The sequence below is a fragment of the Heterodontus francisci genome, chromosome 6 (assembly GCF_036365525.1).
Source record: "Heterodontus francisci isolate sHetFra1 chromosome 6, sHetFra1.hap1, whole genome shotgun sequence".
Lineage (NCBI taxonomy): Eukaryota > Metazoa > Chordata > Chondrichthyes > Heterodontiformes > Heterodontidae > Heterodontus > Heterodontus francisci.
This window is the reverse complement of record NC_090376.1, coordinates 145,924,663-146,068,841: the sequence shown is the minus strand read 5'-3', so window position 1 is coordinate 146,068,841 and position 144,179 is coordinate 145,924,663.

Here is a 144,179-nt window from a genome sequence, read left to right as displayed (position 1 = left end):
TAATCCGGACAAATGTGAGGTAATGCATTTTGGAAGGTCGAATGCCGGTGGGAGGTATACAGTAAATGGCAGAACCCTTCGGAGTATTGACAGGCAGAGAGATCTGGGCGTACAGGTCCACAGGTCACTGAAAGTGGCAACGCAGGTGGATAAGGTAGTGAAGAAGGCATACGGCATGCTTGCCTTCATCGGTTGGGGCATAGAGTATAAAAATTGGCAAGTCATGCTGCAGCTGTACAGAACTTTAGTTAGGCCACACTTAGAATATTGCGTGCAATTCTGGTCGCCACACTACCAGAAGGACGTGGAGGCTTTGGAGAGGGTACAGAGGAGGTTTACCAGGATGTTGCCTGGTCTGGAGGGCATTAGCTATGAGGAGAGGTTGGATAAACTCGGATTGTTTACATTGGAACGACGGAGGTGGAGAGGCGACATGATAGAGGTTTACAAAGTTATGAGCGGCATGGACAGAGTGGATAGTCAGAAACTTTTTCCCAGGGTGGAAGAATCAGTTACTAGGGACCATCGGTTTAAGGTGCGAGGGGAAAAGTTTAGAGGGGATGTGCGAGGCAAGTGTTTTACACAGAGGGTGGTGAGTGCCTGGAACTTGCTGCCAGGGGAGGTGGTGGAAGCAGATACGATAGCGACGTTTAAGAGACATCTTGACAAATATATGAATAGGATGGGAATAGAGGGATACGGTCCCCGGAAGTGCAGAAGGTTTTAGTTTAGGCAGGCATCAAGATCGGCGCAGGCTTGGAGGGCCGAATGGCCTGTTCCTGTGCTGTCCTGTTCTTTGTTCTTTGTTTGTTCTTGTCTTATGAGGAACATTTGAGCAGTTTGGGCCTATATTTATTTAAGTTTAGAAGAATGGGAGGTTATTTTATTGAAACATGTAAGATTCTGAGTGGGCTCGACTGGGTAGATGATGAGAGGATGTTTCCTCTCGTGGGGGAATCAGGGCTATGGGGCATAGTTTCAGAATAAGGGGCCATTTAAGACAGAGATGACGAGGAATTTCTTCCCTCAGAGTGTGGTGAATCTTTAGAATTCTTTACCCCAGAGAGCAGTGGAGGCTGGGTCATTGAATATTTTCAAAGCTGAGATAGATTTTTAAACTGTCGCGGAGTCAACAGTTATTGGCAACAGGCAGGAAAGTGGAATTGAGGCGAAGATCAGATCATCCATGATCTTATTGAATGCCGGAGCAAGCTCGAGGGGCCAGTTCTAAATTCCAGTTCCTGATCTTTCACGAAAAGGTACTAATTAACATAAGTCATCTTTCTGTCCATCTTTTCTGTGCACCGCCAAAAACTAAAACAGCCTAAAGATGATAACTTTGCAATTATTGATAAATAAATGCCCAGACTTTCCTGGAGCTTGCTGACATTACTCCAATGTACAGTATTACACTTCGTTTTCCCAAGAAAATTTTCACGCAATTGAGTCACTTTGGCTTTGGGTTGAAATGCCACTGCGCGTAACTTTCCTTGGTTGTTCGCACCACTTGCAAGTTACATCCAGAGAAGCCTTCTGCTACTCATTACATAGCTCCACCCCCAGTGCAAGTGATAAGCTCACATGTGTTTCATGCATTTACACCAACCCGAGGTCCTGGCCTAGACTTACAGCCAAAGATTTAGGGACAGCACAGTCCAAAGTCACCTGATATCAATGTAACTGAGGTTTCTGAAGTTTGATCGTGATTTTCTTTCTGCTTCAGTTTTTGAAGTTTTCTCACTGAGACCTGCACTGTACTTAACCAAACTATTGTCAGCTTCAGTGCACACAAATCTTTCTGACCTTGTCCTTCCCCCATGTATTCAAAAGCAATAAACATCTAGAATGACTATCCCACTGCAGTTGTGCTTAATGGAAGAGGTTGAGGAGTCACAACCGATGACATTAACCCATTTTCAATTGCCTTTATTGGTGGCACTGTATTTACATTTGGATTATACTCGTTTTTACATTTCCGCATAAGCAAACACTTCTTGGGAAATTTGTGGCTAATTATTTATTTCATAATTAGATGATGATTCAGATGATGTATACTGAAAATAAGACAATGCTCCATTCTACTTGCACTCCATATTCAGGCTGAATTTCTTGCATCTGCAAAGGGAAGACTCCTTTGAGCTTGCAGTAGTGAACAGTTGTCCTGTGCATATCAAGTTATTTGCATGGCTTTCATATACATGTGGGAATACATGTGCTATCAAGGAGTCCTGCTCTCGATGTATTTATATGCTGTATATTGTTCATTCTCCACATCATTTAGTAAAGTAATGTAAGCTTGGCAATGACTGTGAGCAATATGATCATTGGAGTGCTTAATGTTTAGTATCAAAGTATCCTCTCTGCTATTTTAACAGAGGTTCTAATCCATTCAAATATAACATTACATAAATAATTGAGATAAAGTAACATCTCAGTCATTTTCAGGCTATATTTTAGGTCATGCAAAGATTTTAAAATATGATAGGAATTTGTTGAGATGTGAATATTTGGTCCAATTTTGCTGTAAAAGTATTTATATAATAAGCTGAGGACTTTTGACAGTTGAAGAATTTGGATTTGATATGGATTCAATTCCCTTGCTACAACCGCTGATCTGAATTTTTGAGGTTAGTAGCTGATGTCATAAAATCAATTCCTATCAAATCTTCAGTGAGCTCACACTCAGGTTATGTTGAAAAGAAAGTCTTAAAAAGCGTCATATTAGGAGTATATAGGCTGCACAAATACACACTTATGTTCTCATCATTTCTAAACATAACAAAGGCAAGGAAAGACAATGCAAAAAAACTGTTATCCCATTTACCCATCACATTTCCTTTTTTATCAGCTCATTCAAGTCTCTTGTTGACTACCTTTGAGGACCTAAAATTCTGGTGTTCGTAAAGCTGAAGACTAATCTTGACAACTACAAAGCATTGCACAGTCCTGTTTAGACTGTTGAAAACATGAACAATTCCACTCCCTTGACTCCCTCTATTGAACTGCAGGCCCTCCCTGGCTGGTCTCTTGCAGCAGAAAACACAGACAAAAAGTCTCCAATTAGTCTTTCAAGGGATCAGATTATGCAACAGCAGAAAATGAAAATCTGCTGCTAGATCAGGTAGGAATAATTTAATATATATATTCTACATTTTTAGATATCATTTAGCTGAACAGTGTTGAAAGCAAGATACAGAACATGGTGACTTGCCTGCACAAATTGAGCTCCAAACTCCTGCCCGTTTGTGCAATGCCATTTAAAACAAGCTTTTGAAGGAAATAAGCCACTGTCGATCCAGGCTCAAATCCAAATAGCAAACTAAACTGACCAGTGTAACTCAGAACATTTTGGAGTTTGTTGCATGGTTTGCCAGTCAGCCCCAATCATAAAACCACTTTTGGAACAAATTGAAATTTACTTCCTGAGAAACATTTTTTTTAAATTTTCATTTTCATTCCTGATCATTTTATAATCATAATCTTCATACTTGATTTCAATGTATATTGCAGAATTACCGTCGCAAATCTTGCCACTGTTGATTTTCCCATGTACATCATGATAGTTATCACAAATGCACTCTGTGAAAATTTTAATACCTGTTGTTACCATATAGAAAATTGGGGATTTAAAGGGTTAAAAGGTAATATGTTACCCTTACAAATACCAATCATTGAAGATTTATTGTTTCCTTTTAGATTTGATTTTCAAAAATACTGACATTGCTGCAAAGAAGTGCTCAATTATGCAAATGCTGGCATGCGACAAACATGTGATTAGGCTATCAGGACTAGAACTGAACTGGTTTAATAATTCATTATATATAATACTTCAAACAGTTACATATATATATATTAAAAGCCATGGAGTAAGGATGCAAGTCTATAAATCTCTATTGATCTTTATGTGCTATGATGTCGACTTGCCAAAGAAAAAGCCTATAAAGCCAAGGTTGTTAATCTCTATCCCATAAAATGACAATGATGAATAATGGAGAATTTTAATGTAATTGAAAATGGTGAAACAGCGAATAGATTTCAGATGTGAAATTCCTGGCATTATAAAACACACAGTAGTAATAAAATAATGCAGAATATTAAAGGTCAAATTAAATTTGTATTAACTTTAAAACTTATTCTATTATAAAAATGAAACGAAGGTGGGGAAATGATGAGGAATCAGATGAATTCATAAACGCATCGGATACTTTGGAAAAGCAAATATTTTGATGTCATTCTAAAATAACTGGCTTATTTAAGGACAATAAAGGTGTGTAATTGGGCTCCTTAGCACAGCTGGAGCAGGCACTATGGAAACTGGATGCCCTCCAAGTGGGGCGCACAGTGCTTCCGCCCGTTTCTGGCGCTACCCACTCAGTGCCCCATATTGGGCAGGGCACATTTGTGGGTGCTCCATGTGGGTGGCAGAAGCTTCCCAATTAGCCAGATCTTAACGCCAAACAGCCATACCGGCTGATTTAATGCATGATTCACAAACTTGGACCACATAGGTCCATTCAATATATTTGCTTGTTACCCACCAAAGAACATTCATGCAAGAGAAGCCCACTGCTATCATTATTTAAAGCACCAGGTACACAATATGCAGGCAAGGTGATTTAGACAAATGTATGTTATGGCAAAATTTCTGGAAGTGCTGTGGAGTGTTTTTGGAGGTGTTGTGGTGAGATGCTGCATTTAGCAGGGAGAGTTGCTGCATCATCACAAGGAGGGCAGAGGATCTGGGAACCTGTCCACGCAAAGGCTGTAACAGGTACAGAGGTTGCAGTTGCAGTGTCTCTAGGTCTGTAACATGACAGGGAGCTGTAATAGAGGCTGTGGAGAGGGGATGCTCTGCACGATGCCCTCTGCCAAGTTGGAGCCTGACTCCTCCATGCTCCTTGACAGTGACAGGAGGTTGTCTGGCAATAAAGGTGTGTAATTGAGCTCTGTAGTGCAGCTACCAGCTCAGATATTTGCACTGCACATACCTGTGAGGCGAGCATTGAGTTGGGATCTACACATGGCAAGTCACCAGGCACAAATGGGCTGCAGCTAGGACAGGGGGAAAGGATAGTTTGTGTACCAGCTCACCTCCATGCTTCTTGACAGTGACATGAGGTTGTCTGGTAAGCCAGCCAATGAATCTAACATCACGGTGTGCATCCTCATCAGTGTTCTCCTGCATGCTGTCCCAATGAAGTCCTCATCTGAGTTTCCTGCAGCCAAACTCATCTGCGATCTCACCCAATGGTGAGCTGGCACACAAACTATCCTTTCCCCCTGTCCTAGCTGCAGCCCATTTGTGCCTGGTGACTTGCCACGTGTAGATCCCAACTCTATGCTAGCCTCTCGGGTATGCGCAGTGCAACTATCTGAGCTGGTATCTGCCAGTGTCAGATCAAGTGATGTGGTGCTGTGGTGTTGCTCTTTCTCTTTTCCTCCTTGCTATGCTGTGGCAGGGCAGAGTGCAGTAATTGAATGTCTGAAAACAGCAAATCAGAAAGATAAAAGTTGGGGTGAGGTGGGGTGTGTTAGTGAAAAGCAAAAGGTCCAGGTCACATTCTCAGCAGTTTGCACATCATGTCATATAACAGGATAAGAGTGGGCTGAGAGTTAAGAAGGGTCCTAAGGCAGGAACATATAGTTTAATGTAATATAGGGTTGTTACTGGGCAGAATATGTAAATAGTCTGTGAGTGTTATCAGAAGAAGTAATGTAACAGAACTCGTACAGAACCTCGCGTAGAGTGTAAGTGGAGGCTGTAGATGTCAGAAGTATGTAAAAAAACTCCTGTTCCTGTAACTGCAAATCTCTTAGATAATAGCATCAGGATATTATGGAACATACCATCACCAATATTTCCTTTAAGCTCAGTGGCCACACAGTCACACAGCAACCTGAAAGTTCCCGCGCAGGCTGCACACAAACTCCTTTCAAGTTACCACACATGCATGGCTGCGCAAAGAAATTTAAAGGGACTAGTCACTTAAATCAATCGGCCATGCACTACAAAAACAATTAGAGGGTATGTTGTTTGCAGTGACACCAGATGACATGGGCCCTGTCACAGCCAACCTTATGATGTGGAGAACCACCTCTTTCGTATGGCTCAAAAGATACAGGTGTCCTTGCCCCCCACTGATTCTGCTTTTTTCCCAGCAGATATGGGTGAACTTGTCCTATAAGTGAGAGGACAAAACATCAGTGATTATGTTACACTGTGTTTGGGTGATGTGCCTGCCACAGTTAAATAGCTAGAGGTAGATGAAAACAGCAGGATCTGGGTGTGAGGCAGGTGTCGTTGGAATGTGTGTCAGGATGAGGTGGAGTATCTGGATGTTAAGTGTGAGTCTTGAGTGCCAGGGACTGCTAATGAGTGAGTGATGGGGTGTGGTGCACTTAGCAGCATGAGAAGTTGGTGGTGCGGTGGGTATGAGGTCTTTTGACGATGCAGTCACTTACCTTGACTATCTGCGTGAGGTCATTAAACATCTTGTGACAATGCAGTCAGCTCCTCAGGGCTACCTGACCCCAGTCTCTTTGGAGGTTGCTGCTTGAGGACCTCCTGACCACTCATGGGAAAATGACCTTTCTCTTCCTGTCCTCCTCCATGACGAAGGCCTCTAGCGTTACATCTTTGAAACTAGGATCCCTTTCTCCTCTCTGATGCTCCAGTTGTGCAGCTCCGACATGCAGCGAGTGTCAGTACAGTCAGCCAGCAGTAGTGCCCTTCCACAGAATGCAGCTTCTCTTTAAGAGTGACAGACTGCCTTTAAGAGGAGCAAGCTGGCTACACCACGTGCTATCAGTGAACTCTGCCTGGCCCCTGCTGAACACTCAGGCAGCCATCAGCGAACGCCCTGCTCAGACTAATGCTACAATAAGGTAAATGCAGACGTAATGGCATGTTTATGTGCTGCCTGACTCAATAACGATGGGTGTGGGCAGGTCGCAAACTGTGACCCAACCCCCCCGCCCCCCCACCACCGCAGCCAAAAATGGGCCTAATCAAATTTTTAGCTCTAAATGTTAATGTAATGTTTAACAAGAGATAATATCATGCCACATCTAGTATTGAATAGTGATGGACAATTAAGCAACCAATCAGAAGTGGAGCCTCCAGAAACATCCCATCCTCATTGATGGGGGAGCCCAGCACGTCAGAGCAAAAGACAAGGCTGAAGCATTTGCAACCATCCCAGCCTCCTCCTGAGATTGTCAGCACAACAGATGCCACAGACCATCCTGTCCTGAAACTATATTACCATTCCTTCGCTGCTGCTGGGTCAAAATCCTGGAAATCTCGACCAAACAACACCCAATGACTGCAGTGGTTCAAGAGGGCAGCCCACCACCACCTTCTCTAGGGCAATTAGGGATGAACAATAAATGCTTGCCTAGCCAGCGACACCCACCTCCCATGAACGAATAAAAAATGTCTAACCAATTCGATACAGTCCAAGTGATGTCAAGAAACATTTGAAGGCAAAAGATACAACAAAATCTATGGGCCCTGACAACATTCTGGCAGTAGTACAGAAGATCTGTGTTCCTGAACTAACTGTGCGCCTATCCGAGCTGTTCCAGTACAGCTACAACACTGGCATCTACCTGACAACATGGAAAATTTCCCAGGTATGTCCAATCCACAAAAAGCAGGACAAATCCAACCTAACTAATTATTGCCTGATCAGTCTACTCTCAATCATCAGCAAAGTGATGGAAAGTTTTGTCAAAAGTGCTATCAAGCGAAACTTACACCCCCATAATATGCTCACCAGTGCTCAGTTCAGGTTCCGCCAGGGCCACTTGGCTCCTGACCTCATTACAGCCTCGGTCCAAAAGTGGACAAAAGAGCTGAATTTCAGAGGTGGTTTGAGAATGATTATCCATGACATCAAGGCAGCAATTGACCGCGTGGGACAACATGGAGCCCCAGCAAAGCTGAAGTCAATGGGAATCGGGGAAAAATTCTCCATGGGTTCGAGTCATACCTAGCGCAAAAGTTCACTAATGTCCTTTCGGGAAGGAAATCTGCTGTCCTTATCTGGTCTGGCCTACATGTGACTACAGACCCACAGCAATGTGGTTGACTCTTACATTCCCTTTGAAATGGCCTAGCAAGCCCCTCAGTTGTATCTAATCTCTACGAAGTCAATAAAAATGAATGAAACCGGATGGACCACCCGGCATCGACCTTGGCACCAGAATCGGCAATGGCATAACTCAGCCCTGTCAACCCTGCAAAGTCCTCCTTATTGTGTCAAAGTTGGGAGAGCTGTCCCACAGACTAGTCAGGCAACAGTCTGACACAGTCATACTCACGGAATCATACCTGACAGACAATGTCCCAGACACTGCCATCACAATCCCCAGGTATGTCCTGTCCCACCAGCAGGACAGACCCAACAGAGGTGGTGGCACAGTGGTATTAAGTCGGGAGGAAGTTGCCCTGGGAGTCCTCAACATCGACTCCGGACCCCATGAAGTCTCATGGCAACAGGCCAAACATGGACAAGGAAACCTCCTGCTGATTACTATCTACCGTCCTCCCTCAGCTGATGAGTCAGTACTCCTCCATGTTGAACAGGACTTGGAGGAAGCACTGAGGGTGGTAAGGGCACAAAATGTACTCTGGGTGAGGGACTTCAATGTCCGTCATCAAGAGTGGCTTGGTAGCACCACTACTGACCGAGCTGGCCGAGTCCTGAAGGATATAGCTGCTAGACTGGGTATGTGGCAGGTGGTGAGGGAACCAACAAGAGGGAAAAACATACCTGACCTCGTCCTCACCAATCTGCCTGCGCAGATGCATCTGTCCATGACAGTATTGGTAGGAGTGACCACCGCACAGTCCTTGTGGAGATGAAGTCCCGCCTTCACATACCGTCCATCGTGTTGTGTGGCACTATCACCATGCTAAATGGGATAGATTTCGAACAGACCTAGCAATGCAAAACTGGGCATCCATGAGCCACTGTGGGCCATCAGCAGCAGCAGAACTGTACTCAACCACAATCTGTAACCTCATGGCCCAGCATATTCCCAACTCTACCATTACCATCAAGCCAGGAGACCAACCCTGGTTCAATGAAGACTGCAGGAGGGCATGCCAGGAGCAGCACCAGGCATACCTCAAAATGAGGTGTCAACCTGGTCAAGCTACAACCCAGGACTACCTGCATGCCATACTGCGTAAGCAGCATGCGATAGACAGAGCTGAGCAATCCCATAACCAACAGATCAGATCTAAGAACTGCAGTCCTACCACATCCAGCCGTGAATGGTGATGGACAATTAAACAACTAACTGGAGGAGGTGGCTCCACAAATATCCTCATCCTCAATGATGGGGAAGCCCAGCACATCAGTGTGAAAGATCAGACTGAAGCATTTGCAACAATCTTCAGCCAGAAGTGCCGAGTTGATGATCCATCTCAGCCACCTCTTGAAGTCCCCAGCATCACAGATGCCAGATTTCAGCCAATTCGATTCACTCTGCGTGATATCAAGAAACGACTGGATGTCAAGGCACTGGATGCTGCAAATGCTATGGGCCCTGACAATATTCCGGCAATAGTACTGAAGACCTGTGCTTCAGAACTTTCTGCGCCCCTAGCCAAGCTGTTCCAGTACAGCTACAACACTGGCATCTACCCTGCAATGTGGAAAATTGCCCAGGTATGTCCTGTACACAAAAAGCAGGACAAGTCCAACCCGGCCAATTACTGCCCCATCAGTCTACTCCCAATCATCAGTAAAGTGATGGAAGGTGTCATCAACAGCGCCATCAAGCGGCACTTGCTGAGCAATAACCTGCTCAGTGACGCTCAGTTTGGGTTCCGTCAGGGCCACACAGCTCATGACCTCATTACAGCCTTGGTTCAAATCTGGACAAAAGAGCTGAACTCAAGAGGTGAGGTGAGAATGACTGCCCTTGACATCAAGGCAGGATTTGACGGAGTATGGCATTGAGGCGCCCTAGCAAAACTAAAGCCAATGGGAATCAGAGGGAAAGCACTCTGCTGGCTGGAGTCATACCTAGCGCAAAGGAAGATGGTCATGATCGTTGGAGGTCAATCATCTGAGCTCCAGGACATCACTGCAGGAGTTCCTCAGGGTAGTGTCCTTGGCCCAACCATCTTCAACTGCTTCATCAATGACTTTCCTTCAGTCATAAGGTCAGTAGTGAGGATGTTCGCTGATGATTGCACAACGTTCAGCATCATTCGCGACTTCTCAGATACTGAAGCAATCCATGTAGAAATGCAACAAGACCTGGACAATATCCAGGCTTGGGCTGATAAGTAGCAAGTAACATTCACGCCACACAAGTGCCAGGCAATGACCATCTCCAACAAGAGAGAATCTAACCATCTCCCCTTGACATTCATTGGCATTACGATCACCCCACTATCAACATCCTAGGGACTGCCATTGACCAGAAACTGAACTGGAGTAGCCATATAAATACTGTAGCTACAAGAGCAGGTCAGAGGCTAGGAATCCTGAGGTGAGTAACTCATCTCCTGACTCCCCAAAGCCTGTCCACCATCTACAAGGCACAAGTCAGGAGTGTGATGGAATACTCTCCACTTGCCTGGATGAGTACAGATCCAGCAACACTCAAGAAGCACGACACCATCCAGGACAAAGTAGCACACTTGATTGGCACCCCATCCACCAACATTTACTTCCTCCACCAACAACGCATAGTGGCAGCAGTGTGTACCATCTACAAAATGCACTGCAGCAATGCACCAAGGCTCCTTAGAGAGCACCTTGCAAACCCGCGACCTCTACCAACAAGAAGGACAAGGGCAGCAAATACATGGCAACACCACCACCTGCAAGTTCCCCTCCAAGTCATACAACATCCTGACTTGGAACTATATCGCCGTTCCTTCACTGTCACTGGGTCAAAATCCTGGAACTCCCTTCCTAACAGCACTGTTGGTATACCAACCTCCCATGGACTGCAACAGTTCAAGAAGGCAGCTCACCACCACCTTTTCATGGGCAATTAGGGATGGGCAACAAATAGTAGCCTCGCCAGCGACGCCCACATCCCATGAATGAATGAAAAAAAAGGACAATGGTTGTGGTTGTTGGAGACCACAGAACATAGAACATTACAGCGCAGTACAGGCCCTTCGGCCCTCGATGTTGCGCCGACCTGTGAAACCATCTGACCTACACTATTCCATTTTCATCCATATGTCTATCCAATGACCACTTAAATGCCCTTAAAGTTGGCGAGTCTACTACTGTTGCAGGCAGGGCGTTCCACGCCCCTACTATTCTCTGAGTAAAGAAACTACCTCTGACATCTGTCCTATATCTATCACCCCTCAACTTAAAGCTATGTCCCCTTGTGTTTGCCATCACCATCCGAGGAAAAAGACTCTCACTATCCACCCTATCTAACCCTCTGATTATCTTATATGTCTCTATTAAGTCACCTCTCCTCCTCCTTCTCTCTAACGAAAACAACCTCAAGTCCCTCAGCCTTTCCTCGTAAGACCTTCCCTCCATACCAGGAAACATCCTAGTAAATCTCCTCTGCACCCTTTCCAAAGCTTCCACATCCTTCCTATAATGCGGTGACCAGAACTGCACGCAATACTCCAGGTGCGGCCGCACCAGAGTTTTGTACAGCTGCAGCATGACCTCGTGGCTCCGAAACTCGATCCCCCTACTAATAAAAGCTAACACACCATATGCCTTAACAGCCCTATTAACCTGGGTGGCAACTTTCAGGGATTTATGTACCTGGACACCAAGATCTCTCTGCTCATCTACACTACCAAGAATCTTCCCATTAGCCCAGTACTCTGCATTCCTGTTACTCCTTCCAAAGTGAATCACCTCACACTTTTCCGCATTAAACTCCATTTGCCATCTCTCAGCCCAGCTCTGCAGCCTATCTATGTCCCTCTGTAACCTACAACATCCTTCGGCACTATCCACAACTCCACCAACCTTCGTGTCATCCGCAAATTTACTAACCCACCCTTCTACACCCTCATCTAGGTCATTTATAAAAATGACAAACAGCAGTGGCCCCAAAACAGATCCTTGTGGTACACCACTAGTAACTAAACTCCAGGATGAACATTTGCCATCAACCACCACCCTCTGTCTTCTTTCAGCTAGCCAATTTCTGATCCAAAGCACTAAATCACCTTCAATCCCATACTTCCGTATTTTCTGCAATAGCCTACCGTGGGGAACCTTATCAAACGCCTGACTGAAATCCATATACACCACATCCACGGCTTTACCCTCATCCATCTGTTTGGTCACCTTCTCAAAAAAACTCAATAAAGTTTGTGAGGCACGACCTACCCTTCACAAAACCGTGCTGACTATCGCTAATGAACTTATTCTTTTCAAGATGATTATAAATCCTATCTCTTATAATCTTTTCCAACATTTTACCCACAACCGAAGTAAGGCTCTCAGGTCTATAATTACCAGGGCTGTCTCTACTCCCCTTCTTGAACAAGGGGACAACATTTGCTATCCTCCAGTCTTCCGGCACTATTCCTGTCGACAATGACGACATAAAGATCAAGGACAAAGGCTCTGCAATCTCCTCCCTGGCTTCCCAGAGAATCCGAGGATAAATCCCATCTGGCCCAGGGGCCTTATCTATTTTCACACTTTCCAAAATTGCTAACACCTCCTCCTTGTGAACCTCAATCCCATCTCGCCTAGTAGTCTGTATCTCAGTATTCTCCTCGACAACATTTTCTTTCTCTACTGTAAATACTGACAAAAAATATTCATTTAACGCTTCCCCTATCTCCTCTGATTCCACACACAACTTCCCACTACTATCCTTGATTGGCCCTAATCTAACTCTAGTCATTCTTTTATTCCTGATATACCTATAGAAAGCCTTTGTCCCAGGATATCGCTGCTGGAGTTCTTCAGGGTAGTGTCCTAGGCCCAATCATCTTTAGCTGCTTCATCAATGACCTTCCCTCCATCATAAAGTCAGAAGTGGGGATGTTCACTGATGATTGCGCAATGTTCAGCACCATTTGTGATGCCTCAAGATACTGAAGCATATGCAGCAAGACTTGGACAACATCCAGGTTTTGGCTGATAAATGGCAAGTAACATTTGTGCCACATAAGTGCCAGGAAATGACCAGCTTCAACAAGAGAGAATCTAACCATCTCCCCTTGACATTTAATGGCATTACAATCGCGGAATCCCCCACCATCAACATCCTGGGGGTCACCATTGACCAGAAACTGAACTGGACCTGCCACATAAATACTTCAGCAGCAAATGCAGGGCACAAGCTGGGAATTCTGTGACAAGTAAGCCACCTCCTGAGTCCCCAAAGCCTGCCCACCATCTACAAGGCACAAGTCAGGAGTGTGATGATATACTCTCCAATTGCCCGGATGACTGCAGCTCTGACAACAGTCAAGAAGCTCAACTCTATCCAGGACAATACAGCCCTCTTGATTGGCACCACCTTCAACATTCAGTCCCCTCACCACCAGCACACAGCAACAGCAGTATGTACCATCTACAAGACGCACTGCGCAATTCACCAGGGCTCCTTCGGCAGCATCTTTCAAAACTGCGGCCTCTACCACCTAGAAGGACAAGGGCAGCAGATGCATGGGAACACCACCACCTGCAAGTTCCCCTCCAAGCCACACACCATCCTGACTTGGAAATATATCATTATTCCTTCACTGTCACTGGGTCATAATCCTGGAATCCTCCCTAACAGGACTGCGGGTGTACCTACAGCTCAAGGGCAATTAGGAATGGTCAATAAATGGGCGTTGCCAGTGACATTCTCATCCCATGGAAGAATTTTTTTAAATAACGAGAGAGGGCAAGTGGGTGGTGCACGGAATTCTGCGGCAGCCAGCCAATTAAATTACAGCCGGTGAAAGAAGCTGGCAGTGCTGATGCCATATTTAAAGGGCTACCAGTATTCTCTGAGACTGACCCTCTACAAAGAAGCAGAAGTGGAAGCCCTGAGGAAGAAAGCTTGAGAAGGAATGGCGGAAGGAAGATCCTGGGTGGCCCTATGGTTCAATGATGCCTCCTGCAGGTTCACCTCTAGAGTATTCGGGCAAGGAAGGAGGTCCTCTTCCACCAGGAGGGGAGGAGGAGACTGGCCCACTGGACCAAGCAAGCCTGGAAAGAGATCTCAGCGGAGGTCAGTAGCCATGGGGTTGTCCCTTGAACCTGCCTGCAGTGTGGCAAGGGGGCTAATGACCTCATATGATCCACCAATTTGAGTGCACCACACATTGCTTACCTTACTGCCTGAAATGAGACCATGTGTGTGGGTGAGCTTGCCAGGGAAGGAATGCCAACCCAGTCACTGACAATGAGGCCAGGCAGCAGCATTGCCTGTCATATACATGGCAGCCTTTCGGTGAAGGGTCCCGGTCCGTCAGTGTTGACTCCTGTACTGAAGCTTATAAGTGGTCGCATGCAGGAGGCACCATCATGGACAGTCAAGCTGCCACAAGCATAGGAGTTGTGTGTGTCTGTTTGTGAGTAACAATGGTCATTCATAAAGAGTCACGCCAACTTGCTTTGTTGAATGGTAATTTTCTTTAATCCACTGACTGGAGATCTGAATTTATATTGTCTTTAAAAGACATTTTAAAAAGAACAGATTGAAGATGACTTTGCTAGCAGCTTAAGATGGCCACATAATTTGCAACACTCTTTCTGACAAAATGTCTGCCCTTTCCCCAGCAAGAACCAAGACCCAGGAAGTTTAAGGAAACTGTTTGTTCTTTTTCTTTTTGCAAGAAGAAATACTGAAAACTGCTATGTTTAAATCACTGAGTGACTGTCATGTGACAAGCCCCCCCCCCCCCCACCCGCCCCATCTGTGGATTTAAGCTTGTGTTTCACTGCAGCAGCAAGGAGAAGCTTCTGGACTCTGACATGTGCAGACAGAAGTGTGGGTCTCTCTCTCTTTATCCATTTCAGCTAACAAGCTTTGAACTCTGCCTGTTGACTGACCACCTTTGCATACCGGCTACAATCAGAAATCCCATTAAAGGAAATGATCTGCAAAGCTGTCTCCAGGAGACCCACCAAAGCAGTCATCTATCTCTTCAAACTAAAAGCCTCAGGACCACCGAATTCAGCTAGAAGCCAGCGGAATCACCAAACCCCACAGACTATACCCCTTTTTTTCTATGGTCTCTAACTCAAACAATCTATCTTTCCCCACTCTGTAACCTATTTGTGTCTGTGTAAACATCCAGTGTGTGTGTGTGAGTAAACGTTGGTGTGCAGTTTATTATTTTCATTAGTTCTGTTTAGGTACAATAAAGTTAACTTCTTTCATTGTTAAACTCAAGAAAACCTGTACGATTGGTTCGTTTTATGATCATAGCAAGTAAGTAATCAAACACCTACTCAATTGGCCAATATTACATTTTAAGAAAGAATTAAACCTGCTGTGGCCAAACAAGGAAAGGAAAAAGAGGGAAGCCCATCGCCCCTCCTCACTTGACCATAAAAGAAATTTTGGGGCTCCTTATTGATCCCTAGCAGTAAATTATAAACTTCAGTGCAGGTTTTCTTGTGGTTTTCAGAGCTAGAGTACTGAAATGTCCACATTCGAGGCCAGAACCTTTCAAGAACAGAATGATGTAACTTGGGCCAGGTTAAAAGCCCTATCTGTTGAAGAGTTGAGGAATGTAGTTGGGCAGCTAGAGATTAATATCTGTCCAAAAGCTAAGAAGCCCGAAATCCTAAAACTTATGGACAACCATTTTAAAATTGACACGGAAGTATCAGAGACAGGCATAGAATCTGAAACGAGCAAAGTGACATTAGCAAAGGTACAGCTAGAAAAAAGGAGACTAGAATTAGAATTCCAGAAGGAGAAAGAACAGAGAGAGTTTCAGGAAAAGGAGAAAGAAAGAGCTTTCCAGTGCAAGAAAAAGGAGAGAGATTTCAAGGTTGGGGAAAAGAAAGGGCGAAGTAGAAAAAGAAAGGGAGGAAAGAGAAAAAGAAAAAGCTTTCCAGAGGGAGGAGGAAAGGGAGCAGAGGCGACTCAAACTAACCAGGGTAAGACCCAAAAAAACCATTGGTGAGGGAATTACCCCTAACTCAAGATCGGGTGCTGAGCTCTTAAAGTTCTCCCAGTTGATACCAAAGTTCAATGAGGGGGATGTGGAAGCTCTTTTTATCTCTGTTGAAAAGCTAACAAAACAGTTGAAGTGGCTGGCAGAGAGTTGGGCACTGTTTTTGCAAAGCAAACTAACAGAAAAAGCCCATGAGGTTGATTCACTTTTGCCTGATGAGAGTTTGTCAGACTATGACATGATTAAAAATTCTATCCTGGGTGCATATGAGCTAGTACTGGAGGCGTACCGCTAAAAATTATGAACTCTCTGAATGCAGCCTGAACAAAATTACTTTGTGTTTGAAAGAGTTAAGGAGCTTGCTTTTGATCAGTGGATAAGGGCACTTAAGATAGAGTCCACCTATGAAAACCTCAGAGAAGTGATCCTCATTGAGGAGTTCAAAAACTCACTTCCCCTTTCCATAAGAAACCATGTGGAGGAACAAAAGGTTCCAAGAGCCAGGCAAGCAGCAATCCTGGCTGATGATTATACACTTATTCGCAAGCCCTTTCCCCAAGGGAAACCCTTCCCTAATCAGCTCCAAAACCCTGAAAAGGATAGAAGGTGGGAGGGTGATAGGAGGATGAACAGCCATGAGTGAGAAGGGACAGCTGGAAACACAGGGAGCCTTCTTCAGGCCAAAAAGCAAGGTGCTGAGAACAGGAATGATGCCCAAAAGCCTGTATGTTCCCATTGTAACAAGGCAGGTTACCTTCACGCTGACTGCTGGAAGTTACGGGGAAAACCAATAGTTTTAGTCATGGTAAACCAGACCAGTGCACGAAAAGGGGCCTTAATGGAAATCACAGCAAACCAGACTGTGGCATTAACTGTGGCAGTAAAACCCAGTAAACCTACCACTGAGAGTGTGAGAGAACTTAACAAAATCCTTGAGAGTTACCAAGATTTTGTGTCCAGAGGAAAGGTGACCCCATACCCCTCGAGTGAGGTGAGTAAGCCCAGAGTCATACTTAGGGATACAGGGGCCACCCAATCCCCTCTGCTGGGAAAAGGCATGACCTTTCCCCCAGAGAGTGCATCAAATGCTTGAGTGCTAGTAAATGGTATCGGGAGAAGCTATATGCCTGGACCTTTATACTGGGTGCACCTGGAGTGCAACCTTGTTTCACGGCCAGAAACCGTGGGAATTGCCCCTTGTTTAATTGTGGAGGGGTTGGACCTGCTCTTGGGTAATGATCGGGTGGGGCAAAGGTGGCAGCTTCCCCAGTGGTTTCAGAGAGACCGAAAGAGGCTTTTTCATAGTTGTCTGGGAGGTTTTCAGGTATTCCTGAGCCACCACACAGGTTCTCGTGAGCTGTTCTCAGAACATGAAGATGTAGTCTAACAGGGAAGATTCGTCCCTGTGTCCCAAGAACCTCTCCTTGATTAGTTTTAGCTATTCATTTAAATGACCATGCGGACCTCCTCCCCCGATGCTGACGCCATTTTTAAAGGGCTTCAAGCCCTTCCATTTTGTTTACATTTTGTAAAATTCATTCATGGGATGTGGACGTCGTTGGCTTGGCCAGCACTTATTGCCCATCCCTGATTGCCCTTGAGAAAGTGGTGGTGAGCTGCCTTTTCGAACCGCTCCCATTCCTGTGAGGTAGGTACACCCACAGTGCTGTCAGGAAGGGAGTTCTAGGATTTTGACCCAACGACAGTGAAGGAACGGTGAGAAAGTTCCAAGTCAGAATGATATGTGATTTGGAGGGAAACTTGCAGGTGGTGTTGTTCCCATGCATCTGCTGCTCTTGTCTTTCTAGTTGGTAAAGGTCGCGGGTTTGGAAGGTGCTGTCTAAGAAGCCTTGGTGCATTACTGCAGTGCATCTTGTAGATGATACACACTGCTGCCACTGTGCGTCGGTGGTGGAGGGAGTGAATGGATGTGGATGGGGTGCCAATAAAGCGGGCTGCTTTGTCCTGGATGGTGTCAAGCTTCTTGTGTGTTGTTGAGAGGAAAGTGGAGAGTTTCGAATCACACTCCTGACTTGTGCCTTGTAGTTGGTGGACAGGCTTTGGGGAGTCAGGAGGTGAGTTACTCGCCTCAGGATTCCTAGCTTCTGACCTGCTCTTGTAGCCACGGTATTTATATGGCTACTCCAGTTCAGTTTCTTGTCAATAGTAACCCCTAGGATATTGATAGTGGGGGATTCAGCAATCATAATGCCATTGAATGTCAAGGGGAGATGGTTAGATTCTCTCTTGTTGGAGATGGTCATTGCCTGGCACTTGTGTGGCATGAATGTTACTTGCCACTTATCAGCCCAAGCCTGGATATTGTCCAGGTCTTGCTGCATTTCTACACGGACTGCTTCAGTATCTGAGGAGTGACAAATGGTGCTGAACACTGTGCAATCATCAGCGAACATCCCCACTTCTGACTCTATGATTGAAGGAAGGTCATTGATGTAACAGCTGAAGATGGTTGGGACTTGGACAGTACCCTGAGGAAGTCCTGCAGTGATGTCCTGGAGCTCAGATGATTGATCTCCAAGAACCACAACCATCTTCCTTTGCGCTAGGTATGACTCCAACCAGTGGAGAGTGTTGCCCTTGAATCCTATTGATTTCAGTTTTGCTTGGGCTCCTTGATGCCATACGCGGTCAAATGCTGCCTTGATGTCAAGGGCAGTCACTCTCACCTCACTTCTTGAGTTCAGCTCTTTTATCCATCTTTGAACCAAGGCTGTAATGAGGTCAGGAGCTGAGTGGCCCTGGCGGAACCCAAACTGAGTGTCACTGAGTAGGTTATTACTAAGCAAGTGCTGCTTGATAGTACTGTCGATGACACCTTCCATCACTTTACTGATGATTGAGAGTAAACTGATGGGGCAGTAATTGGCCGGGTTGGACTTGTCCTACTTTTTGTGTACAGGATATACCTGGGCAATTTTCCACATTGCCGGGTAGATGCCCGTGTTGTAACTGTACTGGAATAGTTTGGGTAGGGGCGTGGCAAGTACTGGAGCACAGGTCTTCAGTACTATTACCGGAATATTGTCAGGGGCCAGAGCTTTTGCAGTATGCAGTGCCTTCAGTTGTTTCTTGATATCACATAGAGTGAATCGAATTGGCTGAGGTCTGGCATCTGTGATGCTGGGGACATCAGGAGGAGGCCGAGATGGATCATCAACCCGGCACTTCTGGCTGAAGACTGTTGCAAATGCTTCAGTATTATCTTTTGCACTGATGTGCTGGACTCCCCCATCATTGAGGATGGGGATATTTGTGGAGCCACCTCCTCCTGCCAGTTGTTTCATTGTCTACCACCATTCATGGCTGGATGTGGCAGGACTGCAGAGCTTAGATCTGATCGATTGGTTATGGGATCGCTTAGCTCTGTCTACCTAAAGATAAAGGCATTGTAAATAAAAATTTTAAAAAATAAATAAATGTTTACAGCCCCAATCCCACCCCCACAATTAACATACACTTCATTCCGTGCCCTCTCCCCTCCAAACCTTGTGTACCTAACCTTCCCCCCGCAAAGTTCTGAAACTTTTATCTTTCACCCTTCCCATCATCCCCTCCACCAATCATATTAGTTTGACCCATTTCCCCCCTCCCACACTAAAATACTTATCGACTCCCCACTTCCCACCAATGTACGGCATCGGATCTCCAAACAGTGATCTGAAGTTGCAGGAGTGCCGGCCACCATCTGCAATATCGGAGCTGGAAGGATGGCAGGAACGGGTAAGTATTTTATTTTAATAAATAGAAATATTTAAATTGGTCTTCCGTCTCCGAGCGGAGGGGGAGGTGGGGGGGGGTGGGAGGGGGGCGCGGTGGTGGGTGACCGCCGCAAGACCTCGCCACGTCTGCTGGTAATATTGGGATTGGCCTTTCCGACACAAGGCCCATGGCGGACTTCTCCCAGAAACATTTTCCAGACCACCCCCGCCACGACCCCCGACGTTGGGGGGGGGCCTGTAAAATCCAGCCCCATGTGTCAGTGCTATTACCAATACAGGGAGAACTATTGAAAGCCCGTTTCAGTGTCCTATACAGAGTAATAAAAAGAATTAGCCAGGTGATTTATATAATTGATACCCCAGATTATAGGAAAAAGCAAAGGCTGTGCCTTTGTTAAAATGTTAATATGTTAAAACAGTATCACAGCCGGGAAGGGGACAAACAAGCACAGGTCTGTCAGGCAGTCAGTAAGAGGGGAGCAAAAGGGACAGTGAGGATGAGTTAGAGGGAGGCCTGGAGTTTTCCCAAATCGAACCCTCTACCGTCGGCTTAACGAACACTGAAATGTAAGGGAAATACAGCTCCATACTCTCCTATTTAAACGCAAAACAGAGAGGAGACCTAACAAGGCTACTCATAGAGTTTAAAGGGATCTGCAGGGACAACCAGGGTGCACAACCCTAACCCTACATGATGTGGATGTAGGAGAGACCCCTCCCATAAAACAAAATACCTATCGCCTATGTCCCAGGAAACTGACACAGGTTCAGGAGAAAATTTAGTATATGCTGGAGCACAAGCTGATTGAGTCCAGTCAGAGCAGTTGAAGCTCCCCAGTTCTGCCTGAACCCAAACCCGATGTCTCAACAAGGCTCTGCATTGATTACAGAAAGATTATTGCAATGACCAGAGTTCATTCCTACCCAATTTCCTGCCTAGAAGACTGTATAGATAGTGTAGGAAATGCCACCTACATAACCAAAATAGACTTGTTAAAAGGGTACTGGCAGGTTCCCTTAACCACCTGAGCTAAAGAGATTTCGGCTTTCTTCACCCCAGATCGCTTATTCCAGTGCTGGGTTTGGATTAAGAAATGCCCCAGCCACCTTCCAAAGGCTGATGAACCAGGTAGTGGCTGGCCTGCTCAACTCTGTAGTGTACCCTGATATGAACCTTCAAACATACAAATTAGCAGCAGAAGTATAAAAGCAAAATACTGCGATGCTGGAAATCTGAAATAAAAACAAGAAATGCTGGAACCACTCAGCAGGTCTGGCAGCATCTGTGAAAAGAGATCAGAGTTAACGTTTTGGGTCAGTGACCCTTCTTCGGAACTGACAAATATTAGAAAAGTCACAGGTTATAAGCAAGTGAGGTGGGGGTGGGGCAAGAGATAACAAAGGAGGTGTAGATTGGACCAGGCCACATAGCAGCAGAAGTAGGCCATTTGGCCCCTCGAGCCTGCTCCGCCATTCAGTAAGATCATGGCTCATCCGTTTGTGTTTTGAATTCCACACTCCCATCTATGCCCGATACCCCTTGATTCCCTTGCCTAACACAATTTATCTACCTCCGCCTCAAAAATATTCAATGTTCCTGCCTCCACCACCTTCTGAGGCAGAGAGTTTCAAAGTCTCACAACCCTCTGACAGAAAAAAATTCTTCTCATCTCTGTCCTAAAAGGCATTCCCTAATTTTGAAACAGTGCTCCCTAGTTCTGGACTCATGCACACGAGGAAGCATCCTCACCACATCCATCGTGTCAAGACCGTTCAGGATCCAATAAACTTCAATCAAGTCTCCCCTCACTCTTCTAAACTCCAATGAAAACAAGCCCAGTCGATCCAGCCTTTCCTCATAAAACAACCTGTTCATTCCAGGTATCTAGTAAACCTCCTCTGAACAACCTCCAATGCCTTGTTCCAGTCCTACTCAGGGCCCCTCCCCCAACTCTTTTTCCGGTACATTGATGACTGTATCGGTGCCGTTTCCTGCTCCCGTCCCGAACTGGAAAACGTTATCAACTTTGCTTCCAATTTCCACCCTTCTCTCACCTTTACATGGTCCATCTCTGACACTTCCCTTCCCTTCCTCGACTTCTCTATCTCCATCTCTGGTGATAGGTTGTCTACTAATATCCATTATAAGCCCACTGACTCCCGCAGCTACCTCGACTACACTTCTTCACACCCTGCCTCCTGTAAGGACTCCATTCCATTCTCCCAGTTTCTCCGTCTCTGACACATCTGCTCTGATGATGCAACCCTCCATGACAGCGCTTCTGATATGTCTTCCTTTTTCCTCAACCGAGGATTCCCCCCCACTGTGGTTGACAGGGCCCTCAACCGTGTCCGGCCCATTTCCCGCACCTCTACCCTCACCCCTTCCCCTCCCTCCCAGAACCGCAACAGGGTTCCCCTTGTCCTCACTTTCCACCCCATCAGCCTCCACATCCAAAGGATCACCCTCCGCCATTTCTGCCACATCCAGCGTGATGCCACGACCAAATGCATCTTGCCCTCCCTTCCCCTGTCAGCATTCCGAAGGGATCGTTCCCTCCGCGACACCCTGGTCCACTCCTCCATTACCCCCACCACCTCGTCCCCTTCTCATGGCACCTTCCCCTGCAATCGCAGGAGGTGTAATACCTGCCCATTTACCTCCTCTCTCCTCACTATCCCAGGCCCCAAACACTCCTTTCAGGTGAAGCAGCGATTTACTTGTACTTCTTTCAATGTAGTATACTGTATTCGCTGCTCAGTGTGGTCTCCTCTACATTGGGGAGACCAAAAGCAGACTGGGTGACCGCTTTGTGGAACACCTCCACTCAGTCCGCAAGCAGAACCCCGAGCTTCCGGTTGCTTGCCATTTCAATACTCCCCCCTGCTCTCATGCTCACATCTCTGTCCTGGAATTGCTGCAGTGTTCCAGTGAACATCAACGCAAGCTCGAGGAACAGCATCTCATTTACCAATTAGGCACACTACAGCCTGCTGGACTGAACATTGGGTTCAATCATTTCAGAGCATGACGGGCCCCCCATTTTACTTTTATTTTCAGTTATTTTTTTTTTCTTTTTCCTTTTTTAAAATTTTTTTTGTGTTTATTTTATTTTATTTCATCTTCGTTTGTTCCGTTTGCTTACCCACTTTTTTTTTCATGTTTGTACTTGCGGCTGTTCAATTTTCAATCTGTTGACACCCTATTTGTACTAATGCTTTGTCTTCCAACACACCATTAACATATTGTTTGCCTTTGCTCCACGACCTTCTGGTCAGCTATTCTGTGACCTTGTTCAATTTACTCCTTCTCCTTTGTTATCTCTTGTCCCACCCCCGTTTTACTTGCTTATAACCTTTTACATTTCTAATATTTGCTAGTTCTGAAGAAGGGTCACTGACCTGAAACGTTAACTCTGCTTCTCTCTCCACAGATGCTGCCAGACCTGCTGTTAGCTTTTTTTTCAAAAAATAGACATCTCTGAACTAGCAAAGAGTAGTAGGGTATAGAAGTTCAGGTGCAAACGTTTTTGGGCATTCCATTCCCGGCGCCTGAACGGTCAAGCTGGAGGTGCCCCAATTTTGGCCTCATGCTTCATTTCCACCAAGCTGTCAAAGAGTTAGTGAAGATCTGGCTCCTACGAGCGTTACAGAGACCCTCAGGTAAGTGTAATCTATGGGGGGGTCGGGGGGGGGGGGTGGGGGAAGGGAGCGATTTGCCGGGGAGAGACATCTTTAGTTGAGTCATGGGAAAATGGAGGCCAGGAGATGTGGGAGAGTGCGGTAACAGAGGCCGGTGAGGGAAATTGGAATCTGAGTCAGGGACAGCAGTGGTAATCTGGGGATGCAGGGGTTAGTGGTAATGGCATCCTATGTTCTTCAGCTGTGGGGCCAGAAGGAGCACTCCTGTCCATGCACAGGTCAGTATATTACAAGACTTACCTTGTTGGCCAAGGGCGGTCCAAACTCATGAATTTTCTGAGTGCAGCTCAGGGCAAACCAATCTTGCAGTGGAGGCCTCAAGCATGCAACATGCAAATGAATAAACATATATTTCAGGTGAGGGCACTGCATGACCATTTTTGCTCTTTCCCAAAATGGTGGGCAGTTAACCTCCAACCAGAAATATGCAAACTCTTGATGCCCACCATATTGGGGGCTTAGTAGCTCCTACAGGATAGGCAAAGTGTGGCCAAACTTCTCGGCCTTGAACCAGAAAGTGTCTGAGAATGAACAAGCTTACTGTGATGAAAGCAACTATTCAATAGATACTGATAAATTTCATGAATCAAGTCTGCAGAGTTTATAAAATTAGGTTATTCTTCCTATTTATTCCCCAACTGGTCTGTTTTATTAAATGGAAATACGGGGCTGACTTTTCAGGTCCTGCGGGTGAGGGTCTCGAATACTCATGTCAGCCAGTATGCTGGTTTCCCAACACCATTCCTGGCGCCAGCCAGTTTCACCAGAACATGGCAAGGGTAGTCACAAGATCCCGCACAATTCATAATGAAGGCCAATTAAGATCTGTAAAGAAATAAAAACAAGAAATGCTGGAACTACTCAGCAGGTCTGGCAGCATTTGTGGAATGTTCCATAGATGCTGCCAGACCTGCTGAGTGGTTCCAGCATTTCTTGTTTTTATTTCAGATGTCCAGCATCCACAGTATTTTGCTTTTAATTAAGATCTGTAAAGAGCTTGTTGAGAACTCATTAAGTGGAATGTTATGATTTTTACAGAGGAGCATGGTTGCTTGTGCGATCTAGGTCAGACCAGTTGAATGGAGATGAACACACAATGGGGAGCCAGTCATGGCTGCCCCAACAAATTAGCTGGGCCCCATGAAAAGGTGAATGGCACAGAAGGGAGCTCAGCCATTGGGAAACAGGTGCCATTGGCGAGGAGAGTGGGCAGTAAGCATTCAGGCAGTTCAGGGTGTTGTCGCCCTCCCGGTATCCTGGGGGCATAAGAGAAGGAGACAAGGTTGCCAAACACAATTGGGGGGGATGCCGCCTGCGAACAAGGAAGGCAGCAGCTGGTAATGGGGCACAACTCTCAGATTTTGGATCCAATGGCAATCCAAAGTAGCACCCTCTGCAGGAAGATCACAGCCTTGGGCACCAGGTGGGCAGAGGAGAGGGACAAGGGGCAGGAAAGATACAGAGGCCGTACCCTCAGCATATTCTACCGCCAGAGACAGAGCTACCTTGAGATGACCAAAATTCAGTGCCCCAGGAGACTGCAACTCTCCAGACATATGGTCACAGACATCTGTGCCCTCATCACGGAAGACTTCACACCCCACAGCACTGGTTGTCATGCCCTGCCAGTAGCCGTCAAAGTCACTGTGGCCTTGAATTTCTTCACTTCTGCCTCCTTCCAAGGATCAGCTGCAGACCTTGGTGGCAACTGGCAAACATCTGCATACCACTGCATCTCTCAGGTCACTAATGCCCTATTTTCCAGAGCTGGACAGTACATTCAATTGCAGACAGATGTGGCCTCACAGAAATAGAGGCCAGTGGGTTTTGCCACGATCGCTGGATTTCCTCAGGTGCAGGGCATCATTGATTGCACCCATGTGGCCATCAAGGCACTGAGTGACTGGCCAGTGAGACACATCAACAGCAAGGGCTTCCACTCCCTCAACATTCAGCTGTCAGCGACCACAACAAGAGCCTCCTCCATGTGTGCACTCACTTGCCTGGCAGCTGCCATGACTCCTTCATCCTCTGGCAGTCCAGGCTGTTGCAGCTCTTTATTCCACCACCCTATCTCCGTGGATGGATTCCAGGGGACAAGGGATTTCACTTGAAGAGATGATTACTCACCCATCTAAGAGAGCCCCAGACAGAGGCACAGAGGCAATACAAATGGAGCCATCTGCTCATTAAGACAACCATTGAGCAGGCCATTAGGCTTCTGAAGATGTGATTCCAGTGCCTTGACCAGTTGGGTGGCTGCAATATACACCTGCAAGCGTCTTATTCATTGTGGTGGTCTGCTGCGCTCTCCATAACATGGCCCTCCTGAGAGGTGTGGACCCTGAAGACAGGGAGGCTTTGAAGGATGCAGTTCAGTGGTAGACGTAGAGGAGTGGAACATGGAAGAAGAGGAGGAAGAGGAGCCGGAGGGGGAAGATTCAGAATACTGAGGTGCTCTGGCTGCACAGGGAGGTGCTCAGACCCAACATGGTGCTCAAAGGTCTCGCCAGGATGCCATCAACATGAGGGATCATCTGAGTCAGGAACGTTTCGACTGAGCCCCTCTGAACCAGTGTGAATGGCATGGTCAGGAACTTACTTTGAGCTGCCTATGCTAAGGAAGCAGTCTGGAACATGTAACTCTTAGCACCAATGAAGGATGTGCATCTGCCCGGAGGTTTCACTGTTATCATTGATGAACCCTTGCTCTCCTTCACTAATTCATATCGCTTTTCTTGACCTGCCATTAATAAAAGGGCCACAGTTGCTCTCCATGAACATGAGTTCCCTCAGGACTTTCCTTGTTGCCAGCTTGAATCTGTTAAGATGCATTCATTTGAGCATTCAGTTCTCTGGTTCTAGTGAAGTAGCCCTGACCTCTTCATTGCCAGAATGGATGGATGATTAGCATGCTTTGCTTTTCCAGCTGCCCAAAGGTGAAAATCTACCCTTATGTCCAGCACAATAAAAGAGGTGTTGAATTGACTCGATTCATAACCATGCTTTCCTTGGTAGCAAAGAAATAATACAACTGTGAACAACTCAGTTCAACTTGTTTGATAAATTGAGCAAGTTCATACATTAATTAACATTAATTTATCGCTGTCATGCTGCAGAAAGATGCAGAGATAAAATTTGTACTAAACTGACTAGCCTTTGGTCTTCCATTTGCAACAATACTTCTGCAGCCATTGATCTGCTTAACCACTCCCTCATGTCCACATTTGATGCCCTTATCTCCAACATGAATTTACCCTCTTCTATACTGATATTTCCCATGTCTTGGCTCCTTCTCATCCCCGGCACAGACATGAGTTTATCTGGTGCACAATTCTAGCCATAAATCATGAGTTCTGACTGGAACACATCACGTGCTATTGGGCTATATTCTCTGTAATCTCATCCAGTATTACGTTCTTTTCCTGCTCTCTCCATTGATTTGCATTCTCTGCCCCCTCCAAATGAAGGGAGAATGGAGTCTGGGCCCCAAACTGGAATTCCGTTCTTAAACCGCTCCTCATCTCCACCTCCCTCTCCTCTTTAAATGCCGTTTTTAAGAGCCATCTCTTTGACCAAGCTTTTAATCACCACTCCGGATATCACCTTCTTTGGCTCAATATCAATTTTTGTCTGAGTGCACCTCTGTGAAATGCTTTGAGACTCTTCTATGTTAATGTGCTATATAAATGCAAGTTGTTGTAGGTATTACATAATTCTGTCACTGAAGGACTGTGGGGCCAAAATTTAGGATTCAAATTGTCCTTGCAAACATTTGAGAAGATGAAAATTCAAAGAAAATCTTTTGGACTTTACTCTTTATCTCACTAAGGCAATCAATCTTGCTCTAGATGTTGTGAATGCTCAAAGGTCACAACAATCAAAACTAACAAACAATTTACCCCAATAACTGAAAATTACAAGCAAAATATTGCAGATGCTGGAAATCTGAAATAAAAACAGGAAATGCTGGAAATACTCAGCAGGTCAGGCAGCATCTGTGGAGAGAGAAACAGAGTTAACATTTCAGTTCTGTGATCATTCATCAGAACTGAAAGGTCACAGACCTGAAATGTTTTCTGTTCTTTCTGTTTTCATAACTGAAAATTACCTCTTCTCTCTTGTGACTTTGCAAGTTGCCCTTTAAAGGACAGTAGTGATCTTATACTCATCATGTCTTGGTAGTTTGTTCCAGATGATAATGGGGAGAATGTTAGCCCCAAGGACAAGTAGGTTAGGGGTCACTGGGAAGTAAAATTTTTTAAAATTTTAAACCCAATGGGGGCTTTTATTAATTTTAATTGAGGCAGCCAATCAGCTCTCAGGCGGCAGTCTAGTTGGTAAAAGCTTTTAAGGAGGCTGCGTGCCTCCATTTTAGCAGAATTTTAATTTTTAACTGATGGAGGCCTGAGCTTGGGAAAAACGGAAGATAAAATGCTAGCAAAGGACCAGATCCATGAGGTAAATGCATTTACAGCACTACTTGTGGGCCAGAAGGAGCAGGAGTGCTTTCTCCAGGTCCAACAATCCAATCATTTTACGCAACCCCCAATTGGACCCCTCCCATCCTCTGACTACCTCTCTGAATCCCTGATCTCCAACTCCCCCCACCCCCATTCTACAGGTAGCCTGGCTCCCAATCTACGACTTCCCCTAGCCCCAATTTCCAGCTCTCCCCCATCCCACTCCACAATCTCTGACTACCCCTACACTCCTACTTACCTGCATCCACTCCCTCTCGACAGGCAGGCAACATGTCAATCAATGTAGCTGTTGGGCAGGAAACCTGCTGAAAATAAATGAATACATGTCCCATGGTTAATTTCAGAATGATGTCTAGGAAACCTGTAATTCTGGATCTTTTCTTTTGTTCATTGGATATGTGCATCACTGGCAAGCTTAGCATTTATTGCCCATCCCTAATTGCCTTGGAGAAGGTGGCAGTGAGCTGTTGCAATCCTTGCATTATAGGTGCACACACAGTGCTGGTTGGTAGCGACTTCATGCAACTGAATGGCTTGCTAGACCACTTCAGAGAGTAATTAAGAGTGAACCACATTGCTGCGGGTCTGCAGTCACATACAGGCCAGACCAGATAAAGACGGCAGATTTCCTTCCCGAAGGCACATTAGTGAACCAGATGGTTTTTTACATGCCTCTGTATCATTAGTCTAGTAACATAACCACTCTGCCACCATAACTGTATACTTAGAGCTTTCAAGACTGGGTATATGCTGAGAAAGCATTTCCCCTGGCTGGAGAACCTAGAACACGGTGGCAGGAGGTGGGGAGGGGGAATTATATGCTCTCCTCCCTGGTGGGTTTAGAAGCAGGGAGAGCATGTAATCGGTGGGATGGTGGTGGGGGGAACCTTCCACATTCCTGCCTCTGCTGAAATTAAGCCAAGGGCGGGAAGGACTGTGAAAGGTCTTCAGACCCTGTCACCAATTGAGGCCCTTAAGTGGGCAATTAATGCACAATTAAGGGTCTCATCCCATTGTTGCCACAATTAGCCCAGCAGTGGGCAGGCCTGTTGCCTCACGTGGAGCATTGCAAGGAAACGTGCAGGTTTCTTGCTGGATCAGGGGTGGTGGTGGATCCCTCATTAAAAGGCACTTAGTACCTGAACGAGGGACCCGGCATCGGGAATGGGGGCCCGCTGAGAGCTCCACCCCCACTCCACTACACCTCCCTCTTCCATGACCGTCACACTGCGAATCCCCTCTTGCCCTGACCTACTTGTGCCCTGGATCCAGTGTTGCCCCTAGGCCTCAGGTGGGTGCACCACCAGCAGCAGCTACCGCCTCAGCAGTGGCGTTGTTCAGTTAAAGCCAGCCACTCTCAGAAGACGGGACTTCCATTGCTGCGGTCCTTGATCCCATGAAAGGCCTGCCGCTATCCATTTAATTGCCTGATTGGCAATTGATTTGGTGGGTCTTCCACCGAAGGGGCAACGCAGGTTCTTGGTGGCACTTTTGCCGGAGATCGAGACCCCTGTTGCCTGGATAAATATGGGCAGGGGCCACAGTCTCAGAATAAGCGATTGGCCAGTTAGGACTGAACTGAGGAGAAACGTCTTCACTCAAGGGTTGGGAATCCTTGGAATTCTCTACCCTAGAGAGCAGTCATTGAGTACGTTCAAGACAGAGGTTGATAGATTTTTGGGTATGAAGTGATTTAATGGATATGGTGAAGGTGCGAGAAGGTGGATTTGAAGTGGAAGATCAGCTCTGATAGCTCTGAATGGCTTGGAGGGCTACATGGTCTACTTCTGCTTCTATTTCTTATGTTCTTATGCTCTTACGTTCTTATCCATGCATGGTAGAAATATACCTGCACATTAAATTATATCTGCCATACCCTGGCTCATTCACCAGTCTTGTCTCAATCAACCTTTATTTTGAATTACTAACCATCATGCGCATTCTTATTTCATTCACAACATAAGAACATAAGAAGTTAATCAAGTTAATTAAGGAGGGCCTCTGTTTCCGATATTTCATTCGGACTAACTGCTAAACTCCCAAAACAATTATATATAATCCGGTATAATGCTTTCCATTAATATCTCTGATATAGTTAAATTTTCTTGCAATGGAGCTAAAGGTACAAATCAATACCAATAACTAGAAACAAGGGTAACTTTAAGGTGACACACCTGATGGGAAAACTGATGGGACTAGATCTGCTGCCTGTTTCACATCATGCCCAAATAAAATGAACAGCTGATCCAATCCCATTGGGTTAAGTTAAAATTATGGCCTTCCCTTAAAAATTGATTATTATCTATATTTTTGAGCAATAAGTTAAATGCCCTGTTTTCAATGACATTAATGGATCCAGATCAGCATAGTGAGCATGCATTCCTTAGCAGCAGATCGATTTGTTTGATAAAGCTTTAATAGCAAAAAGAAACTGGCCAATTGTTGTGCACCTCTAATAATGCTCCATGCACTTTTCACAAGCAGCTAAATTGTTGATGAAAATTACTTTTTTATTCACACATGAAGTGTATTAAACTTGTGGTAACACTTCTAGGCTAATCTAGAAATCCACATTTGCCCATAATGCTCCATCTTCCCCAAAAAGAGGCCCAGGCCTAAATTATATTTTGATGCCATTTACAAGTACATGTAATGAGATATACTTGACTTGTCAATCACAGAAAATTTGCTGGACTCAGTGCTGCATGTTATAGTTGTTTATAAAGATTTTCTAAACTGCCATGGTACAGTTCAAATGTGGCCTATTAAACATGTAATGATATAGGTGATCTCAGGAGATAGATTACATGGTAAGATTACATGTTGGAAGGCAGTAAGAATTTTTGTTTTCAAATTAAATCCGATGAACTGATTATAAAATTGTTGAAACAGCTAATTCTGTTTGAATGGTGTTTTGGTACATGATAATATTACTTGTAGTGTCCATTTGTTTCATGGCTTCACATTCATTTATAACTGAGAAACAGTAAAAACTCAAGCTTGCGAAACAAAACTAATAGCTTCACCACACTTTATAGATCTGGTGGAGAATATCTATTGGTATTTTCCTAAATACAGTTAGTCCACTAAAAGATGCCAAAGAAATGTAACCTGGTATATTGAAAACCGTTTTTATGCAAAAGAAAATCATTATAATGTGAAAAATATCTTGCAAAAGTGCTTATAAAATCAGTTTGGAAATGTAAAAGAGAATACTATTGTCATTTTACAAGCAATTCCAATAATCCAGTATTGATGACAAATAATGTATCGGATCACCATATTTAAAAAAAATGTGTTGATATGGATTTTGCTTCTCTATCAATCTGTATAATTTATAATATCCCACAGATCTATTATTTTACTTTTCAATTTCTGCATTGAGCACCTCAAACATTAAATATATAGCTGCATCTTGAATGAATATTTCAAATAAAAATGTAATGTAATCTGGATGCAAAATGGATAACAAGCATACTAAATAGTGAACATATTTTCAATTTAGAAAAAGTAGAAAAAAACAACAGCCTGTTGGAAATGCTGATTTTTTTTTTTATTTCAGATAACTATTCCCTTATTCTGGGAGAATTACAACTCAATCTTAATTTTTCTCAACGTTGCCATGTACCCAAGCGGAGTCCACCTTTTAGACATAATTTTGACCTTGAGCAAAAGAAAAGAGATTGAACTGCAGAGAATGCTTAGTCTGTGCCAACAGAGTCACCTATTTGCAAAGGACTTTGCTCACCACACATTGAAGGGAAATTAACCTCAAAAGGACTTATTGCACAGATGGTGTTGGCAAGTTCCGACCAGCTCATACAGGGGCCAGCCGAATAGCATTTCCTCTTTTTTTGGAATTATATTTCATTCATTTCTCAATCATATTCTGACAGATGCTGACTGTATATTAGAGGACACTGAAACTGTGATACCAGTCACATTATTATTACATCTAAAACCAACCAGCTGTTTGTCAAAAGGCAGTGGGGCTATTTTGAATTGCCAATTTGCACACAGCAGCATAGTCCCACAAATAGAAATGAAAGAGATAAATGTCCAGATAATCTGTATTTAATAATGATGATTGAAGAATAAATGTTGGCTAGGATTTAGTGAACACTTCAGCAGGGAAGGTGATGCTTCCATTTAACATTTAATCTAAAAGACAAAACCTTAAACAAGGCACTGTTCACTCAGTACTGCACTGAAGTGTCAGCCTAAATTATGTGTTCAAGTGAACAGAGTAGGGTTTGAACCCATTACCCAGTGAGTCACAGGCAAGAGTGTTACCAGTGAACCAATGCAAACACTGAAGCAATTTTTGAATTCCCATTTAAAAAATCACTGGTTAAACCTCAGCTAGAGTATTGTGTCCAATTCTGAGAAGTTTACTTTTATACTCAAAAGAGTTGATATGATCTGGTTGTTATGATTGTGGTTGAAACTACGATATATTATCTACCTGTGTGCTTGCAGCAAGTGTAATCGTAACTTTCAAAAGGAAATTGCTGTCTATATAAAAAGGAAACATTTGCAGGATCATTGGAAGTTCAGGAAATGGGATTAATCGTAGCTCCTTCAGACAGCAGGCAGGAGTATGATGGGCCGAATGGCCTCCTTCCATGCTGTATGATTGTATGTCCTTGATATTTACTGGAATGGGTCCTGTGAGCGGGGTGGGGGATGGGTTTTGTTTGGGACTCTGGAGTTTTAACTCCACAGTGTGTGTCTTTTTTTCCATCAGCTTCTTCATCGGAAGCCAGACTGTTGACAGGCTTGACTCCCTGTCAGGCAGGGAGCATCTGGAGGTGGCTGAATCCACTGGAGCAGGTAGAAAATCTGTAGCTGCGTTAGTGTTTAGCAGGGTGAGGTGCAGGTTCTGGATCTTGGCAGTGGTGCCTGATTCCTAGAAGGGCTTTCACATCTGGGGGCATGTGTGGAACCAATTCTGAGGGGGGTGCCAATCCCTGAATCTGGACGACGGTCTGATTCCTGATGCTGGGAAGTGTTCCCAATAGTGGGCAGGGGAAAAGATAAGCTTACTGGGCCAAGAGGAAGCCTTTTCCACGCAATACTTCCCCCGTCCCTTCAGCTGCCAGGTTTCCCAAGGCCTGAAAACCCAGGCAGCTGGGGTTAAACCTGGAAAGCAGGCTAAATATGAGGCACACAGCCTCATTATAGTATTTAAATGGACAATCCACCTACTGGAAGTGGTTTGGTCACTCCACTTCCACCTCTATCTCACCTCCTTTAAAATTGGCTATGTGGTTTGAGATTTTTAACATCTTAATATCCCACCCAACCCCAACCCACTGATTGTTGTGATTAAAACTATGACATATTATCTGACCAGATAGCAATCGAGATGTTCTAACTGGGTTTATCCAATTAACAAGTCAGAATCAAGTAGACATGGTCAGAAAATTGGCCTAGACTTTTCATGATGCATCTAATTCCACATGTAATTTCCATTGGATGGGAATCTGCAGTTGTGGAAATGACCACATTAAACCAGGTGGGAACTTTCTTTAATTATTCATTTGGGGGTAGCAACATTTTGCACACATTTCCCAACACTCTGGTATGCAGGATGTTAGTTCTCAATGATGCTCATGTAACATGGAATTTCAGCTTTGCTGAGGAATTGGTAGGGAGCATTGGTCAATTTAAATATCATTGTAAATATATTAAGTCAACAGTTTTAAAGCCAATTCTCAGCCATCTTTCCTCTAATTCCTTTTTTCTCCACTGGTAATTAATTTTCAGGAATCTTTGAACTAATTGCTCAACTTTTCTTTTGCTTTTTTGCCCCCAGTGCCATTATCCCACTAATGGCTTTTCTATTGGGAATATCTCTATTTGATGGGATTGGCAGTAGAAGGGGAGATCCAGTAACAGATTGCCAGGCACATCAGCCTATACAAAAGATGCTCTGCATCCTTCCCCTCTCCCCAGCTGTATCTGTAGACAAAGGTGAACATATCACATTTTATCAGATAATTATTGCAGGCAGGGGCTTGTATATACAAAACTATCTGGGACAGTCGACTCAGCAGCACCACTAAGATATGTGAATGTTTTAGTGTCCAAGTTCTGATGAAAGTTCATCAATCTGAAACATTAACTCTGTTTCTCTCTCCACAGATGCTGCCAGACCTGCTGAGCAATTCCAACATTTTCTGTTTGTATTTCAGATTTCCAGCATCTGTAGTATTTTGCTCCAACAAAAACAAGAAATGCTGGATTCACTCAGCAGGTCTGGCAGCATCTGTGGAAAGAGAAGCAGAGTTAACGTTTCGGGTCAGTGACCCTTCTTCGGAGTTCCGAAGAAGGGTCACTGACCCGAAACGTTAACTCTGCTTCTCTTTCCACAGATGCTGCCAGACCTGCTGAGTGAATCCAGCATTTCTTGTTTTTGTTTCAGATTTCCAGCATCCGCAGTATTTTGCTTTTATTGTAGTATTTTGCTTTTGCTTTGGTATGCAAAACTTTGGGTGCTTCCTTACTCAAACACAGTGGCCTAGAAATTCAGCCCAATTTTCAGGTGCTAAATTACCTTATAACCTTCAGATATGATGGGCAGGAAAATAGTCCTAGCAAAACTGGAGTCAATGAGAATCAGGGGAAAAACTCTCCACTGGTTGGAGTCATACCGAGCACGAAAGGAAGATGGTTGTGGTTGTTGGCGGTCAATCATCTCGGCTCAAGGACGTCACTGCAGGAGTTCTTCAGGGTAGTGTCCTAGGCCCAACCATCTTCAGCTGCTTCATCAATGACCTTCCTTCAGTCATAAGGTCAGAAATGGGGATGTTCGCTGATGATTGCACAATGTTCAGAGCCATTTGCGACTCCTGAGATACTGAAGCAGTCCGTGTAAAAATGCAGTAAGACCTGGACAATATCCAGGCTTGAGCTGATAAGTGGCAAGTAACATTTGCGCCACACAAGTGCCAGGCAATGACCATCTCCAACAAGAGAGAATTTAACCATCTCCCCTTGACATTCAATGGCATTATGATTGCTGAATCCCACACTATCAACATCCTGGGGGTTACCATTGACCAGAAACTGAACTGGAGTAGCCATATAAATACTGTGGCTACAAGAGCAGGTCAGAAGCTAGGAATCCTGTGGCGAGTAACTTACCTCCTGACTCCCCAAAGCCTGTCCACCATCTACAAGCCACAAGTCAGGAGTGTGATGGAATACTCTCCACTTGCCTGGATGGGTGCAGCTCCAACAACCCTCAAGAAGCTCAACACCATCCAGGACAAAGCAGCCCACTTGATTGGCACCCATCCACAAACATGCACTTCCTCCACCACCACGCACAGTGGCAGCAGTGTGTACCATCTACAAGATGCACTGCAACGATGCTCCAAGGCTCCTTGGACAGCACCTATCCTCAGTAGATGTACAGGGGGCAATTTATTAAGGAACAATGCCTAAGATGTCTTTGTTTGATTGGGAAGGCTATCACTGAGCTATGTTCCCTGCTGTAGCCATAATCTAAACCTCACACCAAAGTACTTAGAGCATAGCTTGTGGCTGTTGAGGTCACCATGACCTTCAACTTTTATGACACAGATTCACCTATACACAGGTAACATATCAGTGACGTACCATAGTTAATAGTACAATGCTGTCTCAGGGAAGTCATCTGCTGCAGCCATAAGCCAAGTCTCAAACCAAGGTATGTACAGCACTGCCTGTGGCTGTCAAGGTCACCATGGGCCTCAACATTCCCGCCACAGACTCTTTTAAGGCTGCAGCAGGTGATGTCAGTGACATATCACAGTTCATAGTACACCGCTTTAATAGGGAGGTCACTGAGACTTGCGACACGAACAGGACAACCGACACCTCCTTCACTATGGACAGAGCCGCATGCAACACCCAATATCCTGGGAGAGGTCATGACTCTTTCATCCAGTGCCAGTCCTCTGTGCTCTCCCAATTTCAACCAAACCATCAAATTGAAGGCTGGCTACAATAAAGGAAGAGCTATCCTGCCTGGAGCTGGCTCATGATTCTGGTCAATAAGCTGTGCACAGCTGCAGAACAGACTAACAACGAGAGTCATGCCACCACCAGAAACAAAAGCAAGCAGTCCATTGTCATGCTCAGGATACACTTCTGCTGCCTGGATGTTCTGGAGGAGGCTTGAAAAACACTCCTGAGTATTCTGATTTGTCATCAACCTTCATTGTGCAACTAGATTGCACCAGAGTGCACCTCCCCTTTCAGAGATGCTGGCTGCCTTTATGTGGCGCCAGATATCCAGCCCACACGACAGGCATGCAGCTAATGATCAGTGTGGATAGCACTTGCATAACTAACTTATGCAAGCAATAAGAAGAGTAAATGCTGCCTGAGTTCACATTGTCAAGCAGGAGCAGTGTGTACCCTGCTTCCTGCATGCACATTTTCAGATGCAATTGGATTTCTAGACTTGTATATAGTGCTTTCAGTGGGCGGCACAGTGGCGCAGTGGTTAGCACCGCAGCCTCACAGCTCCAGGGACCCGGGTTCGATTCTGGGTACTGCCTGTGTGGAGTTTGCAAGTTCTCCCTGTGTCTGCGTGGGTTTCCTCCGGGTGCTCCGGTTTCCTCCCACATGCCAAAGACTTGCAGGTTGATAGGTTAATTGGCCATTATAAAATTGCCCCTAGTATAGGTAGGTGGTAGGGAAATAGAGGGACAGGTGGGGATGTTTGGTAGGAATATGGGATTAGTGTAGGATTAGTATAAATGGGTGGTTGATGATCGGCACAGACTCGGTGGGCTGAAGGGCCTGTTTCAGTGCTGTATCTCTAAACTAAACTAAACATTATATGAAATAGTATTGCTGCTGTGATCAACAGCTAGGATAACTTGGTCAACCACATCCATCAAGATGCTACCAACTATATCTGCAGGAATAGCTGCAGCTACATGGAGATGATCATGATAACTGTCTTCATGTGATCTAAGTTGCCAGAGAATGCTAACACATTTGCAGCTAACATGCAACATAGGCTGGTGCATTCAATAGAAGAAAAACAGAAAGAACATGCATTTATATAACACCTTTTCTGTTTGCCAGATGTCTCAAAATGTGCATAGCCAATTACCCTTGAAGTGTAGTTACTTTTATGTAGCCAAGTATGGAAGCAAATTGGCCCACAGTCAGGACCCACAAAGAACAACTCAAGGAATGATCAGGTAATCTACTTTTGACAGATTGCTCTTTGAATGGTAACTGTTGGCCAGAACAGTTGGAGAACTCCCTGCTTTTTTGTGAATAGTATTATAAGATCCATCTGTCGGATGAGTTGTTAAACTGACCTTGCCTGCCTTCTCAGGTGGATGTGAAAGATTGCATGGCACTATTTTGAACAAGAGCAGGAGAGTTATCCCTGACCAATGTTTATCCCTCAATTAACATCACAAACACAGATTATCTGGTCATTATCACATTGCTGTTTGTGGGAGCTTGCTGTGCTCAAATTTTCTGCCACATTTCCTGCATTACAACAGTGACTATACTTCATAACTACTTCATCGGCTGCACAGCACTTTGGGACTTCCTGAGGCCATGAGAGGCACTATATAAATGCAAGTCTTTTTTTTTCTTTTATGACCATCTGAACAGGCAGATGAGTCCATCATTTGACATATTACGCAAAAGATGATTTAACGGCTCATCAAATTACAGGAATGGTCAGACAACGCCTGCCTCTAACTCCTTTAAGGTATTCTGCAATGCTAACTTATGGGAATGATTTCATACCATGCTCTATGTAACTCGATCTATTTTAACAGCCACCAGTCACGGAGTCAGGTGCTGAACTGCACTATCTGCCTGCAGATTCATGTCTGCACTTAGTTTTCTGTGGTGTTTGGACTGGAAATGACTAACACAGAGACTCTACTTAATCAGACATGTTGCCTCCCTTCTTTATTCATATCTCCTCCTAACAGAGAGGGCAGTATTACAATATGATCAGCTCTTACCACATACTACACTCCCCACTGAAAAAATGATTACCTCACAACACAATCTGACTCAATCAATCTCAACAATACCTGCAATTTAACAACATGGGTTGCATTTATGTTTTTCTTGTAATCACAACCAATACAAATAGAACCCGTACAACCAGAGTGTACAACCACATGTAATTTACATGTAAAACAATAGTGATTTTGCCTCAACACCAGTGTGTACATAACGGAAATCACCATTTGACAAGAAGTAATGAAAAGAGCAACGTCTTTCCTGGTAGAATACTGGTCTTATGTTTTATGTGCTATTTGCATACTCAAAGAAGGGTGGGTTAGTAAATTTGCGGATGACACGAAGGTCGGTGGAGTTGTGGATAGTGTCGAAGGGTGTTGTAGGGTACAGAGGGACATAGATAGGCTGCAGAGCTGGGCTGAGAGATGGCAAATGGAGTTTAATGCGGAGAAGTGTGAGGTGATTCACTTTGGAAGGAGTAACAGCAATGCAGAGTACTGGGCTAATGGGAAGATTCTTGGTAGTGTAGATGAGCAGAGAGATCTTGGTGTCCAGGTACATAAATCCCTGAAAGTTGCTACCCAGTTTAATAGGGCTGTTAAGAAGGCATATGGTGTGTTAGCTTTTATTAGTAGGGGGATCGAGTTTCGGAGCCACAAGGTCATGATGCAGCTGTACAAAACTCTGGTGAGGCCGCACCTTGAGTATTGCATGCAGCTCTGGTCACCGCATTATAGGAAGGATGTGGAAGCTTTGGAAAGGGTGCAGAGGAGATTTACTAGGATGTTGCCTGGTATGGAAGGAAGGTCTTACGAGGAAAGGCTGAGGGACTTGGGGTTGTTTTTGTTAGAGAGAAGGAGGAGGAGAGGTGACTTAATAGAGACATACAAGATAATCAGAGGGTTAGATAGGGTGGATAGTGAGAGTCTTTTTCCTCGGATGATGATGGCAAACACGAGGGGACATAGCTTTAAGTTGAGGGGTGAAAGATATAGGACAGATGTCAGAGGTAGTTTCTTTACGCAGAGAGTAGTAGGGGCGTGGAACGCCCTGCCTGCAACAGTAGTAGACTCGCCAACTTTAAGGGCATTTAAGTGGTCATTGGATAGACATATGGATGAAAATGGAATAGTGTAGGTCAGATGATCGGCGCAACATCGAGGGCCGAAGGGCCTGTACTGCGCTGTAATGTTCTAATTCTAATTCTAATTCTAATTCAAAGCATCCCACTGCACGACTCCAAGTATTTCAACATACCATTTAGTCCAATGGTCTTTTATTCAACAAAACAAAAATAATTTTAAAAAACTTAACCTCTCTTGGAATGGGAAGTTGGGTTATACTTCCAATTTCCCAGTTCCTCTCTAACTTCTTTCTTCTCCTTACCTACTCTTAATTAAGCTATCTGTGTCTTTCTCTTTCTGTCTGGGTTTCTTCTCCCATTTCCATTTCTATGAGCTTGATTCTGCTCTCTAAATATCTCTGACTGTGTCAAACCTGAACTTTGACATTGACTACCAACTCCACTTAATGGTTGGGATTGTGACATTGTCTGATTAGTCTTCATCAAAGCCCCTGGCTCACTTTGCTCTAATGGTAGATTCAGTGATACTGGCAAACTTTTTGTTTCTTTGTGACTTTCCCTTTCTTCCTGAATTCCACTTTAGACTGTAGGAGGAATTTGGAATGTAGGAGGGTTATCATGCTGTCGTTTCATTGGATTCCCTTGTTCAAGCAAATGACGGAGTCTTTCATGAATCTTCACTAGATACACGAATGTACCTAGTCACTTTACAACAACTCAAAACACATATTTTTTCTTGCCACCTCGGTGGCTTTTCACCATGACCTTCTGACCAGCACGGAACTCAAAGTTTCATACCTGGTATATCATGACTTATCTTCACTTTGTCTTGCTTTACTCCTACTTTGCTATTGATGTCAAGCTTAAGCAAACTAAACCTTGACCTCGGAGCATGTTTAAACACTCACTCCTAAGGTGAGCAACCTGTTGTAGACTGTGGAGTTATTCTGCAAGAGAACTGAAAATTGTCCAGCCTGTGTCGAAGGGAAACATGGAAATCACTGCCTAGCTTGTCACCTCGCAAATACTTTTGCAAAAACCTCTTCACAATCTGCATACTCCTTTCTGCAGCACAATACAATGCTGGGTGATATGGTGATACCAGAGTGTGTTTGACTCCTTTCTTACTCTGAAATATTCTGAACTCTTCTGACATAAACTGTGAGCATTGTCTGACACCAACATCTCTGGCAACCCATACTTACCAACCAACTTCTCAAAACTTCAACAATTTTGGCACTTATGGTATTGGGCATAAACAAAGTACTCTTTTTCTTCCACTTCAAAGTAATCAACATATACTTATACCCATGGTTTCCTTGTATTTGAACATGGAATGAAGGAACTTCTGGTGGGTCATTTTTCATTCTGAGACACACTTCACAACTTCTCATCAATTCTTCAATAACTCTGTCTACCTTTGGATGTCAAAAATAGCTTCTTGCTACTGCTTTCATACAAAATATCCTTGTGTGCTCTTGATGTAGTTCCTCAAACAATCTCTCTCTAAATCTTGGTGGAATAATGACACTTAAACCCCAAAGGATACAGCCTTGATCTACACTCAGTTCATTTCTTTGTGTATAACACTCCTGTAGTTTCGTATCATCACAATATTTAGGCCAGCCATTCATGACATAATTTAACACTTTATGATAACCACATCCTGCGAATTTCTTCACTAACTTCTCTAGCAGACACTGGTAGATTATTTGTGTATGTAAAGTAATTCACAAATAACTTAGTGGCTAAGAATGAATCAGTCTTCAACAGAAATCTTGAAAGATAGCACAATAATAGAAGCAGCTCTGAAGAAGGGTCACTGACCTGAAACGTTAACTCTGCTTCTCTCTCCACCGATGCTGCCAGACCTGCTGAGTATTTCCAGCGTTTCTTGTTTTTATGTCTGCATTAGCATGATCTGCTGACTTTTGAAATTTAATATCGTACACATGGGCCATCAAAATCAATGCCCACCTCTGAAGCCATGCTACTGCTGGGGACGGTACCCCTTTCTTTGAAATAAATATGATCGTAAGTATTTGATGGTGAGATAACAAAGTGAATTTCCTACCCTACAGGTACTTGTGGAACTTTGTAACCATATCTGATGGCTAAAGCCTCTTTCTCAACTTGTGAGTAATTTTGCTCTGACTTCGTTAATATACGTCAAGCATATACTACAGGCCTCTCCACACATCTTCCATGATGTGAGGTAGCAGCACACCTAACCTCTGTGTTGAGGCATCACAAGCTGAAACCATTTATTTTTTGGAATCACAGTGGGCCAAAACAGCATCACAAGTCAGTATTTTGTTCACTTTTTCAAATGCTTTCTGGCACTTTACGGACTACTTCCAAACAATTCCATTTTGAGCAATTTATACAGTGAAGTGAATGTGTTAGCTAAGTTGGGGACGAATTTAGAACAATCCACAACAATCCCTATGAAAGTTTTAAGTTCTTCTTTGTTCTCTGGTCTCTTTGCTTTCAAAATGCCCTCAACCTTCTCCTGTGTTGGGTGGATATCTTCACGATCTGTTTGGTGACGGGTACGTTGCTCTGGACACCATGAAGCAACACTTGTGCTTTTTTGCTTTGATGCCATACTCTTGAAGTTGATCAAGGACTTCAGCCAGTCTTACAATGTGCACTTTCTCTAGAATGTCATCTAAGAAGCAGCACACTCCCTTCATCCCACGTAGTACCTGATTCATGATGCTCCGAAACACTGAGAGAGCAGTAGACACCCCGAATGGTAACCTTTTGTATGAATGGTAAGCAATTCCTTGCTCTTGTCAGTTTGACCCCCAAACTGTAGTGGTGACGTTGGGAGTGGCATTAAACAGGAAATTAGAGACACACGCAATAAAGGAACATCTGTAATTATGGGTGAGTTTAATCTGCCTATAGACTGGGCAAATCAAATTAGTCACAATACTGTAGAGTGGGTATTATGTAATGAGAGAGGAATAATTGACAATCGAGTGGTGCGAGACCCCTTGGGAATGAACGACCATAATATGATAGAATTCTTCATCAAGATGGAGAGTAACGTAGTTGATTCTGAAACTAGGGTCCTGAATCTTAGTAAAGGAAACTACGAAGGTATGAGGCGCAAGTTGACTATGACAAAGTGGGAAACACTACTTAAAGGGATGACGGTGGATAGGCAATGGCAGACATTTAGAGAGCGCATGGATGAACTGCAACAATTGTTTATCCCTGTCTGGCGCAAAAGTAAAATGGGAAAGGTAGCCAAACCATGGCTTACAAGGGAAATTAGAGATAGCATTAGATCCAAGGAAGCGGCATATAAATTTGCCAGTAAAAAACAACAGACCTGAGGATTGGGAGCTGTTTAGAATTCAGCACAGGAGGACCAAGGGGTTGATAAAGAAGGGGAAAATAGAGTACAAGAGCAATCTTGCAGGGAACATAAAAACTGACAGTAAACGTTTCTGTAAGTATGTGAAGAGGAAAAGATTGGTGAAGACAAATATAGGTCACTTACAGTCAGAAACAGGGGAATTTATTATGGGGAACAAAGAAATGGCTGACCAACTAAATGCATACTTTGGTTTAGTCTTCTGAGGACACAAATATCATACCAGAAATGTTGGGGAACACAAGGCTTAGTGAAAGAGAGGAACTGAAGGAAATCAGTATTAGTAGAGAAATGTTGTTGGGGAAATTGATGGGATTGAAGGCCAATAAATCTCCAGGGCCTGATGGTATGCATCCCAGAGTACTTAAGGAAGTGGCCCGAGAAATAGTGGATGCATTGGTGGTCATCTTCCAAGGTTCTATAGACTCTGGAACAGTTCCTACAGATTGGAGGGTAGCTAATTTAACCCCACTATTTAAAAAGGGAGGTAGAGAGAAAGCAGGAAATTATAGACTAGACGGCCTGACATTGGTAGTGGGGAAAATTCTAGAGTCCATTGTCAAAGATTTTGTGGCAGAGCACTTAGAGAACAGTGGTAGAATCAGGCAGAGTCAGCATGGATTTACGAAAGGTGCTTGACAAATCTACTAGAATTCTTTGAGGATGTAAATAGTAGAGTTGATGAGGGGAAGCCAGTGGATGTGGTTCCTTTGGACTTTCAGAAGGCTTTCAACAAAGTCCTACAAAAGAGATTAGCATGTAAAATTAAAGGGCATGGGATTGGGGGTAGTGTATTGCAATGGATAGAAAATTGATTGGCAGACAGGAAACAAAGAGTAGGAATAAATGGGTCTTTTTCCGAATGGCTGGCAGTGACTAGTGGGGTACCGCAGGGATCGGTGCTAGGACCCCAGCTATTCACAATATATATTCATGATTTAGATGAGGGAATTAAATGTAATATCTCCAAATTTGCAGATGACACAAAACTGAGTGGGAGGGTGAGTTGTGAGGGGGATGCAGAGAGGCTTCAGGGTGATTTGGACAAATTGAGTGAGTGGGCTAATGCATGGCAGATGCAGTATAATGTGGATAAATGTGAGGTTATCCACTTCGGTAGCAAATACAGGAAGGCAGATTATTATCTGAACGACTACAAACTGAGAGAGGGGAATATGCAGCGAGACCTGGGTGTTCTCATACACCAGTCGCTGAAGGTAAGCAAGCAGGTGCAACAGGGGGTAAAAAAGGCAAATGGTATATTGGCCTTCATAGCAAGAGGATTCGAGTACAGGAGCAGCGATGTCTTGCTGCAATTATACAGGGCCTTGGTGAGGCCACACCTGGAATATTGTGTGCAGTTTTGGTCTCCTTATCTGAGGATGGATGTTCTTGCTATAGAGGGAATGCAGCGAAGGTTTACCAGACTGATTCCTGGGATGGCGGGTCTGACGTATGAGGAGAGATTGAGTCGGTTAGGATTATATTCGCTGGAGTTCAGAAGAGTGAGGGGAATCGCATAGAAATCTATAAAATTCTAACAGGACTTGACAGGGTAGATGCAGGAAGGATGTTCCCGATGGTGGGGGAGTCCAGAACCAGGGGTCATAGTCTATGGATACGGAGTAAACCTTTCAGGACTGAGATTAGGAGAAATTTCTTCACCCAGAGAGTGGTGAGCCTGTGAAATTCACCACCACAGAAAGCAGTTGAGGCCAAAACATTGTATGTTTTCAAGAAAGAGTTAGATATAGCTCTTGGGTCGAAAGGGATCAAAGGGTATGGGGCGAAAGCAGGACCAGGTTACTGAGTTGGATGATCAGCCATGATCATAATGAATGGCGGAGCAGGCTCGAAGGGCCGAATGGCCTACTCCTGCTCCTATTGTCTCTGTTTCTAATTCTAATTGCAAGTTTGTATTTGACAAATCTATGTTACTGAGCAGTTTCCCATTGACTAAATTGGAAAACAAATCTTCAGTGGTAGGCAGTGGATAAATATCATTTTTGATCACCTTATTTATCGGTTGCTTGTCAACGCCACAAATCTGAATCGACCTGTCTGCTTTTTTAACTACCACAATGAGTGCAACCCACTCCCTGCTCTTCATCTTCTTAATTCATCCCCGATCTTTCTAATCTATTTAACTCTTCACTTACTTCTTCTAACTGGATGTAAGGCACTGGCCTAGCCTTGAGAAATGGTGGAAGGACACTGTCGCTAATCTTGTCTTCAGCCTTATGATGCCTAATTTTATCATTTGGTCCTGTTTCTTCAAAGACCACTTTGTGTTTTCTGAGCACTTTCTCAACTGTCAGACACACTGTTATTGATCCCGACTATAAATAACTCAGCCAAGTTTAACCGTATCTTCCTAAGCCAATTCCTTCCCATCAGTGAGACTTTGTTTCCTCCAACTACTACCGATGGCAAGTAATAGGATGCAGCATCATATTACACCCTAACACGAATTTGACCTACCACTGGGATACTGTTATTGGAATAACTAGTCGGTTTCACACTTGTTTTGTGTAAGAGAATATGACTTAGAGGGTTTTTTGTACTCTCCTTCTGAGATATCAGACACTGCTGCAGCTGTATCAATGATGAAAGTAAGTTGTGTATCTTCTACTTTCATTTTTACTGTGCGTGATGGAATTATATCGTCAGCTCTATTACTCTCATCTTCCATGTGTTATTTTTGTTGCTCTCAGATGTAGTACAAATCTTGATCTCCCTGCTTGATAACATCCACTTCTGTTTCTGTATCTATCATATGCGCATTCAAGGACTTTCAGGCTCCTGAACTGGCTTTCGATCTACCCTGACCTCGACCTGATGCCTGACCGTGACCTGGAGCATTACTGTTTCCTCTCCTCCTGAACACCGTCTGGGTATGACCGATTTTCCAATAGACATAGCATTTTGACTGGAAATGGAGACATTGGACTGAATTTTATTCAGGCACCGCCTCTGCAGCAGTACCCTTTGAACTCGGCAGTGTGCCGCTGAGCCCCCATGATATTACGTGCGGGGGCTCATTAGCATCACTGTGATGAACCGCCCGCCCCGCCCCTCCATATTACGTGAGGACAGGTGGGACATCCGGCACAATGAGGAACCATTTGTCACCTGTGCAGCAGGTGCTGGGGCCCTATTTTAAGTACCCCAGCATCTGCTTCCTGACAGCTGTCAAAGAAATACTTATCTCACTGTTGAAGAGTGGGGCGGCTGTCAATCTGGCAGCAAAGCTGGAAGTGCTGGAGAAACCCAGCAGGTCAGGCAGCATCTGTGGAGAGAGAAGCAGAGTTAACTTTCAGGTTTGTGACCAAGTTCACAGTAGTTCAGTGGCTGGCATTGTTCCCTCTGCAGCAGTGGCGGGGTCTCTCACTGATGTCAGAAGCCATGTCTGCAAGGGATAGCCCTTGCCTCCAAGAAGCCACACCTCCATCTGAGCCAGTTCAGTGAACAGCAGTGGCAGCTGGGAATGGCGCAGGACCCAGATGCCCTGACAGCTGCCTGTGAAGCGGGCACAGATTTGCATGAAGCATCTCTGGTGATCACATACCAGCTTCACCTAGATTTAGAAGTTTCCTTTAATGGTAACGCCTGCAGGTGGTAGCCTGGTGGTAGGCCTGATGCCGACATGGATGCAGTCTATGAACCCTAAAACCTTTGGTTATCTGGCAATGATGCTGAAACCGATGGCCCTCTGGGCCTGGCTGTGAGGGTCCTTCCTGAATCGGACGTACTCACTGGCCCTCCGCTGCAGGGCATTGGTGACCTCCCTGATGCAGTGGTGCACCGCTGATGGTGTGACCCCACAAAGGTCTCTGCTGGGCCCCTGAGAAGCTGCATCTGTGTCAAGCTTGAGAACTGCTGCCACTATGAGGACCGCAGGCATAAGATGTCAACCGAAGCCCATGGGCTGCAGCTCATTGTTGAGCAGGGCACAGAGACATGCCACCACCCTCTCTACATGCACAATCACCTCTGACACTGGTGCTCTGACATGCAATGGCAAGTCATATGGGGCCTGTAGATGCACGGCGACCGTAATGGCAAGCTTCACTTGGGGGCTGCTGCTCATGACCGGGGGCCTCTACATGGACTGCACCTGCCTGTTACTTTTGGCTCTGGTGCATACAGAACCTCAGGAGCAGAGGATCAAATAATGTAGGATGAGCCAAAGCTATTTCCATGTGATAAATAAAGTTGAACCCTTCATTTATTTGAAGATTCCTAAAAGGGCAGGGATTGGTGTTGACAGGTACATCAGGTGCTTTCATGGATCAACTATGTGGCATGCCATGGTATTGCCCATCTTGGCCAACACTTAGAGTAGCACAGCATAACCACATCAAGATCCCACCAGCTGAATCAACTGCCCCCACCATCCATATAACCTTAACGGTCCTGCCCTTTCTGGCAGCCTCCCACACACAGGGTGACTAGAGTGCCATTGCTCCTTCACAAACACAAACAAATGCAGGGCATACACTGTTTACGGAGGGAGGGTACATAGTACCCCCCCCTCATGCCTGCAGAGCTTTCCCTCCAGTAATCCTAGACCCCCTCCCTCCTCCCTTTGAGTATGCAGAGTGAGACCCCTGCAATCCCCTCTCCCTCTTCCCTTCCAGAATGCAGAGTGAGACCCCTGAATATCCGACCTTACCTTCAGTAGAGAAAACATCTGCCTCTGATGACCCGCCGGCTTTTCTGTTTGTGAACGGGACGGCACATGATGGCTGCCCGTTGAATGTAAAATCCGGACGTGTGCACCGAGAGGCGTAAGTACCATATTGAATATGGTAATTGGGGTGCCACCGCGGAGCAGTGGGAGGGCTACATGGAGGTCACCCTGCTGCCACTAATATGCGACAGGCCCTTCTCGGCGTCAGTGGTCGAGGCGGGCCTCTCCCCGCAGAATTTTACCGGTTCCCGTGCTGCAGCCCACATCGTCGAGGGGCCAGTAAAATTCAGCCCATTGAGATGGTTTGTGGCTACCTTGGCAATGGTAACATTTGAACTTCCAACTCTGAGAATGTGAACTTGGCTGTCGTGGCCTGTATCGCACTGAAATCCTGTGGATTCCGCCTACCAACCTGGGAAAAAAAACTCCTAGCAGTTATCACTTTCTGCCATTTCCATTGCCATGGCCTCATTGCAGGCCTCCCTCGACATCAGTTTATTTTCTTTACTCAACAGCTTGCTTGGATTTTATTGTTCTTCAAGCCTCCTACGAAATTGTTTGTAAGGTATCTCTAATTTTTTTTATTTTAGAGATACAGCACTGAAACAGGCCCTTCGGCCCACAGAGTCTGTGCCGACCAACAACCACCCATTTATACTAATCCTACATTAACCCCATATTCCCTACCACACCCCCACCATTCTCCTACCACCTACCTACACTAGGGGCAATTTACAATGGCCAATTTACCTATCAACCTGCAAGTCTTTGGAGGTGGGAGGAAACCAGAGCACCCGGCGGAAACCCACACAGACACAGGGAGAACTTGCAAACTCCGCACAGGCAGTGCCCAGAATCTAACCCGGGTCGCTGGAGCTGTGAGGTTGCGGTGCTAACCACTGCGCCACTTCTTCTTTGGCCTCCTTGTCTCGAGAGACAATGGGTAAGCACCTGGAGGTGGTCAGTGGTGTCAGTCGCTGCGAGGCAACTATGAAGTGACCTCTCCATGGCGCATGCCTGGGCGAATGTATGGAGGTTGAGAGTTGCCCAAGCGTCAAAACCCCCCTCTTGGCCTTTCTGGTGGGGTCCAAAGGAGTGCAGAGCACGACGTTTGGCACCAGTATGGCTGCAGGAACTGCCGGAAACATGCCAAAGGTGACACATGACCGCCTACGGGGTTCCGCTCCGGATTTTCTGTTAGGGTTTACTCCCTTAGCCTTGGTCTCTCCCGAGATGCCCACAAGGCAGTGGGGTTGTTAGGGCCCCTACACAGGTGTAGAATGAAGCCGGTGGGAGGAGGGGGTGCGAGGGGGAGGAGTGGAGGGGGTGCTGGGAAGGGGGCTGTAAGGGGTTGCGGGGGGTGCAGGGGAAGGGGGTGCAGGGGGAAGATGGTGCAAGGGGGAAGCTGGAAAGGAGTTATGAAGGGGGAGGGGGTGCGGGGGGTGGGGGGGTGAGCTGAGAGAGTGGAGCTGGGAAGGGAGAGGGAGGTGGAAGGGGGGAACGGGGGGATGAGCTGATAGAGTGGAGCTGAGAAGGGGGAGGGGGAATGGAAGGGGGAGGAAGGGGAAGGGAGGGCAGGTAATAAGCCATTTCCTCAGCTCCCACCATCGATGCCTGGAAAACTCCTCGGCGTCCTTCGGGAGGTGAGCAACATCCCCGTGCTACAGCCCATGTTATTAGTCCACTAACATAGCAATAAAAATAATATACCCTGGATTATTAGTCCATTGACATAACAATAACGCTACTGCACCCTGGATTCTAGTCCAGTAACTTTACAATAGCACTACAGCACTCTGCATTAAAGGACCCTAACATAACTTTAAAAGTTACAGTACCCCGGATTATTAGTCCAGTAACATGATAATAAACCACAGCACCCTGGAATATTAGTCCACTCACATAACAATTGCACTAAAGCACCCTGGATTATTAGTCCATTGACATAACAATAACACTACTGTACCCTGTATTATTAGTCCACTAACATGACAATAACACTGTTGCACCCTGATTACAAGCCCACTAACATAACAATAACACAACAGCACCTTGGAATATAAATCCAGTAACATAACAATAACACAACTGCACCCTGGAATATTAGTCCAGTAACATAACAATAACACTATGACACCCTGGAATATTAGTCCAACTAACATGACAATAACACTGCTGCACCCTGATTACAAGCCCACTAACATAACAATAACACTACAGCACTCTGTATTATAGGGCCCTAACATAACAATACCAGTACAGTACCCCGGATTATTAGTCCAGTAATTTAACAATAACACTACTGCAGCCTGGATTATTAGTCCACTAACATAACAATAACACTACTGTACACTGGATTTTTAGTCCGGTAACATACCAATAACACTACTGCACCCTGAATTATTAGTCCACTAACAGAACAATAACACTACTGTTCCCTGGATTATTAGTCCAGCAACTTATTAATAACACTACTGCACCCTGGATTATTAGTCCAGTAACATAACAATAACACTGCAGCACCCTGGAATATTAGAACACTAACATAACAATTACAATAAAGCAACCTGGATTATTAGTCTATTGACATAACATTAACATGACTGCATCCTGGATCATTAGTCCAGTAACATAACAATCACACTACTGTACCCCGGATTATTATTCCACTAACATAACAATAGCACTATCCCCTCCCCCCTTGGATTATTAGTCTACTAGCAAAGCAATAACACTGCTGCACCCTGATTAATAGCCCACTAACATAACAATAACACTACTGCACCCTGGAATGTTAGTCAATTAATATAACAATATCAATACTGTACCCTGGGTTATTATTCCACTAACATAACAATAACACTACTGCATCCTGGATTATTAGTCCACTGTCATAACAGTAACACTACTACAGCCCGTATTATTAGTCAAATAATATATCAATACTGCACCCTGGATTATTAGTCCACTAACATAACAATAACACTACTGTCCCTCGAATTATCAGTCCATTAACATAATAATAACACTACAGGAGCCTGTATTATTAGGCCACTAACATAAAAATAACACTACTGCACCCTGGATTATTACTCCACTAACAATAACACAACTACGCCCCGAATTATTAGTCCACTAAAATAACAATAACACTGCTGTACCCTGGATTATTAGTCCAGTATCATAACAATGACAATATTGCACCTTGTATTATTAGTCCACTAACAAAGCAATAACACTGCTTCACTCCGGATTATTAGTCCACTAACAAAACAACAACACTACTGCACCTTAGATTATTAGTCCACTAACAAAGTAATAACACTCTTGCACCCTGGATTATTAGTCCATTTACGTAGCAATAACACTACTGCACCCTGGATTATTAGTCCACGAACATAACAATAACACTACTGCGCCCTGGATTATTAGTCCAGTAACATAGCAATAACACTCTTGCACCCTGGATTATTAGTCCACTTCCATAACAATAACACTACTGCGCCCTGGATTATTAGTCCAGTAACATAGCAATAACACTCTTGCACCCTGGATTATTAGTCCACTTCCATAACAATAACACTACTGCGCCCTGGATTATTAGTCCAGTAACATAGCAATAACACTCTTGCACCCCGGATTATTAGTCCATTTACATAACAATAACACTACTGCGCCCTGGATTATTAGCCCAGTAACATAGCAATAACACTCTTGCACCCTGTATTATTAGTCCACTTCCATAACAATAACACTACTGTCCCCCGGATTATTAGCCCACTAACATAACAATAACACTACTGTCCCCCGGATTATTAGTCCAGTAACATATCAATAACACTACTGCCCCCGGATTATTAGTCCGCTAACATAACAATATCAGTACTGTACCCTGGATTATTTGTCCAATAACATAACAATAATGTTACTGTACCGTGAATTATTAGTCCACTGACATAACAATAACACTACTGCACCCTGGACCATTAGTCCAATAACATAAGAATAACACTACTGCACCCCGGATTATTAGTCCGCTAACATAACAATATCAGTACTGTACCCTGGATTATTTGTCCAATAACATAACAATAATGTTACTGTACTGTGAATTATTAGTCCACTGACATAACAATAACACTACTGCAACCCGGATTATTAGTCCTGCAACATAATAACACTTCTGTACTGCGCCACTGTGGTGCCCCAATTTGCGCCATACCTACAATGGTGGGAGATTTTCTTTAACTCACTTGTGTAATCCACAACAGACTCACTTGACAGCTATTTCCTTTGATGGAATACAACTCTCAGTGCAATTTGATTCTTAGCCATGCCATAGTCATGTGACAGCACCTTCCAAACCCGCGACCTCTACCACCTCGAAGGACAAGAGCAGCAGATGCATGGGAACATCACCACTTGCAAGTTCCCCTCCAAGTCACACAACATCCTGACTTGGAACTATATCGCCGTTCCTTCACTGTTGCTGGGTCAAAATCCTGGAACTCCCTTCCGAATAGCACTGTGGGTGTACCTATCTCACATGGACTGCAGTGGGTCATGAAGGCAGCTCACCACCATCTTTTCAAGGGCATTTAGGGATGGGCAATAAATGCTGGCATAGCCAGTGATGCCCACTTCCCATGAATGAATAAAACAAAAGGAGTCCAGAATCTTATTTATTTTGGTGTATCTCTCAATACTGGGGTCTGTGCCCAACACTGGTTAGCCACTACATCAAAGACATCTGGACCCATCATGGTGCCATCATGTGCAGGCACCGATGCCATTTTTAAAGGGCTTAGAGCCCTAAATGATCATTTAAATTTTTAAAGCCACAGTTAATTTAAAAGTATTCAAAATAATTAAATACATCTTTTCAGCCCCTCTCCCACCACACCCCCAGTAGCCTTACATTTCATTCCTTGCATTCCTCCCCAAAAATATTTACCTTCTGAACCTGACCTTCCCCCTCCCCAAAGTTCAGAAACTTTTAACTTTACCCTTCCCATCACCACCTCAACCAGTCATGTAAGTTTGACCCCAGTTCCCCCCCCCCACAACACTGAAATACTTACCTCCTCACCCCTCCACAATGGTGCCCCACTAGTGTCCCACATTGGATCTCTGGACGGAGATCCAACGGCACGGGAGTCTTGGCCACCGACCATAATATTGCAGCGGGACGGCTGGCACGTCGAGGTTTATAATTACTAGTTCATTTAAATTTATTAACATGTTGAAATTTTGTCCCCATCACCGTGCGGCGGGGGGGAGGGAGCTGGTCGCCACGAGGCTTCGCCACTGCCGGTAATATGGGCGGGGCCTTCCTGGCACGAGGCCGATGGCGGGCCTCTCCCAGAGGCATTTTCTGGACCTTCCTGCCATGAATCCCGACATCGGGGACTGATAAAATTCAGCCCATTAACTTTATCCCTATCACCTATTATATTTGGTTTCATCCAAATGTTAAGCCTTTGTTCATTACAACTCTAGTCCTCTTTGTCAGGGTTGAATTCCCCCATTGGCACCGAGTAAGTTCTTTATGCTCTTTTTATGCAACTACTGCACCACTCAGTCTAAATTCACATCTGCACACAGATCATATCTGACTCACTGAGCTGTGCAGGAACACAACATGTACACAAACATTCTCAAGTTTAACTTCTGAGGTTCCAAAACGTGCCAAAATGTTCTCCAATCCTTGAATATTCCAACAAAATGTAAAAAATAAATCCATCCCTTCCTCGTTGCCGTCTTTCAGTGGTATTAACTCACATGGAGACCCTACTTAATTAGTCATGTTGTCTCCCTCCCTTATTCATCTCTGCTCCCAACAGAGAGGGCAATGTTACAATATGATCAGCTCTTACCATATACTACAGTTCCCTTGTCCTTTCTCTTTGCCTGTATCTTCTCTGTCCCCTTCTCTTTCAGCTTGGCAACACTTCATAGATAGCAAAAATAGAAAGTGCTGGAAATACTCAGCAAATCTGGCAGCATCTGTGGAGAGAGAAGCAGAGTTAACGTTTCATCAGACACTTCATAGAACTTTATAGCATACACGAAGGCTATTGAGCTCGCTGTGCCTGTTCTGGCTTGTTGAAAAAGCTATCCACTTTGTTACCTCGCAGTTCCATGTACGCTTTTAAATTTTTCTATTTGATACATTTATGTTTTTAAAAATAATATCGATTTTGTTCGCACCATTGCATCGAGTACAGCTAAAGCATCCTAACCTCTCCCTTTGTTTTCGTAGTCTTAAATTTATGCCCTCGTGTCCCAGATTAGTGGAATTACTTTTTTCCGTGTTTATGTTACCCAATCTTCTTAGAATTATTGACATTTCTGTCATATTGCTTCTTAACCTTCATTGTTCTTGTGAAAAACGCCCCATTTTCTTTGGTCTCTCCTCGTAACTAAATTCTTTCACTGCTGGAATACCTTAGTAAAATCTCTTCAGTACCATTTCCATTGCCTAGACATCCTTCTTCAAGTAAGATCAACAAAAATGTACACAATATTGTTACGAACAGGTGCGAAAGGTGTCTAGGGGTCTGTTATTATCTTCACCTGGTCTTATTGTAACAGGGTTTAATTTTAAACACATTGTGCTTTGAGGTCCCCCTTTGTGAATCCTTGTTCACAGCTTTCCAATTATAAGACAAAGAAACCAATTCACATGGGTTTTCTAAGGTTTAAAGAAGAAAGATTAAATTTTATTAAAACTTAAACTTAAACTCTAATATGGTTCACGCCTATGGATATACAGCGTGTCTGCACTAGCATGCACACACGGTACAGACATGCAAATAAGGACACAAAAGAGGAGAGGAAAATATAGTAGAGAGGGGTTTGAGGCAATATCAAAAGAGTTTCTTGTTTACTGTGTTTTGAGCTCACTTGATTGTAGGTAGTCTTGCTCTTTGTCAGGGCCCAGTGTTCTTCTTAAACCTTGTTCACGCAGGAGACTTTTAACTCTTTGAGGTTCACGTGTTCTCACAAGATTCAGTTCGGTAGGAAAGAGATGGAGGCAGGCAGGACTGGAGAGGAGATTCTGTTCCATCCAGGAGCAAACAGCTTTCTGAGTTCAAATCCTCTGTTGGACGTTCAAATTGAAAACCTCCAACAGTCAGTCAGTCATGCGACCAAAACTGGTCTGACCACTTCATCTGTGTATTGGGGAGGCAACAACTGGGTACCCATTGTTCCAACACTGTTGGTTACTATGAAAATCTCTTTCCAGTCAGGGGCTTGCAATTTTAAATTTTAATGTTCATGTGGCGACATTATGTGTGCCTCAGTCTTTGGCACCTTTGGGGGGGGTTTGCTTTACAATATTCAAGTTGCAACCTAACCAGTGATTTGTATAAGCTTAGTATTAGTTCTTTGCTCTTGTATTCTGTAAAACCTGGGATCCCATATTGTTTTTTGAAATTAATAGAACAGAAATTAAGCAAATTCTACAAGGGTGGGTACCTGGGGCCAAATTTTCATTCAGGGGTTGGGAACCCAACATGGGGGCACGTTCTGGGTCCCGACCCCACACGGCATGGTATGGATACGTACACCACTATTTTGAAATTGGGGGCCAAATAAAGGCCAGAGGGCGAGCTCACCATCCAATCAGCAACAGAGAGCAGGCTCCCATTGCTGGAGGGTCAATGAGAAGCCTTTCAACATTCACAAATCAGTAGCCCCACTGGCTGAGGTTGGAGCTGCCAATCTGAAGATGGAGAAAGCGAGGGAGAAGGCCAGGTAAGTTTTTATTTATTTTTAAAACAGCCACTGCTGCCTGGGCATGATCCTGGAGATCCAGGGGATGGCCAGTGGCCACAGCCGTGGCTTGGCAGCCATTACAGGTGTGGGGGCTCCCTCGTGTGAACCATCATGGCACCCACCCTGAGTCCACCATGTTGGTGTGGGCTGCCAACATTGCCAACTGGAAATCCCAGTCAGCGCAGGAATGGGGCCTTGATCGGCCTCTAAATTAAATAAATTTACAGATAATTGGCTACCCACCACTTGGCGACAGACAGCCAATCTGGCCACCACCTGACTTTTTGAAAATCGCTCAGGGTCAGGGTCATGGCGGGGAAATGCCATGATGGCCAATGGCACGAATTTGTGGGCCAGCCTGCCTCTGATCCGGACCCCGGTCTCTAATGAAAATTCAACCTCAGTGTGTCCAAGTTGAAAATTGTCTGAAAGTAACAGATTAAGGTGTCCAAAATTCCGAAAGCCTTTGGAAAGTTCTCAAGGCCTTTCAACCTATTAGCAATCTTTAAAAAGAATAAAAGAGCAGACACTCAAGGGATCAGATATCCAAATCAAATGAGAGTTTACTTTGATAATCTATTGAAAAGAATACATTGGATACTGGTTTCATAAATAAAATACAAATTTCCAGAATTTTGACAATTCAACATGCGGACTGGATTTTATGGGCCCCCTGAGGTAGAGTCAGGCACCAGTAGAATCACAACAGGTGGGGGCAGGGAATGGAGGGTCCATCGCTGCCCCTTTTCCAAGTGATTTTGCTGGCGGCGGGATTGGCCAATGACAGCCTTCCCACCCAGACCCAATTGAGGCCCTTAAGTAGCCTATTAATGGCCATTTAAGGGCCTCTTCCCGCCGCTGCTGGGATCTAACCATCAGCAGGTAGTGCCTCTGCCATAAAGGGAGGGCGGCTTGTAAAATGAGGTGCACTCCCCGCGGGCTTGGGGAGGGGTCCCCCTCCTCCATGGGTGATCTGTGTCACATAGAGGACCCACGCCAGCAAAACTTCTACCTCCGTGGACGCCCCTCTCCGTGGATCTCATATCCAACCCTCCCTCACTGGGGCATTCTGGACTGGCCCCAGCGACCCCACTGCATTTACCTCTGGTCTGATGTTTGCTGGAGCTTAGTCCTAGGCCTCTGCAGTACGGCAGTGACCACTACTCTGATTGGCAGGGGGTTCTCGGAGGGGTGATCCCTGTCTTTAAAGGGACAGAGATCTTGACGCCGGAAACTTCATCTCTGCGACAACAGAGCATTGCACTGGGTGGGGGCTCGAGAAGGCCAAGGTGGGGCTCTCCCCACCTTTTCGACCCAGCACTGGGAGCCCAGCACCTCCACAAGATCCTGGCCTGTAGAAGTTTTCCTAAGAAAATCAAGATTAACACTAACCTCCAATTGTCACAACGAGTTAATTAATACAAAGCTTATTGTTTGCAGCCTTTGCTGAAACCATGTCAAAATTTTGGCATTTTAATCAACTTTTGTATGATGCATTTTTAACTTTTGTGAATACACTTGCTTCAAAACACAATCCTTAAATATAAATTTAATATAAAGTCTGGGAAAAATTATCAACATTTTATAGCCTATTAATCCAACTTTATCTCTGCTTGAAACCTCTGGTAAATTCACCATGAGAGTTATTAAACAAAACTTCATTGAAAAAAAAGTATCAGCTGCTATGTTCTTGCCTCTTCAGTAAACATTCCTCTGATCCGTAGAAAAATATCTCTACTAATATCTCTGACCATCTTTCTACCTTCTCTTGCATTGTGATCATACAGTTACTAGCTCACCAGATCATCTTTTTTCTCCAACTTAAAATCAGTGAATCTTTCTCCATTGAACAATGCATCACCCTCTAATCTTTTGATTCCAATAAGACTCTCAAAATGGAGGTTTCTAAACTCACCCTATCCTATAGACTGCTTCAATCTCTTGTACTTCCATTCCACCTACCCATCCCATGAAAATTTGCTGGTGTTCACCCTATCCATAAGAAAGATGATCTCTCTTGCCATTCCTGGGACTACAAGAAGTTCTTTTGGTTGCTGTTAATTCTGCAATTGACCATCAGCATGACAGTTTTGGATTAATCTATGGTCACCAGTTTGTTGTACATGTCCACCTATGTGAGATAGCTAAGGGATATATCTGCCTTTGAGCACTTTGATGAATCATCTGTCATTATTTTTTACATCTTGTCTTGTACATGCCAAAGTCTTCGACCCAAGTCTGATACAGTACACTTTGAAACAGGTTACCACTGTATGAGCTCCAACCAAGTTTATAAGAAACCAATGGCTGTTATGTTTCTTATTAAATCATTCCCATGGGAGTTCTCCCAATCGCCCACAGTAACATTATAATAATAATATAATAAAATAAAAGCAAAGTGCTGCAGATGCTGGAAATCTGAAATAAAAACAAAAAATGCTGGAAATACTCAGCAGGTCTGGCAGCATCTGTGGAGAGAGAAACAGAGTTTATGTTTCAGGTCAGTGACCCTTCATCAGAACTGGCAAAGGTTAGAAATCTAACAAGTTTGAAGCAAATAAATCGGGTGTGGGGCAAAAGATAACAGAAGGGAAGGTGTTGATAGGGCAGAGGGTCACAGAGAATAACTGACCAGAAGGTCATGGAGCAAAGGCAAAGAGTGTGTTAATGGTGTGGTGAAAGCGTTAGTGCAGGTAGGGTGTTAAATGACAGAATAATGAACAGCCCTGGCTAAAAGCACAAACTTGGGAAAAAAAGGAGGCAGGCACATGGTTAAAAAAAAACTGATGAAACAAACTAAAATAAAACAAAAAGAAAAAAGAAAACACAAAAGCGGGCCCGTCATGCTCTGAAATTATTGAACTCAATGTTTAGTCCGGTAGGCTGTAGCATGCCTAGTTGGTAAATGAGATGCTATTCCTCGAGCTTGCGTTGATGTTCACTGGAACACTGCAGCAATCCCATGACAGAGATGTGAGCATGAGAGCAAAGCAGTCACCTAATGTGCGTTTGGTCTACCCAGTGTAGAGGAGACCACATTGTGAGCAACGAATACAGAATACTAAATTGAAAGAAGTACAAGTAAATCACTGCTTCACCTGAAAGGAGTGTTTGGGGCCTTGGATAGTGAAGAGAGAGGAGGTAAAAGGGCAGGTATTACACTTCATGCAATTGCATGGGAAGAGGACAAGGCGTTGGGGTAATGGAGGAGTGGACCAGGATGTCACAGAGGGAACGATCCCTTCAGAACGCTGACAGGGGAGCGGACGGAAAGATGCATTTGGCAGTGGCATCACGCTGGATGTGGCGGAAATGGCGGAGGATGATCCTTTGGATGTGGAGGCTGGTGGGGTGGAAAGTGAGGACATGGGGAACCCTGTCGCGGTTCTGGGAGGGAGGGGAAGGGATGAGGATAGAGGTGCGGGAAATGGGCCGGACATGGTTGAGGGCCCTGTCAACCACAGTGGGGGGGGAATCCTCGGTTGAGGAAAAAGGAAGACATATCAGAAGCACTGTTGTGGAAGGTTGCATCATCAGAGCAGATGCATCAGAGACAGAGAAACTGGGAGAATGGAATGGAGTCCTTACAGGAGGCAGGGTGTGAAGAAGTGTAGTCGAGGTATCTGTGGGAATCGGTGGGCTTATGGTGAATATTATAGACAGCCTATCCCCAGAGACGGAGACAGAGAAGTCGAGGAAGGGAAGGGAAGTGTCAGAGATGGACCACGTAAAGGTGAGAGAAGGGTGGAAATTGGAAGCAAAGTTGATAAAGTTTTCCAGTTCGGGGCAGGAGCAGGAAACGGCACCGATACAGTCATCAAAGTCAGCAATGTACTGGAAAAAGAGTTGGGGGAGGGGGCCTGAGTAGGACTGGAACAAGGAATGTTCAACATATCCCACAAAAAGACAGGCATAACTGGGACCCATGCCGGTACCCACAGCAACACCTTTTACTTGAAGAAAGTGAGTGCAGTTAAAGGAGAAGTTGTTCAATGTGAGAATAAGTTGAGCCTGGAGGAGGCGGGTGGTGGTCCCTATACTAACACCTGTGGGACCTCAGGAGAACTCCTACAGAAATTCAACTCCTCTATCAAGTCTGTACTTGATAGCTTAAATTCTGGCTCTTTCCCCATTAACTCAAGGGTTTCCTTCTTTCTCCCACATGCTTTCTTCTCCCTAGTAGTTACCTTCTCCGTCAATCAATTCTTTTGCTGTCAATTCCTTTCTACATTGATCCATTGTTCCCCAATTACCTGTCCCTAGTTCACATAATCACCATAGTAATAAACAACAGAAAATGCAGGAAACACTCAGCAGGTCTGGTAGCATTTGTGGAGAGAAAAACAGGGTTAATGTTTCAGGTCTGTGACCTTTCTCTAAATTGTTCTGACGAAAGGTCACAGACCTGAAACATTGGGCAGAATGTTATAAAAGCAAAATACTGTGGATGCTGGAAATCTGAAATAAAAACAATAAATGCTGGAATCACTCAGCAGGTCTGGCAGCATCTGTGGAAAGAGAAGCAGAGTTAACGTTTCGGGTCAGTGACCCTTCATCGGCAGAATGTTATGCCCTTTCAAGAATGATCGCAGTGCGGACCTTGCACTTGCCAGCAATGCACCCACTGGTGCAAAAGTCTGGGAGATGGCCTCCTAATTGGCCACTTCCGTGTCTGCCATCCATTTAAGGAGTTTTGGACGGTTTCCTGAGGCTGCACACCCAATCAGAGGGCCGAGAGCCAATGGAGCAAATGCAGCTCCATTGGCAGAGGTGGACGCTGCCACTGCAGAAGGAGGATCGTGAGAGCGCTTCCATCTTGAGACGTCCTCTGAGGAGGTAATTACTTTTTAAAATTAAAATGTGGAGACAGCTGCATGGCCACTCCTATGGAGGGTAAACCTCTCAAAGGATGGCTTGCAGCTGTAGGGCTGGCCCACTGGTCCCTGCGCCTCCAGTAAAGGAGGAGAGGAGCTGAAAAAGACCTCGCAAGACAAGGCTGGTGAGCTGTCTCCAGGCACCTGCTGGGCTTTGGCGTAGCAGGGAGCCCATCTGCCGCTGGAAGATTCTGGTGGTATCCCCAGTCTGCTCACAGTTGGGCACTTATTTATTCAAATTAACTGCTGCCACTGCTAAACATGTAACCACTGCCTTTAATGACCCGCCTCCAGCACAATCGTCCAGAGGTTGGAATGTGTTGGACCACTGACCCAACGCCCTCATGTCTAAATTTCATCCCGGTCCTATCTTCAAGCCTGCCTCCACAGGACCGGGGAGGTTCTGCCGGTTAACTCTATTTCTCTCTCCACTGATTGTGCCAGACCTGCCAAGTATTTCCAGCATTTTCTGTTTTTATTTCAAATTTCCAGCATCCACAGTATTTTGCTCATATAATCACCAGACTGTTTGGAATGAAATTGTTGAATTGATGCATCTTGGCCTTCTTTGTATCATTCAGTATTGTTTCTTTTGATAACTCTCACAAGTGTAACCAATGGTTACCACCTCTTACACTTGATTACTTTGCGCAGTTTGTCTTTACCTTTCAGTCTCATTATGATCTCTGAGCTCAATTCCACATCTCTTCTATTCTGAAAGGTACCACAGTTTGGTTTTCTCTTTGATGCCAAACAATTCTTTTCTTTCGTTAAAAATGCACTTTGCAATAAGTTCAAATTCATACATGACCTGAATAATGCTCCCACATAGAGGAAGGCTGTTTTAAATCTTTCACTTCCACACAAAATACAAGGAAAAGTTTATCTTCTGATGGGAAGACTCTTTCTCACTATTAGCCTCCAAGCTGCTCTTTGTTTTAATGAATACGACGGTGAGCAGTCCTCTGAACTTCCCTCTTTCAGTGGTCATTTTCTAATCACATGCTGGCAGAGAACATTTCCCTCCACTAGAACCTCACAGGCAGTGGAGATTTCAGACTACTTTCAAACTAAGGGCATGTAGCAGTTGAAAATATGATGCTCTCTACTCATTTACTTCTTCCAACATCCTCATTGTGTAGAAATTAAGTTATCTCCTCCAATTCATTTTTTTTCTCCAAGCCCCAAAATTGTCAAACTCTTTGTCTCCTTCTGTCTTTCCTTTCTCCTACACACTTAAGGGGTTTAAGACTCATCCTTTGTGTCAACTAATCAGCACTTCCTGATTTGCCTCAGCTCTTTTACTCTTTTCAACCTTGGTGATGTTATGCCCAATGGGCATTAGCACTTCACCTCAATTTCATTAAGAGTAGAAGAAGAACAGGAGGAAAAGTGGGGAATTAAAAAGGAATATATTGCAAGAGTAAAACATATGCTTATTGTAAGTACATTACCAAAATCCCGAGTGAAATCATGTATTTCTACTCACCCTGTGTTTTTTTCTGTTATTCTTTCATGGGATATGGGCATCAATGGCAAGGCCGGCATTTCTTGCCCATCCCTATTTGCCCTTGACTAGTGGGTGGCTTGGTAGGCTAATTCAAAGGGCAGTTAAGATCAACATCAACCTCTGAGGCACAAAAACCCCAACAGGAAAGGTGATCCATCCATGTCTAACAAGGGAAGTTAAAGATTGCATTAGATCAAAGGAAGAGGCTTACAAAGTTGCCAAAAAAGTAGTATGCCTGAGGATTGGGAGCATTTTAGAATTAAGCAAAGGAGGACCAAGAAACTGATAAAGAAAGAAAATAGAATATGAAAGTGAACCAGAGAGCAACATAACAGTAGATTGTAAAAGCTTCTATAGGTATGTAAAAAGGAAAAGATCAATAAAGACAAATGTGGGCCCACTACAGACAGAGACAGGGGAATTTATAATGGGGAATAAGGAAATGGCAGAGAAACTAAAGCATATACTATGTGTCTGTCTTCACAGGAGAAGATCAAAAAAAACCTCCCAAAAATACTAAAGAACCAAGGACCAGCAAGAATGAGGAGCTGAAGGAAATTAGGGTTAGTAAAAAAGTAAAACTGGAGAAATTAATGGGACTGAAAGTTAATAAATCCCCTGGACCTGATGATCTACATCCCAGACTGTTGCAAGTGGTGACTGTAGAGATAATGGATACATTGGTAATCATCTTCCAAAATTCTATAGATTCTGGAGCGGTTCCTCAAGATTGGAAGGTAGCAAATGTAACCCCACTATTTAAGAAAGGGAGGAGTGAGAAAATGGGGAACTACAGACCTGTGAGCCTGACATCAGTACTAGGGAAAATGCTAGAATCTATTATAAAGGATGTGATCACTGAATACTTGGAAAATAACGAAAGGATTGGGCAGAGTCAACCTGGATTTATGAAAGGGAAATCATGTTTGACAAACTTGCTGGAGTTTTTTGAGGATGTTACTAGCAGAATAGATAAGGAGAGCTGGTGAATGTGGTGTATTTGGATTTTCAGAAGGCTTTTGATGAGGTCCCACACAAGAGGTTAGTAAGTAAAATTAGAGCACATTGGATTGGGGGTAAAATATTGGCATGGTTTGAGAATTGGTTAACGGACAGAAAACAGAGAGTAGGAATAAATAGGTCATTCTCAGGTTGGCAGGATGTGACTAGTGGGGTGCCAAAGGGATCAGTGCTTGGACCCCAGCTATTCACAATCTATATCGATGAATTGGATGTGGGGACCAAATGTAATATTTCCAAGTTTGTTGATGACACAAAACTAGGTGAGAATATGAGTTGTGAGGAGGATGCAAAGAGGCTTCAAGGGGATTTAGACAGGCTAATTGAGTGGGCAAGATGTAATATAATATGGAAAAAAGTAAGGTTATCCAATTTAGTTGGGATAACAGAAATGCAGAGTATTTCTTAAATGGTGAGAGATTGGGAATTGTAGGTGTCCAATGTGACCTGGGTGTCCTTGTTCATAAGTCACTGAAAGCTAACATGCAGACACAGCAAGCAATTAGGAAGGCAAATGGTATGTTGATCTTTATTGCAAGAGGATTTGAGTAGAGAATTAAAGAAGTCTTGCTGCAATTGTATAGAGCCTTGGTGAAATCACACCTGGAGTATTGTGTATAGTTTTAATCTCCTTACCGAAGGAAGGTTATACTTGCCATAGAGGAACAAAGGTTCACCAGATTGATTCCTGGGATGACAGGATTGTCCTATGAGGAGAGATTGAGGAGACTGGGCCTGTATTCTCTAGAGTTTAGAAGAATAAGAGGTGATCTCATTGAAGCATACAAAATTCTTACAGGGCTTGACACGGTTGATGCAGGAAGGATGTTACCCCTGGCTGGGAGGGGTCTAGAACCAGGGGCACAGTCTCTGTGAATTGTCTCAGAATAAGAGGCAGGCCATTTAGGACTGAGATGAGAAGGAAGTTCTTCACTCAGAGGGTGGTGCATCTGTGGAATTCTATACCCCCAGAGGGTTGAGGAGGCTCAGTCATTCTGTTCAAGACAGAGATCAATAGATTTCTAGGTGTTAAAGATATCACGGGATATGGGGATTGTGCAGGAAAATGACATTGAGGTAGCAGATCAACCATGATCTAGTTGAATGGCAGAGCAGTGTCAAGGGATTGAATGGCCTACTCCCTCTCCTATTTCCATTGCTGTGGGTTTGGAGTCTCATGTCGTTCAGACCAAGTAAGGACAGCAGAGTTCCTTCCCTAAGGGACATTAGTCAACCAGATAAGTTTTTACAGTAATCAATGATAATTTTATTTATTTAGAGGTACAGCACTGAAACAGGCCCTTCAGCCCACTAAGTCTGTGCTGACCAACAACCACCCATTTCTACTAACCCTGCAATAATCCCATATTCCCTACCACCTACCTACACTAGGGACAATTTACAATGGCCAATTTACCTATCACCCAGCGAAAACCCACACGGTAATAGAGAGAACTTGCAAACTCCGCATAGGCAGTACCCAGAATCGAACCCAGGTCCACGGAGCTGTGAGGTTGCGGTGCTAACCACTGCGCCACTGTGCCGCCCTGTAGCTCCATGACACTATTACTGAAACTAGCTTTCAATTCCGGTATTTTTATGAATTAGATTTTATTAATTAAGTGAACTTAACTGCTGCAATGAGATTTGAATTTGTGTCCTCAGGGAATTAGCCTGGACCTCTATTATTAGTCCTGTGACATTATTACTACACCACTGTCTCCATTTACTGTTTTGCTGGTATCTCAACTACTGGTGAAAGGTAACTGATCTGACAGTTAGCTTGCTCTGAAGATACAGTGGAGGGGAATTGTGGAACAATGTCCTTTTGTTGCTTTGTCCTTGTCACGAGGTGGTAGCCATAGTCTGGGATGGCATTGCCTGCATTGCTTCTGAGGGTATCAGGGTATTTCTCTCACAATTGGCTCAGAATAAGAGGCAGGCCATTTAGGACTGAGATGAGAAGGAAGTTCTTCACTCAGAGGGTGGTGCATCTGTGGAATTCTCTACCCCAGTGCAATGAGGAGAAGAGGGGCTGTAATGTTCTGCATTGCACTGAGTTTGAAAGTACACCTATCGAAATTTGAATCTATAAGCTGAATTTTAAGCTGACCCAGAGGCCGGGAGTGGAGGCGCTGTGGGAGTACATAAAATCAGGATGGGACACATTGAACAGGAAATCCAACGTCGTGACGTCCCTTCCCGCTTTTACTGATGGCGGCAGAGTGATGTGGCGGGCAGGTAATTAAGATAGTTAAGATGCCAATTGAAAGCAATTTTATGGTCAGGTCTGAATTTTATAAATGGTGCACAGGTTTCACAGGGCTTCAGAGGCTTCTCTCCTTCAAGGAGGTGACATGGAGGTGGGAGGGTATGGCTGGCTGCTTGAGAAAGCCATCGAGAGGGCAACCATCGATGCCGGTTATGGTGTCAAAGAGGGGACATTGCACATTGTGTGAGAACTGAGAGCAAGGGTATCCGGGCTGTGGGGGTGGAGAGGGTGCCATTGCAAGTGGGGACAACAGCCAATCGCCAGTTCAGCAAAACTCACAATTGGGGGCAAGGGTGGCGGGGGGGGTGGAGGGGGAGGCGGGGGGGAGTGCTGTTGGCTGTGAACAACTTGCATTTAGGGAGAGGCCGCCTATCATGGGCCTCATTCATCCAGGCATCGGGGACCCCGTTGAAGAGGAGATACAGCAGAGCAGGAGGGAGCCGACATGAGGGTTAGCAACGGCCTCCAGATAGTGGAGAAGGGCACAGAGGAGAAAGAGACGGCACTCCCCCATGCAGAAGGTGGTCCCTCCAGAGAGGGTCTACAGGTCGAGGCTCAACTACCTACAGCTCTCCAAGAGCTAGTGCCAACAAAGACTCCGCCTCTTCAGGGAGGCCGTCACTGACCTCTGCGCTATGATGCAGGGAACTTGGTGGTAACCCAATGCCAATGGTGCTGAACTTGTATGCCTCAGGAACATTCCATGAATCCACTGGGGACATGTGTGCGATCTCACAGTCAGTGGCCTTATTCAGGAGGGCTGGGGACTATGTATGTTTCCACACAGATCCCAACTCTCAGGCTGAGAGGTCCATTGGTTTCGGGGCCATCGCTGGATTTCCCCCAGGTTCAGGGTGTCATTGACTACAGAATACCAGCCAGCAGCTTTCATCAAATGGAAGGGCCTCCACTGCCTCAATGTACAACTTGTCTGTGATCATCATATATGTATCCTGCAGGTGTGTGCATTCTAAAGCAGTCTCAGGTGCCAGAGCTTTTTCAGCCTCCTTCCTGCCTTCAGGAAAGGCTTCTTGGAGACAAAGGCTATCCAATGAGGACATGACTACTGACACCTGCGAGCAACCACACGCAGATGCAGAGGAGAGGTACAACTACAGCCACGGGACTACGTGAGAAACCATAGAGCAGGCCATTGGTCTGTTGAAGGTGAGATTCATGTGCCTAGATGGGTCCAGTGGAGTCGTTCAACATGCCTCGCCAAGGGTCTCATGTATTGCAGTGGTCTGCTGTGCACTGCACAATCTGGCACTGTAGAAGGGGGAGCCGATGAGCAACGAGAATAGCGATATGGAGGGGGAAGTTGGGCAAGCCACACCAGATGAAGAACAGGGGAATGGCCATGAGAGATGTGCAAGTGAGTCTCGCAATGCCCTTATTCATTAGTATTTCTTTTGATACTTACTGTTAGTTGTACCTTTAGCAATAAAGACTTACCTTTATGCAGCCACGTTGTCACCTTCCTTCCTTCCTTCCTTCCTTCAGGAGGCACTCGCTCATTGAACAGTCATGCAGTGCAGAGCTGGCCAGGCTCCTGAGGTGACCCCTTGCAGCATGATGTTTCACTTCCAGTGTCTTCACAGATGCTGGGTTGCAGCGAAGGGCTGAAGGGTTGACAGAAGAGAAGGGAGGTAGTCTATGCTTTGGAATACTGATATATTCACATTTACAACAGACCCTACCCTCTGCATGTAAATGCAGACCTCTCCGGCATCCAGCTACCAGTGTCCCCTCCATTATCCAGCTGCCACTGAACTCCCTGGCATCCAGCTACCAGTAACCCCTCCAGCAGCCAACTACAAATAACCCCTCCGGCATCCAGCTGCCAGTGACACCTCCAGCATCATCAGAAGACATAGGAGGAAAGCGCTTATAGGCAGGGCAGATGCGAGATTCTGGGTGGCCCCATGTTTCAGCGATGACTTCCTCCAGGTTATTCAGGCAAGGCAGGAGGCCCTCTTCTCCAAGGTCAGAAGGAGGCAATCTCCATGCCTAACTGAGCAAGCCTGGACAGAGGGAGGTCAGCAGCTGTGGGGTAGTCCAGAGAACCTGTCTGCAGTGCCGCAAGTGTGTTACCGACCTTCCCTGTTTTGCAAGGATGAGGACCCAACTCGATACCCTTCAGGGAGCAGTGTAAGAGGTTCCGTTTCCGTACCCCTGGCACCTGGAACTGCTTTAAAATGCGCACACCTGCTTGTTACAGTTCTTGGACTTTGGGAATTACAAGAACAAAATTGCATACGACACAGAGTTAGGCTGAACCACAAATTTGTTTATTTAAAAAAACACAAAAACCCTCCTAACACCCTGTTACAAAGACCTCTAAACTATTTTAAAACTTTTCAAAAAAAAAAACAGGCAAAACCCTATGTTTCTGCCCCAAATTCACTCAATTCAAAACCCAAACCCTTCCAGGATTTGGTTGCTACATTTAAAATTGTTTTAAAACTCTCAGCCTCAAATACCCCTTGGATTTGCTGATAACTTACAATCCTCCACATGGTTGTCCTTCCGGTGAGAATTTGTAGGTCCACGAGCCAGGTTGACCATCTGACCCTCCTTCTTGACGTCAGTCCCCACAGTACAAACCCCTTCAAGATTTGACTGAAAAACTTACAATCACCCACACGGCTGGTCATTACCAATGTTGATTGTAGGCCTGAACCTGAGATGGCCAGTCCCTGTCTTTCTTCACAGCACTGCAGCGCCAAACCCTTCGATCTTTTTATGATGATTCTTATCGAAATATCATCAACACATCTCCTGAAGCCATCCTGCTGGATGGTCAGCATTTAGCACCTTTTAATCTCTTTCCTCTGTTATCTGCCTGGTCCAGACAGATCCATTTAGTGCTGATGTGATTTCCCTGACTGAGAACAATGAACTCCACCCAAGGTGAGGTAATCCAGGCTCCGAAGCTAATATCCATGAAAGAGGTTTCTCTCCTGTCTTGACAGAAGTGAATGCTGTGCTCTGGGGCCAGTTAATTGTCACAATCACTTAACATGATGTCAGTTATCCTGTGTCACTGTTATGATAATGACCCAAATTCCAGTCTTTTAACAGTATCAGTTCTGTTGTGATGTTGAAAATTGACTCATGGGAATGCAGCCTGCCTCAATGTGCTTTGTGTTGAGGTTTGGCTCTTATTCACAGTACTAGTGTCCATGGGGGTTGGGGTTCCTTCCCCATACTCCACAAAGTCCAGTTGGGGGGGAGGGGAGAAATTCCAATCCCACATCTCTCCCCTTTAATATCTCTTTGTTTACGAGAGATATTAGCTCCCAGGAAATCTTATGTTGCGTTTCGAGAATTGTGAGCCTCAGCCAAATCACTATCTATACATCAGAATCCATTATCAAAACCTCTTCTTAACCATTTCCCTATGTTTTGCCTTTTGGTTTTTTGTTTCAGTTTACATGACAATCTTACACTTACAATATTATAATCATTTGCACAACCACCAACACGTGCAAAGCAATTCGAATCCAGGACGGAATTTCAATATTGAAACCAATATCCCACTAGGGTGGGGAGGCTATTTCCCTAATATCATCCCCCGTGTCTCTGTTCCTCTGTTCAAGAGTGCAGTAGTGCTTTTGAGACAGTTCCATCTCCTTCACCAATTTTGTGAGGTGCTCGGGCAGGGATGGGATATCATATCCAAAGTGGGCTACGTATTCTTGGAGGTTTGGGAGGGCACTGCCTATGGTGAGGTTCACTGAGGTATGATCCCAGATAGGAATTATCCTTTCCTGCAAAATCTGAACCTCGATCGGGGGCTTAAAACAGAAGATTGGGTCCTGGATGGGGCACCAGCTGTCATTGTGTAACCCATACTGAAAGTGGCACAGTAGGTTCCGTTATTCTCATATGCAACCTGGGGAGGGACATGGTCCTGCGCCATCACCTCCATAGTACAGTTGATAGGCTGTGTACTTTCAGACTCAAACCCACATACTGGTCGGTCGAACTCATTTAGGTGATATGGACACAGCACTTCATGTGCGCCTCTTCCCTGACACCCATTCAGATCAGTGCCAATCATAGAATTCTGCTACTTAGCCACATAAACCCCTTGCTCTTCCTTCCACCACTTGTTCCAACAAAATTTCACCACCGCCCCCCCGTTGTCCCTGTAATCTATCTGTCTGTGTCATTCCGCAATCTTTTCCAATCCCTGAATTCATCACCTTTCGCCTCATCTGTCTTATGTAACCACCACCACCATCCCACGGGGATGCTTCCCTGACACCTTAGGCCACCTGCCCTCCCTCTTATCACCTGTAACCTGTTGGTTGTGATATATAATTTTGGGTAGGGCACTGATGCTTCAATGAATGTGTACCCAGTGTGATTGGAATACTTGGTTGAATTTGACCCCAACCAATCAGGCCACCTTCCCTCATGGAAATATGTAGCTATCCCATCAGTACCCTGTGTCTTACCCCCACCCCCAGTGGGCCTGGCTCCTCCCATACACCCGTAAGTGAAAGACATCTCGATGGACCCTCGATCCGTCTGTTCTGTTCCAATCAGGATTATCATCACACTTAGCCACAGGGTACGTCCAGTCTTGTGTTCCTGGATCATCTTTACTTCTGCAGAATAGGAAAGGAAAAGAAAACAGCACTGCTCTGTGGGGGGTATTCCCTCCACAGGTCAGACTTAGGTTATGTACAAATTTACACCACCTGAGAGATCTTTTCTCCACAGGTCAGACTTCCTTTTATTTTACTTTACACTGTGTGCCGCGTCCTCTGGGAGGTGGGCGACATCTTCGAGCGCCAGTACCAGCAGGAATTCACCGACATTGCGCTGCAGATGCGCTTCGAGCCGCATCAGAGTACCTGAATGACGTCAAGTACAACAAAGGCAAGGTCTCCTTCCATGCTGTGCACTGGGGGATGCTGATATCGAGGAGGCCGTGCAGGCTGTGGGCTGGCCTGCTCACCAGGGTCGCGATCCGCTTGTTGACTAAGATGATGCAGATGGAACTGAACAGGTTCACCGAGAGCTCGATTTACCTGATGAGGTCCTTTCTTAAGTGCATTCTTCTTCTTCTTTGGCCTCCTTGTCTCGAGAGAGAATGGGTAAGTGCCTGGAGATGGTCAGTGGTTTGTGGAGCGGTGCCTGGAGTGGAAAAAAAGGCCAATTCTAGAGTGACAGACTTTTCCACAGGTGCTGCAGATAAAATTGGTTGTCAGGGCTATTACGCAGTTGGCTCTCCCCTTGCACTTCTGTCTTTTTTCCTGCCAACTGCTAAGTCTCTTCGACTCGCCACACTTTAGCCCCGCCTTTATGGTTGTCCACCAGCTCTGCGATCACTGGCAACTGACTCCCATGACTTGTGATCAATGTCACAGGACTTCATGTCGCGTTTGCAGACGTCTTTAAAGTGGAGACATGGACGGCCGGTGGGTCTGATGCCAGTGGTGAGCTCGCTGTACAATGTGTCCTTGGGGATCCTGCCATATTCCATGGGCTCACATGGCCAAGCCATCTCAAGCGCCGCTGACTCAGTAGGGTGTATAAGCTGGGGATGTTAGCCGCCTCGAGGACTTCTGTGTTGGAGATACGGTCCTGCCACCTGATGCCAAGGATTTTCCGGAGGCAGCAAAGATGGAATGAATTGAGACGTCGCTCTTGGCTGACATACATTGTCCAGGCCTCGCTGCCGTAGAGCAAGGTACTGAGGACACAGGCTTGATACACTCGGACTTTTGTGTTCCGTGTCAGTGTGCCATTTTCGCACACTCTCTTGCCAGTCTGGACATAGCAGAAGAAGCCTTTCCCATGCGCTTGTTTAATTCTGCATCAAGAGACAGGTTACTGGTGATAGTTGAGTCTAGGTAGGTGAACTCTTGAACCACTTCCAGAGTGTGGTCACCGATATCGATGGATGGAGCATTTCTGATGTCCTGTCCCATGATGTTCGCTTTCTTGAGGCTGATGGTTAGGCGAAATTCATTGCAGGCAGCCGCAAACCTGTTAATGAGTCTCTGCAGACACTCTTCAGTGTCAGATGTTAATGCAGCATCATCAACAAAGAGGAGTTCCCTGATGAGGACTTTCCGTACTTTGGTCTTCGCTTTTCGACGGGCAAGGTTGAACAACCTGCCACCTGATCTTGTGTGGAGGAAAATTCCTTCTTCTGAAGACTTGAAAGCATGTGAGAGCAGCAGGGAGAAGAAGATCCCGAACAGTGTGGGTGCGAGAACACAGCCCTGTTTCACGCCACTCAGGATTGGAAAGGGGTCTGATGAGGCGCCACTATGCTGAATTGTGCCTTTCATATTGTCATGGAATGAGGCGATGATACTTAGTAGCTTTGGTGGACATACGATCTTTTCTAGTAGTCTGAAGAGACCACGTCTGCTGACGAGGTCAAAGGCTTTGGTGAGATCAATGAAAGCAATGTAGAGGGGCATCTGTTGTTCACGGCATTTCTCCTGCAGCTGGCGAAGGGAGAACAACATGTCAATGGTGGATTTCTCTGCTCGAAAGCCACACTGTGCCTCAGGGTAGACATGCTCAGCCAGCTTCTGGAGCCTGTTTAAAGCGACACGAGCAAAGACTTTCCCCACTATGCTGAGCAGGGAGATTCCACAGTAGTTGTTGCAGTCACCGCGGTCATTCTTGTTCTTATAGAGGGTGATGAGATTGGCATCGTGCATGTCCTGTGGTACTGCTCCCTCATCCCAGCACAGGCAAAGCAGTTCGTAGAGTGCTGAACGTATAGCAGGCTTGGCACTCTTAATTATTTCAGGGATAATGCCGTCCTTCCCAGGGGCTTTTCCGCTGGCTAGAGAATCAATGGCATCACTGAGTTCCGATTTTGATGGTTGTACGTCCAGCTCATCCATGACTGGCAGAGACTGGGCTGCATTGAGGGCGGTCTCAGTGACAACATTCTCCCTGGAGTACAGTTCTAGGTAGTGCTCCACCCAGCGGTCCATTTGCTTGCGTTGGTCAGTGATTGTGTCCCGATTTAGATTTGAGGGGGGCGATCTTCTTGATGGTTGGCCCAAAAGCTCTCTTAATGCCATCATACATTCCTCTGATGTTTCCGGTGTCAGAGGCCAGCTGAATATGACTGCATAGGTGTTGCCAGTAGTCATTTGCGCAGCGCCTGGCTGTTCTTTGTGCAGCGCTTCTGGCTGCTTTAAGTGCTACGGATGTTAACTCGCTGGGGGCTTTCTTGTAGTTCAGCAGTGCAATGCGCTTAGCGGCTATGACAGGTTCCAGCTCTTCAAAGTGAGATTGAAACCAGTCTGCATTTCGCTTCACACGTTGGCTATAGATGGTCATTGCTGAGTCATAGATGTCGTCTCTGATGTGGGCCCACTTGGTCTCTGCACCCTCTGTAGGAGTGTTTTGAAGGGCTTTTTCAAGTGAATTTAGAAACTTATGTAACAGATGTGGATGAGAAATTCTACTAGTGTTTATGCGCGGGCGGCCCTTTTGCTTGGAGTGATGCAGCTTCTTTGGTTTGAGTCTAACTTTGCTGCACACCAGGGAGTGGTCAGTGTCGCAGTCCGCACTGTGGAAGCTGTGTGTGATTTGAATGCTGATTAAAGAGGCTCGCCTTGTGATGATGAGGTCCAACTGGTGCCAACGACATGATCTTGGGTGCCTCCAAGAAACCTGGTGACAGGGTTTAGTGTGAAAGAACGAGTTGGCGATGCAGAGGTTATGATAGGTACACAACTCAAGCAGTCTCTGTCCATTCTCATTCATCCTTCCAATGCCATAGCACCCAAGCCAGGAGGGCCATGAGTCATGGTTGGCCCCAAGCCTGGCATTAAAACCCCCAGTAGGAACAGGTGTTCGGTATTGGGGATGCTACTAATGATGTTATGGAGTTCCTCGTAGAACTTTAGCTCCAAGTGGGGAGCAGAGTGTTGGAGCATAGATGCTGAGTAGATGTACTGGACCAGAGGCGGTGAACAGTCGGATGGACAGTATGCATTCCGAGCCATTTGAGGGTGGCTCTATCATGCTGAGCAAAGAGTTTCTGATGGCGAAGCCCAATCCATGCTTTCTTGGTTCTTCAGGATCCCTACCCTGCCAGAAGAAGGTGTAGTCTTGCTCTCTTAGAGATCCGCTCGCAGGGAGGCGTGTCTCCTGAAGTGCTGCATTGTCACATTGAGTCTACTGAGCTCGTTGTTACTGATGCCGGTCTTCCAAGAGTCGTTGATTTGTGCAAGGTCTTCCGACAGGCCAGGACACATAGTTCTGACATTCCAGCTTGCAAAACACAGGGCTGGTACCTTCTTTCCTTTTTTTGTCGTGCTGTTTGGTGCAGTGCTGCAGTCCATTTGTCAGGCAATGGCCCTGAGCTCCAAGCACCCATTGAAGCAGGTGGACTGTGGCGGGACAGAACCTTACTGACCGGGGGCTGCCCAGTTTGAGGCGGGCAGTAGCTGTCCAGTGAGATGCGATGACCTCTCCCACCAACAAAGGCAACCCGTGGCACCCAATCTCTACACCAATTGAGCTGGACTTATAACCCGTAACTGCTGCCTTCCGTGTTGTTTTGGTCGCTGTGAGGCAACTGTGGAGTGACCTCTCCATGGCGCCTGCCTGGGCGGATGTATGGAGGTTGTGAGTTGCCCAAGCATCAAAACCCCCCTCTCGGCCTTTCTGGTGGGGTCCAAGGGCGTGCAGAGCACGATGTTTGGCACCGGTATGGCTGCAGGAACTGCCGGAAACATGCCAAAGGTGACACATGACCGCCTTCGGGGTTCGGCTCCGGATTTTCTGTTAGGGTTAACCCTTCTTGTGAGAACCTGAATTTGTGTCTGCATACACAGTAACCAAATTGCTTTTCCTTTTGATTTCTTGTACTTGCTACTATCTGTCCACTCTGCTTCCCGCTCCTGGGGACTGTCAGAATGCATCAGTTCCAGCACCCATGGCTCAGAAAGGTTTAACTTGCCACACACATACTGAGATACCCTATCCTCCATTGAGGATTTCTTGCCTGTGACCCTGTCCATAATTTTAATTTTGTTCTTAAGCTGAAGTCCTGCCTTGGTCATTAATTCTGTAAGAGGTTCCGTTCCCATACCCCCTTACTAAAGTTGTTGGACTTTGGGAATTACAAGAAAAAAATTGCATACGACACAGGGTTAGGCTGAACCACAAATTTGTTTATTTAAAAAAACACAAAAACCCTCCTAACACCCTGTTACAAAGACCTCTAAACTAATTTAAACCTTTTCGGGAAAAAAACACAGGCAAAACCCTGCATTTCTGCTCCAAATTCACTCAATTCAAAACCCAAACCCTCCCAGGGTTTGGTTGCTACATTTAAAATTGTTTTAAAACTCTCAGTGTCAAATACCCCTTGGATTTGCTGATAACTTACAATCCTCCACAAGGTTGGTCCTTCCGGTGAGAATTTGTAGGCTCACGAGCCAGGATGACCGGAGCTGACCCTTCTTCTCGACTGCAGCCCCCACAGTACAAACCCTTTCAAGATTTGACTGAAAAACTTACAATCACCCACACCCATTGTTGTAACCCTTTTTTACAACTAACTGGCCCCAGAGCACAGCATTCACTTCTGTCAAGACAGGAGAGAAACTTCTTTCATGGATATTAGCTTCGGAGCCTGGGTTACCTCACCTTGGGTAGAGTTCATTGTTCTCAGTCAGGGAAATCACATCAGCACTAAATGGATCTGTCTGGACCAGGCAGATAACAGAGGAAAGAGATTAAAAGGTGCTAAGTGCTGACCAACCAGCAGGATGGCTTCAGGAGATGTGTTGACGATATTTCGATAAAAATCATCATAAAAAGATCGAAGGGTTTGGCGCTGCAGTTATGTGAAGAAGGACAGGGAATGGTCATCTCAGGTCCAGGCCTACAATCAATATTGGTAATGACCAGTCATGTGGGTGATTGTAAGTTTTTCAGTGAAATCATGAAAGGGTTTGTACAGTGGGGTCTGCAGTCAAGAAGGAGGGTCAGGAACGGTCAACCTGGTTCATGGACCTACAATTTCTCACCGGAAGGACCAACCGTGTGGAGGATTGTAAGTTATCAGCCAAAGCCAAGGGGTATTTGGGGCTGAGAGTTAGAAAAGAATTTTAAGTGTAGCAACCAAATCCTGGGAGGGTTTGGGTTTTGAATTGAGTGAATTTGGGGCAGAAAGGTGGGGTTTTACCTGTGTTTTTTTTCGAATAGGTTTATTTTCTAAGTCCTGGGGACTTGTGTGTTTGGGTGAGCGCCGAGTTTAAATCACGGAGGGATTTAAATTGACTAACCAATCAAGTGTCATGTGGTGTCCTTTAAATTAGTTCATAGGTCTTTGTAACAGGGTGTTAGGAGGGTTTTTGTGTTTTTTTAAAATAAACAAATTTGTGTTTCAGCCTAACCCCGTGTCGCATGCAATTTTGTTCTTGTAATTCCCAAAGTCCAGGAACTGTAGTAAGTGGGTACGGGAACGGAACCTCTTACAGCAGAAAATGGATAACAGTGAGGGAGTGGATAGTGGGGAGGGAGAGCCACCATGGGAAAGGAATAGTTGCAGCTCTGTCAAGGGGAGTGAACCTGGCACTACTCACCCTCACAGGGTGACTCCAGAGTGACCCACTGTCACATGCATACCATTGGCCACAGACCAAGCATGCAAGGCAATTAGGCATTGTGTTTGCTCTAGTGCGGCCACTAATGTTTTTCTTCCATGCTCCTGCAGGAGAATAGAGCCCAGATCTCCAGGGAGAGGGCTTGGACTGGTGGCAGAGTCTAAGCCATTGCCAGCCTGATACCCATAGAGGAGGAGGCTCTAGAGCTGGCAGGGTATCATGGCGGCTGCTCCAACATGAACAGTGAGGCCAGAGTGCAGGCGCAGGTGGGTGAGTCATCTCATCACTGGACATGAGAGAAACCTCAAGAAAGCATGAGGGATGATGTTAATGTGTCCTCCAATGTACAGACATTGATGTGAGATGCAGGTGACTGTGTGAGCTGCTGTCTTTAGATGTGAGGAGTGTTGGTCATTCTGTTCTCTCTTACAGGTCAATCACAAGAACACAGAGCTGCCATCCCTGGGGGACAGTCCACTTCTGAGGAGAAGGAGGGGTCCGCAGAGGGTGCAGCTTCACATCATTCCCCAACACCCTCCACCAGTGCAGATATTTTCACCTTGGTGGGAATGAGTTTGTGAGAAAAATCGGTGTCACAACCTGGTGAGAGCATCAAACACGCGCCAGACCAGCTGTCGGAGCCTGTGACAGTGGAGGCCATTGATACTTGGAGGAATGTGGGAGGCCAGGCCCATTCTGAACCCTAGGCTGATGATGTGCCACTGGAGTCATCCATGAGGCAACAGATGCTGGAAGTCCAGTGTGTTGTGAGTGAAAATTTGGCAGAAATTGCAAAGGATATACACACCCTGGCTTGGAGAGTGCAGAACTCCATCCAGACCATACTGTGATCTCCCTCTCATTCGAGCATGTGGCCTCCTCCATCAAGAGATTGGTGACTCTGATGGAGACCCACATCCAGCAGGCCAGTCAGTGGATGCCGGAGATGTGCACAAACCTGCATGTCATCGCCTTGTCCATGACTCTATCCAGCAGTGGCATGGTGAGAGAGGAATGAAGCACCTGGAGTCTCCATCAGGTCCTTGTGCTTCTCGGTCACCAGGGAGGGACAAATGCACCTTGTGAGGCAGGAGGAGTGGTTGCCTTCAGCATCGGGGGGCTCCTCTCAGGGGGCTTCTGGTGCGGATAGCAGCTCCTCAGCCCCTCTGCTAGTGACACCAGTGCCTCAAGTTGCTGCGATGACAGAGGAGGCTCCTGCACCTGTGCAGAGGACGGCCTCCAAGGTCATCCCAAGTCATGGGGCAGCAAGGCAGCAGCCTGCCTTCATTGCAGCTGGATGCGAAAGGGGACCACCATGTAGGACACTCATAAAATAGTTAGGAAGAAGCACTAGATGCACTTTGGCCTCACAGGTGAATGGACAATTAAAGACTCTCCAGCTTGTGTGTGATGATTTATGTAATAAATGTCAAATTTGGCTTCTGGAAGTTTCTATTTATTGTTGGTGACCTTCTGGCAGTGCAAGAGTGCCATGGGTCAACCCAAGGACTGGCTGGAGGTGACCAGGGCTTGTATGTTCATCCTTTGCACATGGTTGAAGCACCAGGTGCTAGTGGCCAAGGGGCTCTGGTCTAAGAGCAGAGGTGAATGACATTATTGTTCGTGGAATGTTGGTCCTTTATTGGAATGATTGACTGCTGTGGTAGGGGTCAGCCAAAACGAGTGAGTATAAAATCATCCTGACCTCCTTTGTGCCTATGTCATTATGCCTTCCATGCAACTCCTCATGTCTTTCAGGATGGTCATCAGCTTCCTCATCTTCCTCCTCAGCCAAGGCCATCCCCCCTCTGCAGTGGCAGGTTCTGTAAAGCACAGCAGGCCACCACTATCCGGAAGACTGTTGCTGGGGCATACTGAGATCAATCCGGGAATCTGAATCTCATGTTGAGGTCTACTCGATGGTAGCGCGGGTCACCACATGGCTCAAACTGTAGCGTTCCTCAGTTTCCATCATAGGTTCCTCACAGGAGTCAGCAGCCATCTTTCAGTGGGTTTCCCGAGTGGGCAAGTATCCATCCTTGAAGGCACATAGTGAGCGTGTAAATCTGTGGCATTGGAAGTGCCGGAGAATGTAAGCATCGTGGTTGCTTCGAGGGTACCATGCACACACCATCAGGAGGCTGCCCCTGCAGCTTTCCAGGAAGTCTCTGCTGTCCTGATGTGTAAGCCCAGATCTCCCGTCCTCTGAGGTTCTCTTCCTCACTGGAGGACCCTCCTCTGGATTGGGTGATGCCCCTGGCACTTGGGCACTGCCAATCTGACTGGCACACATTGCCAGTAGCTGCTCTAACCCACCCACCTCTCCGGCCCCTCTCTAGTGAGCCCCCTGCCAGAAGTATGATCTCATCAGGGGGGATCTCAATGGCTGCCTAACCCCTTTCAACCCAGTAAAGATAAAAACCTTACTTCACTGGTTGCCAAGTGCAGCAATGGCAACAACTGCCATCTCTTTGCCACCCTTTAAAAGCTGCCAAGGTGCGACGCCCCGTGTCCCCTGTGTGCTTACTGTTAAATTTGGAAGGGTCCATTAAATCAGTCAAGTGCCTCATTAATGAGTTTGAATGTCTGTCAATTGTTACTTTCAAAAAGGCGAGCGACATCCCCACATGGCTTCCTGTCCGCCGCTTGTAAAATTCGTGCTCAGCGTGATGAAGTCGGGGGCTAGGGGGGATGGGAGCTGAGCTAACGCCATCTCAGGTAATTTTACAGTCCCCTCACCTCCATTGTTGTTTGTTTCTGCGATATAAAATCCCAGCCATGACTGATGCCAGAACAGCAATGATGTTGTCTGAATGCTTTCCGGTTTAGTGTTTGGTATAATGACAATCTGGTTTCTTTATGGTTCAAGCTGTTTTATGGTAAGAACACAGGAGTGGATGTTATGTGATTACTAAAGAGGAGGTAAAATCCACAGAATTGCTCATTTGTAAGATTTGTGAAGCAGATAAAATGATCATAAAACATGTTCTAATAGCAATATTATGGTTATTGCAGACTATACTTCTTGCATAAGCAAATATAACATTGGAGGAAAGAAACTTACCAAAGCAGCTGGCAGAAGTGACCACTGCTCTTTAAGATATATATTACTGATCTTGCTTCGGTGTATGAGGCATCGTTCCAAAGTTTGCAGGGTAGATCAGAGTTGGAAATGTAGTAATAAGTGAGAAGGACATAGACTGATGAAATTGATGGACACACAGGTGATGACATTTAATGCAGAAAAATGCGAAGTAATGTATTTTGAAAGGACGTGTGTGGAGGGGTGATATAAACTAAGTGGTACAATTTTAAAGGAGTTGCAGGAAAAGAGATACCTGAGGATTCACATGCAAAAATCTTGAAAGGTGGCAAGTTAAGTCGATTAAAAAAGCATGCAGAATCCTTGGCTTTATAAATAGAGGCAAAGAGCAAAGTTTTAACTTGCCAACTCGTTTGCAGTGCGAGAGTCTGGCAGGACTTGGGGAATCTGAGTGTTGCAGTAGCACGTTTATCACTAACATCCGCGTTTCCCAACCCATTAGAGCAAGTGGGCATAATGACAACCTGCATGAGCCTATTTATGATGTGACATTTATGAGCTCAACTATTTAATGGCAAAGATCAGTCTTGAAGCATTGTAGAGATGTTTAGATAGAGCCAGAACCTGGAACAAAGCAGCCATGACTTTGTCACAGCAGCATGCTTCAATGATGCCTCTCTGGAGATGATGCTGTGAGCTGTAAGGGCTCACAGGAACATTCTATTCCCAATCCACGGGAGGAAGGAGCCTGCCTCTGAAAACAAGAAGATGTGGTTGGAAGACACTGAGATCAGCAGCAGGAGTGTGGTGTTACAATCCTGGATATAGTCCTGCAAGAGGTTGAATGAACTAATCAGGGCAGGGCATATACAAGTATATCTTGATGTGCATCTTACCCTAAGCCTTCAAAAGAATTTTTCATCACATCACTATTCATATTAACACACCTTGCAGGTGCACCCATTTCTCTCTGTCCAGGCACCTTCTCACATCCCCTTTATAGGAACATAGGAAATATTAGCAGGAGTAGGCCATCCAGCCCCTCAGGCCTGCTCCGCCATTCAATCAGATCATGGCTGACCTACCTCAACGCCATTTTCCCGCTCTATCCCCATATCCCTTGATATCTTCAGTGCCTAGAAATCTATTGATCTCTGTCTTGAACAGCCTCCACAACCCTCTGGGGTAGAGAATTCCACAGATTCACCACCCTCTGAGGGAAGAAATTCTTCCTAATTTCAGTCCTAAATGGACTACTTCTTATTCTGAGACTGTGTCCCTTGGTTCTAGACCCCTCCCAGCTGGGGCAACATCCTTTCTGCATCAACCCTGTCGAGCCCTGTAAGAATTTTGTATGCTTCAATTAGATCACCTCTCATTCTTCTAAACTCTAAAGAATACAGGCCTAGTCTCTTCAATCTCTCCTCATAGGACAACCCCTCTATCCTATGAATCAGTCTGGTGAACCATCATTGCACTCCCTCTATGGTAAGTCTAACCTTCCTTCGGTAAGGAGACCAAAACTGTACACAATACTCCAGGTGTGGTCTCACCAAGGCTCTATACAATTGCAGCAAGACTTCTTTAGTCCTCTACTCAAATCCTCTTACAATAAAGGCCAACATACCATTTGCCATCTTAATTGCTTGGTGACCTGCATTTTAGCTTTCAGTGATTTATGAACAAGGAAACCCAGGTCCCATTGTACATCAATACTTCCCAATCTCTCACCTTTAAGAAATATTGTGTATTTCTGTTTTACCTACCAAACTGGATAACCTCACATTTTTTCATATTACATTACATCTTGCCCACTCACTTAACCTGTCTAAATCCCCTTGAAGCCTCTTTGCATCCTCTTCACAACTCTCGTTCTCACCTAGTTTTGTGTCATCAGCAAACTTGGAACTGTTACATTTGGTTCCCACATCCAAATCATTGATATAGATTGTAAATAGCTGGGGCCCATTCACTGATCCTTGTGGTACCCCATTCATCACAGCCTTCCTGAGAGTGACCCATTTATTCCTACTCACTGTTACCTGTTCATTAACCAATTCTCAATCCATGCCAGTATATTACCCCCAGTCCCATGTGCTCTAATTTTGCTTACTAACCTCTTGTGTGGGACCTTATCAAAAGCCTTCTGAAAATCCAAATACACCACAGTCACCGGTTCCCCCAGATTTGTTAAACATGATTTCCCTTTCTTAAATCCACGTTGACTCTGCCCAATTCTAACATTCCTTTATAAGTGTTCCAGTTATCACATCATTTATAATAGATTCTATCATTTTCCCTACTACTGATGTCAGGCTCAGAAGTCTGTAGTTCCCCGTTTTCTCTCTCCCTCCTTTCTTAAATAGTGGGGTTACATTTGCTACCTTCTAAACTTCAGAAACAGAATCTATAGAATTTTGGAAAATGATCACCAATGTATCCATTATCTCTACAGTCACCTCTTTCAGCAATCTGGGATGTAGATCATCAGGTCCAGAGGATTGACTAACATTCAGTCCCATTCATCATTGACATTCGCCCTTGTCTTAATGCAAAATCACACCAATCCCTCTTTGTTAGCCTCCATCCATCTTTACAATACCTTCTCCTTACAGGAGAAGAGAGCACAACACACCAGGTAGAGGGAGAGAACCAGCGGTGGCCCTCTATCCATTTCCACTTTAACAACTGCAGAGGTATCTTGCCACGCCTGACCATTGGAGATGGAGTGATCAGGGTTTCCCAGCTATCTGGTGACAGAATTAAATATTGCACCTCCACATGGCGTATAACACTCACTCATATTGACTTGATGTCAACAGCTACTGAAAGATGATCATGTGCACATTGATGACTTAGCACCCACTTACTGTGGCTTTCATTTCCCATAGGCCCTTCAAGTGTCCTGCAGGAGGTGATGCAGGAGGTGGTTGAAGACTCCTCAGAGGAAGTCTCTCACTGAGGTTGCATCATCACAAGACTCATGCAGACTGTCCATCAGCTCAGATACAAACCCCTCAATGCGACCATCAAGACAGGTAGTTGTGTTATCACACGATGTCTCGCGCATCTCAAGTGAGTAGGAGCAGTTGGTGGAGACATGGATAGCAGTGGAGAGTCCCCATTGGAGGGTGCAAACTTAAGAAAAGAGATAATTGCATTAGGAGTAGTTCAGAGAAGTCACTCAACTGATTCCTAGGATAAAGAGGTTATCTTACGAGGAAAGGTTGAGCAGATTGGGCCTATACCCATTGAAGTTTAGAAGAATGAGAGATGATCTTAGTGAAACATATAAGATCCTGAGGGGACTTGACAGGGTGGATGCTGAGAGGATGTTTCCTCTTTTGGGGGAGCCTAGAACTAGGGAACACAGTGTATAAATTAGGGGTCTCCCATTAAAGACTGAAACGAGGAGAATTTTTTTCTCTTGGAAGGTTGTTAGTCTGTGGAATTCTCTTTCCCAGAGAGCAGTGGAGGTTGGGTCATTAAATATATTCAAGGCTGAGTTAGATAGATTTTTCATCAACAATGGAATCAACGGTTATGGGGGGCCGACAGGAAAGTGGAGTTGAGGCCATAATCAGATCAGGCATGACCTTGTCGAATGGCGGAGCAGGCTCGAGGGGCCACACGATCTACTCCTGCTCCAAAATCTTGTGAATTCTTATGAATCCTGACCTGACATCAACTTCCGGACTTTGACTATCCTGAATTCCCCTTCAACCCCCTGGGAAAAGTCTTCCCCACTGGTCACATCGTACCAGTTAGAGTACTTATTCATTATCCTTACTCTTTGTCTCCTTCCTTTTAGCCAATTTCTTAATTTTAGCTAACAGTCTGTTATGAGAGACTTTATCAAATGCCTTCTGGAACTCTAGGTAAATAATATTCATAGCCATTCCCCTGTCTCCTTCTTTAGTCACCTCATCAAAAAATTCCATCAGGTTCATCAGGCATGACTTACCCTTTATAAAACTACACTGGCTTGCTCTGATCAGCTGAAAGTTTTAAAGATGTTCAGTCACTCTATCCTGAGTTATAGACTTTAGTAATTTCCTGACAATAGATATTCGGCAAATTGGTCTTTAATTCATTGATTTCCTTTTCTTACCTTTCTTAAATAGTGGAGTGTCAAATACAATCTAGGGGAGGAGTTTCTGAATTGAGAAAAATTTGGAAGACTATGATTAGGGCATCTGCAATGCGCTCACCTACTTCCTTAATACCCTAAGATGGAAACGATCTGGGCCTGGAGATTTATCACTCTTTTGTGCCATTATTTTTTGCATTTTATTTTTGCTTACTTTGGTTATTGGTGAGTCTCTATCCCTGAATAGTTTCTTTGGGGCATCCTGCATGCTATCTTACTCCTCTACTGTAAATACTGACACAAAGTAATTATTAAACACGTCTGCCATTTTATTATTTTCATTGACAATATCAGTGTTATCAGTTTTTAAGGGACCCACGTTGCTGCTGACCACTCTCTTTTTCCTAATATAATTGTCCAGATTTTTTGTATTGATTTTGATATTAGTTGCAAGTTTCTTTCATACTTCCTTTCTATATCTCTTACTGTCTGTTTTGTCACCCTTTGCTGCTTTTTGTATCTTTCCCATTTGCGAGGATCTGTGCCATTTTTTGCATTTTTGTATGCTTTATCTTTTAGTTTTATGTTGTCTCTTACCTCATGAATCATCTATGGCTTTTTTTTGGCACACTGGCTCTGTATCACATTAAATTCTTTTTAAAAATATCTCTCATTGATCTTCTGTCATTTTACCGATTAACAGATTTGACAACTTTACTGTGGACAGTCTTTGTCTCATTGCATTGAAGACAGTCTTGTCCAAATCTGGAATCTTAGTAGCTGTTTCGCATACCTCCCTTTTAAATATTACAATTAACTTGATCATATGATGATAGCAATTGGATAAATGTTCATGAACCATTAGGCTACTAACTAAATCTGTGTCATTACTCATTACTAAATCGAATATGGCCTGTCCCCTTGTTCTAGGACATATTGATGTGGCAAACTGCTTGCTGAAGAAGTTCACTACATTTCTGACATAGTTTCCCCACAATCTTCTCCCCTTCATCTCTCCTGGCACCCCCATTGATGTTCCCTCTACAACCTCTCATCTCTTCAGGCTGCTCCATCAATATTCCTCCCACCGACCCACGATCTCTCACTCCCTCCTCTCTGCTCCCCGGCTGAGGCCTTGTGCAGCAGACCTACTCTCCCAACAGCCAGCCAGCCTTTTCATCTGGCTGGCTGCGGCTGAGAAACAGGTTCCAAAAATGATAATCAAGTCCTGCCATTAAATTCAGCCAGCCCTGATGGAAATCCATTCTTCTAAGTTTCTCAACTGCTAAACAAGCCCTTCTCCCACTTCCCCCTGTTCTCTAACCGCCTCTCCATGAATATGAGGGCCAATTATTCTGGATAAACTTGTTTTAGCTTCTGCCACTCAATAATTTTTTCAAAGCCAAATAATATTACAATAGCTTCTTTACTTGACATTGAAAAAAGAAAGAAAAAGTATTTATATGGCATCTTTCATGGCTTTCGGGCATCCCAGAGTCAATGAAGCAGGTTTTTCTGTGCAGTTGCTGTAGTTATGTAATAGAATACTACAGATAATTTGCAAAGTTCTACAAACAACAATTAACTAAACAATTAGATAATCTGCTTTAGTGATGTTGGTTGAGGGATAAATATTGACATGAAAGTTTGGCAAGGATGAATCAGACTGCAATTTTTCCATTGCACAACCCAGGAGATAGATGCTTTATTTTCACTTGCTGCCAACGCCATTAAATCAAACAGCAACATCAGGACATCTGGCTTTTTATGATTATTAGGATATAGAATTTTGTTGACTCCACCTTTTGCTGAGAATAGTACTTTTTTGCAGGTAATCCTTCAGTTTCTTTGGCTGCAAGAACATGTTGGGTGATTCGTTCTCACATGTGCTTTACAGCCATGGAAGTACTTTATTAAGTGTTTGTTTTTATTCTATCATGGGATGTGGGTGTCATTGACAAGGCCAGCAGTTGTTGCCCATCCCTAATTGCCCTAGAGAAGATGGTGGTGAGCTGCCTTCTTGAACTGCCATAGTCCATTTAGTGCAGGTACACTCTTAGTGCTGTTAGGGAGGGAGTTCCAGGATTTTGACTGTTAAATTGTTGTGACTGTTACAATGTAGCGAAATGCTGAAACCAATTTGTGCACGGCAATTGTGATAAGATAAAGGACCATTGTCATGCGTACAAGTACAACGATGAAAAATTATGGACAAAAATTGAAGAGTTATGAAAAAAATGACTTTGTCTTTTAAAAAATGAACCTTTCTTTTAAAAACGTGGACAATGTGCTCCGAAATGGCCGCCGACGGAAAAGAACTTGGCCTTCGTATATTCAAACTGTCTGACAGGGACAAAGGAAAATTTTCAAAGCTAAAAGGTGTCAATTACACCAATCCGAAATCCATCCTAAAATATTCCAGAATTAAATGGGTTCTTCTGAAACAAAGAAGGTGTGAAGTAGCCACGTCCTGGCCATTGTGTGATCACGATTGGGGAGAGATCAAAGCGTCTCCTACCCGAAGGCGAGAGATAGCACAGCTCTACCTTAAAAGGTCGACTCCAGGGAGAGAGCAATAGAGATACCCAGAAAGCAGCATCCAAGAAGCTAGTTTTCAGCAAACCAGAAGGGTTGCTTGCTGTAGAATTCTACATCTACCCCTATACAGCAGTGAACTAGAAGTGATCCACTGTCTTCAACTGAAAATTCAACCAAGAGAGAAATCTACAAACACTTCAGGCCTGCAACCAGTGAGAACTTGACTTTCAAAAGAATTCAACAGGTTTATCATGACCCCACCCCCCCCGAAACCTAGCCCGCACTTATAATCACTTACCCCTTTTTCCTCCCAATTGTCTCTTCTTGTGTGTGTGTGTGTGTGTGAGTGTGTGTGTGTGAGTGTGTGTGTGTGTGTGTGTGCGCAAGAGCAAATGCTTAAGTTGCAACAATTTTGGGATAAGGCGTATTGATCAATTAACAACTGATTTTCTGTTTTGAACCTACAAGAAAACCTGTCACTGTTTATTTGACAAATAAAATACAAAGGGGTTAAACCTTATTAGTAAAACAAACTTGCTGCAGTCTGGTGGAAGTTGAACAGTGGGAACTACCCAAGCCTCACCACCTGGCCATGACACCAGTTAACCTATTTTAGTGGTGTTGTTAAAAAAGAAAAGGAAAATTAGCATTTATAGAACACCGTTCACAACCACCGGGCATCTCAAAGTGCTTTACAGCCATCGAAGTACTTTTGAAATGTGGCCACTGTTGTAATGTAGAAAACACAGCAGCCAATTTGCACACAGGTTAAGAGATAAATGTTGATCAGGACATCGAGAAAACTGTCTTGCTCTTCTTTGAATAACACCATGGAATCATTTATTTTCATTTGACAGTGTGGATAGGTGCAATGTCTTATCCAAAAGATGACACCTCCAATTTTGTAGAACTTGCTCAGTACTAGACTGAAGTGTCAACCCTAGCAGCAGGCAGAATGGGAATATTCCATTGTGTGATACATCCAAAATGTAGTAATTTTCAAGATAAGCAATTCATGCACTCTATCCATTGCTCTGCAGTAATATTGAGTAGCTGAAGGGTCATTGCCTTTCATTCAATAAAAATAGCAACAGCAGAGGAGATGGACTTGTTCAGATAAACCTATCATACAAATGCTGGCAACCAACTAAGCAAAGCAGTATTGCTGTGCTAAATCCATCATGAAATGATAAATCACCATGGCTATTCAATTTTGAAGCTGGTTACAGAGCTGGAGGTGGAGAATGGGAAGTGCACTTTATATTGCTTTGCCACTTAAAGGTTGAAGTAACACGAAGTATTCAATGAGCCTGTTAAGAAGATGAATTTGAAAAGCTTTACTATCCTGAGACAAAGCTGTCAAAGAAAAACTGGTGCAATGTCATCTGTAACCAAATGTTACTGTGATCTTTTTGTATGACTAGTGTAACAACATGGTCCCAATAGCTTATCTTAGCCCAGTTATTCTGCTATGCACTTGCCAATAGATTAGTTACAATTGTGGCCACAGATGGATCACTGTGTAAAACTAAAAGCCTTTCATGAAATACACTGAAAATTCGGATACAATAGAAAGCCTGACTATCCGAGTCAATATGCTTTTCTTTTCATCTCATATCTCTGATCTAAGCTTCATTGGATGTTGCTTTGTCAATGAGACGTGCAATGATTATAGTAACACTGTAATTGTCCCACCCTAATCTAAATTTCTGGGTTTGCAGTTGCTCCAGGCACCCATCCATCTGGCTAAAGCTAATCTACATGACAACTTCTAAGCTCTAACAAAACCTTTCTAATGTCTGGCTGCAGTTCATCTCAGAGATCTGGCAGCTCTTTTCTCATAACTGACACTTAATTCCTAAATCACCGAATACTGTGTGGTAGTCGTCATGATGTCGGAACTAGCTACTATGCCTAGTGGATCAAGTGTTATAAAAAAAATTATCTTGGTACATTCACAGTTCGCATGATTAGGTGAAGCTTACACGAAGAATTTTGGTTGTGTAATTGCAAGAGTCCAAGTGGTATTTGGGAGATTTTCGGGCTGGAGGACTTAAGCTAAAATCAAAGGAATATCAAAATGAACAGCGAAGTGAATTTCATAGGATAGACAACTGATCAATGACTGAAAGCTATTAATGTAAAGACTGATAAGGCCTACACCTGATAATTCAAAGTAGTTTTCTGTGATAACAAAATTCAATTAACCAATATTTTGGATTAGGCAATGTTAATAACACAGCAATGTGGAACATAGTGCTAAAAGTATTGAAAGATCAGTTAAGTTGAACAAAGCAATTTTGAGTTCAGAGTAGATTCTACTGTTTGAGAATGGATCACACTAAGAATAGCTTAAGCTATTGATTAGTCTAACAAGCCAAGCTCTCAGATGATGTTGATTCCAGCTTGTGAGGATATTTTACAATTAATAAGCATAGCTATTGAATTTTTCAACTAATGGCCTAGAAATTCTATCCTTCTTGGAAAGTTTGGGCTGGAATGGGCTCCCCCTGGAGGCGGGCTAGGAGGCGGGGCAGGGCCCATAGAATTGCGGCGGGAGGCCGGGGTTGCGGGACCATCACCTTCCCGTCACACTGTGATGAAGTCGGGGGTGGGAAAGGCCGAAGACGGCCTTCCTGCCCAGAGGCAAATTGAGGCCCATAAGTGACCTATTATTAGCTACTTAAGGGCCAGTTCCCATTGCCGCTGGAATTATGTGGGGAGGCTACCCAGTGAAACGAGGTGACCTCCCTTCAGGCTTAGGGTGTTTCCTCCGTGTGAAAGCTGTGGCACACAGAGGGCCCCCAGTGTCAAACAACCCACCTCCAGAACAATCCCGTTTACCCTCATCATCCTCCACCCCCTCCCATCGCCCAGACAGCCAGAATGGCCCTGTCAACACCGCCTCACTTACCTTCTTTCTGGGTCTCCAGCGCTTGGGCCTGCTCCCAGGCCTCCTGTAGTACCAGCAGTGGCCACTGTTCCCAGTGACGCTGTTGATACCACTGAGCTGCCGGTTCTGCTGACTTTCCAGTATGCTTGCATGTAATTAGAAGCCTAGACGAATGCAGGAACAGTCTATGTTTCTTTCTATGTTTCTATCTGGAGACATTGGAACATAGAAGCAGGAGGAGGTCACTTTGCCCCTTGTGCCTGCTCTGCCATTCAATAAGATTATGGCTGATGTGCAATCTGATATCATAGATCTACCTTTGGCTCATATCCCTTAATGCCTTTTGCTAACAAAAACCTATGAATCTCAGATGTAAAATTAACAATTGATCTAGCATCAATTGCCATTTGTGGAAGAGAGTTCCAAATTTCTACCATTCTTGGTGTGTAAAAGTTTCATAATTTCACTCCTGAAAAGTCTGGTTCTTATTATAAAACCATGCCCCCTAAGTCCCAGACTTCCCAACCAGCAGAAAAATGAGTTCAAATCACAGCACAGTACTTGGGAAATTTAAATACAGTTAATTAATTAAATAAATCTAGAATAAAAAAAGCCAGTATCAGCGATAGTGTCCCTGAAACTATCAGACTGTCGTAAAAATCCATCTGGTTCACTGATGCCCTTTAGGGAAGGAAATACACCATCTTTACCTGATCTGACCTAGATGCCACACTGCAGCAAGATGATTAACTCTTAACTGTCTTTTGAAATGGCCTAGCATGTCATTTATCAAAAAAACAGTACGAAAACAATAATAACAAACTATAATAAAACAGGACGAAACCCCCGGCATTGACTGAGGCAGTGGATTCGGACATGGAAAAGTCACAACATGTCCAGCCAACCCTGCAAAGTCCTCCTGATTAAAATCTGGGGACTTGTGCCAAAGTTCAGAGAGCTGTCCCACAATTCAAGCAACATCCTGACATAATCATCTTCACAGAACCATACCTTTCAGGAAACAGCCGAGACTCCTCCATTACCAACCCACCAGCAGGACAGATCTACGAAAGATGGCATCATAGTGATATACAGTTGGTAGGGAGTGGCCCTGGGCTTCGGACTCCAGACCCCATTATAAAACTTTTTAGCTTTCTTCTTCTGGTTCGAACATGAGAATTATAGTAATAATGGAATACGCTCAAACTTCAGGATTATCTAACTTTATCAGTTTCATTCAAAATATATCAAAACTTGCAATACGAACCTATACTCTACTATGAATGACCGCTTGGCACTAACAATAAATTGAAGCAACAAAATACCTATTATCACCTCAGATCGGTCAATTTCATGTTGATTGTTATTGTCTAGTGACTGATGAAGTCACTCATTCCCTACAGTTGGAACACCTAAGTTTCTTTGACAGTTTCTTTTACACATTAATTCTAGGGAGGGACAAAATAGTATACTGACAGCAGCTTACAGTCTAATTAGTATTTGTTTCAGGCCAAAATACCTAACACATGCTGAGCCCTTTGTTTGAAAAAGTCCAACCTGACGGTGTTAAACTTCTTTAAATTTGCTTCAATCAGTTTCCATTATTATGGGCGGGTGGGAGGGTGGTGCTTGTGGGGGAGGCTCCTGACCTTCTGATGTTTGGCTGGACTCAGCTGCATTGCCATACTTACAAACGAATTTGTGTCTTATTTGAAGAAGTCAAAACTCAATAATTCTGAAGGTCTGCTAACACATTTCAAACACAGATGTTTCATCACTGAACACTATGTTCAATTTGATAGCACTCTCTGGGAAAACAGGATTACGACAGAATACTACAGTTCAGCAAGTTTGAACAGAAATGAGGGTAATTTGGTCAACCTTTAGCATAAAGTTAATTTTTAGTAAAACCATTACTGTCCTACACCATGAAGTCTCAGAGCATCAGTTCAAACATGGGCAAAGAAAGGCTTTGCTGATTATCACCTACTGCACCCCATCAGCTGATGAATCAGTGCTCCTCCATGTTGAACAGCACTTGGAAGAAGCACTGAGGGGAACAAGGGCACAGAATGCATTCTGTGTGGGAGACCATAATGTCCATCACCAAAACTGACCGAGCTCCTGAGTCCTTAAAACATATCTCCCAGACTGGGCCTGCGGCGGATGGTGAAGGAACCAGCACAAGGGAAAATCTTAGTTGACCTGGTTCTCAACAAACTTACCTGGCACAGATGCATCTATCCATAACAGTATTGGTAGGTGTAACCATCACATTGTAGATACAATGTCCTGTCTTCACAGTGAGGAGACTCTCCATCGTGTTGTGTGGCAGTACCACCATGCTGAATGAGATAGCTTCAGAGCAGATCTATCAGCTCGAAACTGGGTATTCATGGTGTGTTGTAGCCTGTCAGCAGCAGCAAAATTGTATTCCACACAATTTCTAACCTCATGGCCTGTCATTATCCTCACTTTACCATTGCCATCAAGATAACAGACCAACCCTGGTTGAATGAAGTACGTTGAAGAATATGCCAGGAGCAGGGCATGCTTAGAAATTAGGTGCTCTGGACCCAGACAACATCCCAGCTGTAGTGCTGAAGACTTGTGCTCCAGAACTAGCTGCACCTCTAACCAAACAGTTCCAGCACAGCTGCAACACTGACATCTACCTGACAAAATTGAAAATTTCCTGGGTGTGTCCTGTCCTCAAAAAGCAAGACAAATCCAATTGGCCAATTACTGCCCAATACGTCTGCTCTCAATCACTGTTAGGTGGCAGTTATTCACCAATAACGTGCTCACCGATGCTGAGTTTGGGTTCCGCTAGGCTCCAGCCCACTTTACAGCTTTGGTCCAAACATAGACACAAGAGCTGAAATCCAGAGGTGAGGTAAGAATGACTGCCCTTGACATCAATGCAACAATTGACCAAGTACCGCATCAAGGAACACGAATAAAATTGAAGTCAGTGGGAATCAGGAGGAAAACAGTCCACTGTTTGGAGTCATACCGAGAACAAAGGAGGTCAATCATCACAGGCCATGAACATCGCTGCAGGAGTTCCTCAGGGTCGTGTCCTAGGCCTAATCATCTTCAGCTGTTTCATTAATGACCTTCCCTTCATCATATGGTCAGACGTGGGGATGTTCGCTAATGATTGTTCAGTTCCATTCACAGCTCCTCAGATTTTGAAGAGATCCGTGCCCACATGCAGCAAGATCTGGACAACTTTCAGGCTTGAGCTGAGAAGTGGCAAGTCATATCCATGCCACACAAGTGCCAGGTAATTAATTATCTTCTCCAACATGAAAATTTTTAACCATCTCCCGTTGGCATTCAATGGCATTATAATTGCTGAATCCCTACCATCAACATCCTGGGGGTTACCATTGACCAGAAACTGAACTGGACCAGCCAAATAAATATTGTGACTATCGAGCAGGTCAGCGGCTGGAAATCCTGCACAGGCTTTTTCACCATCTACAGGGCAAAAGACAGGAGTGTAATGGAATACACTCCAATTTCCAGGATGAGTGCAGCTCTAACAACACTCAAGAAGCTCGACTCCATCCAGGACAAAGCAGTCCACTTCATTGGCACCCCATCTACCACCTTAAACATTCTCTCCCTCCAGCACTATGGGCGGAATCTTCCCAGTCCCACACGGGCAAGTTTGAAGGAGGTTTGCGGAATTTCAGAAATGTATGCATCGGGTCAGTGGGCTGTTGCCTTTCTGCCTCTGGGCGATCTTCCAGGAGGCAGGACATCACCGTCAGAGGTTACATGCCTGGCAGTGGTGGGCAACCAATCTGTATAATTAAGCTCCCTTTTGTGCGCTAATTGGGGACATCACCAGGATCTTCCCAGTGGCAGACTGGGAACAGGACTGAAGGACAAGCTCGGCAGGTGCCTAAAGACGGCTTACCAGTACCTGGCCTGGGTTTCCCATGATGCCTCTTACAGTCACCCCTCCTCCCCCACCAGAGCCACAGTCATCAGCAGGCCACAGCTGTGGTCACTGGCAAACCTGGAAGAGTTTTCCTCATCTGAAGGTGAATCAACATTGAGGCACCCTCGTATTGTCACTCAGACAGTGGTAGAAGTTCCGAAGAAGGGTCACTGACCCGAAACGTTAACTCTGCTTCTCTTTCCACAGATGCTGCCAGACCTGCTGAGTGATTCTAGCATTTCTTGTTTTTGTTTCAGATTTCCAGCATCCGCAGTATTTTGCTTTTATTTTAGTGGTAGAACTCATCTCTGGTGGTGGAGCTGCTGTCCTTTCAAGGCTGCAGGCCCTCTGATTGAGCCTGCAGTCTCAGGAACCTGCAAGGACAGCGATCTCTGAGGCACCCTGACAACCAGAGCAGTGTTGGGACCCAGAAATGGTCCTGACTCATGTTTATAATCTAAGATCATAAGATTCTGTCCTCTGTCACAGTGTTTACCATCTACAAGATGCACTCCAGTAACTTGCCAAAGTTTTTTTGATAACACCTCTTAATCCTATGACATCTACTGCCTAGAACAAGGGCAACAGATGCATGGGAACATCACCACCTCCAAGTTCCTGTCCAAGTCATTCACCATCCTGACTTGGAAATAAATCACAATTCCTTCATCATCGCTGGGTCAAAATCCTGGAACTCCCTCCCTAACAGCACAGTGGGAGTACCCACATCATACAGAGTTGCAATGGTTGAAGAAGGTGGCTCACCACCACCTTCTCAAAGACAATTAGGGATGGGCAAACAATGCTGGCCTTGCCAGCGACAACCATAACAATTAATAAATAATAAAAAAACACATTATTTATGACAAAATAGAGTATGTGGTCAGCTCACAATGCTGCCATGGAAGCTCAGATGGTTGCCCATTTGGCTAAGAGTCAGTGTTGACATCGGCTTCCACAGCATCACACCATTCCTGTGCTCAGTTCTTGAACAGAGACGTCGGAGAACTGGTGTACACTTCCAAGAGTGTGGCCCTGGTTCCATGAGAGAGGTACTCACTCTCTTCTCTCAGGAAGACAGTATACTTTCTCCCCCATCACCTAAACTCTCAATGCACTTGTTGGTGCCACATAACCAACTGGGCCAGTCTGTCCTGGTGCACACCAAGGATGCTGCAGTGTGCTGCCAAACCCTCTCGGCCCAGTGCTGCTTAAAGTCACCCACCATGGCTGGCTGAAGTGTCCTCAATGGAAGTTCAGCAATCTTCCACCTCCCAAACTGTACAAATGGAAAAACACTTCGTATGAACCATTGAATAGGTAAAACAGCATAGAAGACAGGCACTAAGGGGTTGCACATAATTACTTTTGTTAACTATTGGATACAGATGGATTGAATTGCTGGATAGTTTAACTTTTGTTCGGAATATGTTTTTGATGTTAATATTTGAGGGCAAGACTTATAGTGCTGCTCTGAAAGATGGTGGTAGCCACAGTGTTGATGTATTGTGGATGGGAGGGCTGGTTTACTTGATGAGCTCTTAAATGATCTAATCGCTAAGAACTTGTCAGCTCAGAGCATTGATAGTTAATCATGTACACGCTCTTCCTTCAGTACTCCTTGATCTTCCTGCTGTCTTGCTGCCATCCCAGTCTTAACTCCCTCTTAGGTAAGCCTGCAGTTTCCCTCTGTGCCTCCCTTGGTATCCTTTGAAGGTCTCATAGAGGTACTCGGTGCGGGTTCATTAATGGTGTTTCGAATTGCCTCATTTCACTATCTCGCTGAACTTACTGCCCAGCAGGTCCATTGAGGGATAATCTTGCCAATCTCCTTCCCGTCCAACCTGCACCTCCCACAGCCAATCCTGTGGATTTTGCCAGTGTATCATTCTCACCGCTCCTCTCTGCATTTCTCTCCAGAATGTCCATTCATTTGTCAACAAGGCCCTTGCCATCCATGAACTTAATACAATTACATTGGCGTCATCGCCTTGGCAGAAACCTGGCAGAGGGGTGATGACACCTACCCCCTAACTGAAGCCTCCCTTCCTAGCTAGACCTTCCACTACTTGCCTTGCCAAGACCATCGCAGCGGTGGTGTGGCTTTTATCGCCAAATCACAAGCATGCCCCCTACTCTTCTGAGACTTTTCCTCCTTTGAGCATCTCAGTTTGAGGCTGAACTAGACCACTCATAACCTTGGTGCCATATTTGACCCCGTAATGAAATTCTGACCACATATTCACAACATCCCTTAACTCCCAGATTTCCACCTCTGTAACATTGGCCTTTGTTATCTCTCAGCTTAACTACTCCAGTGCGCTCCTGACTGGGATCCCACATTCTACCCTCCATAAACTTGAGGTCATCCAAATCTCTGCTACCCATGTCCCTACTCATGCCTTCACCCATCACCCCTGTGCTCGTTGATTGACATTGACTCTGGTCAAGCAGTGCCTTGATTTTAAAATTCTCACCATTGTTTATAAGTCCCTCAATGGCCATGCCCATCCCTATCTCTGTAACTTCCTCCAGTCCCACAACCCTCTAAGATACCTGGGCTCGAATTCTGGCCTCTTGAGCATCCCCGATTTTAATCGCTCCACCATTGGCTGCCATGCCTTCTGTTGCCTCGGTCTCAAGCTCTAGAATTACCTCTCTAATTCTCTCTGCCTCTCTATCTCTCTTTCCTGCTTGAAGCTGCTCCTGAAAACCTATCTCTTTGACCAAGCTTTTGGCATTTTGCCTCAATATACCTTTATGTGGCTTCGTGTCAAATCTTTCTTCATAACAATCCTTGGGACATTTTATGATATTAATGGGGTCATATAAATACAAGTTGTTGTTGTTCTTGTTCCTGCTCCTCCTTCACTTCTAACTGTAGATGTGGTGGTCAGGCATGGTCCTTGATGATGGCAAACTTATGTTACATGCTGCAGATGACCACACATTGGGATAGATAGTCAGGGCTGTTCTGCAAAGCTATTTCTGAATGGTCCATGCATTGGAAGCATTTCTTGCAGACGTTGATGTTTGCTCGAAGATGTTTCTGGTGACAGCATGGTTATGTACTGAAGTCCCTGGGTTCCTGCCAGGAATCATAAGAACATAGGAAATAGGAGCAGGAGTAGGGCATTCTGCTCTTTGAGCCTGCTCTGCCATTCAATGAGATCATGGCTGATCTTCTACTTCAACACCATTTCCGAACACTATCCCTTGATATTTTTAATATATAGAAATCTATCGATCTCACTCTTGAATATACTCAATGACTGAGCCTCCACAGCCCTCTGAGGCAGGGAATGTCAAAGATTCACCACCTTATGAATGAAGAAATTCCTTCTCCTCTCAGTCCTAAATGGCCTGCTCCTTATTCTGAGACTATGTACCCTGGTTCTAGATCCCCAGCTAAGGGAAACATCCTTCCTGCATCTACCCTGTCGAGTCCGGTAAGAATTTTGTATGTTTGAATGAGATCACCTCTCATTCTTCTGAACTCCAGAGAATAAATGCCAAGTCTATTTAATCTTTTCTTAAAGGACTATCCCTCCATCCGAGGAATTAGTTTGGTAAACCTTCATTGCACTCCCTCTATGGCAAGTATATCCTTCGTTAAAGAGACCAAAACTGCACACAATACTCCAGATGTGCTCTCACCAAGACCCTATATAATTGCAGTAAGACATCTTTACTCCGATACTCAAATCCTCTTATAATAAACACAGAAACATTGAAAATAGGAGCAGGAGTAGGCCATTCGGCCCTTCGAGCCTGCTCCGCCATTCATTATGATCATGGCTGATCATCCAACTCAGTAACCTGTTCCCGCTTTCGCCCCATACCCTTTGATCCCTTTAGACCCAAGAGCTATATCTAACTCCTTCTTGAAAACATACAATGTTTTGGCCTCAACTGCTTTCTGTGGTAACGAATTCCACAGGCTCACCACTCTCTGGGTGAAGAAATTTCTCCTCAACTCAGTCCTGAAAGGTTTACCCCGTATCCTTAGACTATGACCCCTGGTTATGGACTCACACACCATCGGGAACATCCTTCCTCTGTCAAGCCTGTTAGAATTTTATAGGTTTCTATGAGATCCCCCCCGCACTCTTCTGAACTCCAGCAAATATAATCCTAACTGACTCAATCTCTCCTCATACGTCTGTCCCACCATCCCAGGAATCAGTCTGGTAAAACTTCGCTGCATTCCCTCGAGAGGCTAGAAACAGAGAGTGAGTGCAGCTGAACATGTGGCTACAGAGCTGGTGTAGGAGGGAGGGCTTCAGATATGTGGTACACTGGGATACCTTCTGGGGAAGGTGGGACCTGTACAAGAAGGACGGGTTGCATCTGAACTGGAGGGGTACCAATATCCTGGGCGGGAGGTTTGCTCGAGCTCTTCGGGAGGTTTTAATCTAGCTTGGCAGGGGGATGGGAACCGGAGCCATGGATCAGTGGATGGGGTAGCTGTTGAACAGGCAGATACCGAGTGCAGAGAGTCTGTGAGGAATGTTAGACAGTTGACAGAGCAAAGTTGCAGCCAGTATGATGGGTTGAAGTGTGTCGATTTTAACGCAAGAAGTGTCAGGAATAAGGGTGATGAACTTAGAGCATGGATCAGTACTTGGAGCTACGATGTTGTGGCCATTACGGAGACGTGGATATCACAGGGGCAGGAATGGATGTTGGATGTTCCGGGGTTTAGATGTTTCAAAAGGAATAGGGAGGGAGGTAAAAGAGGTGGGGGGGGGGGGGGTGGGTGGCATTGTTAATCAGGAATAGTATCACAGCTGCAGAAAGGGAGGTCGTTGAGGAGGGTTTGTCTACTGAGTCATTATGGGTGGAAGTCAGAAACAGGAAAGGAGCAGTCACTTTGTTGGGAGTTTTCTATAGAACCCCAATAGCAAGAGAGACATGGAGGAACAGATTGGGAGGCAGATTTTGGAAAGGTGCAGAAGTAACAGGGTTGTTGTCATGGGTGACTTCAACTTCCCTAATATTGATTGGAACCTCCTTAGTGCAAATAGTTTGGATGGAGCAGTTTGTGTCAGGTGTGTCCAGGAAGGTTTCCTGACTCAATATGTAGATAGGCCGACTAGAGGGGAGGCTATGTTGGACTTGGTGCTTGGCAACGAACCAGGCCAGGTGGCAGATCTCTCGGTGGGAGAGCATTTCGGTGATAGTGATCACAACTCCCTGACCTTTACTATAGTCATGGAGAGGGACAGGAGCAGACGGGATGGGAAAATATTTAATTGGGGGAGGGGGAATTACAATGCTATTAGACAGGAACTGGGGAGCATAAATTGGGAACAGATGTTCTCAGGGAAATGCATGACAGAAATGTGGAGGTTGTTTAGGGAGCACTTGCTGCGACTGCTGGATAGGTTTGTCCCGATGAGGCAGGGAAGGGATGGTAGGGTGAAGGAACCTTGGATGACAAGAGATGTGGAACAGCTAGTCAAGAGGAAGAAGGAAGCTTACTTAAGGTTGAGGAAGCAAGGATCAGACAGGGCTCGAGAGGGTTACAAGGTAGCCAGGAAGGAACTGAAGAATGGACTTAGGAGAGCTAGAAGGGGACATGAAAAAGTCTTGGCGGGTAGGATTAAGGAAAATCCCAAGGCGTTCTACACTTATGTGAGGAACAAGAGGATGGCCAGAGTGAGGGTAGGGCCGATCAGGGATAGTGGAGGGAACTTGTGCCTGGAGTCGGAGGAGGTAGGGGGTTCCTAAATTAATACTTTGCTTCAGTATTCACTAGTGAGAGGGACCTGGTCGTTTGTGAGGACAGCGTGGAACAGGCTGATATGCTCGAACAGGTTGAGGTTAAGAGGGAGGATGTGCTGGAAATTTTGAATGATATGAGGACAGATAAGTCCCCAGGGCCAGACAGGATATACCCAAGGATATTACGGGAAGCGAGGGAAGAGATTGCTGCGCCTTTGGCGATGATCTTTGCGTCTTCACTATCCACTGGAGTAGTACCGGATGATTGGAGGGTGACAAATGTTGTTCCCTTGTTCAAGAAAGGGAATAGGGATAACCCTGGGAATTATAGACCAGTCAGTCTGACGTCAGTAGTGGGCAAATTATTGGAGAGGATTCTGAGAGACAGGATTTATGATTATTTGGAAAAGCATGGTTTGATTAGAGACAGTCAGCATGGCTTTGTGAGGGGCAGGTCATGCCTCACAAGCCTTATTGAATTCTTTGAAGGTGTGACAAAACACATTGATGAAGGAAGAGCAGTGGATGTGGTGTATATGGATTTTAGCAAGGCGTTTGATAAGGTTCCCCATGGTAGGCTCATTCAGAAAGTAAGGAGGCATGGGATTGACGGAAAGTTGGCTGTCTGGATACAAAATTGGCTGGCCCTTGGAAGTCAGAGGGTGGTAGTAGATGGAAAGTATTCAGCATGGAGCTCGGTGACCAGTGGTGTTCCACAAGGATCTGTTCTGGGAACTCTGCTCTTTGTGATTTTTATAAATGACTTGGATGAGGAAGTGGAAGGCTGGGTTAGCAAGGTTGCCGCTGACACAAAGGTTGCTGGAGTTGTGGATAGTGTGGAAGGCTGTTGTAGGTTGCAACGGGACATTGACAGGATGCAGAGCTGGGCTGAGAAGTGGCAGATGGAGTTCAACCTGGAAAAGTGTGAAGTGATTCATTTTGGAAGGTCGAATTTGAATGCGGAATACAGGCTTAAAGACAGGATTCTTGGTAGTGTGGAGGAACAGAGGGATCTTGGGGTCCATGTCCATAGTTCGCTCAAAGTTGCCACCCAAGTTGATAGGGTTGTTAAGAAGGCGCATGGTGTGTTGGCTTTCATTAACAGGGGGATTGAGTTTAAGAGCTGCGAGGTTATGCTGCAGCTCTATAAGGCCCTGGTTCGACCACACTTGGAATATTGTGTTCAGTTCTGGTCGCCTCATTATAGGAAGGATGTGGAGGCTTTAGAGAGGTTGCAGAGGAGACTTACCAGGATGCTGCCTGGACTGGAGGGCATGTCCTACGAAGAAAGATTGAGGGAGCTAGGGCTTTTCTCATTGGAGCGAAGAAGGATGAGAGGTGACTTGATAGAGGGGTACAAGATGATGAGAGGCATAGATAGAGTGGATAGTCAGAGACTTTTTCCCAGGGTGGAAAGGGCTATCACCAGGGGGCATAATTTTAAGGTGATTGGAGGAAGGTTTCGGGGAGATGTCAGAGGTAGGTTCTTTACACAGAGAGTGGTGGGTGCGTGGAATGCGCTGCCAGCAGTAGTAGTAGAAGCAGATACATTAGGGACATTTAAACGACTCTTGGATAGGTACATGGATGATAGTAGAATGAAGGGTAGGTAGTTAGTTTGATCTTAGAGTAGGTTAAAGGTTCGGCACAACATCGTGGGCCGAAGGGCCTGTACTGTGCTGTACTGTTCTATGTTCTATGTTCTATGTTCTATCCTTCCTCAGATAAGGAGACCAAAACTGCACACAATATTCCAGGTGTGGTCTCACCAAGGCCCTATATAATTGCAGCAAGACATCCCTGCTCCTTTACTGGAATCCTCTCGCTATGAAGGCCAACATACTATTTGCCTTTTTTACCGCCTGTTGTACCTGCATGCTTACTTTCAGCAACTGGTGTACGAGAGCACCCATGTCTCGTTGCATATTCCCCTCACTCAGTTTATAGTCATTCAGAAAATAATCTGCCTTCCTGTTTTTGCTACCAAAGTGGATAATCTCACATTTATCCACATTATACGGCATCTGCTAAATGTTTGCCCACTCGCTTAGCCTCTCCAAATACCCTTGAATGATATTTGCATCCTCCTCACAACTCACACTTCCAAATTGTTTTGTGTCACCTGCAAACTTGGAGATATTACATTTAATCCCCACATCCACATCATTGATATAGATTGTGAATAGCTGGGGCCCAAGCACTGATCCTTGCAGTTCCCTACTAGTAACAGCCTTCCAAACTGAAAATGACCCATTATTCCTACTGTCTGTTTTCTGTCCATTCACCAGTTCTCAATCCATGCCAGTATATTCCCCCAATCCCATGTGCTCTAATTTTGTTTACGAATCTCTTGTATGGAAACTTATCAAAAGATTTCTGAAAATCTAAATATACCACATCCACTGGTTCCGCCTTACCTATTCTACTAGTTACATCCCCAAAAATTTCCAACAGGTTTTTTAAACATGATTTCCCTTTCATAAATCCATGTTGACTCTGCCCAATCATATCATTATTTTCTAAGTGTTCCATTATCACATCCATTATAGATTCTAGCATTTTCCTATGACTGATCTTAGAGTAACAGGTTTGCAGTTCCCCGTTTTCTCTCTCCCTCTTTTCTTAAATAGTGGGATTACAATTCCACCTTCCAATCTGTAGAAACCATTCCAGAGTCTATAAAATTTTGAAAGATGACCACCAACTACAATCTCTGCAGCCACCTCTTTCAACAATCTCGGAGGAGTTTAAATGGCTTATCCGTGACATCCAGGAAACTATCAGCCTAAAAAAGATTATAAATTAACTGATATGTCTGTATCAAATTTCTTCATGTACTACTTTAATGAATGCATTTTCTTGTTTATTTTAAACTGATAAATGGTATTACTGAAATTGTAGATAAGAGGGTTTTCATGCAAAAGAATTGACATGTCAGATACTAATTGATTTTGGAATGGAAACATTAAACATTAAGACTAAATGGGCTAATAGCTTGATTGAGATAGAAGGTGACATAATTTCATATGACAACATTTGTACAATTATTAATAAATATTTCAATTTCAGGTTTTAAGCAGTTTTGGGGCTGTAATTATTATAGCTTGAAACTACAACTGGCCTTGTGTCAAAGCCCAAGGGTGGAGCCCAGCTCATTCTTATGAATATCTTGAATCAAAGAGCAAGTTATGAGGGGCTAATGCCCTGAACAGATTATCTCAGTGAGGGGGGTCTGGGTGAAACATTGCAGAACTTGGTTTCAATTTGTTCATTGAAATGGGCAGAAAGTCAAAGTTTGTCAACCAACACTTTGGGCTGAATTTAGTCCATAGCGCATAGCTCCCAGTGATGGACCCGGAAGCGGCTATCACTTGCACACAAAGGTCATGCGCTGAATGCATAGCAGCTGTCCAATTAACTGTATGGAGGCACAGAGCCCATGCAACAGAGGCATGGCGGTGGGCAACCAGCAACGAGGTGCCAATGGTGGTGTCACCTGATTCAAAGACAGGGGTATTGCTGAAGACCTCTCCAGTAGAATTCAAGACCTCTGCACCAGAGTTAAAGACCCCTGTGCCAGAGTTGAAGACCCCTGCACCAGAGTTGAAGACCCCTGCACCAGGACACAGAATGCCTGCAACTGACCACCAGGACACAAGGAGCTGACAGGGAGCCAACTGGAAACTTGTTGGAGGGAAGGCATCGGGTGGCCCCACAGTTTAGCGATGCCTCCCTGGGGATTTTCCTTCAGGCTGCAAGGGCAAGACTGGAGGTCCTCTTATCCAGCGATGGCAAGAAGAGGTAATCCTGCCTGACCAAGCAAGTCTGGACAGAGTTTGCAGAGGAGGTCAGCAGCCATGGGGTCAGCCCCCGAAACAGGGTCCAGTGCCACAAAAGGGTTAATGATCTCCTTCGCTCCTCCAAGGTGAGTCCTGCAAAATGCGCCCCTCTTTGGGGCAAGCATGTGGCAACGCGGTGGGGAAGGAGTGACCAACCAGGAGGTTGCAAGTGCCGGAGGCAGCAGCAGATCCTGTTGGACCCATGGCTGCATCTCAGTGACAGTTAGCCTTCTGTCTCAGCTTACCCCTGTTACGTTCTCTGGGAGTGGCTGTGAGGAGGAGGCATTCGGGAGCTCCCATCATCAGCCTAGGTTTCCTGATGGTCTTCCAGGAATTCTAACAGTGTCCCTCTTTCTGCTTGCATGAGCAAAGGGCCCACAATAGTAACGAGAGCGTGAAGACTGGAGAAGGCATCCTTGACATCAGAAGTCTAACGGCAGCAGAGGAGGAGGCTTTGGAACAGGCTTGATCCCAGGGCTGCTGAACAATTGCAGATGGAGAGACTGGAGTCTCAACCCAAGAGGCATTGTGCTCATGTGATCACCACAAGAAAATCTGGAGATGCACTTCGTGAATGGTTGGCTTGAGGAGATTTGAAAACCTTAACTGTTAAATGTTTGCGTTCTCCCGTGAGGGTAGTGACAGTGCAGAAGGACTGTCAGCTGCAGGGACCAGGGGACTGAAGTCCACCTCTGAGGTGGAAGAGGAAGAAAAATAGGAAGAGGAGGAATCCTCAGAGGGTTCACTGTCACATCATTTGGCCAGTCATGTCTGTGCTGTCTCTCTGAAAGAGCAACTCACCTAGTCCCACACTCCTGCCTTATCTCCATGGCCCTGCAAATTCTTTTGCTTCAGATAATTATCCAATTCCCTTTTGAAGACCTTGATTGAATCTACTTCTACCACATTCTCAGGCAGAGTATTCCAGATCCTAACCATGTGCTGCGTAAAAAAATATTCTCACGTCGCTGTTGTTCCTTTTACCAATCCCCTTAAATTGGTGTCCCTTCCACCAATGGGAGGAGATTCTCCCTTTCTACTCTGTCCAGATTCCTCATGACTTTGAAAACCTCAATGAAATTTCGTCTTAATATTCCTTGGTCCAAGGAGAAAAGACGCAGTTTCTCCAACCTATCCACGCAACCAAAGTCCCTCATACCTGGAGCCATTCTCCTGAAACTTTTCTGCACCCTCTGTAATGCTTTCACATTGGTGCCCGGAACTGAACATCAGGGGGAGATCGTGTCTACCTAACTTGATTGAATTTTTCGAGGAGGTGACTAGATGCGTCGATGAGGGTAAAGCAGTTGATGTAGTATACATGGATTTCAGTAAGAATTAGAATTAGAGAATTAGAACAATTAGAACATTACAGCGCAGTACAGGCCCTTCGGCCCTCGATGTTGCGCCGACCTGTGAAACCATCTGACCTACACTATTCCATTTTCATCCATATGTCTATCCAATGACCACTTAAATGCCCTTAAAGTTGGCCAGTCTACTACTGTTGCAGGCAGGGCGTTCCATGCCCCTACTACTCTCTGAGTAAAGAAACTACCTCTGACATCTGTCCTATATCTATCACCCCTCAACTTAAAGCTATGTCCCCTCGTGTTTGCCATCACCATCCGAGGAAAAAGACTCTCACTATCCACCCTATTTAACCCTCTGATTATCTTATATGTCTCTATTAAGTCACCTCTCCTCCTCCTTCTCTCCAATGAAAACAACCTCAAGTCCCTCAGCCTTTCCTCGTAAGACCGTCCCTCCATACCAGGCAACATCCTAGTAAATCTCCTCTGCACCCTTTTCAAAGCTTCCACATCCTTCCTATAATGCAGTGACCAGAACTGCACGCAATACTCCAGGTGCGGTCTCACCAGAGTTTTGTACAGCTGCAGCATGACCTCGTGGCTCCGAAACTCGATCCCCCTACTAATAAAAGCTAACACACCATATGCCTTCTTAACAGCCCTATTAACCTGGGTAGCAACTTTCAGGGATTTATGTACCTGGACACCAAGATCTCTCTGCTCATCTACACTACCAAAAATCTTCCCATTAGCCCAGTACTCTGCATTCCTGTTACTCCTTCCAAAGTGAATCACTTCACACTTGTCCGCATTAAACTCCATTTGCCATCTCTCAGCCCAGCTCTGCAGCCTATCTATGTCCCTCTGTACCCTACAACATCCTTCGGCACTATCCACAACTCCACCGACCTTCGTGTCATCCGCAAATTTACTAACCCACCCTTCTACACCCTCATCCAGGTCATTTATAAAAATGACAAACAGCAGTGGCCCCAAAACAGATCCTTGCGGTACACCACTAGTAACTAAACTCCAGGATGGACATTTGCCATCAACCACCACCCTCTGTCTTCTTTCAGCTAGCCAATTTCTGATCCAAAGCACTAAATCACCTTCAATCCCATACTTCCGTATTTTCTGCAATAGCCTACCGTGGGGAACCTTATCAAACGCCTTACTGAAATCCATATACACCACATCCACTGCTTTACCCTCATCCACCTGTTTGGTCACCTTCTCGAAAAACTCAATAAGGTTTGTGAGGCACGACCTACCCGTCACAAAACCGTGCTGACTATCGCTAATGAACTTATTCTTTTCAAGATGATTATAAATCCTGTCTCTTATAACCTTTTCCAACATTTTACCCACAACCGAAGTAAGGCTCACAGGTCTATAATTACCAGGGCTGTCTCTACTCCCCTTCTTGAACAAGGGGACAACATTTGCTATCCTCCAGTCTTCCGGCACTATTCCTGTCGACAATGACGACATAAATATCAAGGACAAAGGCTCTGCAATCTCCTCCCTAGCTTCCCAGAGAATCCTAGGATAAATCCCAACTGGCCCAGGGGACTTATCTATTTTCACACTTTCCAAAATTGCTAACACCTCCTCCTTGTGAACCTCAATCCTATCTAGCCTAGTAGTCTGAATCTCAGTATTCTCCTCGACAACATTTTCTTTCTCTACTGTAAATACTGACGGAAAATATTCATTTAACGCTTCCCCTATCTCCTCTGATTCCACACACAAGTAAGGTGACCAAACAGGTGGATGAAGGTAAAGCAGTGGATGTGGTGTATATGGATTTCAGTAAGGCTTTTGATAAGGTCCCGCATGGAAGATTGGTTAACAAGGTAAGAGCCCGTGGGATCCAGGTCAATTTGGCAAACTCGATCCAAAATTGGCTTAGTGGCAAGAGGCAGAGGGTGATGGCCAAGGGCTGTTTTTGCGATTGGAAGCTTGTGACCAGTGGTGTACCACAGGGATCGGTGCTGGGACCCTTGCTGTTTGTAGTGTACATTAATGATTTAGGCGTGAATATAGGAGGTATGATCAGTAAGTTCGCAGATGACATGAAAATTGGTGGCGTTGTAAATAGTGAGGAGGAAAGCCTTAGATTACAGGGAGGTATAGATGGGCTGGTAAGATGGGCAGAGCAGTGGAAAATGGAATTTAATCCTGAAAAGTGTAATGTTATGCATTTTGGGAGGACTAACAAGGCAAGGGAATATACAATGGATGGTAGGACCCTAGGAAGTACAGAAGGTCAGAAGGACCTTGGTGTACTTGTCCATAGATCATTGAAGGCAGCAGCACAGGTAGATAAGGTGGTTAGGAAGGCATATGGGATACTTGCCTTTATTAGACGAGGCATAGAATAGAAGAGCAGGGAGGTTATGATGGAGTTATATAAAACGCAAGTTAGGCCACAGCTGGAGTACTGTGTACAGTTCCGGTCACCACACTATAGGAAGGATGTGATTGCACTGGAGAGGTTGCAGAGGAGTTTCACCAGGATGCTGCCTGGGCTGGAGCATTTCAGCTATGAAGAGAGACTGAAAGGCTAGGGTTGTTCTCCTTGGAGCAGAGAAGGCTGAGGGGAGACATGATTGAGGTGTACAAGATTATGACGGGCATTGATAGGTTAGATAGGAAGAGACTTTTTCCCTTAGCGGAGGGGTCAAGAAACAGGGGGCATAGATTTAGGGTAAGGGGCAGAAGGTTCAGGGGGATTTAAGGAAAAAAAATTTCACCCAGAGGGTGGTTGGAATCTGGAACGGACTGCCTGAAGAGGTGGTGGAGGCAAGAACCCTCACAACATTTAAGAAGTATTTAGACGAGCACTTGAAATGCCATAGCATACACGGCTACGGGCCAAATGCAGGAATATGGGATTAGAATAGTTGGGTGCTGGATGGCTGGCACAGACACGATGGGCTGAAGGGCCTGTTTCTGTGCTGTAAAACTCTATGACTCTGTGACTCTAATATTGCTGCTGAGGCTAAACCAGGGTTTTATACAGGTTCATCATAACTACCTGGCTTTTGTACTCTGTGCGCCGATTCATAAAGCCCAGGATCCTGTATGCTTTATTAACCACTTCCTCAACCTGCCTTGTCACCTTCAGTGGACACCCAGAACCCCTGAACCCACTTTAGAATTGCACCCTTTATTTTATATTCCATCTCCTTGTTCTTCCTGCCAAAATGAATCCCTTCACACTTCTCAGCATTAAATTTCATCTGCCACGTCCATGTCTGCTCATTCCAACAGCCTAAGTTCACTTAAAGTTTTTCATGATACTACTCACGGTTCACAATATTTCCAAGTTTTGTGTCATCTGTAAATGTTGAAATTGTGTCCTGTACACCATCGTCCAGGTCATTAATATAGATCAAGAAAAGCAGTGGTCGTAACAACAACCGCTGGGGAACTCCACTATATCTTTTCCTCCAGTCTGAAAAATAACCGTTCACCACTACTCTTTGATTCTTGTTACTCAGCCAACTTTGTATCCATGCTGCCACTGTCCTTTTTATTCCATGGGCTTTAACTTTGTTGACAAGCCTATTATATGGCACTTTATCAGATGTCTTTTGGAAGTCCATGTACATCACATCAACTGCATGACCCTCATCAACCCTTTCTGTTACCTCATCAAAAAACTCCACCAAGTAGTTGAACACAATTTACCCTTAACAAATCCTTGCTGGGTTTCCTTAATGAATCCACATTTGTCCAAGTGACTGTTAATTTTGTCCAAAATTATTATTTTTCAAAGCTTTGACATCACCGAGATTAAACTGACTGGCCTGTAGTTGCTGGGCTTATCCTTCCACCGTTTTTATAACAAGTGTGTAACATTTGCAGTTCTCCAGTCCTCTGGCACCACCTCTGCATAGAAGGAGCATTGGAAAATTAATGCCAGTGTCTCCGCAATTTCCATCCTCACTTCCCGCAGTATCCTTGGACGCCTCACATCTGGCCCTGGTGACTTGGATTTGTTTGTCCTACCTTTCCCCCAGTAGGAATGTATCTCGACTGTACCCAAAATATTTCTTTTTTGAAGGCCGCCTATTGTTCTGTTACAGTTTTGCCTTCCACTCTTTGATTCCAATTTATTTGGGCCAGATCTGTTCTCACCTCTGGATTTTTAAAAATTCATTTGCGTGAGGTGTGCGTCGTTAGCTAGACCAGCATTTGTTTTCCATCCCTAATTGGCCTTGAGAAGGGAATGGCAAGTTGCCTTCTTGAACCGCTGCAGTCTTTGGGGTGTAAGTACACCCACTGTGCTGTTGGGAAGGGAGTCCCATGATTTTTACCCAGTGACAGTGAAGGAACAGCAATATAGTTCCAAGTCAGGATGGCTTCTTGTCCTTTCCCGTAGCTTACCAAAACCTTATGATACTATGATCACTATCTCCTAAATGTTCCCCTACTGACACTTGAACCACTTGACCCACCCCATTCCTCAGAACCAGACCCAAAAATGCCTCCTTCCTCACTGGACCAGAAACAGACTGATCTAGAAAATTCTCCTGAATGCACTTCAGAAACTCTTCCCCCTCTCTGTCATTATACTATTACTACCCAATCTATATTAGGATAATTAAAATCCCCCATTATAACTACTCTATAGTTCTTGCAGCTCTCTATAATTTCCTTGCAAATTTGTTCCCCTATATCTTTCCTACTACGTGATGCCCTATAGAATACACCGAGTACTGTAATGGTACCTCTATTAATTCTTAGCTCTAACCAAATACATTCTGCCCTTAATCCTTCCAGGACATTCTCTCTCTCCAGCAATGTAATGTTCTCCTTAATCAGTACTGCTACCCCACCTCCTTTCTTTCTTTTCCGAGCATACCAGAACACCTTGGCCAGGATTTTATGTCGGGCGGACGGGAACTGGCCACCAACTGAAAAGTCGGTGGCGAATCCGCGTCCGCCTCTCCTGGGGATCCGTTCCGTATTTTACGGGTCCCCAGGCTTTAATTGTTCCGAAGCGGGACTTCCACCCACTTGAGGGAGGAAGTCCCGCCTCATTGAACTGCTGGCCAATCAGCGGGCCGGCAGCTCTTAGTCCCAGCAACGGCCACCGGGAGCGGTGGCCACTGCTGGGACTTTAGCCCAGCTAACCGTAGAGGAAGACATGGAGCTGGGAATTAAGGTAAGTTTTGGTTGCTCGCCAGGGATAATCGGTCAGGCCTCAGCGAGGCAAGGGTGGTCGGATGGGGGGAAGGGGGAGGCGTGTTGGGTGTTGGGGGTGGTTGGGGTAGCAGGGGCAGCCCTCCATCAGGCGCCCTGTGCCCAAACATCAGGGCCCCCCCGGGAAGATTGGCAGCCGCCTGGTATCTCCAGGAGGCTTCTCTGGGTCCTCAGCTGCCCACTTGGCATGCATAAAATCTGTGAGGAAGCGGGCAAAGGCCCCTAAGTGGCTGTTAAGTGACCATTTAAGGGCCTTGATTGGTCTGGGGTGGGCGGGCTGTTTTTCACCCCACCGCCCTACATACAGTGGCGAGGGAGGTGGGATCGGCTCGGGAAGGCCTCCAGGAGCCTCCCGCTCCATTTTACGCCACCCCCCTCCGCCACCATCCCACTCGCTGGGGTGGCGTGAAATTCTGGCCCTTGTATCCAGAAATATTTAGTACCCAGTCCTGCCTTTTTTTGAGCCAGGTCTCCATTATCACAATATCATATTCCCACGTGGCTGTCTGTGCCTGCAGCTCACAAATCTTATTTACCACACTCTGTGCATTCGCATACAGGCACAGTAAGCCTAAATTAAATCTTATTTCATTCCCTTTTACTCTGACCCTACCTAATACCATACTATTTCTTACTCTAGTGCTATCTGTCTCTTCCAATTCTCTGTGCATCTAGTTTTTCCTTGCTATTATTAACTGCTGGTTCCCTTACCCCTCCCAAGTTAGTTTAAACCCTCTGCAATAGCACTAGCAAATATCCCCAAAGGGACACTGGTCCCAGCTCTGTTGATGTGCAACCGTCCGGCCATTACAGGTCCCATCTTCCCCCAGAACCAATCCCACTGTCCCAGGATTCTAAAGCCCTCCTTCTTGCACCATCTCTCTAGCCATGCATTCATCTGCTATATCCTCCTATTGCTATACTCACTAATGTGTGGTACTGGAAGTAATCCAGAGATTACAACCTTTGAGGTCCTGCTTGCTAGTTTCTTTCCTAGCTCCCTAAACTCTGCCTGCAGCAGCTCAACCCTCTTTCTACCTATGTCGTTGGTACCGATATGGACTACGTCCATTGGCTGTTCACCCTCCTCCCTCAGAGTGCTCGGCAGCCCCTCGGTGACTTCCTTGACCCTGGCACCAGGGAGGCACAAGTCATCCTGGATTCACTTCTGCAGCCATAGAAACCCCTGTCTGTCCCCCCAACAATTGAATCTCCTATTATTGATTTCTCAATCTTCCTCTTGATTTCCCGCCCCCCCACCCTCCCCCGTACAGCTGAGCTAGCTGGGATGCCATGAACGTGGCTCTGGCTGCACTCTCCAGAGGAACCATCACTGTCAGAATTGAATACTGGTTGGAGAGTTAGATCCACTCAGGGAACTCCTGCACTACCTGCCTGGTTCTTCTTGACTGCCTGCCAGTCACCAATTCCCTTTCTACCTGCATATCCTTAAGCCTCAGGGTGGCCTCATCTATAAACACGCTGTCACAATGATAGTTGCTGCTCAAGCTCTGATATCTGGACTCGAGCTGCTGCAGCTCACGACCCTTCCTGCACATGTGATTGTCCAAGACATGAGAATTGTCCTGAGTTCCCACAAGGAACAGGATGTGCACATTATCGTTGTGACATCTGCAAACTTGTGAACAGTATCCTCTCAGCCTTCATGCCTTTTAATGCCATAAGTATTGTTTGAGTTACACTGAATTACATAAAATCTTACAGCACAGAAACAGACCAGCCAGCCCAACTGATCTATCCTGGTGTTTATGCGTCACACGAGCATCCTTCTATCTTACATCACCTCTCCCTTGATACTCTTAGTGGAGAAGTTTCTCCTGAATTACTTACTGGAATTATTTGTGATGCTTATATTTATGGTCCCTTGTTTTGAATTCCCTACAGAGGGAAACACTGGAAGAATTTTAACCCCCAAAAATGGGCAGGTTTGGGTCAGGTGGGAGGTTAAAGTGCTAAAAATCTGAACCCAGACCCGAAACTATACATTTCTGGTTTTAATGGAGGTGGCAAGGGAGGAGTCTAACTTTGAAAGTCCATGTATATTATGTCCACTGCATTACCCTTGTTTACTCTATTTGTCACTTCATCAAAGAATTCAATAAGGTTGGTCAATCATGACCTTCCCTTTTGAAATATGTGCTGACTATTCTTTAATATACTATCAGTTATACATTAAATAAATATTAACATTACTAAATTGTTACCAAAGGCAAATTTTATGGTGGGGTAGAGCTGAAACCATAATGAAATTAGTGGCAGGTACGTGCAACTCAATTCATAAGAGGATTTCTGCTACATTTCAGCTCATCAGCTGTACTTGTTGAATGATCAGAGGTGAATAGTTAGTTTGCTTCATCACTTGGTCTAACAAATGTATAATTATATCAGTCTCCTAAAATCATTCATTCAGAATTATTGATTGTCATTAGAAAATAATGTGCCAGAGAAATAGAGGTAGAAATTAGTATACATCATTCCATTTTCTTGGTAGGAAATGTGTGTAAAGCATACCAATTTAGCAGTTTAGACTGCACCAACCTGCACAAATGTTAGCCCCACTACTGTTATGATATCATTTTAACAGTGTATCCTTGTCTAGTATCTCTTTCTGAAAAGCTTCTATGGGGTAGACGCAATTACCAATTCTATAATCCATTCGGATAATTCCATCTCTGAGAAATCACAGAGCTTGCTTTTCTTGCAGCACCTGCTCACGAATTGGTCAATGGTCTCTCTTGATTGCTGTCTGTATGTCATCAGCCCTAGGCAGTAAATTCTGAAATTAATCCAGACCTTGAGCTGGTCCGCTAATGTAGCTGAGTCTAGGTGGGTCCTTCTGTTCTGCTTCAGAATGTCCTGAGGTGTTCATACGGTGTAACCCATCATTATTGATTGTGATTTTTATTTTAACTGCTTGTTTCTCCAGCTCCATGATGGCCAGATCCAAGAAGCACAACTCCATGTGTTGCTTAAAGAATTGAAACTCATGCAGGAGATCTGGGCTTTCCAATTCATGGAAGGATATTTGGTGGACTTATTGCAAAGTCCCCAGTGTACAAAAACTGCTGCTGGATCTTTCTCCTTTAAATTTCAGCCTCTCTTTCTTGGTCAAGGATCGCCACCGACTTCTTCACAATCAAAGGTGACGATTATTTTTTGGTCAGCGATTACTTCTTCAGGTTTCCAATAATGTATCAATTAAGGGACCCTCCGAATGCTTCAGTTGGCAATACCATCAGTGCAATTTTCAGCTTGTTTGGTCCCCCAGAGGAGATAGTATTGGACAATGGTCTGTATACGCTGGCAAGCCATTCCAGGTTATGTGTAGGAAATGGAGTGTAATCCATATAACTTCTTCACCAATTACCACAGGTCGAATGGCCAATTAGAAAGAATAGTACATACAGTCAAATCAATGATTGTAAAGTGTCATGAATCAAAACAGCATCTACATCTAGCCATGTTACACTAGAGGGTGACACCAATTGACAGAGGGTTGCCATCCCCTCCGGTTGTCATTGAGAGAGCCAGCATGCCTTGCCAGGGAGGGCGGAGTAGTGCGGGCACCAGCAACGAGGGGGGGGAAGATGCCAGCACTGTGGGAGCATGCTGCCGGGGAGCCATTGTGGCAGTGGTACATGTTGAAAAGAAACAAGTGAGAGAAAAATGGGGATATCTGGATAGAAGGCCTTGCACTAGGAGAAAGGCCACCTGCCATGGGGCTCATCCACCCAGGCTTCTGGGCCTCCATTGAGGAGGAGGAGCAGCAGAGAGGGAAGGAGGGCCAGGCACTGGCAGCAAGACATCAGCAACCTCAGGGCCAACAGAAAGGCCAGCCATGGGGTGGAGATGCAGGAGAAGGGCACAGAGGGGCACGTGAACTGCCTCCAGAGCACAGAAGAGGATACCCTCATGAGAAGGTCTACCATCTGAGGGTCAGCAACCTCCAGGTGTCTCAGTGGCAATGTTGGCAAAAACAGGGAGGCCATCACTGATCTGTGCACCATGCTGCAGGATATACTGAGACCCATGGGGGTTGGTGGACACTCAATGCCAGTGACGCGGAAGATCGCTGTGGCTCTGAACTTCTATGCCTCCGGATCTTTCCAGGAATCCACTGGAGATATATGTGGAATCTCGCAATCTGCGGTACATCAGTGCATCCAAGGAGATGATCAATGCCCTGTTCAAGAGGGCCAGCGACCATGTGCACTACCAAACTGATCCAGACAGCCAAGCGCAGGGATGTATTGGGTTCGGGGCCTGGGCCAACACTGGGTTTCCCCATGTGCAGAGTGTGATCAACTGCACACTTGTAACGACAAGGTCCTGCAGATCAGCCAGCAGCCTTCATCAATAAGACGGGCTTCCACTCGCTCAATGTAGAACTGGTCTGTGACCACCGCAGAAGGGTTCTACAGGTGTGTGCATGGTTCCTGGGAAGCAGCCATGGTGCCTGCATGCTTCGGCAGTCCCATGTGCCACAGCCCTTCCGGCCCCCCGCACGCCTTCATGGATGGATTCTAGGAGACAAGGTCTATCCACTGAGGAACACACTCACGGATGCAGAGCAGAGGTACAACACCTGCCATGAGCAGGCCATTGATCCCTGAAGATGCGATTTAGGTGCTTAGATCAATCTGGTGGAGCCCTTCAGAATGCTCCAGTGAATGTCTCGCGTATCGTAATGGTCTGCTGTGCACTGCACAGCCTGGCGTCCCAGGGTGGGGGGGAAAGATGTTGAACATGAGGAATTCATGCGTCGTAATGCCTCATTCTCTGACGAAGATGTGGAGGAGGCTGTCACCGGGCGGTGCAAGGTGAAGAACTCCAGGGATCACAGGGAAGGCACAGTGAGATATGCACAAGGGAGGCTTGGGCGCGCTTATACACAGATGTTTCTTATGACCCTTACTACCTTGTTGGAACCATACTAATAAACCTGTACCTTTATGCAGCCCTCATTTTAGACTTGATCGCCCAGTGCCCAGATGCACATCGCACAATGGCAAGTCTGAAGCGTTGACCACACACGGCGTGATCCCTCACATCTAGCCCATTGAGGAAGCAAGGCTGTAAATGATGCCTCAAAGGGCAGTAAGAATTGGAAAGATATATAGCACCAATATATTAACCCTTTATTATGTGGCACAACAAATGCGAGGCTAAACATCTACATATTCTATTCACTCTTGATCCCCAAGTGCAGCGAGGTGCTCTGCTTTCATTCTTTACATGCACTCCTACGTGGTGTTCCCCCGCACTGTCAGCTGAGGTGGAGGCACGCTGCTGAGCTTGTTGCCATGTGGCTTGGGATGACCTTGGTGCCTGTCCTCTGGCTGCCTGAGGCTTGGAGGGCCCTGGAATGCTGAGGGGCTCCTGCACAGGTGCAGGATCCCCCTCTGTTGGCATGTCTATTTGAAGCACTGGTCAAGGGGCTGAGGAGCTGCTTTTCACACCAGCAGCACCCTGAGAGGAGCCCCCAGATGTAATCACTCCTACTCCCTTACAAGGCAAACTTGTATCTCCCTGCTGAACTGGGAAAAACAAGGTCCTTGTGGAGACTCCAGGCATCTCGTTCCCTTCTCAACTTGCTGCTGCTGCATGGAGTTCATGGACAAGATGATGGCTTGCAGGTCTGCATGCATCTCAGCCCTCCAGCATCCACCGAGTTGTCTACTGGATCAGTCTCTCCTGTCGCCAATCTCTCCATGGAGAAGCCATGTGTGCACACACCAGAGACATGGCAAAACTCATGGCCTGGATGGACTCCTCCATTGTCCGCACATGGGTGCGCATGGCCTCTGGCAGCTGTGCCAGATGCCCCATTACCTCTCGCTGTAGCTGTAGCAGTTGCCGTTTTGCCAATGACTCCAGTGGCATGTCATCAGTCTGAGGCTCAACATCGGGCTGGCCTTACACAGTTCTCCAACTGTCACTGGCCTTGGCTGTCACAGCCTCCATCAGCTGCTCGGGGACACATCCGTGCTGTGGTCACCAGGTTGTGTTCCTGATTCTAAGCACAAATGGATACCCACCAACTTGAGAGTGTCTGCACTGGCAGAGAGTGTGGGGGAATTATGTGACGGTGCACCCTCTGAGGATCCCTCCTCCTCCTCAGAAGTGGCCAGTTGGCCCCCGGTCTCTCCAACTGCCTGCTGTTCTGCTTGATCCTGACCTTCATGAGAGACCAGATAGATTGAAGGGTTAAGGGCTTCCCATGGCATCATTCCAACTATCCCTACTATGGAGCTCCATGTATCCAGTGGTGGATGCATGAACACTATGCCTCGTGGGTATCAGATGCACCCTCATGCCCCTGTACTCATTCATTGACTCTCTTGCACTGACACTGATACTTCATCAACAGCGATAGAGCGGCTGCCCTACTGCCCTGCCAGTTCCAAGGCCTCCTCCTCTATGGGGGCCAGGATGGACAAATAATTGACCCCTCTGCTTATCTTGGCCCTTTCCTTCATGTTATGGGCTCTCTTCTCCTACAAGCACAAAGGTGAATATATTTAGATTCCCGACATAGACAAGGGCAATCCCCATGCTGGTGGCAGCCCTGTGGTCTCCTGCATGTGGCTGCTCTCGAGGAAGTTTGTGCGGGTCAGCAATGACAGTTAGGTGCTTCTCACTGAGATGCAGTCATGCCTCTGGCAGCATATCCTACTGTCTAATCTCATTTCCACCAACCAAGTGGTCACTCCCTCTCCACCAAACACACCCTCTCACATTGTTACATGCAAGTCCCAAAGGGAAAAAAGGTATGGCGTACTCACCTTGGCAGACCGAGTAAGGTGTTTGATGCACTTATGACAATGTATCTATGTCCTGGGGGTGAAATCACGGCTGCTGACCTGCTCTGTAATCTCTATCCAGGCTTGTTTGGACAGGCAGGCTAGTCTTCTCCTCCCGAACCTGGGAAAGAGGAACTCATGCTTTCCCTTGCAGTCTGGAGGATAGCCTGCAGGGAGGCATCGATGAAACATGGGGCCACCCGGGGTCTTCCATCTGCCGTTGTGGTTTCGTCCTGACATTGGGACCTGCGGCCTCGCCGCAAAATTCAGCCTATTGTGTTCCCCCGGCTCTCCTTGTAGCCTGCTCCAACCTACCTCCTGGGACTTAACTAAGGGCCATTCCCAACATCACAGTGACCTGCCTGGCGATACACAGTAGAAATCCACGTTTCACCAGCCTAATTAATTGAGTCCCAAGGCCCAAATTGGATTGGACCTCGGGTCCTCCTCTCCTAGCAGAGGGATCAGTCCCTGCAGCCAGCTTATGGCAGGCTGGCACTATGCAATTTCCACCCCATGCTCTCCTGGACTACTAAGCAAAGCTAATGACTTCATGACAAGGTTTGGGAAATCAACAAATTACATCTGTGCGAAACAAAGAATCTTTAATTCAGATTAGCAAATAGCAAGCTGTGTGTGTAATTTAGATTGAATAATAAAAGTAACGCAATCTGTTTCAAGTTCCAATTCTAGGGAGAACATTTTCCACTTCAGGAAATCAGAGTGTTAATTTAATTTGATATTATTATTACTTTAATGAAAACAAACAGAAATGTTAATTATTTCTCTTTCCCACTGGGGGAGCTTCTTTTTTACTTTAGAAAAATCCCAGTGGACACATTTTGTGTCTGGGCCCTCACTTGAACCTTGAAAACATTACAGTGTCAGGCTATTTGGCATATTTTGTGTGGGATTTTCCGATCTAAGTCCAGGAGTCCTCCTGGGAGTGTCTAGGGTGTGGCTGAAGCAGAACCTGGGTACCTCCAATGGTGTGGCCAGTAACAAGCCTTGGACTGGGCATGGAGAGTATTTTTCTCTAAAAGTTATGTGTCTTATCCTATATAATAAGCTACACAGCCATTTATTAATTCCACCCAGCCAGTTTAGTAAGCAAGAACACTGGGCACTGCTGACCAAAACTGTATCATGTAAAATAACTATATACCCACCCATATTAGAGTGGATATGTGGATGTATTGCATGGCCAACAACACTTCCGAAAGTAGCAGGACTGAGTGGGAGCCAAGGGAGGCTCCTGAAGAATTTCTCACTCCAATGCGCCACAACTCCAGTGGAAGATTTAGGTCAGTAAGTTTATTTAACAGGATTTCACTAGCCTTACTAACAGAACTCTGGTCAATCAGGCCTTCAGTAAAGCTTATTTTGCTCCTCTCAAGTGGCTTAACAGTGACTTAACTGTTAAGGAACAGCCAAAGACCTTAATCCAGCTCCATGAGGCAGAAAGCTATTAGAGTTAAGAACAGCAACAAATCTGTATGGTCTGATTCACTGACAATTCTGAAATACCAATATGTAGATCTGTGACATCTGTGAACCATAGTATTTCCTATTATGTGTGTAATCAGCCTCTGGGTTTTGAAATCAAACAGAAAAATTAAATCACAATTCATCTTTTAAGAATTGTATGCATCGCCTGCTTGTGCTGTTAGTATTGAACATTATCGGGTAAATCCACTGATCCAATGGTCCCAGCGGGGAGCAGTCTTCCAAGAAAGCTTGGGCTGGAGATAGGGCTAGAACACTGCAGTGCCAATTCTCCTACTCCCTGCTGCCTTCGAGCATGGCTTCATGCGGGGCGTACAGGATTAGCGGATTCAGCCTTACATTTAAATTCATTTCTTGATTAGTTATGGACTACTTTGTACTGTAATGAGTTATTTAAACATCGTGGCTTTGAGATTTTCAATTTCCTATGAGGGAGAATGAAATATACAGCTGAGCAGCCCATCTGCTTAAACCACTCATGGAAGGAGTTCTGCTCAAATGCTGAAAGTGCTGATGAGCCCAATACATGAGCATGTTTAAAAGCTCCGAGGTTAGATGATGAGCTGGCTGCTTGATTTTCTGCTGCTATCTCATGCACCCCTCTTTCACCTGCCATTACTGGCACTGAAGGAGTGACTGGAGCAATTGCAGCAAAATCTACCTCGAACAGATACCGAGCAAAAACTTTTACTGCTTTGTCATTGAATTATGACCAGCTCAGGAGAAAGGAGGGATCTAAATCCTATAGGACACTTTGATTTCCTGAGGAGGAAAACTGCTGCCTCTTTCTCTGACACAACCTTATGAGGCTTCAACGAGCAACGACAGGTTCTTTAAAAATTATTATGAGTGTCCCTATTCTTTTTGAGGGTGGAATACAAGGAAGAGTGAAGAACAGGAATAACTGACCGTATAGCTCATTTTTTATGAGCTCCAGTTCTATCATCAATTTTGGCTACTATTGCAGTTAAATGAAAACAGGACCTATGATGGAAAGAATAGGAAGAAATCAGAAAAAATAATTGTTTGTGTTCTGGCATATTTTGTGATTTTAGATTTTTTTGCACAGAAAGGATTTTTAGAATTGAATTACATTTAAAAGTTGTGCTTAAAATAAAGTGAATTTCTGCAGGTTTAACATTATATTTAATTATATAAAATATGCAGCACAGAAACAGGCTATTTGGTCCAACTAGTCTGTGCTGACATTTATACTTGATTCAAGTCTTGTCTCATTCTATCTACCTCATCTCAGCCTTTCAGCGTATCTTTCTATTCCTTATTCTCTCATGTACTCGTCTAGTTTACTTTTGGAAGCATCTAAGCTATTTGTCTCAACCACTTCCTGTGCTACTGCGTTTCATTTTCTAACCACTCTCTGAGAAATATTTTATTTTTCCCTTTTGGATATATTAGTAAGCATCTTTATGTATGGCCCTTAGTTTTGGATTCTCCCACAAGTGGAAACATGCTCTCCACATCTACCAGTGCTTCTATGTCCTTTTCATAGTATGGTAACTAGACCCTCTACAGGATAACATAACTTCACTACTTATGAATTCTATATGTCTAGAAATAAATCCAATGCTTTGTTGGCATTTTTAATTGCTTTGCTGATCTGCAATGCTGCGTTTAAAGATTGATCACCTGTACCCTGGATCCCTCTGCTGTTCTACCTCATTCAGTATATTAAGGCCAGATGAACCAGTATTGAGGCATCACAACTCACAGCCTTTTTAAATAAATATATAAGGATCTATTAACTTGTTCCTAAGTCCAAATTACTAATGTAAGTTGTGAATAGCAGAGGCCCTGTAGTGTTGTCTTCTTTAAGTGATAGCTGCAGATTTGATATTTGGATTCAACGCAAACACTATTTATTGTCTTACTTATCTACATTGCATGATCTCAGGTCCACGTCTTTTCCTCACTGTTGTGCATGTGCTCTCTGCCAGTCATGTGTTAAGCATGTCTCTCAAAATGGTATCTCCTTATATATGTATTATGAAGTCATCAGTTATATCAGTGGTCTGGTCTCTTAAAGATACAGTTTCTTAAAGGTGAAGTCACCTCTTTGACCACCTCCTTGTCCCTACTTGTCCACTTAGACCTGACTGGACATTCAACAAGGTCAATCACACCATCCACCTTCAGCATCAATAGTTTGTGGTGCACCTCCTTAAATGCTTGCCTCACATGGCTACATTCCCATTGGCTCCGCTGGAGCTAGACCATCTCTTGCAATTGCTCCTCCTCCTCTGCCTGGATGATTACCGCAAATATGCCTAAAGTTCTATGATTGGCCCTTTTCCTAGTTCTCATTCAAATATTGCCGCTTGGCAACAGTATCCATACCATGGATCAGATTTTATGGGGAGAGCAGGTGGGTTTGGCATTGGGCAGCTTATCAAAAGAGCTCAAATTGACAGCACATTGGGAAGTGGGCTCAAACCCGCTGATTTCTGCTTTTAACTGCAGCGCATTTGGATGTATATGAAAAACATGGCAGGAGGTCACAACATGGGCAAGGAAGCCTCCTGCTGATCATTACCTACTGTCCCCCTCTTGGCTGATGAATCAGTGCTTCTCCATGTTGAACACCAATTGGAATAGGCACTGAGGGTAACAAGGGCACAAAATGTATTCTGGGTGGGGGACTTCAATGTCCACCGCTAATACTGGCTCAGAAGCACCACTACTGACCGAGCTGGCCGAGTCCTAAAGGACATAGCTGCTAGACTGGGTCTACAGCAGGTGGTGAGGGAACCAACAAGAGGGAAAAATATAGTTGACCCCATCTTCATCAATCTACCTGCCACAGATGCATCTGTCCATGACAGTATTGGTAGGAGTGACCACCGCACAGTCCTCTGGAGACGAAGTCCCGTCTTCATACTGAGGGTACCCACAATCTTGTTGTGTGACACTACCACCATGCTAAATGGGATAGATTTCGAACTGATTTAACAACTCAAAACTGGGCATCCATGAGGCACTGTGGGCCATCAGCAGCAACAGAATTGTATTCAACCACAATCTGTAACCAAATGGTCCGGCATATCCCCCACTCTACCATTACCATCAAGCCGGAGGACCAACCCTGGTTCAATAAAGACTGCAGGAGGGCAGCCCAGGAGCAGCACCAGGCATACCTAAAAATGAGATGTCAGCTTGGTGAAGCTACAATACAGGACTACTTACTTGCCAAACAACAGAAGCAGCATGCAACAGACAGGGCTAAGCGATCCCAGAACCAATGAATCTGATCTAAGTTCTGGAGTCCTGCCAAATCCAGTTGTGAGTGGTGGTGGACAATTAAACAACTAACAAGAGGAGGATGCTCCACAAACATCCCCATCCTCTACAATGGGGGGAGCCCAGCACAAAAGTGTAAAAGACAGGATGGAAGCATTTGCATCTATCTTCAGCCAGAAATGCTGAGTGGATGATCCATCTCGGCCTCTTCCTGAGGTTCCCAGTATCATAGATGCCAGTCATCAGCCAATCCAATTCACTCCACATGATATCAAGAAATGGCTGAAGGCATTGAATATTGCAAAGGTCATGGGCCCTGACAACATTCCAGCAACAGCACTGAAGACTTGTGCTCCAGAACTACCTGCGCCCCGAGCAAAGCTTTTCCAACACTGGAATCTACCCGGCAATGTGGAAAATTGCCCAGTATGTCCTGTACACAAAAAGCAGGACAAATCCAACCCGGCCAATTACCGCCCTATCAGTCTACTCCCGATCATCAGCAAAGTGATGGAAGGGGTTGTCAACAATGCTATCAAGTGGCACTTGCTCAGCAATAACCTGTTCACTGATGCTCAGTTTGGGTTCTGCCAGGGCCACTCAGTTCCTGACCTCATTACAGCCTTTGTCCAAACATGGACAAAAAAGCTGAACTCCAGAGGTGAGGTGAGAATGACTGCCCTTAACATCAAGGCAGCATTTGATGGAGTATGGAATCAAGGAGTAAATGGGAATCAGGGAGAAAACTTTCTGCTGGTTGGAGTCATACCTAGCACAAATTAAGATAGCTGTGGTTGTTGGAGGTCAATCATCTCAGTCCCAGGACATCACTGCAGGAGTTCCTCAGGGTAGAGTCCTAGGCCCAACCACCTTCAACTGCTTCATCAATGACCATCCCTCCACCATAAGGTCAGAAGTGGAGATGTTCACTGATGATTGCACAATATTCAGCACCATTCGCGACTCCTCGGATACTGAAGCAGCCCATGTCCATATGCAGCAAGACCTGGACAACATTCAGGCTTGGGCTTAAAAGTAGCAAGTAACATTTGTGCCACACAAGTGTCATGCAATGGCCATTTCAAACTAGAGAGAATCCAACCATCTTTCCTTGCCATTCAATGGCATTACCATTGCTGAATCCCCCACTATCAACATCCTGGGGGTCACCATTGACCAAAAACTGAACTGGACCAGCCACACAAAAGCTGTGAGTACAAAAGCAGGTCAGAGGCAGGGCATTCTGCTGCGAGTAACTCACTTCCTGTCTCCCCTATGCCTGTCCACCATCTACAAGGCACACGTCAGGAGTGTGATGGAATACTCTCCACTTGCCTGGATGGGTTCAGCTCCAACAACACTCAAGAAGCTCGTCACCATCCAAGACAAAGTAGCCCACTTGATTGGCATCTGCCACCTTCAACATTCACTCCCTTGACCACCAACTCACAGTGGCAGCAATGTGTACCATCTACAAGATGCACTGCAGCAACTCAACAAGGCTCCTTTGACAGCACCTTCCAAACCCACGTCCAAATACCACCTAGAAGGACAAGGGCAGCAGATGCATGGGAACATCACCACCTGCAAGTTCCCCTCCAAGCCGCACTCCATCCTGACTTGGAACTATATCGTCGTTCCTTCACTGTCACTGGGTCAAAATCCTGGAACTCCCTTCCTAACAGTCCTGTTGGTGGATCCACACCCCAAAGACTGCAGTGGTTCAAGAAGGCAGCACACCACCACCTTCTCAAGGGCAATTGGGCGTGGACAGTAAATGCTGGCCGAGCCAGCGACATCCACATTCCCTGAATGAACAATTTTTAAAAACACCCCTGGGAGAGGCAGGTTGCCAATTTAAATATGTGAAGAGGTTATTAACAATTATTTAAATTGGAGTTTTAAGCTTTAAGTCTGGGTTCATGGATTTTCTCATGTTTCTTGGAACTCTTGAGTGGTAGCAAGATGAGAGGACAGTAGGGATTCAGGGGTTGAACAAATGACAGGCAAAAAAATCCTTTAATTACTGAGACCTCACACCGTCTACCTGGCATAAGTGAAAGCCTTTTGCTCACGGGATTTGTTCTGAGAGTATGCTTTCACTACCTTGGTAGTGATCTCCTCTGCTTCAGAGTTTTGTGCATTTGATCTACACTTTCCATCTGTCAGACATAAGTTCTGCTTTTGCAGCTTTATATTGGACCTCATGTGAGGACCAAGATAATTAGCAGCAACAACAGCACCACCAGCAGGATCTGCAGCATTCTCCCCACTGACCTGCCAGTCCACAGGAGAGAGGGGATAAGCACAGTGATGCAGATCACAGGAGACGATATCATGATAGAGGATCAGCTTCCTGCACATGTCCAAACACCAGTGCCTCAGGAGGCTCGGGTTTTAAATTTGCTGCCTGCTAGAAGAAGACCTGCTGCCAAATGAATTTGGTGTCCATGCTTTGCCAGTAGCTGCCAAGTGACGACTGCTCTCAATGTCTTTGCCTCTGGTTTCCTCCAGGGATCTGCAAGAGATATTTGCAGAATTTTACAACCTGCTGCCTGCAATGCATCACAGGTGACCAATGTCATGTTTGCCAAGGTTGGCAATAACCATTAATTGCACATGAGATGAATATTTGTCAGGCGACAGGCAAAAATGGACAATATGGGAAAATGGTGAAAACAAATAATCTTTAGGTGAATGAAAATTTGAACAGAAACTTAACAATCAACCATTGCGCTAAACATTCATGGGTGTACCGTTGTGAACCTGCAAACCTTCACTCTTCCTTTTTCTGCTGCCTAAGTGGTGCAACACCTGTGGCTTCAGCAGAAGTAAAGGCAGGCTGCTCATTATCTCTGCTCTGACTGCTGAGATGCTCTTGGTGATGTCCTCTGCATTTTCTAAAGGCTATCAACTAGTGGAAAAGACACTGAGGAGCAAATTTGCAGGGAAATTACGGAGAGATGCAAAACTATTGAGTAGGGATAATGGGGGACTTTAATTATCCAAATATAGACTGGGATAGTTATAGTGTAAAGAGCAGAGAGGGAGATGAGTTTCTGAAGTATGTTTGGGAGAATTATTTTGATCAGTATGTTCCCAGTCCAATGAGAAAGAAGCCATTGCTGGATCTGGCTCTGGGGAATGACATGGGTCAAGTGGAACAAGAGCCCAATTGAAACATTTAGGGAACAGTGATCATAGTATCATAATGTCTAGATTATCTATGGAAAAGGACAAGGAACAATGTAAAATAAAAATAATTAATTGGAGGAGAGCCAATTGCAGTGGAATGAGAACAGATCTGCCCCAGGTAAATTGGAGTGACGTATAGGCAGGCAAAATTGTAACAGAGCAATGGGCTGCCTTTAAAGAGGAGATGGTTTGAATACAGTTGAGGTACATTCTTACACAGAGGAAAATTAGGGCAACCAAAGCTGTGGCTCCCTGGATAATGAAAGAGATAGAGAGTAAGATGAAGCAGAAAAAGGAAGTATATGACAGATGTCAAGTTCGTAATTTAAGTGAGAATCAGACTGAATATAGAAAGTTTAGAGGGAAGTGAAAAGGGAAATAAGGGAGGCAAAGAGATAGTATAAAAATAGACTTTCAGCTAACATAAAAGGGAATCTAAGTCTTCTGTAGGCATGTGAATCATAAAATTGGAACAAGAAGAGGGCTTTGCCGATTAGAACCTAAAAGGGGATCTACACATGGAGGCAGAAGGCATGGGTGAGGTATAAAGTGAGTACTTTGCATCTGCCTTTACCAAAAGAAGAAGATGCTGCCAAAATCATAGTGAAAGTTGAAATACTGGGTGGGCTAAAAATTGATAAAGGGGAGCTTTTAGCAAGGCTGACTGCACTTAAAGTTGATCAGTCACCTGGACAGGATGGGCCACATCTGAGGACAATGAGGGTGGTAAGGATGGATATTGCAGAAGTATTGACCATAATTTTCCAGTCCTCCTTAGATACAGGAGTTGGTCCAGAGGACTGGAGAATTTCAGAAAAGGATGTAAGGATAAATGCAGCAGCTACAGGCCAGTCAGCGTAACCTTGGTGGTGGGAAAGAGTTTAGAAACGATAATCAGGGACAAAATTAACAGTCACTTGGACAAGTACAGATTAATTAAGAAAAGCCAGCATAGATTTGTTAAAGGCAAATCTTCCTCAACTAACTTGATTGAGAATGTTGATGAGGTGACAGAGAAGGTTGATGAGGCTAGTATGATTGATGTGCTCTATTTATACTTCCAAAAGGCGTTTGATAAAGTACCACATAATGGGCTTGCCAGAAAGATTGAAGCCCATGGAATGAAAGTGAAAGTGCATGTATGGATACGAAGGTGGCTGAGTGAAAGGAAAGAGAGTAGTGGTGAACGGTTGTTTTCCAGACTCAAGTTGTACAGTGGGGTTCCCCAGTGTTCAGTATTAGGACGCCTGTTTTTCCTGATATATACAGAAACATAGAAACATAGATTTACAGGAAAGGTTCTGGGGATGAAAGACTTTAGTTACATGGATAGATTGAAGAAGCTGGTGTTGTTCTCCTAGAGAAGAGAAAGTTGAGAGGAGATTTGGTAGAGATGTCCAAAATCATGAAAGGTCCAGACAGAGGAGATAGGGAGAAACTGTTACCATTGGTGGAAAGGTCGAGAACCAGAGGGCACTGATTTAAGGTGATTGGCAAAGCAACCAATCCCATCAAGGCATGAGGATTTTTTTTTTATGTAGCGAGTGGTTAGGATCTGGAATGCACGGTCTGAGAGTATGGTAGAGGCAGATTCAATTATGGATTTCAAAAGGAAATTAGATAAGCACCTAAAGAGAAAAAAAAAAATTGCAGGGCTACGGGGAAAGGGTGGGGGAGTGGGACGAGCTGACTTGCCTTTGCAGGGAACTGGCACAGACATGACTGGGTGAAAGTCTACCTTCTGAGCTGCAACCATTTTATGATTCAATGTTCGTAGAGCCCATGACAGCCCCTCCAAAGACCATCCCACTTGTCCTGTGCAGGGAGAGACTCAGCCACTAGACAAGGAGGAAGCGTGAGGGTCACTGACTGTGGTTGTGGGGAGTGGTTCGGGGGTTGTGGGAAACAATGATGAGAGTCCTTACATCCATGTTCCCTTTCTCCATCTGCCCTCTTATGGTCCACCTGCACCTTCCTGCTAGCAATGAGCTGGAGAGCACTTGGCTGCACATCATTTAGGTGCTAAACAGCCCAGGTTAATTTCTCATCAATCCTTTTTACAATGGCATTCAGTGAGTGCAAGCTATTGGTGAGGGCAAACATGCACTCATTTGACTGCCACATCTGATGTTCCATATTCATGGCCACTCTTTCACGATGATAAAATCATCGTGAAGACCTGCAACATCATGGCACTCATACTTGATATTCCTTCAATCTGTCTCCAAGCATGCACAGTGCTGTTAGAAAGACTGAAGTAACCTCATGATGAACTTCAGGAAGCTGGTTATGGAAGGATAACGTTGGAGCCGATATTTACTCAGTTTCACATTTATAGTGCAGAGTAAAAGAATTACAAACATGCAGCTCCTCACTCAAAACCCTCCACCAGTCTCAGTGAGTGTCTGCTTATAAGTGCTCAACTAAGACCCCAATTAACACCCTTCGCCTGCATATAATCAAACCATTGATATACAATTAAAAGGTTAACACTTCACACATTTTTTGCTGTAGCTCCAGAATTAGCCTCTTTGCTGATGGCCTCCAAGGCTCAACATCTGCATCCAGCTGAGCAGAGCTTGGAGGGTCCTGCGCCCTCCGACGGGGACTCTCCACTGCTGACCCTGTCTCTACCACCTGCTCTAGCTCACTTATGTGTTATTAATCATGTGATAACTCAACTACCCATCTTGGTAGTCCGACCGAGTTGTTTGTATTTGAGTTTGCGGATGGTCTGCACGAGTCCTGTGACAGTACATGCTCAAAGATAGTGACCTCCTTCTACTGCATCACTTTCTGCTTGATGGGCCCATGGGGGATGAAAGACATGAATGAGAACTGTCAAGGTAATAAGGTATTTGTGCACATCATCATATATCATCAAGTCAACATGACTGACTGTTATGTGGCATATGGCTGCCTGATCTATAATTCTATCATTATGTAGCTGGGTGGCCCCAATCTGTCCATCTCTGATGCTGAAACTCAGTTTATCTCTCAGTCCTTCTCCTCTGCAACTGTCAGTATGGAGATTCCTGCAAGGTTCTCACCTCTCCCTGGTGTTCTGTGTTCTCTTCTACTGCAATGAGGGAAAGAAAAGATCTGGAAGTAAGAGTAATGGGATGTGTTCAGTAGAAGGTGACAAGCGTATGTTCAGGGTCATTGTGTGGGATATGTGTGGCATTGCATTACAATGAGAATGTTATACGGTGGATAATCAGATGGAGATATGAGAAGGTGCAGAGGCCGAGAGGAATGGATGCTCATGCAAGTAAAGTTGGTATGAGGAATGATGTCCAGGAAAAGCTTGGGAAGGGATTATGAGGGGGGCATGAGTAAGACGCATATCAGAATGTATTGAATGTGCTGTGCCACACACCTTTCCTACCCTAAGTAGGTCATTAAACCTCTACCGGCACTGCATCAAGGAGCATGGCACCACACTATAACTGCTAACCTCCTTTGCAATCTCCAACCATGCCTTTTTGTTCTCTGAGACAGACTTTTTCCTCCCATCGGCAGGTAAGTGAATCTCCCTGCGGGCCCTTGGAGACCACAGATCAGCTCTAGGGAGGGATCTGTGAAGCGAGGTGCAGCCTTGCCACAGAGGGAATCCATTGCTTCAGTTTCTTCCTCTGTTCAGACACCAGGACAATCCTTCAAGTGTCATCTTCACCATTTCCCTTTCAATAATTCAGCTGAAAGTAACTCATGTGGGTTATCATCACACCTGTTCGCACTAATTGGTTGGCAAATTCAGAAATCAGATGCAAATGCTAATGCACCTCCCTAGAGCTGATCTGTGGTCTCCAAGGGCCCGCAGGGAGATTCACTTACCTGCTGATGGGAGGAAGAAGTCTGTCTCAGAGAACAAAAAGGCATGGTTGGAGATTGCAAAGTCACTGACAAATGTGCTGCAGAATCCTCCAGGTTCTCCACACTATCAGACTCCCCTGCTCCCAGCCTGTTACAAGTTAAAACTCCCCACTTTATGTATGTTAATGATACCAAACTTTATCACACCACCAGAACCCTTAAATCCACAATTGTGGCTGTGTTGTCTGTATGGCATTAATTTGTCATTGGACCAAAATTTTCGACAGCTCAATCAGGAAAGACCAAAGCCAACCTCTTCAGATTCATTCTGTCCAGAAGCTCTTCATTCTAGCTATCAATTCCATTTCTCTTTTAGGATGCCATTCTGAAGCGTTGTCTATTGGCGTGCTGTCTTGGTGGCCTGCAAGAAGCTGAGCTGAACTTCAAATACCCATCTTTCCCTATCTTACGCCCATTGCTGCTTAAACCTTATATAGCGCCTTTCACAACCTCAGGATGTCACAAAACATTTTACAGCCAATGAAATATGTTTGAAGTATAGTCAGGGTTGTGATGTAGGAAACGTGGCAACAAATTTGTGCATAGCAAGCTTCCATAAACAGCAATGTAATAATGACCAGATAATCTGGTTTTTGTGATGTTGATTGACAACTCCCTTGTTCTTCTTCAAAATGGGTTCTTCTACAGCCACCTAACAGGGCAGACAAGGCCTTGGTTTAATGCCTCATCTAAAGGACAGCACCTGTGACAGTGCAGCACTCCCTCAGTACTTCACTGAAGTGCCAGCATAGATTTTTGTGCTCAGGTCCTAAGGTGGGACTTGAACCCACAACCATCTAACTCAGAGGTGAGGGTGCCAGCAACTGAATCATGGCTGATTTGACCCTACATGAGCCTTAATTTATCCAAAACTTTGCTGCCCACAACCTGTCATGCACACGTTTCAATCAGCTATCATTCCTACACTTGTAGACATGCGTTACCTCCCCATCTCTCAGCATATTAGTTTCAAAATCCTCATCCGCATTTATAGATCCCTCCACAGCTCACTCCTCCCCAGCTCTGCACTTTCTTTGAGCCCTCTGGCTCTGTTCATGTCCTCCACTCTTTGTAGTTCTGGCCCACTCTGTTTTTTGTCCGCCCCCCACACTCACCACTGGCAACAGCCTTCATCCTTCAATCCACTCTTAATCTGGAACTTCTTTTCCCATGCTTCATCCTCTCCACTTTCAATAGCCTCCTTAAAACCTTCCACTTTGATGGTGCTTTTGGTCACTCCTCTAATTCCTCTCCTACTCCTGCTTGGGTGAGATCTAAACTGTGAAATACCTTGGACTCAAAGGCACCATATAATTGCAAGCTGTTGATGTTGGATCTGAGCTGCACAGGCTGTGTCAATTGGTTCCATATATTTATCTTCGCAATCAATTTCTTAAGATAGTGAAATAGTGTTAGCAAAATGCCAGTAGAACAGTTGTTTTTGGTAAATTGAACAACTACAAAGTTGCAAAGTGCAGCCAGTCCTGCAGCAAGAATGCATTTAACTTAAACGGGCATTATAAGATCAAGTGACTGTATTGCGAAAACAGTTTGTAAATTGATATTTGTCAGTAATGTGCCAAGTTTCATATTCCAGGAACCAAGAGGACTTTTAACTGAAGTCTTAAAACAACTGGCAGCTGAAATGAAATTATTCATATAGAGATAGAGACATGATGGATTGACTTCATGAATATATTAACCAAGAAATAGCTTGAGCAATCAGACCACACAATTGCTCAAATTTAAATGACTGCCCTGACCAGTGGACTACTGCGGCTCAGCTGTTAACAAGACTTACAAAATGATGACCATGGCTCCAGTGTATCTGAATTGGCCTTCACATCCCTTGGAGATGTTAATCTCAGAACTGTTACAGAAGGTACAAATCATTCAACAACTTGATGATGCTGATAGGCCCAGAATGTTCCCATAAAAGACCTTTTTGTGTTAATGGCCTATTCAAGGATTCAGGATGTGGAAGTTTATAAAAGGTGGTTGTCAAATGAATCTCTTTACTGCAATCGGTAATAAGGCAACCTGGTCTGTTGCTGAAGAGAGTATAATCGATATGAGATGACCACTTGCAGGTGATTCTATAATCATTGCTGCAGTCAAAAGGAGGTGACTTTGGCCATTCATCTTGAGGACCTGCAATCAACAAGGATTGGTCATCTATTGATGGTTATATGAATGGTTATATCATAACTTTATTGGTGTACTGCTTGCATTGTAGTGTTTTTATAACGAACTTTAGATTGTGTGGTAGTGGTGGTTCTGAATCTGTCTTGAAGATACAATAAAATCTTATCAAGGGAGCTTATGCATCCAGTGTAATTTCTCATAAACCTCAAGTAAAAGAATTATAAGCCTATAGACTCCAGGAGTGAGGCCTTACATGAGGTAGGATCAATATTTTACAGATTCCATAGAGACTGATGAAGCCTGTAAATGTAAGTTGTTTGTCTAACCAAATTTTAGAGTTTTCCATGTATCTCCACAAAGATCACAAAGACTTACATTATTCAAGATTTTTGAATTGAAAACCAATTATTCACTGTCACTACCTTTATAAAAGCAACGAAATAGTTACAAGAAATTATCAGGACAATACTCTGTGAAGAGTTAGCGAGTAAGCCTTCATGAAATAAATAAATTATCAAGAATAAATTGCTGAAATTATGTCAATTAGACTTTTTAATTGCACCGTTCACGTTGCACTATATTTGCGCTGCAAATTATTGGAAAGCCAAAGAAATAATTACTCCTTCCGCTGCTGTTGGAATCTAACCAGCAGCTGGGGCTGCCTTTGGGAGGGAGTCTTGTAAAACAAGGCGCCCTGCCTTTGGGCTTGGGAGCGGGTTTCCTCCTTCAAGGGCAATCTGTGGCCCATGGAGGACCCCAGCCAGCAACACCTACAACTTCATGGCTCCCTTCCCCTGGACTTTGCACCCACCCTCCCACCCCACATTGCCGGGGCCTTCTGGACTGGTCCAGACAGCTACGCCCCACTTACCCGAGTTCTGGGATTCCAGCTCTGTGTCTGGGTCCAAGGCCTCTGCAGTGGCCACCACTCCCAGTGGTGCTGCTGATACTGCTGAGCTGCCAGTCCTGTGATTGGTCAGCAGCTCTTGGAAGTGGGATCCCCATTTTTAAAGGGACTGAGATCCCAGTGTGGGACACTTAGGCTTCAAAACACCAGAGGAACGTTCTTGGGAGGCAAGAAAAGGCCCCGCTTTTTCGGCCCAATGCCAGGATCTCTGCTTCCTCCACAAAGTCCAACCCCACGTCTCCAAAGTTATCAAGTGTGCTTCACTTATCACGTCATGCTTCAAATTACTCATATACTGTATCCTAAAATGTAATTTTCTGAAATAAATCTATTCATTTGCATTTCTAAGTGCTGAAAAAGCTTTGCGTGCTGAAAATTATTGGCTACTGGTACTAACAACATTAAATAACCTTAAATCTATTCGTAATTTTTCGTAACAATTCGATTTTTAAAAAGGGCTGCTGATGGGTCCATTTTACCATTCAGTCGTAATTTTGATAAAGTTGCATTGATTTTCCAATGGAGAGCACAACCTTAATTAACTAATTTCACAACTGAAATGACTGTCTTAAAAATCGAATTACCTTACTTTATCAGCTACTGCTTATGCTTGATATTAATCAGTTTTGGAAAGGGGGCATTTTTCAATTACAGCCAAGGCATGATAAGTTAAAATTCATGCCCACTGAAATGAGGGCATCTCGGGAGAGGCCAAGGCTAAGGGAGTAAACCCGAACAGAAAATCCAGAGCAGAACCCCGAAGGGGGTCATGTATCACTTTTGGCATGTTTCCAGCAGTTCCTGCAGCCATTTCGTACCAAACATCATCCTCTGCACTCCTTTGGAACCCACTCGGAAGGCCAAGAGGGGAGTTTTGATGCTTGGACAACTCACAACCTCCATACATTCCACCCAGGCATGCGTCATGGCGACGTCACGCCATAGTCACCTCACAGTGACCAAAACAACACAGAAGGCAACAGTTACGGGTTGTACGTCCAGCTCAATTGGCATAGAGATTGGGCGCCATGGGTTGCCTTTGTCGGTGGGAGAGGTCATCGCATCTCACTGGACATCTAACGCCCTCCTCAAATCAGGCTGCCCCCAAACAGTAAGGTTCTGTTCCACCACAGTCCACCTGCTTCAATGGGTGCTTGGAGCTCAGGGTCATTGCCCAACAAGTGGACTGCAACACTTCACCAAACAGCGCGATAAAGAAGGAAAGAAGGTAGATGCCCTTCATTTTGCAAGCTGGAACGTCAGAACTATGTGTCCTGGCCTGTCAGAAGACCTTACACAAATCAACGAATCTCGGAAGACCGCCATAATTAACAACAGGCTCAGTCGACTCAATGTGGACATTGCAGTACTTCAGGAGACACGCCTCCCTGCGAAGGGATCTCGAAAAGAGCAAGACTACACCTTCTTCTGGCAGGGTAGGGATCCTGAAGAGCCAAGACTGCATGGAGTGGGCTTCACCATCAGAAACGCTTTGCTTGGCATGATAGAGCCACCTTCAAATGGCTCGGAACGCATACTGTCAATCCGACTGCTGACCGCCTCTGGTCCAGTACACCTACTCAGCATCTATGCTCAAACACTCTGCTCCCCACCTGAAGTAAAAGACCAGTTCTACGAGGAACTCCATAATATCATTAGCAGCATTCCTAATACCGAACATTTGTTCCTGCTGGAGGACTTTAATGCCAGGGTTGGGACTGACCATGACTCATGGCCCCTCTGCCTTGGGCGCTATGGCGTTAGAAGGATGAATGAGAATGGACAGAGACTGTTGGAATTGTGTACCTATTACAACCTCTGCATCACCAACTCGTTCTTTCTGACTAAACCCTGTCGGCAGGTTTCATGGAGACACCCAAGATCACGTTGTTGGCACCAGTTGGACCATATCGTCACAAGGTGAGCCTCAAAAAACAGTGTCCAAATCACACGCAGCTTCCACAGTGCGGACTGTGACACCGACCACTCCCTGGTGTGCAGCAAAGTTAGACTCAAACCAAAGACGCTACATCACTCCAAGCAGAAGGGCCGCCCGCGTGTCAACACTAACAGAATTTCTTAACCACAGCTGTTACATAAGTTTCTAAATTCTCTTGAAAAAGCCCTTCAAAACACTCCTGCAGGGGATGCAGAGACGAAGTGTGCCCACATCAGAGAAGCCATCGATGACTCAGCAATGACCACCTTTGGCAAACATGAGAAGCAGAGTGCAGACTGGTTTCAATCTCACTTTGAAGAGCTGCAACCTACCATAGCTGCTAAGTGCACTGCACTGTTGAACTACAAGAAAGCCCCCAGCGAGTTAACATCCACAGCACTTAAAGTAGCCAGAGGCGCTGCACAAAGAACAGCCAGGCGTTGTGCAAATGACTACTGGCAACACCTATGCAGTCATATTCAGCTGGCCTCTGACATCGGAAACATCAGAGGAATGTATGATGGCATTAAGAGAGCTTTTGGGCCAACCATCAAGAAGATTGCCCCATCTCAAGTCTAAATCAGGGGACATGATCACTGACCAACGCAAACAAATGGACCACTGGGTGCAGCACTACGTAGAACTGTACTCCAGGGAAAATGTTGTCACTGATACCGCCCTCAATGCAGCCCAGTTTGAGCCAACAAAATCAGAACTCAGTGATGCCACTGATTCTCTAGCCAGTGAAAAGCCCCTGGAAAGGACGGCATTACCCCTGAAATAATCAAGAGTGTCAAGCCTGCCATACTCTCAGCACTCCATGAACTGCTTTGCCTATGCTGGAATGAGGGAGCAGTACCACAGGACATGCGCGATGCCAATATCATCACCCTCTATAAAAACAAGGGTGACTGCGGTGACTGCAACAACTACCGTGGAATCTCCCTGCTCAGCATAGTGGGGAAAGTCTTTGCATGAGTCGTTTTAAACAGACTCCAGAAGCTGGCTGAGAGTGTCTACCCTGAGACACAGCGCGGCTTTCGAGCAGAGAGATCAACCATTGACATGCAGTTCTCCCTTCGCCAGCTACAGGAGAAATGCCGCGAACAACAGATGCCACTCTACGTTGCTTTCATAGATCTCACCAAAGCCTTTGACCTCATCAGCAGACATGGTCTCTTCAGACTACTAGAAAAGATCGGATGTCCACCAAAGCTACTAAGTATCATCACCTCATTCCATGACAATATGAAAGGCACAATTCAACATAGCAGCACCTCATCAGACTCCTTTCCTATCCTGAGTGGTGTGAAACAGGGCTGTGTTCTTGCACCTACACTGTTTGGGACCTTCCTCTTACTGCTGCTCTCACATGCATTCAAGTCTTCAGAAGGAGGAATTTTCCTCCACACAAGATCAGATGGCAGGTTGTTCAACCTTGTCCGTCTTAGAGCGAAGACCAAAGTACGGAAAGTCCTCATCAAGGCTGATGCTGCATTAACATCCCACACAGAAGAGTGTCTGCAGAGACTCATCGACAGGATTGCGGCTGCCTGCAACGAATTTGGCCTAATCATCAACCTCAAGAAAATGAACATCATGGGACAGGACTTCAGAAATGCTCCATCCATCAATATCGGTGACCACGCTCTGGAAGTGGTTCAAGAGTTCACCCACCTAGACTCAACTATCACCAATAACCTGTCTCTTGATGCAGAAATCATGAAGCGCATGGGAAAGGCATCTGCTGCTATGTCCAGACTGGCCAAGAAGGTGTGGAAAATGGCGCACTAACACGGAATACAAAAGTCCGAGTGTTTCAAGCCTGTGTACTCAGTACCTTGTTCTAAGGCAGTGAGGCCTGGACAACATATGTCAGCCAAGAGCGACGTCTCAACTCATTCCATCTTCGCTGTCTCCGGAGAATCCTTGGCATCAGGTGGCAGGACCGTATCCCCAATGCAGAAGTCCTCGAGGCGGCCAACAATCCCCAACATATACGCCCTACTGAGCCAGTGACGTTTGAGATGGCTTGGCCATGTGAGCCACCTGGAAATGGCAGGATCCCCAAGGATGCATTGTACAGCTAGCTCGTCACTGGTGTCAGACCCACCAGCCGTCCATGCCTCTGCTTTAAAGATGTCTGCAAACACGACATGAAGTCCTGTGACATTGACCACAAGTCATGGGAGTCAGTTGCCAGTGATCGCCAGAGCTGGCGGACAGCCATAAAGGCGGGGGTAAAGAGTGGCGTGTCGAAGAGACTTAGCAGTTGGCAGGAAAAAAGGCAAAAAGTGCAAGGAGAGAGCTAACTGTGTAACAGTCCCGACAGCCAATTTTATCTGCAGTGCCTGTGGAAGAGTCTGTCACTCTAGAATTGGCCTTTATAGCCACTCCAGGCGCTGCTCCACAAACCACTGTCCACCTCTCGGCGCTTACCCATTGTCTCTTGAGACAAGGAGGCGAAAGAAAGAAAGAAAGAAAGAAAGAAAGAAAGAAAGAAAGAAAGAAAGAATGAAGAAAGTGCAATAGTACTGTCCCTTCCTTCTGCTGTGAATACTAGAAAAAAATTCTGTGACACACAGCGCATTGGGCCAATTTCCAGTTTTGACAAACATTGGACAGGCTGTACTGATTTGGAGAGCAGTGGTATCCATTGCTTGCTCAACTGGTCCGTCTGGTTCCCGGTATCTCATCATAGTTTACTCCCGATGGGGGCTAATATGAACCATGTAGTACTTGCTTTTTTCGGTGTCATGTTAATTAAGACTCAAAGATGGGGTCCAACTTGCCCACGCACATTTCCAGCAGCAATTGCGCTGGTCTCTGCCTTGATAAAGGTGTGTGCATATGCCAGCTATCTCCGGCAGCATACATAGTTGCAAGGTGGTGATGTGAATCAGTGTACAGTGCAGAAGCCTCCACTGTCATTTTCCAACTCCTCACTCCAGCCTATGCCCTGTCCTCACCTCACTCAGCTGAACATGACTTTAAACTGAATGAGCAACCCCTGACCAGAGCTATTTAAAGGGGTCATGCGGTACTTGCAGGTTAGTTACTGAATTATTTCTCCTGGCTGTTGGTGCAACTGTATGTGTTTTTGCAGCTTCTCTCTAGTTGGCTGAAGTTTGAATATTTTACAGGGAGCGGTCTGGCTGGTCTTGAAGTATTTCTTTTTGTCATATGAAATATTGTGTTGAAAGAAGTTTCTTCCAGACATGGGTAGCCTGATTGGGCTTCCCCTGGGATTTGAACATGATTGGGAGAATGAAGCGAGGTCAAGCAGAGCAGTACAAGCTGCTAGAAGAGGGAGGAGGGGGAGCAGGGCACTCCAGAAGGGGACATCTCCTTAGGGGAGCTTCAGGGATGAATTATCTTACCTCAACTTCAGCATGCGTGAGGCATCTACACTTTACAAAAGTGGTTGTGAGGGAAATTTGTTACTTGTGGAAACTACAACTGCAGCCTCAAGGCAGAGCAAGGACAGAATTGCCTGTGGTTGTCAAGACAACTGTGGTTCTTAATTTTTATGCCTCTGGCTTCTTCCAGGGCATTGCTGGATTTGAAATAACATCTCACTGTTTACAGTGCACTGCTGCATAAGAAAGGTCATTGAACCTCTCTATGCAAATGGAAAAGCATTTATCTCATTCCATCTTGCCAAGCAGGAACAGTCAACGTAAGGGCTTGCATACATTATAGGTTTTCCCATGGTGCAGGGCGCCATTGACTGCACACACATTTCCTTGCATGTTCCTCATCTGAACATAGTCATTTTCATGAATCAAAAGAGATTCCAGTTCTCCAAAGTGCAACTGATGTCTGACCACAATCAGAGTATCATCCAGGTGAATGCCTGTTATCCTGGCAGCAGTCATGATTCTTTCATTCTGCAGCAGTCCTCTGTTGCACCAGTATTTAATCCACCATAGCCAAAGGTGGGCTATGTCTGACAAAGGTTATCTATCTCAGGCTCATGACAACAATCAAGAACCCATGCAGATGTGTACAGCAAGCCGACAATAAGTGCCATGTTGCCACGAAGAACATTATAGATCACATTATTGGTGTCCAAAAGCAACGCTTCCGCTGCTTGGACCACTCTAGACAAGCCCTGTAGTACTCAACTGAGTGAGTATCAAGATTTATAGTCGTCTGCTGCATGCTGCACAACATGGCCACCATGAGGGAAGAGCATTTGTCAGCATCTATCAGGCAAGGAGCAGGAGCATGAGGCGGTGGAGAAGGAGGAGGAGGAAGAGCAAGAGGGAGTGAAGGAAGTGGAAGGAAGGCTACACTGTAGACAAATTCTTTCTGCCCAGGATCTACATAATCAGATTATTCAGAGGTACCACCAACCTCACCTGCTCCTTCCCATACTCCATCAGTCCCATACTCCTTACCTTTCCTCTACCACTAACCATCACATCATTCTTTTTCTAACAACACAAAAATAAAAAAAGACACTGGAAAATGCAAATTCTAATCCAATTTCATAAATTCATTAAATTCTGCATACTAAATGAAACTAATCAACCTTGTGCATTCCATTAGTGCCTGTCCTCCATATGCTTTTACCTTTCCTTGTGCTCCTGTGAGCTGCTTCCCCTGTGGCTGCAACAAGGGTGGTGGAATGCTGCTGACTTTCAATTGAGGATACTGCAGGTCACCTTGAAGGACAACCATGAGCTAAAAGGCCCAGTTTCAGACTGCATCAATGTGGCCTCGGCTGCAGTCGTTTGGACTAGCTGGATGGCTGGCAACAGCGAGTACACTGTTGTGTGGGTGGGAATAGGAATGATGTCATCCTGAGAGAGGATAGCAGCTTCCTATTCTATAGAGCCCCTGGCTTTCTCCAAGGGAAACACCTCAGCAATCCTGCTAATCTGTTGGAGAACAGATTGATGGACATCTGTGATGCCCCGGAAGCCCCTTTGAACAGTGGTATCCAGGGTCATGATGGCAACAGTCTGAGATTGCAAGGCAATGGTCTAAAATTCCAATCAAACCTTTGATGGAATCTACTTGTGCTGTAATGCAAGCTGTGACATCGACCATCACGTACTGCAGCATGGTGGGTTTCACAGTTGTGCTGATGGAGATGATCACCCATTCCACATTTGAATGGATAGGCAGAAAGCTCCGTGTAAAGCCCTATTTTAAATTGATGCTAGATTCCGACATGCTCCTTGACATTGAGAACATGCTTTTTGGTAGGTTTTACAACATTCAAAGCACATGGGTGTATACACCCCTGAGCTTTCTTCTGTAACCTGGCCCAAAACCTCATCCGCAGTAGAACTAGTGTGCAACCTCACTCTCTGACAAGCTGGCACCTGTGCTATCCTCTACCCCAACCCTGACTCTTACACACTTGTGTCTGGTGTCTTACCACATGCAGAGACCCTCTATTCTAGCTTCTAAAATACGGGTAGTGTCCAAGCTGAAATCCTGCAAATGTTGAATGATGATGTTTTTTCATCTTCATTGTTTCCTTCCTCTTCCCCCACTGACTGGGAAGATTCCAGTTCTTGGGTACCTGAAATGAAAAAGGGATAAGGGTTGTGTTGTGGTGAGGGGAGAGGAGAAAGTAAGAAGTATGTGCTTATGCCAGCTACACATTGTGATTCAGAAGAGATTGTGACTTGAGGGAGATGTGGGAAGTGAGAAGGAAGATTCAGTGGCAGATTCACACATCATCAATCCTTCCAGCGCAGCCAATGGCCATCACCTCAGCCTTGCCCCATCCCATGATGGCTAGCACTGACTCCTCAATGAAGGTTAACAGATACAGGTGTGCTTGTCTTCCCCCAGTTATAACACCCTCCTATTATGTACCTCCTTCTCTTGCAAGACAGAGGAAAGGGCCAGTGAGTGTACTGCAATATGTTAGGGTGATGTTAGCATCATGGCTGAATAGCTGCCAGTGTGTATGTGTTGTGTGTTGTCGGTGCAAGGCTTGCAACAGTAGCAAAGTGTGCAAGGGTGAATGAGGTAAATCATATGAATTGAAGGGTTGAGTACTGATTGATAGAGATTGTTGGATAGGTGGGTAAATTGAGCAGTCAATGAGTTTGTAGGACATGCCATTTGAAGGTTGAACTCACTCATTTTGACAACTAGTGACAGATTGTTAAAATTCTTGTCAAAATGTGCCCCTAGCCAAGCTGTTCCAGTTCATCTACAATATTAGCATCTCCCCAAAAATGTTGAAAATTGGCCAGATATGACCTGTCCACAAAAAGCAGGACAAATCCAATGCGGCCAATTACTGTCTCATCAGTCTATTCTCGATCATCAGCAATGTGATGGAAGGTATTGTTGACAGTGCTATCAAGCAACACTCAAACAGCAACAACCTGCTCACTGATGCTTAGTTTGTTTTTTGCCAGGGCCACTCTGCTCTGACCTCATTACAGTCTTGGTTCAAACATGGACAAAAGAGCTGAATTCAGGAGATAAGGGAAGAGTGATTGCTCTTAATATCAAGGCAGCATTTGCCCGAGATTAGCATCAAGGAGCCCTAGCAAAATTGATGGCAATGGGAATCAGGGGAAATCTCTCCATTGGGTTGGAGTTGTACCTAGCACAAAGTAGGATGGCTGCGGCTGATGGAGGTCAATCATCTCAGCCCCAGTACATTGCTGCAGGAATTCCTCAGGGAAGTGTCTGAGGCCAAACCATCTTCAACTGCTTCAACAATGACCTTCCCTCCATCATAAGATCAGAAGTGGGGATGCTTGTTGATGATTGTACGATGTTCAGTACCATTCATAACTCCTCCGATACTGAAGCAGTCTAGACCACGTGCAGCAAGACCGGGACAACTTTCAGGCTTAGGTTGATAAGTGGCAAGCAACATTCATGCCACCCAAATACCGGGCAATGGCCTTCTTCAACAAGAGAGAATCTAACTATCTCCCCTTGACATTCAATGGCATTATCATCATGAATCCCCCACTATCAACATCCTGGGGGTAACCATTGACCAGAAACTGAACTGGACCAGCCAGACTGTTGTTACAGTCAAGTGAGGAGGGGTCGAAAGGCTTACCTCTTTTCCCTGTCCTTTCTTAAAGTGAAGGTACTGGCCAATTCAGTAGGTGTTTGATTAGCTACTTGCTATGATCATAACAAAAACTAATGCCCTGGGGGCACAGATTTAAATTCCACCATGGCAGCTGGATCAAGTAAAATCAATTAATTAAAAATCTGGAATTGAAAGCTAATCTTGGTAATGGTGCCATGAAACTATCATTGACTTGTGACAAAAACCCATCTGGTTCACTAATGTCCTTTAGGGAAGGAAATCTGCCGTTCTTACCTGGTCTGGCCTGCATGTGACTCCAGATGCACAGCAATGTGGCTGATTCTTAACTGCCCTCTGAAATGGCCTAGCAAGCCATTCAGTTCAAGGGCAATTAGGGATGGGTAACAACTGCTGGCCTGCGAGCGATGCCCACATCCCATGAAAGAATAAAAATATCCGACAGGTTTTTTGAGTAAACAAAGAAAGAGGTTAACTTTATTGGACCGAAACCGAACTAATAAAAATAATATACCACATGCCAGCGTTCGCTTACACACACACACTCTGGAGGTTTACACACACTGATCCCCTTTCTCCATCCCTGATCTCTCTCCAGATCCCCATTTTCACCCACAACCCTCCAAATCGTGCTATACCCAACCCCAACCTCTCTCAATCCCACACAAGTGGTTGGAAACCTACCTGCTCCTGGGTTGCAGCCTCTTCTGAATCATTTCCCATTTGACAGAGAGCCAAGCCTCTCAATCTGACTGGCTTCCGGGTGGAGAACTTGTTAAAAAGAAGACACACGCTGTGGAGTAATAACTCTACAGCATTCAGGGAAACCCTGACTTATGATTTGGGTTTAATTTCATTCAATTTAACCCCACTGAGTCCAATCAATGTGACTTCTGTTCATATTCTACTACAAAAATACTAAACACACATTATCCCACCTTGGGTGATCGTCTAACTCAACAGCATAATTTCCTGGCTGGAAGCCAGGACGAGCCCGTCTCTGCCAGGCCTACAAGCCACCCTGCTATCTTGCGTGGCTCAAACCCATATTTGGCTGCATTTGGGGCTTCGGCCCCTCTGAGGCAGGAAGTTCTGCCTCTAAGAACTGCTGGACGATCAGAGGGCCAGCAGGTCTTCAGTCCCAGCAGCGCCAGTGGGAGCGGTGGTCACCATTGGGACTGCATCCAGTGAGAGGAGCCAGGCTGGACACAGCCTTCAACAAGATAAGTGGGTGTTGGGATTGCTGGGAACAATCGACTCGGCCTCGGTGAGGGGTGTGCGGGCAGAGTGTCGGGTGGGTGGGGTGTTTGAGAGGGGGCAGACCGTGCTGCTGGGGTGGGGGGGGGGGGGGATCCTCTGTGGGGCACAGAGCACCCTATCAAGACTGCCGCCCCAGCCCGCAAGGAGGCCGCCAGGTATTACTGTGCGGCCTCCTTTGATGTCGAAATACCCATCCGCCACTGGTAAAATAACATTAATTGGCCACTTAAGGGCCTCAATTAGCCTAAGGACAGGTACGACACCTGCCACCTTCCCCGCCACTGGTAAGAGAATAGTGGGATGAGTAGGTGACGGGCACTGCAACCTCCGCCTCCCACCTGATTTAGTGCCTCTTCCCACCTCCTAGCCCACTCCCGGGGGTGGGAGGAGTACGTAAAATTTTGGCCTTAGAAATCAAACTTCAGGTTCCAATTCTCTCAAACATTCATTCTTACTACTAAGAGGGATGCATAATTTTAAGCAATTGCTTAAAAGCTTCCTGTACTGGTAACTTGAATTTTCTATGTAATTCAGCCAGTCGAAAATGTAAACCGCTGATATTATCATTTGGAGAGGAAAATTATTCATAATGTCTCCAAAGCAGTTTAACAGCTGGTATTAGATAAAGGGAAAACATGCACTTTGAAACTCATTCTGGTGTGCAGATGAAATAATGAAAACTAATTAGTACTGGGAATAAGATATTGGAAAATCATAAAGCGTATTAATGAAACATTGTTTGAAGGTTGATATATTTTGTTTGACTATTCCAATAATAAGACTGCAGGTATCTATTTGACACTAGTATCTTTTTCCAGGTGTCTTAGACTTAGCATAGTTTTTGTTCCTGTTTGCACCTTTGTGCATGACTTCCTCCTGTTACATTTAGGAGCAGGTACTTGTCTCTGTCGGTTGGATAAATTTTGTTTTGTTAATGACAACATAGAAAAGGGAGTATGCCATTCAGCATTTCAAACCTATTCTGCCATTCAGTCAGAGTATAACTGATCTGCAGCTCAACTCCATTTATTCACCTTTGATCTATATCCCTTGATACCCTGACCCAACAAAAACCAACTGTTCACAGTCTTGAAAATTTCAATTGCGAAAAAATGCTTCCTGACTTCTCACCTGAACAGGGTTCTAATTTTAAGATTGTGACCCCTTGTCCAAGATTCCCCAACAGAGGAAATAGTTTCTCAGAATCCACTACAGGGCATACAGGAGCTGGAGAATTTCTGACGCGTACGTTCCAGGAACTGGTCATCCCGCAGGTATAGAGTCCAGGAGTGACTGACCATCTGACAAGGTAGGAAAAGGCAGGCAGTGCAGAAATCCACAAAATATGCACCACTCTTAAACTGAGAATGCTGAACACCGTTGAGGATGATAAGACATTGGGGGAGTGCATTCTAGAGCACATCAATTGCACTGTGGGACGAATAATGACACAGGGATCACAAACAACTGCAGAAATGTAGTAGTCGCCGATATGAATCCTGCATGGTGTGTTGCCTCCTTGATACCAGGGTAAAGGGCATCAGTGAATGGGTGCAGAACATTGATGTAGGTAGAAAAAGGGTTGCATTCCTACAGACAGAGTTTCAGGAACTATGGAGGAAGTTGAAGAGCAAGACCTCAAAGGTAGTAATCTCTGGCTTACTCCGAGTGCCATGTGCTAGTGAGTATAGGAGAAGTAAGATAAGACACATTAACCCCTGGCTGGAAAAATGGTGCAGGAGGGAGGGCTTCAGATTCCTGAGGCATTGGGACCAATTCTCTGGGGGAAGGGGTGCAGGAGTTTCTTGTACAACATGAACAGGTTGCGCCTCTCAACAGAGGTGGGATCAATATCATCATAGGGAGGTTAACTAGTGCTATGAGGTAGGATTTAAATTAATTGAACACAGGAAGGAGAACAAGCTTGAATCATGAGAAAGGAGATGTTAGGTGCACCAAGAACTGAGATAGACAGAAAGCGTTAGAATTTAGAGTAGTTCAGATTTAAGAGAAATCAGATAGAATATCAGATAAGAGAGAAATACGAGGCAAACTAAGATGGGTGTCCAGTGCATGTGCCTAAATGTTAGAGCATAGTAAATAATTTTGCTGCAGGCAGGAGTACCAGATTATGATAGAGTGGCAATAATAAAGACTTGGCTCAAACAAGGGTAGTTAATGGGCACTTAATATTCCTGGCTGCAATGTATTCAGAAAATATAGGGAAGTAAACATGGGGAGGTGCTGGCACTATTGATAAAAGATACTGTTACAACATTAGACTGGAATGATGTACTTGCAGGTTCAAAGACAGAGGTGTCATGCTAGCCCCCTACCTGCCAAGAATGAGGCATATTAATTTTGTCATGACCATTGATTTTAAACTGTTACTGGAGTGAAGAAAGGACTTGTTAAACAGATCAGCCGTGGCTGGAAAAGATATTTGCTTATTAATAGACAGTACTTGGAAGGACAAAGCAGCCTTTTCCCGACACACTCAACCCACAATGGACTTTTGATCACCAGATGTTGAAGGTCGGGGAGCTCACTTTCCAGGTTGACTGCTAAGATGGCCGAATACACAAACGGACATGGTCAAACCAGCTAGTCACATGACTAGCCTTCTGGGCAACCTGAGTATTTTGAATTTGTACAAACAGTTTGGGCTAAAAGCAGAATGCTCCTGGACTGAGGCGATCTCTCCTGGCTGGCTCGCCACAGCCTCTGCTGTCAACCTGCGCCCATCTCTTTCTCACAAGCCTCTTAATCCACTGAAGACACATGAACCCCAAGAGAGAAAAGACTCCTACAGTGAACAAGGTTTAAGAAGAATATTGTTCCCTAACGAAAAGCAAGATCTACCTACAATCAAGGACTCTACAGTGAGCTTGAAGAACCGTAACAAAAACTCTTCAGATATTTCCACTTTATTTCTTCTGCTCTTTTCTGTCTCTATTTGCATGTGTGTATCACATATGCATGCTAGCGTGGGTGTGTTGTGTATCCGTAGGCATCAATCAAATTAGAGTTTAAGTTTAGGTTTAATAAAATTTCACTTACAAACATACGAATTAAGAGCAGGAGTAGGCACTCGACCCTTCGAGTCTGCTCCGCCATTCGATAAGTTCATGGCTGAACCTAATTACCCCACATTTCCACCTAGCCCCAATAATTTTCCGCCCCCTTGCTTCTCAAGAATCTATCTACCTCTGCCTTAAAATTATTCAAAGACTCTGCTTCCACTTGTCTTTTGAGGAAGATAATTCCAAAGTCTCATGACCCTCTGAGAGAAAAAAATTCTCCTCATCTCTGTCCTGAATGGGTGACCTCTTATTTTTAAACAATGACCCCCAAGTTCTAGATTCTCCCATAAAGGGAATCATTCTTTCCACATCCACCCTGTCAAAACCCCTCTGGATCTTATATGTTTTAATCAAGTCGCCTCTTACTCTTCTAAATTCCAACAGATACAAGCCTAGCCTGTCCAATCTTTCCTCATAAGACAGCCCACCCATTCCAAGTATTAGTCTAGTAAACTTTCTCTGTACTGCCTCCAATGCATTTACATCATTCCTTCAATAAGGAGACCAGTACTGTACACAGTACTCCAGATGTGGTCTCACCAATGCCCTATAGCGCTGAAGCATAACCTCACCAATTTTGTATTCAATTCCCCTCTCGATAAACAATAACATTCTATTAGCTTTCCTAATTACGTGCTGTACCTGCATACTAACCTTTCGCGATTCATGCACTAGGACACCCAGATCCCTCTGCATCTCAGAGCTCTGCAATCTCTCACCATTTAGATAATAAGCTTCTTTTTATATTCTTCCTGCCAAAGTGGACAAGTTCACATTTTCCCACATTATTCTCCATTTGCCAGGTCTTTGCCCACTCACTTAACCTATCTATATCCCTTTGTCGCCTCCTTATGTCCTCTTCACAAGTTACTTTCCTACTTATCTTTGTGTCATCAGCAAATTTAGCAACCATACCTTCGGTCCCTTCATCTAAGTCATTTATATAGATTGTAAAAAGTTGAGGCCCCAGCACAGATCCCTATGGCACACCACTCGTTACATCCTGGCAACCAGAAAATTACCCATTAATATCTACTCTCTGTTTCCTGTTAGCGAGCCAATCTTCTATCTTACCTCCTACACCATCTTTAAACCTGAGAAAACCTGCTGTGCTGGTTTCTTTGCCTTATTATTGGAAAGCCGTGAAAAAGGAATCACCAAGGGGAAGCTAAAACACGGTGTGTTAAAAATTAAACCCTGTTACAGTAAGACCAGATGAAGGTTGAAGGGGAATGCTAGACCTCTTTCTCACCTGGTCGTAACAGA